We start from the raw sequence: 144,179 nt of genomic DNA on the forward strand, positions 1-144,179 counted from the left end.
TGGTAAGTTCAAACCTCTGTGTCGAGAGTCTCCAGACCACCTGCTCTTCACCATCAATCACTCTTCTTCAGCTCAAATCATTTTTCATTAACACAGCAGGCCTCAGAGAGACACAAAGACCCTGAGCTACCGAGCAGCTCCTGCTTGCCAGCCCAAAAATCACTTATTATCTGCTACGCGGAGGTCCCATTAGCAGCTGCATTCTCCGGTCCTGTTTGCACGCCCCCTCCCCCTTATTTCCTCTGTCAGTCACTGTCAAATATCAGAACCCACTGTTCCCATCGGAGGTTTTCGGTGAGATAGCCTGTCGGCAGTTTTCTGTAACACCTTATGGTGACGACGTTATCTTTTCAACATTCTCTGCAGAGAATTTAACTGTACAAGCAACCACAGAATGCTGCTGTAACGGCCATAAACAGAAAAAAAATTAGACATTCAAGGGAAAAAAACGGTCGCTTTGGAAGAAAAGTGTCTGCCAAATACATAAATGTAAATTAAATTAAATTGACTGGCTATTTATTATGTCTATTTCACCAAGTTGCATGTGAAGATGAGAGCAGGAGTGTTTCAAATACAAATTTCTTTCATATGCTTCCATTCTGGAAAATCACATTGTTCAGCTAAATTCACTGCAGTCACCAAATTTAATTTAGCTCAGTTTCCCCTGATAGAGCAAGAAACAGCATGTGCTGGCTCATAAACAAGTAATGTTTTGATCTTAATTTTTGTTTTTTAGTTGTGATTGGAAGCCGCTTCAAAACTACACATCTGTGCTTTTGATTATTCTGGCTAAAAATAACAGCTGGCTTCAGAGTAGACATTCATGCCAACAATTAAATGCATTTTCCCACTAACATTGGCATTTTTATGTGTGTGTTTAATTGCATTTGGCTCGTTTGAATTCATTCAGCCGTGAAGTTCATCAATCACACATTCCCAAATGCCCGGAAGTATGCAATATGAGATCTGCCATGTTTGCTCATGGGCAGCCGGGTAGTTTTGAGCCAATCACATGAGCTAATATATTGAAATACAGTGTGTGTATATACACTTAACACAATTATAAACGCAACACTTGTGTTTTTGCCTCCATTTTTCATGAGCTGAACTTAAAGATCTAAGACTTTCTCTATGTACAAAAGAGGCCTACATCTCTCAAATATTATTCACAAATCTGTCTAAATCTGTGCTAGTGAGCACTTCTCATTTGCCGAGATAATCCATCCACCTCACAGGTGTGGCATATCAAGATGCTGATTAGACAGAATGATGATTGCACAGGTGTAACTTAGGCTGGCCACAATAAAAGGCCACTCTAAAATGTGCAGTTTTACTGTATTGGGGGGTCCGAAAACCAGTCAGTATCTGGTGTGACCACAATTTGCCTCACGCAGTCCAACACATCTCCTTTGCATGGAGTTAATCAGGTTGTTGATTGTGGCCTGTGAAATGTTGTCCACTCCTCTTCATTGGCTGTGCGAAGTTGCTGGATATTGGCAGGACCTGGAACACACTGTCGTATATGCCGATCCAGAGCATCCGATGAACATGCTCAATGGGTGACATGTCCGGTGAGAATGCTGGCCATGCAAGAACTGGGATGTTTTCAGCTTCCAGGAATTGTGTACAGATCCTTGCAACATGGGGCCATGCATTATAATGCTGTCACATGAGGTGATGGTCGTGGATGAATGACACAACAAAGGGCCTCAGGATCTCGTCACGGTATCTCTGTGCATTCAAAATGCCATCAATAAAATGCACCTGTATTCATTGTCCATAACATATGCCTGCCCATTCCATAACCCCACCGCCACCATGGACCACTCAATCCACAACGTTGACATCAGCAAACCGCTCACCCACATGACGCCATACACGCTGTCTGCCATCTGCCCTGTACAGTAAAAACCGGGATTCATCTGTGAAGAGAAAACCTCTCCAAAGTGCCAGACGCCATCGTATGTGAGCATTTGTCCACTCAAGTCGGTTACAACGACGAACTGCAGTCAGGTCGAGACCCCGATGAGGACTACAAGCATGCAGATGAACTTCCCTGAGATGGTTCTAACAGTAAAACGATTGTTGCATTAGCTGTCCGGGTGGCTGGTCTCAGACGATCTTGGAGGTGAAGATGCTGGATGTGGAGGTTCTGGGCTAGTGTGGCTACACGTGGTTTGCAGTTGTGAGGTCGGTTGGATGTACTTCCAAATTCTCTGAAAAGTTTTTGGAGACAGCTTATGGTAGAGAAATGAACATTCAATTTACAGGCAACAGCTCTGGTGGACATTCCTGCAGTCAGCATGCCAATTCCATGCTCCCTCAAAACATGCGATATTTGTGGCATTGTGCTGTGTGATAAAACTGCACATTTTAGAGTGGCCTTTTATTGTGGCCAGCCTAAGACACACCTGTGCAATAATCATCTTGTCTAATCAGCATCTTGATATGCCACACCTGTGAGGTGAATGGATTATCTCGGCAAAGGAGAAGTGCTCACTAACACAGATTTAGACAGATTTGTGAACAATATTTGAGAGAAATAGGCCTTTTGTGTACATACAAAAAGTCTTAGATCTTTGAATTCAGCTCATTAAAAATGGGGGCAAAAACAAAAGTGTTGCGTTTATAATTTTGTTCAGTATATATGTGTGTGTGTGTGTGTGTGTGTGTGTGTGTGTGTGTGTGTGTGTGTGTGTGTGTGTGTGTGTGTGTGTGTGTGTGTGTGTGTGTGTGTGTGTGTGAGGAATTTTTGACGACAGGCCGTTGAATTATTAGAAAAATAATGCACACCCGAGGTGGTAATGCGGTCACGACGCGAAGCGGAGTGGCTGTTACACCTGGGGTGTGCATCATATTTCTAATAATTCAATGGCCTGAAGTCAATTATTCCGCTTATACTAGCCTACAGTTACCACATCTCGAAACATTGTTCAGATGATGCATTTCAAGACGTTTGTCAAGTTTTTGTCATTAAAATGCTCTTGTATGTAGGACTAATTTCTTACGCATCTAATCCCATGCCTCCGTTGCTAATTCCAAAACGTCATTTGAGAGTTAACAGAGGTTTGAGCCACTGATATCAGACTAATGATGGGGACACACTTACGACTTGCTGAAACATTCGAAGGCTGACTGTTTCCATTGACTGTAGCAGGTCTTATTAAACTCCGACTGTGCACACAGACTGAACGCGCTGAACACGCGGTTGGGCATGATCTGTCATATTGTCATAACAAATTACATTCATAACTGGTCTTAGAGTAAGTGTGTCCCCGGCTTTATGCAGTTATTAGAGAGAGAGAGAGAGAGAGAGAGAGAGAGAGAGAGAGAGAGAGAGAGAGAGAGAGAGAGAGATTTTTTTTTGATTTTTAACAAACTTTTATTACAAAATCGTTTCACATTATATTTACAATACAATATGCATAAATATTAAGAGCAGCCCCAACTCACAATCAATGTGCAAAAAAAAACAAGTCACCTTCAAATACAGAGCACAATGCCTCATTGCAACACCAAATACCTTCAAAGGTAATGAGATCATCCATATGCTTGTAAAAAGCAAAATCAATTAATATCCTAGCTTTCAACATGTTTGAAAACATAGCAACTACATTCTGCTCAGAGTTTTGCTCGATTTTCTTTTTTCTACTAATATAAATAGCCAACTTTGCTTGGCCCAACACAAAATTCAACAACTGACATACAAATCTTTTTTTTAACACATATTTAAAACCAAAAATAAATAACACTGTCGAAAAAGTTTCATTACACCTCTGAAAAATACTTTCTAAAAACAAAAATAAAGGCTTTAATCTTGCACAGTTCACAAATGTATGAAAAATGGTTTCTCTCTCAGTGCAAAAAGGACATTGAGCATCAACCTCAGGATTTAAAATGGAAATAAAAGCATTGACGGCGACAGCGCCATGAAGAATTCTCCACTGTAAGTCACCTGTCTTTTTCGTCAACGGTGGTTTATAAAGTGCTCTCCACTCAGGTTTTCTATCCACATTCAATGTAAAAAAATCACGCCATGGAGTATCTGTTTTCCTATCTAGCATTTTTTTTTTAAACATAATGACACAATACTTATACAAAGTTTTCCCAGTACAAGAAAAAAAGTCTACAAACAAGGAATCAAAACTTTTTAAAAACACTCCAGAAACCTCTCCTAGGTTCAAAGAAAGAAACAAACAAGGAAACGAATCTTCAGGATTTGGTTTACAGAGACCGTCACGACACTCAGTCAACAAAGTTCTTTCTGTTGTATTAAGAAGCGTCTGCCATTTCACCAATAGCTGCGCAACTAGACGGGTTGATCGAATTCCCAGATGTTGAGCCGTCGCTTCTTCATTCTTAAAATCAAGACCTGCTATTTCCAGTAATTGCCTCAAAGTGGTGATTTTACTGTCAATGAGTGTCTTGTTAAGTCCTGGGAAAAGGCCACCGGCAGACACATCCAGACGTGCTCCACGAACTAGAGGCTCTTCCAATAGCCAATGAAGTGACTGTGAAAACTCTGCTTTTTTAAAAACAAAAAGACTCCAAACCTTAAAAAGGTTCTTATAAAACACTGGTAAACCAGAAGTGTTCAATTTTGTAGGGTCCAGAAAAAAAATTGTTTTGTCCAAACCCAGATCCTCAAGATTACGTAAAATAACATATGCGACAGAACACCATTTATATTCAGCTGAACCAACTAGTAGTCTTTGTATGAGTTGCAACCGAAAAGTTGCGATTCTGCTGTGAAGATGTATTAGACCCTGCCCACCCTCCTCCTTAGGCAAGAATAACACACTCTGTGGGACCCAATGCATTTTATCCCAGAAGAAATCTACTAAAATAGTCTGGATTTTCGCTAAAAGATGTGAGGGAGGATCAATACATGCAAACTTATGCCACAATGAAGAAGCAACTAAATTATTTATAATTAAAATACGCCCTCTATATGACATCTTTGGAATTAACCATCTCCATTTATCCAGACGACCTTTAACCTTTTCAATAACTCCTTCCCAATTTTTTTTCGCTGTAACATCATCACCAAGATACACTCCTAAGTATTTAAACCCTGATTTTCCCCAACCTAAACCTTCAGGAAGATCTGGTCTCCCACCTGCCCATTTACCTAATAATAAAGTTTCACTCTTACTCCAGTTTACACTTGCAGAAGATAAACCTTTAAAAACATTAAGTAAACCTAACAAAACCTGTATGTCACTTTGCCTATTAACCATTACTATGACATCATCGGCATAAGCCGACAGTATCATGTTATTTTTACAGTTTGGCAAACATAAACCATGAAGTTTAACTCGTATCTGTTGTAAAAGTGGCTCTATTGCCAAAGAGTAGAGCATACCAGACACTGAGCACCCCTGCCTTACCCCTCTAAGAGCTTTAAAAGGAGCACATAAACCACCGTTCACCTTAAGAATACTCTCAACGCCACTGTAAAGAACTTTAATATTATTTATAAAATTTTGACAAAACCCAAAAGCCTCTAAAACTCTCCACAAATAGCAAAACTCAACACGATCAAATGCCTTCTCCTGGTCCAATGAGATTAACCCACAATCTAAATTTAACATCTTGGAGACCTCTATAACATCACGAATCAATGAAACATTGTCAAATATTGACCTACCAGGAACACAGTAGGTCTGGTCAGGATGAATGACTCCATCCATCACTCCTGCTAACCTGTTAGCCAGCGTTTTCGAGAGCAGTTTATAGTCGCTGCAGAGTAGTGATACGGGCCTCCAGCACTTTATATCTGAAAGGTCACCTTTCTTGGGCAGGAGGGTTAGTACTGCTCTACGGCAGCTCAGAGGCAGCTGGCCTTCAGCCAAGCTTTCATTCAAAACCTCCAGAAGGTCCTCTCCTAGTTCTGACCAGAAAGATTTGTAAAAATCTACTGGTAGGCCGTCAATGCCCGGCGCCTTTCCAGACTCCATTCCTTGGAGGGCCTTGTACAGTTCGCCCACGCTCAAAGCACCAGAGATTTCAGTATTGACTTCCTCAGACACCTGGGGTAAGTCGTTAAAAAAATCACTGTCACTCCTGTATTCCACCCCAATCTCATTTTTATACAGGTTTTCATAGAAACCAAACGCTCTCTTTCGAATGTCTGCAGGGTTTGTCAATAGTCCTCCAGACTCGGAGCGCAGAGCATGAATGACTCTGCTCTGACCGTTCTTTTTCTCCAAGTTAAAAAAGAACCTGGATGGAGCATCCATTTGGTCCACACTCTGGAACCTCGACCTGACCAGAGCCCCCTGTGTTTTAATGCCCAGTAAATCAGCCAACTGTGTCCTCTTGTTTGACAAAGAATCTAGATAACCCTGACCACCAGTCGACTCAACTAAATCTTGAAGTTTTAAAATGTCGGTCTCCAAGGTGTTCATACTCACATTTATCTCTCTAGTGACGTTTCGAGTATACTGCAAACAGAACTGCTTTATTTGGGCTTTCCCAAAATCCCACCACTGCCGTAGAGAATTAAAGGACCCCTTTTCGGTTCTGAACTCATCCCAAAACAGCTTAAACGTACTTTTAAAGTACCTGTCACTTAACAAAGTGGTATTTGTCTGCCAGTATGCACTCTTTGGCTTAATGGAGTTTAAAAACACAGAACACTGCACCATACTGTGATCAGAAAAACACAGTGGAGTAATTAAACATTTTCTTACAATGTTAAAGTGATGCTTTAAAACATAGAAACGGTCCAATCTTGCCAGTGAAATCACACTGTCACGAACATGAGTCCAAGTATATTGTTTTTGTGTCTCGTGAAGCTGCCTCCAAACATCACAAAGCTCATGCATTTTAACAATCTGAACCAAACGATTACGAGAGGGCAAGTGAGGTTCAATATGATTCCTGTCTAAGTTTGACAATGTACAGTTAAAGTCACCACCCAAAAATAAATATTCTTCGACACAACATTTTTGTAAAACTGAACACAAAGTATTTAAAAACAACATTCTTTCTATTTGTGCAGTTGGAATGTACACACAAATAAAAACAAATATATAATTCTCAAAAATAGCTCTCACTTTTAATAGTCTACCTTTAACTACTTCGTCAACCTGATAAGAAGTTGGGCTAAAACTCTTAGCAAAAAGAATAGCAACCCCTCCGCTAAGTGAGGTGTTATGACTCAACACAGAGACCCCATCCCACTCCTCGGCCCAATCAGCAGCATTCCTCAGATCACTATGCGTTTCTTGCAACATAACAACATCTATTCTTTTTTGTTTAACCATTTCAAAAATTCCTGCTCTTTTCCTCAATTCCCTTGCTCCATTTACATTCAAAGTCGCAATATTCACTTCACTCATACTTGGAGAAATGAAAAAAACTAAGAAGAAAATCAGCACTCCACAGACACACACCGCATTACTAGCCAGGCTATACTTTCCCACTACCTTCATTGGCACTATCAGAAGTGAGTTTTCTGATGATCTTTTTTAGTCGATATATCTCCTTATTTGTAAACAAACCTTCCGACATAAAAAACCTGGTTTTCTCAACAAACTGCTTTGTGTCTGAAAATAATTATTTACACAGACCCCTCTCTTGTTCTTAGTAGCTTTTAAAAAAAGTTTAATGTCATCTACTTCAACTCCTCGACTAGAGAAGTCACACTGAGAGAGACCGACACTGGAGTCAGAAGACTCACTGTCAGTTTCACCATAAAAATCCTCCACGTCAGCTTTCTTAGCTCTAAATTTCTGAAACTCGTCAGATGTTTTCCTTTTTGTTGGAACTTTGAAATCACTCTGTTCTGTCTCCATTTCAATGCCATCACCAAACGAATCAGGCAGTAAAACATTAGGTGCACCACCACTTTCTTTCACGTTCAATTTGCGAGAACGAATAATCAATGTTTCAGCATCACCCAGTCTATTTTCCTCAACCACATTTGTGGTGTCATTTAACTGTATCGCCGCACTCTCGGCCGCGGGCGGATTCTCTTCAGCCTTCAACGCCGCCGGCCGAGCCTCGTTAGACGGTCCAGCCTTGACCGGCTCACTAACATTAACGATGTCAACCGTCGCTGAAACATTTTCCTGATTTTTACCAGGGCAAGCACGAATTAAATGGCCCACTTCACCACACTTGAAACATTTCATTTTGTCCGTAGTAGCATAAATAACGTAATCGAACTCGTCAACTTTGAGATGCAATGACAGATCTAGATCTTCATCATCCCTTAGGATCATGTAAACAAATCTCCTAAATGAAACCACATGTTTCAAAAGAGGAGATCCACTTCCAATTGGTATCTTTTTAATAGGTGACACCAATTTACCATATCGTGATAAAATTCTCACCAAAGTTTCGTCACTTATGAAAGGCGGAACGTTCGACAACAAAACTTTTTTTGATGGCATAGAAAGTGGGAGAACATGAGTAAAAAGATTCTCAATAACTATACCAGTCTCAACTAACTCATTTGCCTTTTCAACAGAGCTAAGAAAGATCACAGTGGCACTGTTCATTCTAGAGGCCGACATGATATTCTCATGCCCAACAACCTCTCCTGCCGCCAGGCAACAGTCTTCCACGCTCACCGCGGACACCACTTTAACTCCATCGCGCCGCGTGAGTTTACTCAAACCTTGCATACGTGGGTCCGTCATGCTGCCCGATAAAGAGAAGGGTAGCACGCGGCCCAAACAAACATACAAATCACCACTCTTTCAGCAATAACCCATGCAAGAAAGAAAAGAGAGAAAGAGAAAGAAAGATTCACTCACGAGCTCCGATCGGCTCCGATTCACTCACAAACGCTCCGCTCACACTCAACAGTCACACGTCACACCGGAAGTGAGAGAGAGAGACAGAGAGAGAGAGAGAGAGAGAGAGAGAGAGAGAGAGAGAGAGAGAGAGAGAGATGTTGCAATAATGAGACAGAAAAGCATATGCGTCAATATTATTATTTATTTATTTATTCAATTCGTTTTAATTCATTTGTTCATTCTTGTTTTCTATTATTGACAGTATATTAGATAACCTAGTAAATGAAACACACAAAGCCCTTTTAACATGTAGGCCTGTCAATAATTATTTATTTGTTATTATCTGGAATAATTGCGAAAACCCATGCAGCAGGACTATTTTATATATTCAGTTTAATTTTCTATTTATTATAGATAGATATATACTTTATTTGTCCATTGATTGTGAAGTTATACATCGACAATAGACCTTTTACGCACTTCCGCATTTTTTGACCGGAAATACGTCAATGAAGTGTATTAGAACTTCCTGTTATCGTAGCGGCAGATACGAAAAATGGCAGAGTCGAAGAGTCGCAGTTTCTGTTGTGTTCCAGGCTGTTCGTCTTCCACCCAAAAACAGCCCTACCTTTCATTTCATTCTTTTCCCGTGGATCCAAACCTGAAACCCAAATGGATACAGGCGATCCGAAGAGAGGAAGGGAACAGTTTTGATATAAAAAGAGGTAGCACCTATGTCTGCAGCCGGCACTTCGCTCCGGATGATTACGTTGGTGGCTGCGTCGTTCGTCGCCTGAAGAGTGGTGTTGTCCCGAGCCTATTCCCTTGGAACAATTTTACTGCTCCTTTGAGAAGGGAGTCAGTATATGACAGAACCTTCAAACGTCAGTCTGTCCAGCTATGCTGTGAAGGTGAAGATAGCACCATGGTGGCTAAGGCAGTAAGGATGGATCACGACTACGTGACACACCCACCTGCAGGTAAGATTGTTCATAATGTGTTTAGTAAGTTAACGCTAGTCAACTATGTATACCGTTAATGGATAAATGCATTCGTGTGATAAATGCCTTTCTAACTGAACAACTTAACCCTTGTGTATCAATTTAAAAAAAGTTACACATGGGTACATAGAGGACAAAAATGTCCGTGTCAAAAAACTACTTGGGAGCACAGACTTATGTTTGGTCTCATTTTAAAGAAGACCCGTGGCAGATTATTGCTAAAGTAAAAAAAAAAAATAAGTAAATTAAAAAAAAAAGTTATATAGGTTTAAGTTTATGCACATTATTTTATATAAAATATATATTTAATGAAACGAGTATAACCCTAAAACGGCTAGAAAATCAAAGCCATAAATCTAAATAAGTTGTGTTCCAAATGTGAGATTGGTATCTCAAAAAATGAGTGGTAGTATTTTGTTTGGGTGCAGTAACAGATTTTCCCCATTGGATGCCAGCAAAACTCCACTGGTGCACACAGTAATTGGATTTGTTATTTGCAGTTGAGTTTTTCTCTCTTAACATTACAAACACGTATTTTTATTTAACTAATGTTAGTCTACATCTGTAACTGTAACATAGTCTCATGCTGTCTAGCTGTAGGGGGCATGCTCTGAATGACATTATTTCTGCAGTGATGTCATTTAAGAGTTGACATGACATAATTACTGTTCTGTGTTGTGTTGAAAGGTAGCATAAATATGTTAAGACTGTTTTTTAATTTATTTATCTTTATAGGTGCTCTGGACGAGGCTTTGGATTACATCCATGACTTAGAAGCCATGTTGCAAAACACTGACCTACCACCTCCTACTCTCTTCAGCCGATACTGTTCATCAGACGACCAAATTCGTTTCTACACCAAATTTCCATCCGAGAGGGTTTTTACAATTTTTTGGGAGTCGATTGCACCATCTGCCCATAGACTGGTGTACTGGACCAAAGCAAAGAGGGCAGGGGAGGAAGGCTGCCAAGATCCCAGCCCACCACGCATCATGCCATTAATAGATGAGTTCTTGATGTATTCCATGCGGGTTGCTGTTGGCATGAAGGAGCAGCTCATTGCTGACATGTTTAATGTGAGCATTGCCAGGGTCAGCAGGGTTACCATCACCTGGGCCAATTATCTTTTTATGATGCTGAGCTCACTTCCCATCTGGATAAGCAGGGAAAAGGTTAAGTCCACTATGCCCCTTAAATTCCAGAGGTACTGTCCTAATGTCAGAGTGATACTGGACTGCACAGAAATTGCCCTGGAGACAGCCTCATCCCTGACCTTACAGTCAGAAACCTTTTCGAGCTACAAAAACAGGACGACATTGAAAGGCCTGATTGGAGTTGCTCCCAATGGCTTGGTGACATTTGTCTCACCCCTGTACACCGGGTGCATCTCAGATAAGGAGATCACCAGGATCAGTGGAGTCCTTCCCTTGCTGGAGCCAGGAGACGACATCATGGCAGACAAAGGGTTCCTCATTCAAGACCTCCTTGCTGACGTTGGAGCTAAGCTCATCATTCCACCTTTTAAGCGTTCAGCTCAATTCAGCAAAGAGGAAACAGAACAAACCCAAGCCATTGCCCGCCTCAGAATTATAGTGGAGAGAGTGATCGGTAGGGTAAAGTCCTTTCACATCTGGGACTCTCCTGTGCCGCTCACACTGATTGGCAGTGTGAATCAGATCTGGCTTAACTGCTGTGTTTTAGCAAACTATCAAGGACCTTATTGTTTTGAAGAGTGAATGAATTAATGTTTTATATGTAAATGTATAATGTGTAAATAATTTAGTGTTCCCACATTCTTAAACATCAAATTAAATATAATTGTTATATTCGTAATATTTTTCTGTTGAAATGTGACTGATTTCACTAAAACATTAGATGAACAATTAAAACAATTTTGGTCAAAATGATGCATCCTTTAATTTTTTGGTATGTGTAACATCAACTGATTAATAACTTATTTAATAAATAACATCAAACATTTACAATAAAAAAATGACATTAGTTCATCAACAGTAAGACAGAAGGCAAAACTGATTGGTAAAGAACAAGATTAGTGGAAATAACATCAAATATTTACAATAAAAAAAATAACAGTTCATCAACAGTAAGACAGAAGGCAAAACTGATTGGTAAAGACAAGATTAGTGGAATTCAAGGTATGCATTCATGTATGTGCCATAATAATATACATCTAATTTCTCTTTCATTTCCGCTATGAAGGAGTCATCACGCCAAATTCTTTCCACAGTTAAATTTGATAGGGTATCGGTAACAAAGTCACACCATGTCAGTCCTGTGATTGCCAGTTGGCCCTGAACCTGCCAGTAGTATTTATGTGAACGCCTCAAAGTGGCGTGGCCTTCCTGCACCTTGAGGTGAGCAACCTGAGATGGATCATTTTTTGTGCTGCTCTTCACCTCAACCAGGCCAAAAGGAGGCGACTCTGAAGGGTCATACACCCGACCGTCTGGACTGGCCCCGAGATGTGGTGCGTCAGGGTGAATGACAAATCCTGCTGGTAGCACATTAACTCGCATAGTTTCAGCGTAGTTTGCCAGCACTTCATGCTCCACCAGTAGACCACGCTTCATTGCAGCTGTTTGCTTTGTGGAGCCTCTGATCATTTGAATAGCTGCAGACTCCTCCTCTGCACGACACGCCCTACTACAACAAGCTTCCCAAAAACGACTGGCAGTCAGCCTTGGTCGCCGTAGCTGTGTCCACGCAGGACATTTGGACTGCTGCTGAGTTTCTTTGGCTATCTCGCTGGACAGCTGCGGTGACACTTCTAGAGACTGGAGATGCATCAACTGATGTAAGGTCGGGACGAAATGCAACCTGGGAAAAGTGTGCTGCATCAGAGGAAGGGACGGAAATTCTGGAGCCATGTGGTGTAGGATGAGGTCACTGGACTTCTTGGGTGGACAGTGATAGGACATGGGAGATCCACGAGGGACAGACCCAAATCTAGATGGCGTCAGCTCCATCTCAGAAACCCCATCCAATACAACAGCCATGAGAGACTGGGGCTGCACCTGGCTTAATTTACTTCCAGATGCCATCATATATGGATCTGGCAGTGGTCCTAGACAAAAGAGCAAAGAGATACACAAGATTATTGGTCACACAAAAGAAAATTTAGACATGAGTGCTTAACTACATTTACATTTTATTTATTGTATCTGCGGTAACCATAATGATGTTAGTCATAACATTTAAAAAAAAAAATAACTTACTCTCACAAAGCAACAATCAACCAGTTAACAAGTTAAATCACCTGTATATGCCTTGTACAATGTGGACCTCAGACCGCTCTGACCCACTGTTTTGGGCTTTTGCACCACCAGCTCACTAACAGGTTCAGGATGGATTCCCTTAAAAGTAAAAGACAAAAAACAGTTACAGTCTGTACTGTAGTCACTTCTGGTGGTGTTTTTATAATAATTTCCAGTTGTTATAGATACGCATCAGTTCTTAAATCATATGACATGTTTATCACAAACCCACCTGTGTTCTTGGTCTGTGCCATCTCTGCAAGCCACTAGTGCAGGCCAAGGGGGGTGGAACAGCCTGCAGACCCAGCTGTGAATAATGTGCGGTCTGGTACAGGATAGCAACTACGTGATTGCAGAATCCTTTACCAGCCGCACAACTGCAGGAGAAAGCTTTCAGGTTGGCAGTAGCACTTTCTGCCTCCAGTGAGATCTAGACACAATAACAAATGAAATAGGTTACACTGAAGTCATACTTACGCAGTCACATCAATGTTCACAATAACATGACACTATAACTTTCAGTAAAGAAATAGTAAGTGAAGAAAGTGCCGCAACCGCAGCAAGAAGAGTGAACGCAAGAACGGGCAACTTTCTGAACTTTTGCCAACCGGCATTCTGTCTATAGTCAAACCTCCAGTTTGTGAGGCTCCTCGCTCTTCCTCATTGACCTGAAGCATCTACCTCTCACTATAACCTGTCCCTGGAGTATATTTGATACTACCGCATGCAACAAGAAAATATTACATGTTATCTCACATAGAAATACACAACTTTACTTCTTAACGTTAAGTCAGTAACATTTCACATTTACCTAGTAAGTTACAACTTCACCAAATTACTTCTTGTTATGTTATCTCATGCCATCTCACTTAAACATACACACAACATATTCACTGCGATGTGTTATACCTTATATTACAAATTCACAACACCATTACTTACTTTACAGTTAACGTTAACAGAGATATAACCGGTGATATGGTTAAAGCTAGCAACAGCAATTTCTTCGTTTCTTACCTTGGTAATTGTGGATAAACTCTTCATGGAAGAATTTATATCCCTTGTCCAACTTGTTCCCTTTAGTGGACGAATGTATCTCCACACTCTTCACCACATCGGCGCTGGTGAACTTCGGAAGACTAGTCAGGCTAGTCGAAAACACTCTAACGTTAGCTGCCATTTCTCCGTCAACAAAGCTTACACCGGAAATGGGTTTACGCTTCCTTGACGTATTTCCGGTTTTTGCGTAAAAGGTCTATTGCAGATCAAGTGCATGGGGCTGCATGTTTTTTCGTGTTATGAATTGTATGCTATGCTCCATTATTACGGTTAACTACACGCAGTGATATGGAACTGTAATGCGGTCAAACCTGCCTGAAACTTTAGCTGTGCGTTTCCCTGAAAATAATTGCACACCTTAGAATGTTCTCAACCAATCAGAATCAAGCATTCAACAGCCCTGCTCTTAAAGGGAATGTGATATAAAGCTCTTATTGGTTTGTTTTTTTAAATAATGTCTCTAGTCAACCTTTGCATTATCTAACACAAAACAAGTCAGAAAACTATCCAAAACTCATCAAAACTTTTATAGGGAAGGAAAAGGTCTATGAGGAAGAGATCTGACTTCAGGCATCGGTAACACTTTATTTTGATGGTCCCTTTTGAACATTCTGTTAACTATCAGTAACTTTGCAACTACATGTCAACTAACTCTCATTAGAGTATTAGTGTACAGTAATATCTGCTAACTCTTTATTGTGATGGTCCTCCAACTTGCAACTACGTCAACTTATTCTAACCCTTTAACCCTACCAATCTACTAATACTCTACTAATACTCTAATGAGAGTTAGTAGACATCTAGGTGCAATGTTACTTATAGATAACAGAATGTGTTAAAGGGACTATCAAAATAAAGTGAACCAGGATCTTGTTCATAACACACACTGTCAGCCATTCTGTTGCCGTCGGCACTGTATCATGGCTTACATTAGTTTGAAAGTCAGACCAGTCACTATCAATAGCCAACCGTCTGACTGATGACTGGCACCATGGGAGGAAATGAAAGACTAAGCTCATTAAACTATATATTAAGCCATCTTTCCCTCTCTCTTCCTTCTCGCCATCCCCAATTGCTTTGTGTCTTATACCACGTTGATGCTGGCTAAGGATGATAAATTCTCTATTCCACTTGAGAGGCGGAGGTAATGGGGCAGACCGAACATGGAGACAAAAAGCCTTTCAACAAGGACAAGAGAAAGACACCGAACATGGATACAAACATCTCATTAAACAATCCCATCTCCACAGCCGCCTGTCCTGTTCCTTTCATCTTATCACTTATGATTAAGTGTGTCTACTGCTGCAGGTCTTTTAGAATAGTATAAACCGATATGACTGAAACTCATAATATTTAGCATTTAATGTAAAAGCCTCCATCCAGCCAATGTTGGAGTCCGTTTACTTTTTAGCAGCTCATTTCTTTTTCTGGTAACACTTTACAAAAAGGTTCATTAGTTAACATTAGTTAATGTATTAACTAACATGAACTAACAATGAGGAATACATTTGTTACTTTGTTCGTTAATCCTTGTTAACGTTAGTTAATAAAAATACAGCTGTTCAATGTTTGTTCATGTTAGTTCACGATACATTAACGAATGTTAACAAATACAACCTTTGATTTTAATAAGGTAGTAAATGTTGAAATGTGACCCTTGATTACAAAATCAGTCTTAAGTAGCACATTTGTGGGAATAGCCAACAATACATTGTAGGGTCAAAATTATACATTTTTCTTTTATGCCAAAGATCATAGATCATGTTCCATGAAGATATTTTGTAAATTTCCTACTGTAAATCGATAAAACATTTATTTTTGTGAGTGAATACAGCACAATCGCGAACATAAATGGACAACTTTAAAGGCGATTTTCTCAATGTTTAGATTTTTTAGCACCCTCAGATTCCAGATATTCAAATAGTTGTATCTCGGCCAAATATTGTCCTATCCTAACAAACCATACATCAATGGAAAGCTGACTGGCTTTGTCATCCAGGGTCACAAATTAAGATTAATTAAGATTAATAAATGCAGTAGAAGTATTGTTCATTCATAGTTCATGTTAACTAAGGTAGTTAACTAATGAACCTTATTGTAAAATGTCACCCTTTATCTTTTCTTTTCTTTTCTTTTTTTTATTATTTTTATTTTTAAGGGGCTCTGTGCTGTGTGTGTCAGTGTATGTCTGGCATATTTGGAATCAATCAAGGGTTTTTTATGCCTATTCTTTCACAAACAAGTTCTCTTTGCTGTTCCTCCAAGTCACCCTGCTCATTTACCTGTTTGCATTTAAAGTTTGCCCATGCTGCTGTCTTTTTTATTGTACTTCCTGCCAGTGCCGCACTCTGATTTATTGCATGCTCTGACCAGTTCCTCAACAGGTCACCCTTCAATGATTATCATCATTAGCAGAAGGTTGATCCTCACCTTTCCTGTGTAACTGATTTAAACTGACTGATTTAATAGAACTTTAAAAGGATGTATTGAAATTAATTACACAGAAGAGAGGCCATATTGTGTGTGTGTGTGTGTGTGTGTGTGTGTGTGTGTGTGTGTGTGTGTGTGTGTGTGTGTGTGTGTGTGTGTGTGTGTGTGTGTGTGTGTGTGTGTGTGTGTGTGTGTGTGTGTGTGTGTGTGTTGCTCTCTGCTGTTGCTCTATGGTCTTAAATCACAGGGTGTGTCTGAAAGGATAGGTTCTTGCCAGATTAGTTATCAGACTGAAGAAAGAGTAAGAGAGGGGGGTTGGGTGGCAGTGTGTCTCCAAGACTTTTTCTGTCCAGACACAGCGTCTACCATGAGTGAGCCACCATTTAAACCAAAATAGCTCTGAACATGGCAAAGCCCTCTTATTTAAAACCTCAGCAGACCACTGTAACAATGAAACACTTAAGTACACAGGGTGTACTTGTTGTGTGTACTTGTTGTGTGTTGTGTACACACACACACACACACACACACACACACACACACACACACACACACACACACACACACACTCACACAACACACACACACACACACACACACACACACACACAGACACACACACACACACACACACACATTTTCATGTATTAATCATTTTTATACTGCAAATACTATAAACCCATCTAAGCACATCACAGACAACTTTTAACATTTTTTACATTTTCAACAAAAACACCAACAACAACAAAAAAACAAACATATATTTATAATATGATTTAGCTGTTTTCCTCAAGGGGACTAAACATTTTATATTGGTTGGTCAGCTATTGAATTGTAATGGTCAACTTTTGAGTATACATGATCTGGGAAATGATTCAATGAAGTGTGGTTGTATCTCTTTCAATGAACAATGACAACAACAACAAATAATTACTCTGAAAAGAAAAAGAAAAAGAAAATATAATAAGGTGAAATCATATCTTTACTAGGGTTGATGCCAACTTTCAAATTGGCCTGCAAAAATACGTAATCACTGCAACAGTATGCAGTGCGTTCTCCGACCGTTTGGTGTCGCACTTTCCTCCAGCCGCGTCTTCAGTGCGGTCCTCTCGGCCACCGTATACACGCAGATCTGTTGGAAAAGCTTTTGCTGGCGTGAATAACAACGTATGATATCCCACAGAAACTGCCTAAATCTTGTGTGATCATGACAGAGTACTCCCACGTAAAGTCTACTAAACTGGTGCTAAAAGGGTTAAACGATAAGAAGTAAGGCTTTCTTTCTGTGTTGCGTTCATGAAAATGTATCGATTCTATAACCTTGTAAGTTAACGTTACAGTGATTGATTGCTCTAATTAATGTAAATAGCTTTGCTGTGAAAGAGTTATGTTAATATCACAATTATTTCCGCTAATGTAAATGACCTGCGACTTCCATATTGTGCAGAAAGAAGAAAAAGAAGGACAAGAAGAGAAAAAGAGAAGATGAAGACGACAAGCTGGATGTTGTAGGTATGTGTCATTGCCCATTGAGTTGTAAATGATCGTGTATAAATAGATGGATAGATAGAATTTGACTAGTGCAGTTTCTGTCTTTGTAAATGCTGTATGATCTGCCTCATAGCTTTATCTTTGTATGATGCGTGTTTCTGAATGTGTCTCATCAGGAGGATGGTGGTCAGTGAAGAGTTTTGGTGAGATCACAGGCTCAGTGGCCATAGAGATGCACAGCAACTCCTACATTCATGCACTGGACTCTGGACTCTTCACTGTAGGAGCTCCACATAAAGGTGCTGATTCTATCTGCTTCATTCTACTCATGAAATGTTGCAGTTGCAAGTTAGCTCAGTTTTGCTATTTAAAACTTTCAGATCCTATTTTGTGTGTTCTTTTATTAATAATAATAAACTTTATTTTATTTAGCGCCTTTAAAGCAGCTTCTTAAGGCACTTTAGACAATAAAAATACAAAGAGAGAAAAAGAGACATTCGAGAAAATGTTTTCACTCCAGCGTTTTAACATATTTTAACGGGATTTGCTTTTGTTCATCGGGAACTGATTGGACTCATGTTGTTTTTTGACAATTTTCCATAAAAACAAAACAAACAAAAAAAACAAGATTTGTCCATTTTGATGTCTTGATGTCTGTACAAAGTTAAAGGCTAGTTCAGCAAATAAGTTGCGAGATTGGGTTACAAAAAATGTCCACAGGCAAAACATCTGTATCTGGAGGGCTTCAATGACATAAGAAACACATTTGTTACATGTGTATTTGTATTCTTTCCTCTACAAAGTAACAGTCCATAACATCAATTTAACTAATTGCTGTTTACTGGCAAGACTTAAAGTAGCCGCAGCACTAAAATGGAGCATTTCAGACAGAGGGTCAACATTAGGGAAGATAGTAATAATCTTTTGCAAATATATAACTTATTTTGTGCAAAAAACTTTGACTAATATTAGAAAAAACATATCATGACCCCTTAAAGAAAGGGTAGGCAGTTTTTTTCATAAACACTTTTTGTTATACTCATTGAAACTCCTCATCCTAACAGCAATCAATAATTGAAGTGGTCTAAATATTAAAAAAAATGTACATAATATCTTCTGTGGAAGTCTCGGGGCCCAAACATTTTTTGTCCAATCATTGCATTCGGTCCGAATGCATTAATAGGATATCCTACCTGCCTATCAACCTATGTATTTTCATACCTCCACGGCCACGCAGACATCACATGTCTTCAGCGTGTTCTGTAAGGCTATGCAGAGTTGTAGACAGACAGTCACAGAGCACCACAAAAAAACAGCTGCCTTTTAACCTCCTGAACCAAAACAAAAAGCTTATGCTGCATTCATGCCTTGTCGTAATAACCGTAATTAAGAGATGGCAACCTGTGACATTCTACTCGGAGCTATTCATGTCCTCAGACTCAGAATTATGCATTTTTATGGCAACACTATCAATGCCAAAATGAATCTGCCGCAGTCAGGTGGTACAAGTCAGATCTCTTTAAGGTGTTTACATTCATTATTATTATAATGCTATGTGCTTTGAGACATGAGGTAATTTAATCAACACTGTCTTGTGACGCTTTGCAGACTCTGCTCTGGTTGTGTGCGTTCATGTGTTTTGATGGATGTGTGGGTTTGTAAACAAACTGAAGGGAAGGTGGAGTCTTTTGCTTTCAAAGCTAGCTTGCTATTACTAGCCTCTCCGAACTGCCTTTCCTACCCTTAAATATGATGCACAAGTGCATTAATGTAGTGGTGAGATTTGAGAAAGGAGAAAATGTTATTTTATATAAACTAGAACCTGAAATATTTTGGTCTTAAGGGCTATTTAAAAAAAAAATACAAGATATATTTGCTGTACTTTTAGGCAACAAGCAATTCTTTCTGTGCAATTATACTGCACTGTATTTGTTTCTGCCATGCGGCTTTTATATTGCCTTTTAAATTGGAAAGGTCCCTCTAATAGCGCGGAACAAATAAGTCTCAAAAGTAGAGATGGCTAGGTGCTGCTGTTTCTCTGTTGCTCTCAGTATGGAGAGATTTAAAAACCTGAATAATGTTAGGGATCGTCAGTTGCTATTACCGCAGCCATTCATGCAAAGCACAGAGCAATTTCATAGTCCAGTCACCAGAAGGAGTTGTTTACGATTGTTTTCTTTCCAGCTTCATTTTCTGCTTTTCACTGACCGTTGGCTGTAAGGATCAGTCTCTACATCACCCTGGAAGCACCAATGAATTTGTGCATGCTCCCCAAAATCAATTTAATTCAGTGGTTGAGACCTGAAATTAGGAAAAGAACGACAGTAAATAGTTACTGTCGTTCTTTTCCTAATTTCAGGTCTCAACCACTGAATTAAATTGATACCCACTTCATGACCAATGCATCTGTATGATTACCACACACACACACACACACACACACACACACACACACACACACACACACACACACACACACACACACACTATCCTGTAACCTTTTGAGCATATCACTGGAGTGCTCTTGCAGAATTCAATATCTTGGATAATTCATGAGTTCACAGCAGGTGGAATAGAATATCAGTTTTCAAGTTTGCTCTTTTGTTCAGACATTCATGGTTGAAGAAAAAAGTACTGTAAATACTGCAAGTATAATAAATAAGTATAAGAAATTATTGTCAAGTAGTTTCTATTTAAAAGGCCTTTCTTTGTTCTTTGTATTTGATATTTTATAGCAAATCTTTTGAGTTTTGTTATTTTAAATAGTTATCCATTACGACTTTGATGCCATAAAAATTATTCAGTTATAATTCAGACATTTGAGAAAAAGTAAGATGATTTAAAAAAAAGAAAATAAATTAATACTTAAAAAAAAAGGAAATTAATACTTTAATTCAGCAAGGATGCATTTAATTTATCAAAATTGACAGTAAAGACATGTATAATGTTACAAAAGGAATGCTGTAGTTTTAACTTTCTATTCTTAAAGAATCCTGAAAAGAAAATACAGTTTCCACTAAAATATTAAGCACCAATGTTTTCAACATTGATAATATGAATAAGTGTTTCCTGTGCAGCAAATCAGCACATTTATATGTACATTTGTTACACTATACTTTATATAACACAAAGAAAACTAGTTAAAGCTGGTGTGTGAGTGTTTCTAATAGAACGGCTGAGGGAGTGATGGCAAATTTGACGTCTTTCTCTGATCTGACCAACGTAATCAATCTCAATATTTTTTTCCTCTTTTGTGAAGTCGTAGAATCGCTGTCAGTTTTCACTTACCAGTATAGAAGTTTATTTGTAATAATAATAATTGTAATATTTCACTATATTACTTTTTACTTTATTTTTGATCAAATAAATGAACTTTTGAATGGTAGTGTACACAAGTTAAAAAGAATGTCTTCTGTTCACAGAGGATGAAGGTCCAGATCCTCCTGAACAGTTCACTGCCATCAGACTCTCAGACTCCAGGTACAGATCATATCCATATCCATAACTAGGTGTTCTGAGTAGGGATGGGGGCATGAAGTTAAAAAAAGTCTGCGATTACTAACATCACCTTAAAATGTATAATCATAAGTGCCATGTATTATTCTATTGGTAATTTTTGAATCGATTATGTGTCTAACTTTTCTCATCTGTTTTGCTGGGTTCTAGGATAGCGCTGAAGTCAGGCTATGGGAAGTATTTAGGTATAAGCTCAGATGGTGTTGTGATTGGTCGATCAGATGCCATCGGCTCCAGAGAACAATGGGAACCAGTGTTTCAGGATGTGAGTGAATCTGGCAGTCAAATCAATTCACCAGTCACAATGAAAATAATGTTAATACATTTGGCTACAAAGTTTCAAATTCAGCTTTTACCATTTCATTGATGTTTCTTGTTTTCCGCAGCGTAAAATGGCCTTGCTTGCTGCAAACAGTTGTTTCATCTCGTACAGTGAGAGCGGAGACATAGTGGCCAAAAACAAGACAGCTGGAGATGAGGAGATGATCAAGGTGAATCTCTCCTGAACTCAGTCAACACCAAGATGAATTGCCTAAGGGATTTGTTGTTGTTTTTTTTGTTGTCTGAAGGACAGAATGATTCACAGACAATGTATTTTTTCTGAACACAAGAATATTGCTTTTGAAATACACTTAAATTTTTCCTGGAATAAATATTAACATTAGTTTTCATGCGTATCTGTCCTCCACAGATCCGTTCATCCATAGAAAGAGAGGTGAAGAGTAAAGACGATATTGCTGATGAAGACAGGGGTAATGTCAAGAACTGTGAGATCAACTACGTGTGAGTGCTTGCTTTTATTACTAGGCCTGTCACGACTATTGATTGTCTAATCGTGGTTATTCTATTTAATCACAATTATTTGAGGCAACCGTAATAATTGGGCAGTTTAAATTTCAACCACATTTTTCCAAAGAATATAAAAAACATTGTTGTATCCTAAAGTACGATAGTCAAAGTCTTTCTTCATGCGAAATGAAGATTTGTGGGTTTAATCAGACTGCATTGTATTTATTTGTAATATATTAATTGTATACATATTCATTTTCACAGCATCAAAGTAAATCACATGGGCCTTTTTTAATATAATTGTATAATCATATTTTATACAATTCCTAGTTAGAGTAAAGTAACTTACACTGTAAGTGACATGAATAAAATAGCAGTAAACCATTAATCTCAATTATTTGTATGAAAATCGGACATCAGCTCAAAGTTCATGATCGTGACTGGTCTATTTTTTTTTTTACCTTCATTAAGATTCAGAAGCTGTGTTGTTTGAGCATTCAGTAAAATAAATGTTTATGTGAATGTTTGCCTACAGGAAGAAGTTCCAGAGTTTTCAGGATCGGAAGCTGAGGGTGAATGAAGAAGACAGCGGTTCTCTTAAAGTAGCCAGAACAGATGGAAAATTCCACGAGGCACTGCTGGACAGGTACGACCTCTGACTTTACTGCTTCTGGAGGAGAAACCTCATACTGAATAATAAATGAATGTAGCCTGCTAATTTAGCTCATCCTTCGATGGAAGAAAAGTTGGCATGTTGATATACCCTACTGGATGATTTATTATAGAAGATGGTGTATGAAACATTGTGAATATGCTAACATTACTACATTATTAAAATGTTTTTTTTTTTTTTTTTTTAGGAGGGCAAAGATGAAGGCTGACAGATATTGCAAGTGACACCAGGAGAAACCTTTTTTTTAATGTTTTGTTTTGACATTGTCATGAAATCTCTGCCATTTTTTTTAATAAACTATTCACTGTTCACAAGAAAATGCCCCTCCCACATTTTTTTAATAGAATATAATTAATAATATTAGAGATGTTGTAATTTGTGTAATATTGAAATGTAAATGTGATTCATTTCCTAAATTAAATGGATTGTAAACTAAAAAATCTGTTGTTTAATTACATTCTTATTTTAATAAAAATTTCACAGTACATAGAATAAAAATAAAAAAAAATCTTAGAAAACATGGTAAACATCATAGAAAACTTTTCTTAGAAAATTTCTGACTGAAGTCGTCAGTGTTGATGTGTGGTTTTGTAGGGGTTTGATACATGGCTTACATGATAATATTTTTATTTTTAAGCCACATTTGAAGATGTAATTCATCCTTGTGCAGTAACTGTGCTGTCTGTTCACTGAATATTGATTTTGGAATGCTTTTTGTAGTCATTAAGATTTACACATAAAATTATATTAAGTTTTTTGTACTTCCACTGCAAGGTCATTGCAGCTACATTTGAAATAATACATGAGAGTCTGAGACATATAACATACAGTACAAATTTAATTTATCCACACACAAATGTTGTGTTTTCATGTTTTATGGGGACTTTCCATGGACATAATTATTTTTATACTGTACAAACTTTATATTCTATCACCAAACACTAAACCCAAACCTACCCATCACAGAATACTTTGCGTTTTTACATTTTCAAAATCTTCACTTAAGCTCGTTTCCTCATGGGGACCAAAAAAATGTCCCCACAAGTACAAGGATTTTGGATATTGCCATCTTTGTGGGTTTTGTCCCCGTAATGTTGGGTTTACACACACGCACGCACGCACACGTACACTCACACTGCTTGTTGTTGAACTTTCCTCTACAACCGTTAGATGTCGCAATACATTCGCCTGTTTGTTTATCAGTCGATGACTCGATGTAACGTTACCTGTCCTGCTTGTTTCGGGAGAGGTAAAATTCGTTGTTCTGCGATTATTGTTTCTCATTACCTAATTAATAATAATAATAAAAATGATATGGGACATTCTTGTGCTACAGCTTAGTAAAATAAAGCAGAAACAACCCCAAAAACAGAAAGTGTAAAGTCATCTTTTATTTTGTAACTCATTGTTATGGTAACTCCCCTAGTGTCTACTGGGTTTGCGCAGATTAGGAACTGTCACGAGAATCATCTCATCATCACTTCCGTGTTCACATCTATGGTTCACATACGCTTCTGAAGTCTGAAGACTGCGGGCGTCTCATCATGATCGTCAAATTAAACGTCTGCTGTTTTAGTCTCTCTTTTATGTTTATGTGCTTGTATGCGCAATATGTACCCCCGGTAAGTTACCACATGTAGTTGTTAATCTTGATAAAAACATGTTTGTTTATGGGAACTGTTTTCATATTAATTTCGGATTTGTTTCATTGCAAGTTACAGTAATAGTTGGACTGCAGTGTTGTGTTTACGCGCCATTGGGCTGTTTTATAACTTAAATGACTTAAATAGTGATGTTGGAAACAACACTAGTTTACTGTAAATATGTGCTAAATCACTGGTGTTCATGTTTCAGTACACAGAAGAGTGCAGAAGTGGCATGTATCCTCCAAACGGACCAACGTGAGTATGACAACTGAAATTATGGATTATACAATCTGCAAACGCTTCTGTCAGAGTATAACAATGTTATTCCAAACCTTTATCAGTACAAGCATACGATTGGATGTAACCGAGTTACACAGGAAAGAAACAAAGACTATAGGAAATGAATAAAAAATACAATATATATATATATATATATATATATATATATATATATATATATATATATATTTATTTACTTATTTATTTCACAATGTCTTATGTGTCAGTATAGTTTAATTTTAAAGAAGTGAAACCAAGTCAGGTGTTTTGTAACAGTGTGGAAATGCCTGTTATGCAATTACTAAAATATGTCATATTTGTCACATTACTTCACTTGTGTGGTTTTTGCAGTTTCACACTGTTTTTAACTACTAGAAAGAAAATTGTAATAGTACATTTATAAATCAAAGAAAACTCTTGTTTTAATATATAATTGAAAATATAATTTTATATATAAATATACACTGCCGTTCAAAAGTTCGGGATTGGTAAGATTTTAATGTTTTTAAATAAGTCTCTTCTGCTCACCAAGGCTGAAATACAATTTAAAAAAATTTAAAAAATATTTTAAAATGTAATTTATTCCTGTGATGCAAAGCTGAATTTTCAGCATCATTACTCCAGTCTTCAGTGTCACATGATCCGTCAGAAAGCATTCTAATATGGTTATTGTTGAAAAAAGCAATGTAAAAAAAGCAACAATCTGAATTCTTTGATGAATAGAAAGTTCAAAATAACAACATTTATCTGAAATAGAAAGCTTTTGTAACATTATACACTACTGTTCATAAGTTTAGGGTTAGTAAGATTTTTTTTTTTTTTTGGGTGGAAGAAATAAAATAAATTAATACTTTTATTCAGCAAGGATGCATTAAATTGATCAAAAGTTACAGTAAAGACTTTATAAAGTTACGTAAATATTCTATTTCAAATAAATAGAATAGAACTTTTTATTCATCAAAGAATCCAGAAAAAAATTGTCCACAACCGTTTGCAACATTGATAATAATAATAATAATCAAATTAGCATATTCAAATGATTTCTGAAGGATCGTGTGACACTGAAGACTGGACTAATGATGCTGAAAATTCAGCTTTACATTAGAGAAATAAATTACATTTTAAACTATATTCAAATAGAAAACTGGAATTTTAAATGGTCATAATATATATAATTTGTAAATATTTTTATCAAATAAATGCAGCCTTGGTGAGCATAAGAGACATCTTTTTAAAAAATCGTAGTGATCCCAAAATTTTTAATGGCAGTGTATATATATTGTATACATAATTGAAATTTTAAGTTGCGTGACGGGAGAAGATAAGAAAATCTGTATTTGAATCTCTGTATCTTTTAGATTTAAAGGTGATGTGTCCTGGTATACCGTTGATCTGGACTTACCACCAAGCAAAAGATGGACAGATGTTATTACAGACAAAAAGAAGGATGTGAGTTTATACCATCACTCATTCAATGCTCTACATGCATTTAATGGCATTTATGTATGTGCTTAAATGTACCTTATTTGTTTGGCAAAATGTGAAATTTATTGCACAATTATTGCAGTTATTTCAAATAATTGCGATCAGATTGAATAACCACAATCAGATGACTCGTCAATAATTGAGTCAGGTCTAACTGTGAACCAAAAGTGAACTGAAGCCCAAAAGCAAACTAAAAAGGAATGATCTGAGAAGGGCTGATGTGTTCAGTGACGTTTTCAAGAGCTCATGTGCTTTTCTTTTAGATGGAGAGCATGATTCAGGCTATCAGAGATCTAGCAGATGCCTTTGTTCCCAGTGGGAAGCTCATCAAACTAGTAGACAAGGAATTGGTGAGTCGGCAGTCTAACATATCACTTTGTATGATGCTAAATCATAATTTATTGAAGTATACGACACTCTTAAATCTCATATCTGGCTGACACACTGTTCTTCATACCTGTCAAAGATCATCTACATTCATGAGTTAAGCTGTAATAACTAAAAGGACTGATGTGTTTGTCCTCAGCCCTTGATGGTGAACACCCTGCCTTATCCTTTCGATGAGGAGATCAGGGGAATAGCATCAGTGTCTGGTGTTCCTTTGGGTATGAAATGCATCAAAACCAACATGTTTCACACTGTTAAATAAAACGTAAACCATCAACTCACTCCATCAACTGTTCTCTGTAACGCAGGTGAGGTGGTGCTCTTCAACATATTTTATGAGGTGTTCACTGTTTGCACTTCTCTGGTTGCAGAGGATGTCAAAGGTGAGGATATCATCTGATATAACATTGTTCAAGAGATTATTTTATCATTTTTATCTGTTATAACATCAAAAAATTGCATTATATGACATACACTACCATTCCAAAAGTTCAGGTCAGAAAGAACTTTTTTTTTTTGACAGAAATTAATACAAATGTATTCAGCCAGGATATATTATATTGTTTAAAAGTGACAAAAAAATAACATGCTACAAAACAGTCATTGCAAATAAATGCTGTTTCATTTAGAAATGAACTTTCTATTCATCAAAGTATCTTGAAAAAAAAAGTTTTCAACATTGATAATAATAAGAATAGTTTCTTAAACAGCAAATCAGCATATTAGAAAAATTTCTGAAGGATCATGTGACACTAAAGAATGATGACTAATGATGCTGACATTTCAGTGTTGACATCACAGAAATAAATTACATTTTAAAATATATTAAAATAGAAAAGAGTTCTTCTAAATTGTAATATTTCTCAATAATACTGTTTTACTGTATTTTTGATCAAATAAATGCAGCCTTGCTGAGAATTTGAGGCTTCTTTCAAAAACATTATCTGACCGATAATCAAAATCTTACCGACCCCAAACTTTTGAACAGTAGTGTATAATATCGTATAATATTGATTTCTTCAGTCAGAACAGTAGAGTATTTGATATAAAGTTGTGCCATATAGGAAAGATTAGTTTGTTTTTACTCTAGGCAATCTCATCCATGCAAGGAACCTGGACTTTGGACTTTTCATGGGGTGAGTTTAGTGTCATTGTTTTGGTATTTGTTGTTAACCTACAGTATTTCCTCAATTTATGAGAATTTGTTTGGTGAATTTATATATATATATATATTTGATCCATTTGAAGTGGATCAAAAAAGTTCATCAAAGTTGTCCTAAGGAAGAACAGGTATTGTTCAAAATTCATGTATAACTTTGATGAATGGTTTTGATCCACTTCAAATAGTTGAATACTATATATTGAAGGCTAAAACATGAAGATTTCAGACTGTTCTTTGGAATCCTCTGTTTACAGTTGGGATTTGAAGAACAGGTCATGGATCATCACAGAGAAGCTGAAGCCGCTTATTGTCAACCTCGACTTCAGAAGGAACAATCAGACTGTCTTTAAATCCACCAATTTTGCAGGATACGTGGGCATGCTGACTGGTATTCATCAGGTAGGCACGGATGAGAGAATCAGACTGAGCGATCTGAGATCTTAGAGTTCAATCCAGAATGGATTATAAATCATGGTGACAGGATCCAGAATGACCTTTTGTCTCTTTTTAGATTCACTTCTGCAGTTTAACAGGAAGGACAATTGTGAAAGCATGGATTGTTGGTCAGTAGTCACATTGCTTCTGTCCCTTGACTCTTTGTGTTTTCTTTTCTTTCTAGCGCTCTTTCACACTCACTATGAATGAACGATTCAGTCTGGATGGAGGGTACATCGGTAAGCCTTTGCTCTTTTATTTGCAGAGCTATATGGCATTGTCAGAAATACGTTGAAGCTTTCTTCAAATATGATTACTCATTTCATTTGGTCAGATCGTTGGTATATAGTTTTATTGTGAATAAGTGTGTGACGTGAATTACAGGGATTCTGGAGTGGATCTTGGGGAAGAGAGACGGCATGTGGATGAGTTTTCTGACTCGTTCTGTGTTGGAGAATGCAACTAGGTTGGCTAGAGATATGGTCACACTTTAGATTAGGATCCAATTCTTACTAGTAACTAACTATTAACTATGAGATTTTGCCTCAATAAACTCCTAATTACTATTTGTTAATAGTTAAGTAGGAAAGTAGTTAAGTTTAGGTAATGGGGAGGATTAAGGGATGAAGAATATGGACAATCAGAATAAGGCATTAATATGTGCTAATGAACAGCCAATATCCTAGTAATATGCATGCTAATAAGCAACTAGTTAGAATTGGACCTTAAACTAAAGTTTTTTGGGGTTTTTTTGAAAAAAATGTTCACCAAGGCTGCATTTATTTGATGAATAAATTAAATAAAATGTACACTTGTGATGCAAAGCTGAATTTTCAGCATCATTACTCCAGCATCATCAGTCACATGATCCCACAGGAATCATTTTAATAGGCTGATTTGATGGTCAAAAAATATTTATTATACTTAAAAGTTGAAATTTGCTGTCTAATATTTTTGCGGAAACTGTGATTAATAAAAAAGGAAGACATTCATACTTTTATTCAACAGGGATGCACTGAATTTATGTTCTTTTGAACTTTTTATTCATCAAAGAATCCTGAAAAAAATGATCAAAAATATTAAGCAGCAAAAACTTTTTCAACATTGATAATAAAAATAACTATATTCATAATTGAGCGCCAGTAATAATTGATAATATTTGAGCTCCATGTCAGCATATTAGAATGATTTCTGAAGGATCATGTGACACTGAAGACTGGAGTAATGATGCTGAAGATTCAGCTTTGCATCACAGAAATAAATTACATTTTAAAATATATTTAAATAGAATTTAAAAAAAAGGTTTTTAATATTTCACAATATTACTGATTTTACTTGATTTTTCATCAAATGCATCTTTGCTGAGCATAAGATACTTAATTTGAAAAAATGACAAATCATAATCATTCCAAACTGTTAAACTAGTATATATTTTTTGTCTTTACCTGAACTTAAAGAAGTGACTTTTTTATGTTTGCGATGCTGAAGTAAGAAACAAAAGCAAAGACAGATAGACATCTCTTGGGTTTATGAAGATGATGATTTGGATGTCGTTGTCTCCTTTCAGCTATGAAAGTGCCAAGGCTCTGTTGTCTGACACTAAGCTGCTGGCTCCAGCCTACTTCATCCTGGGAGGAAACCAGCCGGGTCAAGCCTGCATCATCACCAGATCCAGAACACACAGCATCAGTCCGCTGGAGTGAGCATTGCATCTACACTCTACACGTGTGAGTTTTTTGGTAAGAAACTAATAATAAACTGAAATACTATGCATTACAGGCTCGATGTGAAGAATGGCAGGTGGTATATTTTGGAGACTAACTATGACCACTGGAAAGAGCCTCTGTTTTTGGATGACAGGAGAACTCCTGCTATGAAATGCATGAATCAGACCACACAGGATGTGAGTTTTGAACTCGCATATAAACTAAATCATGTTTATCCAGGTTGCCAAATAATACTTACATTCATGACCCTATTCTCTTTCAGGATATCTCCTTAAAGACAGTCTATGATGTCCTGTCCACCAAGCCAGTCTTAAATAAAGTAGGTTCATTATCCATTATTACGGTTAATGTTTTATGTATCAGTTTGTAGCACATTTTATGGCTTGTTCATTAACGCTTCCCTTTATGATGCCGTGCAGCTGACCACATACACTACTCTAATGGAGGCGTCTAAGGGGACATTAGAGTCTTATATCCGTGACTGTCCTAACCCCTGCATGCCGTGGTGATGGATGGCATCTGGGCAAGCTGCATCACTGGGACGTTCTTATGTATGTTTTGGAAAAGTGCAATTCAAATTTTAGCATCATTAAAAATCAGCTGTCTTACATTTTAGAAGTTTGCAAAATCTGATTTTGAAATCATGAGGGCATCATCTAGGTTAATCAAGCTTAGAGAGGAAAAGCACCCTACTTACTATTTGTCTAACGTCAAGTGGGAAATTGCACATGGCAAATTGTACTTTTTTGTAAATTATGTGATTTAATTTTTATATATTAGCATACAGAAATGTGCACAGTGGAACATGTTTCAACTGGATAATCAACACTACTGGTGCCTTGTAACTTTATTGAACCTCCTCAGTGCCAACCAATGTGTATGAGTGGAAAAATTATCAACTAACATCAATAAATCATGGAAATTCAGTATTTGTTGTGGGGAAAATGTTGCATTGAGATTTTATGCAAATGTAAGAGAGCAATCACTGCAGGAAATGATAAAAATCAATGTTTTATTCATTTTAAATCTCAATCTAAACATTAGAGAATCACATAAGGTGAAATGGGGTGAGAACCCAAGCAATGGCCAACATGCCTTAAAAAAGGTAAAAATGAAAGCAAGAGAAAACATTTAAAAGAGTGCAATAAGAGAGGACAGGACAATTTATCAGTGCTAATATGTGATTCACCTCCATCCTGGGTCAAATCAAATATATTTAAATAGAGAATATTACCAAATGTGCTTGAAGTTTTATCCTGAATTTAGAGGAACGTCTATTGTCCTCTGTATATTGCATTCACAAAAAATGCTGAAGGTCTGGGAAGGAATCCCAGAAAGAACTGCAAAAACAAAAGCCTAACCATGCCAAACATAGACACAAAAATGTATTGCATCCCTTAAACTGTAGCCTTTGAAGGAGCTTTTACTGAGAGTTCTAGCTTGAAGAGAAACACAGAAAATGTACTTACAGACTACAGAACAGCTTAAAGACAGAGACCCTCCCTTTCAAAACATCCCCTCCTACATTCTCCATAAAACAATCAGAATAAAACTTCTTATAAGTGTAGAGAGACTTCTTTAACATCTCTTGAACTGTTAGATCACACATGCTGACAGGCTAATTCACTAAGACTTAGCTTAGCTGTTGTTTCCAAGGAATCTTAAGGTATTAAGCTCATTATATAGTAATGTTGAATGAATTATGGTTTGTAGTGTAAAGACGAATCAAAGAACCATTCTCATGCACTCTGGGCTCCAATGGTTTCTGACAAGGAAAAGAAAAGAAAAGAAAGAGATATTATCTACACAAACATGAGTAGAACATGTCTCCCCATCACAGCGATCTGCTCATATACAGATCATAGTAATTGAGCTCTGAATTTTTATATTCAATGCATTACCAAACTAAAACAAGAAATCTTAAATGTAAAATATAAATGAAAATACTGAATATGAGTTTTGAACTAAAGTTATCAACTTATTCTAATATTACATTTCAAATTGTATTAAAGTCACTGCATGTCCAGTCTAAACAGATAGCTTAATGTTTTAAGGGATATTTAATAGTTACCAGGCTCTTTGAGTGCTTGAGCATTTCCCACCAGTCCAGTAAGCTCTTCTGTTTTTACATTCAGGATTTCAGCTGCTAAGTTATTATTTTGCTGCTCTTCTGAGATCCTCTTACAAAGTTCTTCCTGTACAAATTATAAGCAAAGACAATTAGAAAATGTTTAAAAACCATAAAAACCATACACTTGATGACTATCAACCATAGATGACTCATACACTTTAGGGAGTAGAGATAAGAAAAACTGTGGCAGGTGACTAACATTCATATATATATATATATATATATATATATATATATATATATATATATATATATATATGTGTGTGTGTGTGTGTGTGTGTGTGTGTGTATATATGTATAATATTATATTGATGAATAAAACACTGTTTGTTTATATATATATATATATATACACACACACACACAGTTTACACATCAAAATATATGATTATTAAGAAAAGAAATATTAATATTATATAAAACAAATAAATATAACAATTGCCTATTTGTTGATTTAAAAAAAAAGTGGATTAACTTCCCACATTTATTTGTAAACTTCACTATCCTGGCCATCCCTATTAGAGAGAGACCCCTCTTACCTCACACAGAACAGACATTTGAAAAGGGAGATCCTCCACCTTCACAAAATCTTCCTCATCTGATCTCTGGCTATTGTTTCCAGATCCAGCCTCCTATATTACAAACAAAGGAACTTAATGCCTTCTTTTCATAATTTGATCATGCTTAAAAACGAATAATGATGTTTGAGAGAAAAGCTGCTCTGACATACATCAGTGTTGATCATGACTGGGGAGTCAGTGTCAGGGCTGGTTGTATCTGAGCTCTGAGGAGTTTCTTGTGCTGAAGCAGCAGTACGGTCCTCCTCCTCTCTTTCATCTTCTGAACCAATTGTTGCCTCCTCTCTGCCCTCCTCTGGAGGCTGCTGATCTGTGTCTTTGGACTCAGATTTTATGCTTTTAGCTGTGGAAAATGGGAGACAAAGAGAAAAAAATGTTTTCAACTGTAATGAGTTGATTGTAAATACCCCAATAAATGTTAATGGTATAATATTACAGAAGAAAGGAGTACATTGGCTGCTTTCGGGGCTTTCTAGGTCTGATTTGGTTTCCAGGGGGGCTTCATTTTGTAAAGCAGAGCACTGAAACAACACAACAGGTCATTATTAATGTCTTCTGATTTGGGTTATTTGCTCTTTCGTGCGCGCCAACCCACCTGTCTGTGTTCACTAGTGTTGTCCATGCAGGCTTGTAGTGATGTTTGCACCTCAACAGGACCAGCCTCAAACTCCTCTATCTCTTCCACTTCATTTTCATCTTCTCCACTGCCATAGTTGCATAGAGCCTGTGTCTCTGCTTTAGACAGGCCTGAAGAAAAGACCCCACACACACACACACACACACACACAGACACACACACACACACTCTTATCAAAGTCAAATACATTACAGAACAGTCTCAACCTGCAGGCGATAAGATTGACAACCTCCTGCAAACACTAAAGGGTATTGTTGAATACTCAGAATAGTAAGCATAAAATAGCATACAATTCTATCACATTGAAAATAAAAAATATATATATTTAAAATCAATATCTTTCAAAAATGTACTTTTATTCAGCAAGAAAACATAAAATGAATCAAAAACGACAGTAGACTTTTACAGTTACAAAAGATTTCCAAATGAATCCTTGAGAGAATTTCCCCCCCCACAAAAATATTAAAGCAGCACAACTGTTTTAACATTGATATAAATAAGAGATGTTTCTTGAGCACCAAATTAGAATAAGTTCTGGATCATGTGACACTAAATGCAGGAGTAATTGCTACTTAAAAAACAAGCATTTTAAAATGTATTAAAATAGAAAGTTAAATTTAATTGTAATAATATTTCACAATATTACTGTTTTAATTGTATTTTTTGGTCAAATAAATGCAGCCTTGGTGAAAACAAAAATCAATCAATAGCTATTTTTTTTCCCTTCAGTTTCTGGCTGATAACCTTACTTATAGAAAGAGGCAGCCCTTCTTCCTCTTCTTCTTCCACCTCAGATGCTTCACTGCTCTGTGCATCTTTCTCCTTGTCCTCTTCCCTCTCATGAGGCGTCCCTCGCTGCTCGGTCTCATCCGGATCCTGATGAAAAAACATTGAAAATCAATTTTCAACATTAAAAACATTCAGGTTTGTAATAAAACAAAAAACAAACAACGCTGCAAGTTTGTTGTATGAAACCAGCAAAGGAAACAAATAGAAAGTTGTTGTCATTTTTTTTACTCAACTCATCACTTCATATTGAGACTGCAAGCTAATATATAAAACTGTTCTGCTGTGGGGCTTTAGATTCAGAAGCAGTGTAGCTTAGTGTATTTGTGTGAATGCTAAGTGTATCAACAATTATAACTTACTCTGTCTTCATCGAAATATGATGGTGAGAATGTATTTTCTCTCTCTAGTGTTTTCTTCTCCTAAATAAACAATGCAAAGATTATTCTCCTTTAACACAGACGCATTGCTACAGACACACACATTAATCACTCGAGCCTACCTCAGCGCGAGGCGAGTGTTTTGGAGATGTATGGTCAGAGCGTGTCTTGGTCCTGCATTTATTTTTAGAGGTGTTCTGATCTAAATCCTGCATCAGTCTGAAGAAGGCAAGTTCATTAAACAGGATCTCAGAGATCTCTACCAGCAGGTCCTCGCCACAATCCTGCAGCGTCCGTCCAACAAACTTACTCAGGGAGTCCTGTGAGTGCACACACAAAACCAAGAACAACATTATCATAAACTTCATAAAACTATTTAAAGCACCCTTAATTAAAAGTAGGCTGTAATCCAACTACAATGTTTGTACACATTTTTAGACCTTTTTTTATTTTACAATGGGGTAATTTTTAAGTGCAGTAAGCCACGAAAATAACTCAATTTGGTAATTGCGAGGCAGTTTTATATGCATGTGCTTTGGATGTGACTGAGCACACAGAATACCGCCTATTCAGCACGCGAGAACCAAATGGTTTAAAAAGATGTGAAAATTATAAACTTTTGTGACGAATCAACACTGATTAGGCAGGAGAAAATTCTGCCAGCTGTCCCAAAATAATGTAAAATAAATGTATTGAGCGACAATCACTCACACTGTTTTCAAATGACTGATTTGATCTGATATTTTATGTGGATTCATTTCCTCATCTAACCTACATGCTATAGAAAATAAACGTGTGCAGGAATTTCCCACATTAAAAGTGTGAAACTTGCGAGAATGAGTAAAATTATGCGATCTATGCAATCCCATGCCGAAATTCAGGACCTGAATAAACATTAAATAAAACACAAATATTATACACATATTTTTGAAACAAATTTACATGACTTTTACAAAACTTTCTGGGTTTATTTTTTTTTCCAAAACTTTTCCAGACCTGGAAATTGCTATTTTGAAATTTCATGACTTTTCCAGGTTTTTCATGGCCGTACGAAAACATGCAACTAGTGGGCTTCTGACAGATTTTTAGGCATCAGTCACGTTCAAATGTTCAAACAAACCCATGATTCTCAAAAATGCAGGCTCTTGTGATTTTATTCATATAGGGATTGCGAAATAACCATCTTATATCACAATACGAGTAATTTTATTTCCCAATAACAATATACATCATCCTTTTTTGCTGGAAAAAAAGATGTAACAATAGCAAAATATTAGATTTTGTAAAATTTCACAACTTTCGATAGCACAGCAACAAACGAATACTTAGCTAACTAATGCAAGTCGTCAAACAACTACTGAAGAAAAGTAAACGGGAAAAGTCAGTAATAAAATAAAAACAAAGAAGCAAATTACATTTGAACAAATAAATTCATTCAATTTGCTCTTACCTGCAGGATGCCGCCCAGCTGTCGGTGGAAAAACCGAACAAACTCTTTGCTTTCATCATTTTGCTGAATGAGTTTGAGCACCATGCGTCTCACAGATGTGAGCAGCTGGTGTGAACACACCTCCCCAACGTGCTCCTGACAGAAAGACACATGCAAGACAACACGTCTCTGGACTGCAGCTTAGACAGTTGATTTATTTGAAATGTTAAAGAGAAAAGTAGAGCAAGCTCACCTTTAGGAAGGGAATAACTTCTGTCATGATGGCTTTGATCTGTCTGTCAAGCTGTTGTGTGTCAATCTGTGGACAATGGGCATCTGCAGATGAATGTCCTGCACCTAAAAATAGACAAAGGCACACAGAGAAAGGCATTAAAACACATAAGTAGAGTTACGTAAAGGGGCATACAACCTAAGCATTTATTATATGCATGTTTATAGCAAGCAGAGCTTTAGTCAAAGGTCTAATCCCTATAAACATTAATAGCAACTCTCAGATTAATTAAATCATATAAAATACATATTCCAGGTTACTTTTTAGCCTAATGAACGAAATGTGTTAGTGTGAAATGTGTACCAGATACAAAGATACAGGCTGTACTAAGCCTGAATTATTCCTTTTAGACATGGAATCACTGACAGTGATGTGTGCTGTGACAGCAGAAGACAGTGTCAATCGTGAGTAGATGTGGACGCAATAAGGCATATAAAAGTTTCTAACCAGCCATTTGTTTGGTTTCTATAGCATTGTATTAAAAATCTTATTGTATCAATTTGCTTGTCGCATTGTATCTGGTAGGGGACATGCCATTAGAAGCACTTGCAAATGGATGTCAGGTATATTCTGCAGTCTGAGAGTGAGGGCAGGAATACCTTGCGTGAGTGCTGAGGCGGTAGCAGCAGCTCCAGGGCTGTGCTCAGGGTTATCTGTGTTACACTCAGCCCTTAGCTTCATGCGTTCATACTCCCTCATCCTGGCCAATGCCTTATCTAAATGAATCACTGTGTTGCCTGGAGAAGCAGAAAGGAAACAAAGGGATAGAGAGAGAGAGAGCGGAACATGAGGGGAGTACGATAGGATTCAGTCAAGCCCCAACCCAGCAAAGCAAGCATGATCATGGTAAGCAACCTATCTAGGGCTATCACGATTCCTCAATTAAATGTGAGTACTTGGTTTAAAAAAAATGTTGAGTAACCTGCAAAATACCGGAAGTGGCGCATAACACGGATGAGAACCCATGAACCGCATTATTACACTGTTTTCTAAGGCTGCATGATGTATTAAAACCAAAATCCATACTATAGCATAGGGCTATTGTGAATTCCCAAAGGCTGCGATTAAATTATATAAATATATGCCCAGCATTTAATATATAGCGCTTTAGTTATATACATGCGTGTAGGTCACGTGCATCTCAGAGCTTCTTTGTTCACTGTAAATGCTGCTACACATGAACTGTTATCATTTATATGCATAAAATGCGTCTCAAACTCCATCTCTACATATGCTGTGAGTTTGGGCTGCTTATAACGTTCACCTGGAATCGCAATGTGCGCCATTTCATCAGATTTGTAAGGTAAATCATTTATAAACCTACGCCAACACAGGGGAATACATCAAAATGATTCTAAATGTGCAAACTGTTACGGTTCATCGTAATTTCAAAATAATAGTTTTGATGTTCCCATATTCTTTTTCCCATATTCTCAGAAATTTCAGTGGCTGTAGCATTTCTACCATAAAGAAGTGGCCAAATGTTTAAGTTAACATTTGAATTAAATGTCATTTGGCCAATATTAAATAAGGACTTGATCTGCTGTAAAGTGGAACAACAATTACCAGGCCGTTGGCGACCTATGAAGGGATGTGTTATAATACATAAAGTTGATTGTTAAAAATACATAATATAATATATATGATATTAACAGTGTTGTTCTATAAAACCATATGATTACTTGCTTTTGATCCTCTATTTGAACCAAATATTATTGCCACGTTATTATATATGTATTTTAAGTCATTTTAAAGGCTATTGTTTGCTTAGGTCTATTTTTATTACCACCAAAAAAAATACAAACATCTGATTACTAGATTAATCGACAAAATAATCGACCGATTACTTGATTGCCAAAATAATCATTAGTGACAGCCCTAAACCTATCTATTGTTTTTAACATGATTGTGCCTGTATGTACGCATACAGCTCTGTCTTCTTACCCAAGTCATCACTAGCGAAGGGTTCAAGGTTGGAAGAGGTGGACAGCAGGCTCTCGTTGTCCATGGAATCTCTATCTGCTACCCTCTTCAGTACAGAGTTGGATTTAACAGTAACAATCTTCTCAGATGCATCCTGGAAAAACCAGCAAGAAAAATAAATAAATCAACTGTATGATAATTAAAGTGAGAAAATCAGATGGCCAGATGGGGAAGCAAATGTCTTACATTGTCACTGGTAGCCAAGCTTTCACTAGGTGTGAGCTCTGACTGTGAGCCAGTGGCCCACAAAGCCGGACCCAAAGACGACACATGCTCATCTGCCACACTCTTCTCTGTCAGGTGCCTTGTTACAATGTCCTGGTGGCCAAAGCCAAAGAAGAGATTTGATATGTGGCATAGGATGTGTGTGCGCATTCTATGCCACTTGTATTTAAGTACATTTGAGTAATTCAATTTAACCCTCAGGTTGTGTTTGGGTTATTTTGCCACGGAGAGGATTTTTCTGTACCCGAAAATGCTAGTTAATGTTATTACATTGAACTAAAATTTACTGACTTTACTCACCCAGAGTCTAACAACTTCCCAAAATTGTTTTGATACAATGTGGAGGAACCCCCCCCCCCCCCCCCACAAAAAGTACCACTTGTGATGTTCCTGCTCAAAAATGACAGGCCTACAAAAAAATTGCTTATAAATCTCTTATGCTATTTTATCAGCAAAAATTGGATTCAATCATTGTCAACTTGTTTTCTGTAAATTAGGAATGGTTTTGAATTTTTTTTTTTTATCTGATTGATCGTATGCCTCATTAATCTGAGCTTATATTGGTAAAAAATGACCACCCATTGAAAATGAATGTCGAAAATCAGAGAAACAATTAGTGTTCAGGAGCATGTTCATGTTTATAATATCTACATGTGGGCTTGCAAAAATAAAGGCCTCGGACCTGTGCATACATGCATACTCATATACACACACACACACACACACACACACACACACACACACACACACACACACACACACACACACACACACAAGCAAACTATTTTAAGTATTACAGGCTTTTTATTTTTTCATAGAGATGAACTTAGGGCTGGGCGATATATCGGTATAAAAAAAAGATCAATATATTTTTAAATGTGAAATGGAATTAGACCATATCGCATATATCAATATAGTTCGATATAGCCACGAGGCCCGGTCTGATAATAGTTATACATTGCAAGTTCTTAGCAACACCATCCGGTGGCCTGGTGTGCGGCCGCTGCCCGCTTGTCAAACTGTGCAGCCTCTCAGCTCAACCCGTAAACAAATGCATCGATCCGCAAATCTTGTTTAACTTCTTAAGTAGTCTAGTGGTAGATCTTTTGCCAAGCGTGTCAGATGTTACGGGTTCTAATCTGCACTCGTATAGTTTTTTTTTCTTTCATCAAAACTAAATATGTTCATCAGTGGTTACAGTCTATATCAAGCAAGGACACGTTTGTGTGCATTTTATTTTGTGATTTCACCGGAATGAATAGAGTCTCCGCAACGGCGATGGATTGAAGCGCGTATCCGAGTGAAGACTGTGCGAGCCACAAGAGAACACCATATCCATGCAACCGATGGCCGCGGCAATGAGCACTCACTTCATTTAAAAAACAACACATTTTAGCGCTAGATCTCTTATTTAATAGCGAACTAAATGAATGCTCTGCTAGTTAAAGCAACACCAAGTAACTTTTCCTCTGTGGTCGCCCTACAGGTTGGAAGTGGAATTGTCCATTAGCCTACTGCAGCCTACTGTCGCACGCGCACGCACATGCTCTGTTTATCCAGCACCGGCTTTGGAATCAACAATGGCCATGATTTTATGAAAGTATGATGTATTGCGACATCAAAAACGAGCAATTGTAGCAATTATAACGCTTGCCGTAAAGCAAGTCAAATTTGTAGTTTTCTTAAGTCTCATTAGAGCTACAGAAACGCGACCCGATCTGGCAGAGGTGGGAGTAAGTCACACATGTGCAAGTCACAAGCAAGTCTCAAGTCTTAACCTTCGAGTCTCAAGCAAGTCCAAGGAAATTTTTTATAAAGGCAAGTCAAGTCAAGTCACTGCCTTATGTCAAGCAAGTCAAGTCAAGTCGTAGCTTGGGTCACAAGTCACTGGCAAGTCATACAAACGTTTGACGATTTCACTGAATTTATATATTAAAATAAGTTAAAACTACAGAAGTTGTGGACTATGCAGGGACGTGCACAGGGAGGTTGCTCAGGTTGCCCGGGCAACTGCCCATATGCCCTTCTCGACTCAGGTTGCCCTTCCGAGAAAAAAATTATAAAATCGTACAATGGCTGCAGAATTTCACATAGGCCTAGATAAATTTTTTATTTATTTTTTTAAAATCGCAAAGCCTCATTCACTTCCATTCGTGCACCGAAAGTGAAAGTCAGTAAGGGAAGGGCAAACTGTTTACGTGGCTGCAGCGCTGCACGCGACCGGTGCGTAAGACCCCACAAATTACTTAAGGCCCCGCCTCCATCTCGTGTCATAGCGTGTCAATTAATGTGTACAACATCCATGACAAAATGAAGCGAAACTATCCTTCTGGTCACGAAAAGATGAAGAAGAAAAAACCCATGAGAGTGAATTGCGGGAACAACAATCAGGTAAATTTTTTGGCAAGTTTGATGTCAGCAAAGTTTGATGTTTTTCGGTCTTGCTAACCTAGCTGGGCAGGCAGTGCATCTCTTGCATCACTTTGTGCCTGACAAAAGTGAGAGTAAAATAAAAAAAAATATTACGTTTGTTTTTGATAAACGACAAAGTGCAACGGTGTTTGTTTACTGCAGCTCGGAAAACATAACCGCGTCGCGTGTGTTATCGTGCGTTCATATGCGCGTGCACGAAATGAAACTCGCATTTTTCAAGCAGAAATATGTGGAGACCAGACATACTGTACAATACATGCACGTGAATGATGGCACTCCCAATCAAAGTCACATTTATAAAACAAGAAACTGATTATCTAGTCTCAGTGTAGTTAAAAACTCTAAACAACTGCACTAATTATGCAAGATAGAAAGCAATGTATTGACAATTTGACATTGATTGACTATTGATTTATAGGCTATATTGAATTTAAAATGTTGATTAGCTGGACATACTGGTCAATATGGATGCACATCCCTCAGTAAATAATAACCATAAATCAAGAATTGCTTCAACATGCATAATAATAAATAAAAAAAATCATACTGATGCCGAAAATACCCAGGCTGTATGGAGAACCAAAGTTAATCCCAAAAGCCAAAGCTCAGGGTTATAATTTATTATTTTCTTCTTATTTATGTTTACGTTAATATTCACTTGTTATGTTAACATTCTATAGAAAATACTCTATTCAAAAAATATTGTTTGTTTGAACCTCATTCTGTTCTATATTGTTGTACTTATTCTTTGACTGTTTTGTTTAAAGGAGGGAGGATTGTATTGGGAGCACTGAAGTGTCAGGTGTGATTGTGTGGCAATGGCAAATGGTTTACATAGCTCACGGCGTCACAGGTCAGGTAGAGGGCCCCTTTTGCTTAGGGCCCCAGGGGGAGTTCAGGATCGGCCCTGGGTTTAGCAGTCGATTCTGTTGCCTACCGGAATTCCTGTTCCCTTTACGCAATCATACCTCAAATCATGCGTAGTTGCCCGTAGCCTACCATCAGAACTGAATACGAGCAAGAAGCACAACTGAATGTACAGGAAGCCCTTTTTTCAGGTCAGAGCAACTGCCCCTCATAATTCCTGTGCACGTCCCTGGTTCCAGGGGCATTTTCACCCATATATGGACTTTTTTACTTAGAGGTATGCATCACCTTTTATGTCCAATTCTAACATTCAAATTAAATTATATTAGAATAATAACACAATACCACTGTTGCCAGTTAAATTAAATCATTAAATCAAAATCCATCTTTGCAGTGCAGAGGAGACACAGAAGCAGCATCAGAACTGGCATTAATATATTTACACTCCATTAACAATTGCATAAATAAAGCTATGAGATATTCAATTCTTTCAATTCTTAATTCAATACTTAAATATGAACTGAATTCTAATTGTAACATTTTAATTACAGGATACTTTAAATGTGAAACTAAACCCGCCAGTAGGTGGCGGCAAGTCTCAGGGAGTCATTCATTCAACCGATTTGTTTAAAAAGCTGATTCAATCAGGAAGTGCAAGTGATTGTTCATTGAATCGTTAAAATTATTAATTCAAAACGCGGATTTCAGTCAAGAAATCATCGCTGTCTTTTGTATTAAGACTCTGCTACGGTTTCATTTTGAAATGCTCGTCAGCGACATAAAGGGAAAACAAACAATATTGACAATATTGTTTATAAAATGTAACTCACAAAGTTAATTTAAGTTAACTGTTATATAAAATAAATATCATATTTGCTATTGTGCACGGGAAAACAGCCCTCTCGCTGATGTAACAATGATGTATGCTGATGTATGACAACAACATATGATAAAATACAAAAACTTTATACGTCTATTAGGGAAAATACCTATAACTGCACTGACACATCACGCAGTGAAAGCAAGCATGAGAGACAATGCGATGTCAGCTCGCTGTGCGCCATCGTACATAGTTAACGTTACAATAAAACAATGATTACAATATCATAATAGACAATACACATCGCACACCACTACACACATAAAGAATGAACTTATAATTGAACTGAAATTAACCAGCTTTCTTCTTCTCTCCTGCTGTTTTGCGTGCAGGAGACAGACGTAAATTTGCTGGCGCGAATGTGACGCTAAATGTCAAGTGAACAAGCAAATCCACAAAGAACGAATAATAAATAAAAAAGTATGCTAATTAGATAGTTTTAATTTGGAAAACATTTAGATATGTCTAAGTCAAATTGCCATTGAAAATTTAAGACCTTTCATAAGTAAAAATAAGACTAAGACTTTTTATGGCCTTAAATTTTTAAAATCTAATTTAAGACTTTTTAAGGACCCCCGAACACCCTGATTAAGTAGCCTTTTCACACAGGTGTGCCACAGGATCCCAAAGAATTTAAGGACAAAATAAATTATCTATATATACATATTTTTTAATTAGAAATTGTAACCAATTTCAAATAGGTTACAATTACAACAACAATTACAATTTTAACAATATTCCAAGTGTATTTCTTTGTAAAAAGTATACATTTTATCATACGTATTAAAAAAGGTAAGGATTCATTAGTTTGAATATTGGAACAAACACTATAATAACATCTTAGTTAATAATTCAATATACCTACTTTATTTTTGACAAAATATCATACTATAGTATATTTAACTATGAGCAGAAATTGGTGAACAAAAGCGTACCTATTTAATGTGACAGTAGTCTTTTTTTACAGTCAAAACTTTATAATCTATCCAAAAACTAATCACAAAATCATGTCTAAACATTCATATTTAGTCTGTAACATTGTGTATGATATATTAGCATAGGCCTATACATGTGAATTTGCAGTTTGTTGCTTATACAGACATTTTATTTCAACATATTTCAGTCTATTTTTACTCATCTTAGTAGGCTATAGCAATCTAGTTTGGATGTGTTCATGTAAACATAACGTTTACTAATGTAGGTGCGAGAGTGAAGGAGCGGCACAGACACGCGCCTTATAACTGTAGTAAACAACAGCGCGCGCGCCTGTGCCGTTCATTCATCATTTAGCCTACACACAGACACGCAATTCATATTTAAACAGTCTTTTTGCGGTTTACAGTCAGACACTATTCAATATCGCGATTAGAACAAAGCACTTAAGAATAAATGACTTACTACATCAGCTGGATCCGTTGCTCCGCGAAATGAAACTACCAGCACTTCTGGTACATTTTCCAGGGTTATTAGATAGTATTATTGCTCACAGCGTATGGATACGCTGTGTACACAGCTGTAGTAAGATACTTACTAAACACGATGTTTTATAATCCAGCTGGTGGGTGTTGGCATGTTTGCATGGCTTGCCTTAAGGCCTCACTATGCTTCTGCGTCAACTCCTACGGCGCCGTGGCTGTTTTATGGTTCTGCGTCAGGTTGCTTGCATCGCGGTGCATCTGACCAATCACAGCCCTTGGGGTCTACGTCGCCCTGACGCGTAGTTAAAATTTTTTGGAGGTGCACGTCGAGCTACGGCGGAGGGGTTCGCGGCGACGCAGAGGGGTCTGCGGGGGTACGCCGTCGATTCGACGCAGAAGCATAAAACAGGCTTTAGATCATTTGCGCTTGAATACCGCGCGCTCTCCGTGGGCGTGGCACATTAATGCGTAATTAGGTACAATGAGCTGGACAGAAAAAGACTGACATCTCTCTCTTTTCATACAGATTACATAAACTGAGAATAGTTGTTTTTTCATATAAATTAATTCATTTAAAAGAAGAGAGTTCAAGCTTCATTATGGAAAAACACTTGTGCCTGTATGACAAGTATTCGAGGAATTACAGTTAATTCGGTTACAGTTAAATCGGACGCGTTTCAGAATGGACTTAACTGACAGAGAGAAGGCAGAACGCGCATCATGTTTATTTTTCTTTATTTGGCGAAAAGCACAACACTTTGTTTTTATTGTGAGTATCCACAAAAAAAATAGACACTTATCAGGATCTAAAGATGTACAACACTTAATATGTAAGATCAAAATCAACAGAGTATTTTGAGTTTCTTTTGCACTGATAAGAAAAAAAGCGAGACTATCGCGCTCAGAGGGTTAACTGAAAGAAAACAAGTTGCCAAAAAAATTGAATCCAATATTTGTTGATTAAATAGTGTAACGAGTAATTTATAAGCTATTTATTTGTACGACAAGTGTGACTTAGTGCCATTTTGTACAAAATGAAACCATTCAGGGCTCCAGACTGCGACCAATTGGTCGCATTTTGCGACCATTTTTCCTGCCGGTGCGACCAAGTATTTATTTAGGCCGCACTGGCGCGACCACAACGTGCCGAGCAGCGAATGCAAACAAAATGAACGCGAAACGAAAATGTGCTACTCACTTCACGGACCGTTTATTAGCTCGGACCAATAATAGAGAGCGCAGCGCATATGGCGCAGCGCCCCGGACTTGCCAGTCGCGGGCCGATCTTGTTCACACGACACCGTTTCTAGGAGATCCAGTGAAGAAATCCATTGACTATTCACCATGGATTTATGCTCATGTAGTAACTCTAAACATTACTATGTTATTGTGACAGAAATAGTCAAATGCTTACAAGTACTACACATCTTTATCTAGCACTTCAAAACTATAATATCATAAATGTTATTTTTAATGTGATGACCAACACATTTTTTGTTCATCCTTCAAAGATTGTCCTAAAAACTAAAAATGTTAAGATGTAGGAAAACTCTTATTTAAAAACTTATTTAAAATTAAAATAAATTACCATTGTAAACAGTAGGATGCTTATTGGATATTTTTACTCCCTAATATAATTTTTTTAACTCATTTTGCTTTTTAATTTATATTAAGACATTATGAATGATAATAATTAAAGTTAATTTCATCTACACCCTAAATTAAGCACAGTGCTTAATTGTCAGCCCCAGTACTGTGTTGTAGAACTCCGTGTCTCGGTGCTGCTGCCCTCAGATGTTAGTCTGGAGCCCTGTGAATTTACAATAAAACTGCACATTGTAATATCTGTACGTTAAGTCCATTATTAAAGAATTGGTCATAATTACAGTTATTTTGGTTGAAATTTGAATAATTGCATTGCAAGCTGATTTGAGGTGTGCCCCTAAATTTTCTGCTTGTGCTCCTAAAAATTTCAGTCAGGGGCTACAGCGCTCCTAGTAAAAAAAGTTGGTCTGGAGCCCTATGGCGTTATATCTGTGCCTCAATCCTGAGCGAGTAATAGGACTTGACAGGAGCGCAGAGAATAAGTTTGAGAGAGCACCTGTAAACTGCGTGTGAGGGGTTATTATTGCACGTTAATATGGATAATAGCAAATACATTTATTGAGCACGGAATAGTTTTTTCTTTGCTCAAACGAAATTTTTTTTGTGCAATTGTTCATTTCTGTTCAAAATATAATGCACTGTGCTTGCAAACTATAGTTATATGTGCTCAAAACTTACAATTACTCGCTCAGGATTGAGGCACACATATAACGCCATAGAGCCCTGGCCATTTCAAAACAATTTCCTGGTTAAACATTAAAGCACACTAGTGTGATAAACAGTTAGGGCTGGGCGATAAATCGATTTTATCGATTAACTCGAATGTGTAGTTTACGCCGATTTTTTTGAATGAAAATCGGTTTTCTCTTTAACAACCGCCGACGCTCCCATCTGGGCTCCCGTAGTTCCGACCGGGCTCAGCGCTTGCCATGATAGAGATACACAAACAACATGGCAAATGAGCAAGACCGCGGCAGCAGAAGCACACCCGCCAAAAAACATTTACAAGCTGAATCCGCAGGGCCGCCAACTCTCACGAGTTCACTGTGAGAGACGCAATTCTGTCACTTTTTACACGCTCTCACGCCACATCCATTTTCTCACGCAGAGAAAAAATCGCGAAGCAAAGAGGACACTGACACCGACAGACAAGACAGAGCAGGTTACTATCGATATGAAACAGATTCTCAGCTCTCAGATTCTGTCAATTCTATTACGAAATTCAAACAATAAACACCGTTTTGGCGCTTGTAAATGTGACGTGGCAGATCTCAGGTTTTAGGTCTGTGGACTTAAAATAATTGCTATAGAGAGGAGTATTTTGCTAAATATGATAACTATATTACACATTTATTATATTTTTACCTATATCATTAAAATAGTATAACGTTGTTATTATAAAAAACGCATTATATTTAATTTGAGTTAGTTTTAACCTTTAATAATACCAGCTGACAGGGCTCTCTGTATGTTTACAGCATTAGGTGATTTTTTTTAGAACAATTAACACCACATTAACGTATCTACTGTACCTAATATTTATCCAAAGGAATTGATATTGAATCAAGATCAGAATCAATTCACAAGAATTGAATTGAAATTGTGAAATTTGTGTTAAGCAATAATAAAAACAGTAGCATACCAGTCATTGTGCCATGTAAACATTGTTTGCATGGTTAGTTAACTTTGTCAAATTATTTGGTAACTAAACAATTTTATTATCACAATAGAGTTATTGTGATGCAAGTTTTTTGTTTTTTTACTCATCCCCCCAATCCCAATCAACCCATTTTATTTTATGTTTCATTTTCATTGTTTTCAAAGACAGGGCCTGTCCTCTTGTCTTTTTGGCTTGTTGTTTCCGATTGCACTTTAATCGAGATCAAATCCCAGAAGGGAATATTAAAACAAAATAAAGTTAAAACTTGTTTTGAACAATTTCTTTGTCGTCTGCAGATTGATTTTGAGTAGGAAAAAAAATCAAAATAGAAAAAAAATCGATTTAAAACGTAAATCAGATTTTTTGTGAAAAAATCGGGGATTTTTTTTTAGGCCGTATCACCCAGCCCTATAAACAGTGCAATTTTTTTCATATTTTAAGAATGGCAAAATTATCCACAAACAACGCTTTTTTCACTCAAAAACGTAGGTACGTAAGCTCAGATAAATAAGGCCAATGATCGATCAGTTCCAAAAATAAATACAAAATCTGTCCTAATTGAAAGAAAACAAGCTGAAAAAAGATTGAATCCAACGTTTGGTGATAAGGTAGCATAACGAGAGCTTTATAACCATTTTTTTTGCAGGGTTTTCAACACAGCACAAGGGTTAAAGCAATTTTGCAGATTTCCACCACAATTGATGCAGAAAATGTGGAAAACCATCAAGTCTCCATGTGGGCCTGTTGTGTCTGTAGAAGTGTGCAAAGGTTTGACAATAATGTACTGTACCTGAAGTGAGTAGAGCGCCCTCTGCCGCAGGTAGTCAGTATTGAGCAGCTGAAGCTCATGGAAGAGCTCAATGAGGAAGTGAGGGCGAGACTCATTCTGAGAGATCAGTGTTGCCACCTCAGAATAGATCGTCTCTCTCAGGGCCTCAAAAAGAGAGAAATCACTGCTCACATCTAGAGAAGAGAAATATACCGTCAGAACAAAATAAAAGACGGTAAACAGACAATCTACTAAAACTCCAAAGCATATAAAGAGTAGATCAAACAACTGCTGTCTGTGCAAACTAATTATACAAAAAAACTGTGTGGGAAACATACTTAACATAACTTCAAGTGCAGCATTAGCAACACCTTATTGTTGTATTAAACTTCACACAATATCCAAAAACACTCTTAAACCATGCTCAGATCCACACTTTCTGTCTTCAATGAAATGCAAAGGTATAAAACATTCATAACAAAACTGTATTATAAATAGCACAGCAGACAATTCCCCTTTCCTCCCCAATTTCCCAATGTTCTGAAATGACAATAGTGAACAATAGAAATAAACTTTATACAGCTCAGGGGAGTTGTTTCTAAAATCTTTATTTGTGTGAGAGATTAGTGCCCTGAAAATGAAAACATCTGGCTCATGTCTAGTATTTATTATGCATGTGAATGCAGTTTGGAAAAAAGAAGAGGAGAAAGAGGAGAAGGAAAACATGCAGATTAGGTAGTTAGCAGGTCAAACAGCTGATTAACTTGGAGTTACCTGGGACTTCAGTGCATGCAATTCTGTTAGAGAGAAAAGGTGTTCTCCAAGCATATGCTGTGAAGAATAAAACCCAAAATGAAATGTGAACAAAAACAGAAATGAAAATGAAATAAGTGACACTATAAAACAATATAAGGACACAGGGGACATAAGATGTTTAAATGATCAAATTAAAAAAGTCTGCTATACTGTTCTGGCAGATACTTCTCTGATTGAAGAATATAGTGCACACTGTATAACAAGACAGTTCTCATTCTACGTTTCGATGTTTAGTGTTATGACGTTTTATTCAGTGAAATCAGTAGCTGGATCTATGTAAAGTCATACCAGATGAGAGATCATTTGGCTTGCTGCTCTTAGTCTTGCTGTCCAGTTTCTCCTGTGTGAGTTTTTCTAGCAGACCCTGGTTGAGATCTTTGTATCTGACCTGAGAGGAGCGCTCTCTGTCCTGATCAAAGTGAGAGTCACTTGAAACAATGTCACTGTCCACAGATGCTGAAAATGAAAACAAACAAAAAAATGAAAAAAAAAACACAATTTAAACACCTTTTGCATATATATATATATATATATATATATATATATATATATATATATATATATATTTTTTATATATATATATATATATATATATATATATATATATATATATATTTTTTTATCCATAAACCTAATTAATGATGGAAAAAGGACCAAGTTTGCTTTTCAGTGAGCTTTTAAAGATCGAGTATGTCAACTTTAAATATAGACACACCTGTGTTCTTCTGTCCCCTGCCTCTTTTGCGGCGGCTCTTTGTGTTGGGGGTCTTGTCTCTAGAGGCCAGGCTGGCCTGTGCCGCAGCCTTGCGTCCTGCTCTAAAGGTCTTGGTGACGGTGGTCGGGTCTGCCCTGTCTGGCAGGCTACTCATAGACTCCTGGGAGTCAGGTATGTAGGAGCGATCCCGGGAAATGGAAGGGTGAGGAACAGGAGAGGAGGAAGGGGAGTTTTTCTCAATCTGACTTGTATGGCCTGAGGTGAGGGTGGGTCTCTGACCAGAGCGATTCAGGGAGGAGTTTAACCAGCTTGAGTTATTAGCATCGGCCACAGTATCAGGTTGAGACTGAAACCTGTTAAGTAAAAATAAACCAGATTTTTTTTTAGGTTTCTCTTCCTTTTTTGTAGTTTAAGCAAGATCATTTTGTTGACTTTACAGCCAACCAATATATAAAGTAGGTCATTCTTAAATTTTCAACTGACTGTAATTGACAGAATCATCAAGATTATATCATATTAATCCAAATTACAGAAACACATTTGTACCTTTTCTCTGTGTTGTTGACTGGAGATCTCTGTAGTGGAGGGGGGAAACTCATGTATTCCGTTTTGACAGATATGTTTGGATCATGCTGATGATCTGAACCGGCCTGGTTCTCCTGGAAATCTCCTACCGAGGAGGGAAACAAGGGACTGAAATTAAAGCCTAAAGATAGAAAAGAAGAGAGAATGATAGAAAAAAGGTTAAAAGTATGTATATATAAATACATTTTTATTTTATATGGAATTTACCCAATTTAAAGAATTACAGATGGATAACAGACTTACCAGTTGGGAAAGGGGAAAAGTTTGGCATTTCAGGCATATTGAGTGTATTGACCGGTGGGTAATTTAGGAACAGAGAAGGAGATGCAGAATCACGTGTAAGATTTTGATGCTGCTGTTGTCCTGACAAGGACTGACTCTGCTGCTGCAACAGATTATTCAGAACTTGTTTCAACCTGCCAGGAAAAAAGAGCACATTTGTTGTGACAAATGAAACTAAAGCTTGTTTAAAATTCAAGCAGTTTAGACCTTCACTACCATTCAAAGGTTTGGGTCAGTAAGATTTTAAAGAAATTAATACTAATTTCTAATACTAATACTAACAGCAAGGATGCATTCAATTGATTAACTTTCTATTAAATCAAAGGTTGCAGGATTCCAGTTTCCACAATTTTTTAGCACTAAATCTATTTTCAACACTGATACTAAGGAGGAGACCTAGTTTTTTAAACAGTTATTTTAAATTGTAATCATATTTCACAAATCTACCGTTTTTGCAGTTTTTTTTTTTTTTTTTTTACAAAAAAAAAGAAATATATAAATGCAGCCTTGGTGAGCATAAGCAAGTTCTTTCAAAAAGCATTAAAAATCTGATTCCAAACTTAATGGTAGTAGATCTACAGCAAATGCCTCATTCTTCATGCTTAAAATCTAACTTAAATATTTTTTCTCATTTATAATTTTCGAAAGAAATCTAGACAGACCGATTGACATTGTTCTGTTGCCAAGCCAGCTGTGTGTAACACTGGTTTAGTTGGTGCATGATGAGAGGGACCTGAGGAGAGGTCACATTATTGGGCACAACACCATATGGACTTGTGAGCAGAGCTTGCAGCATGTATGAAAGAGTCTAGAGATGAGAGAAGGGGAAAAAAAGTTGTAAGTGAGGGGAAAAAAAAGTGAAAGAATGAAAAAAAAAAAACGTGTTAAACTCTCTGACCTGTTGGTCCTGTAGCAAAGTTTGGCACATGGTAGTGCTAAAGTTGAGTTGTTTCTGGAGGTGTGTGATCTGTTCCTGCCAGTGCGCTGGTGCAGTGCCCTCAGAGAGAGACAGATCAGCCGCCCATCGCAGGTTCTCCTGCCGCTTAGCTCTGCTGGAACTACTGCTCTCAGCCTGTGGCTGCTGACGAGGGTGACCCCTTGATCCACGGGGGGAAGGACTACCATTAACTTCCCTGTGAACTTTCACACTGCACAAAATGAAAAGAGTTAATAATGGATTGGGTTTGGTGTCTAGACAAACTCTAGTATGTGACTGTGTGTTTACCTATCTCTGTTATTCCTGTCGTAGTTGCGCTGTTTTTGGGTGGAGCAAGCATGCAGATCATCTGTGGAACTGGACTCCTCTCCCCCATCATGTTCATCATCATCATCATCTTCCTCAGCCCCCACCTCAGAGGAGTAATCATCATCATCATCATCTTCACCAAGGGGACACTGTGTCGATCCACCCCAGGTGGCCACGGTTCTGACACAAAAATGTTGATTAGCACCTGACAAAAAATTTAGTCTTCAAAGTATATAAAACACTTTTTTGAAATGAGCCACCATAAGCTATCGAGGCCAAGTTTTACCTTTCTTCACGAATGTAGGACTGTGTCTCATGTGTTTCGCTCCTGAATGGAGAGTCGGTGAGTGTGCTTCTCCTCTGCTGTTCTGCCATCAGACTCTCCAAATGTTTCCGCCTCTGTCTCAACTCCTCACGCAAGATCTGATGCCTTCGCATCTCTGACCACAGCTAATATATAAATACAATAAGACAAAGTTATTAAACTTCGCAACACTAACACTACAACATGCTATAATACAATTACTTTAAATAAACCTTGGACCCCTGTCTACAAATCTGTCTACAGATATACTACAGCAGATACATACTCAATCCATTGGTTTACCAATGTCATTTGTCTGGTCAAAGCAATGCTTAGCAATGCCACAGTGGTTACTCTTGTCAAGGAAATCAACCTACAATGGCTTACTATAGTTTTCTCTTTCTAAAAACAGTTTTAAAACTAAAAAAAAAAAAACACTTCATTCAATAAATCTTAAAGTCCATTTAGGGATAACTCCCGTAAAATAAATATTCTGTCATCAACTACTCACGCTCTTGTCGTTCCAAACCCATAAGACTTATGTTTATCTTCAGTACACAAATGCAGTTTTTTTTAAAGAAACCTGAGAGATTTCTGTCCCTCCATTGAATGTAAATGTACTAAAATTAAATTTAGTAGGGCTGGAACTAACGATTATTTGTTCAATCGATTAATCTATCGATTATTTCCATTGGAGAACATATCGAATTCCACGCAAATCCGACTACTTTACGTAATCGATTACATCCATGCATTGTTCCAGCCCTAAAATATAGTAAACAGAAGCTCAAACAAGCTTGCTTGACAGGCGAGAAAAAATGAGGCATGTTCTCGCATGTCACACGTCATGTACAGTTGAGCTGCAATTGATCAAATTTGATGTACGTTGATCAATGTATATATGACAGTAATTGCCTAAATTAAATCTGTTCATCATATAAAGTTATTGCAGCTTTGCAGAAGATTAAACTGCTAAATTCAAATGGATTACTTTTAGTTTCTTTATGAACTTTAAGTCTATAAGTTTTGGTGGCATGGACTTTCAAAAGGAGAAATAGAAATCTCCCAAGTTTTATTAAGTAGATTTAAATTTGAGTTTTGAAGACAAATTAAAGTCTCATGGGTTTGGAAGGACAAGGTAAGTAAATGACGACAATTTTATTTTTTTGAGTGATCTACCCCTTTAAAACCCTACCTGATATATAAAAGGTAGCAAAATTGTTATTTGGATTCAACACTAACCTCATTGTCAGTGACAGTGACTGGAGGAGGTTCAGTGGTGGGTTTAAGGCCACTAGTGTTGGCTTTAGTTGAGGAAGAAGAGTGTAATGGTACAGGTGCGGGAGTAGAGGTTGCTGCAGGAATCTTCCTCCTCATCTGACAGCTAGCACTACTGCTCACAGACGACTGACAGGGCATAAGAAAATTCATAAATCATAAAACTCAGTCTCTGCACTTTTGCAGCTGTTCAGTGTGTGTTCATAATAATTACAGTGTTTCCCTTACCATTTATTTCTGGGGGCCCCCAGAAATATATTACTGTTGTACAGTAGAATTTAGAAACGTCTTAATGTAATTTTTATGTATTTTTTAAAGAATAATCAATTTTTCTTCCATGTTTTCATTTTAACAGTAAAGCTCATTGTGCGGCACGTTGTTTGCCAAAAAGTTTGTTAATTTCACATGATTAAAATAAATTAATGTTTTATGTTTTCATTTGATTACCAAAAAAAAAAAAACCACAACACTGAATTGGTGTGAAAAAAACAACACCACCAAATTTGTTTGGGAAAAAAAACCTTTTCATAGAATTTAAAAATATATATATTGTATAAGTTTAATAATGGTATAAGTTTCATGATTTAAATTAATTAGACATGTTTTTTGATAACTAAAAAAATTTACACCACGTATCCGTAACGACCACTCCGCGTCACTGGTAGTTTTGGGGATGAAAAATGAAAAAAATCCCCCATGAAAAAAATCCTAGGGGGAAACACTGAATAACTTACAGTAAATCACAAGTGTACATATTATGTGAAGTACCTGAAGGTCAGGGCAGGCCCACTGTATGTCTTGTATCTTGCCCTGAATCTCCATCAGTCTTTGCCTCTCTTCATGGAGCTGCTTTAGTTCCTGCTGCTGCTGCTTGAGTTTCTCCTCATATAATTTCTCTCTGAAAAACAAACATTATAAATGTTGTTTCACACAGGTCACATTGAAAAAGCTTACATGCTGCAACATGTTCTCATACAACACAATATGAACTGAAAATACAAGCACACATCCGGGGACACAAACACTAACCTGGTCTTATCAGAAAGGGTAATATCTCTCTGGGCTTTAGGAGTTGCTGCTCGGGTGTTATTGGGTTGTTGCTTCAAACCTTCATCCTCATTAGCTGTAGTACCATCTGTATCATCACTCTAGAGTAACATTAACAGACCCAGAGAAAAAGTATTCAACAGGTTGGCAAAAAGCGCAATAAAGAAAAGGCAGGGAGGAGAATGACTTCCTAAAAAAATAGCTCCCTTATACAAACTCCACTCAAACTATATTTGCATTATGAATGACCACAATCTTACATCACCCTCATGGCACCAGACCCTCACCTGCACCATGGCCACCAGTTCTTGGAGTTGTCGGAGTTTCTGTTTGGCTGTTTGAAGGCGATGAACTTTCTGAGCATAATCTGCATCCCCATCTAGACTGCTTCTACGACTGGACCCTGAACCATCACTGTCTCTGCCTCCTCTTGCTCCATCAACATCATCCTCCAGTGCCTCATCATCATCCTCATCTTTAACTTCAACGTGAGGCCTGTCCCGGTTGAACTGGCATTCTGAAATTATTACAATGCATATAAAAGAAATAGTTAATATAGAGCTGCACGATTAAATTGACATTAACCTTTTTTTTTTTTAACAGATCACGATTTTCCCACGTTTCTGAATAGACAACTAAAAATAGATTAGAGGTTTTGACAAAAAAAAAAAGTCAGCACACCAAAGCTCCAATATATGCAGAAAAAAATTAAAACTCTTGATAAAAACTTTTAACTGTCTGACGAAGAGCCTGCGTGCTCGAAACATAACCCGTGTGTGAGTCCACGATTAAATTTTTTTGCATATTTTGGAGCTTGGTGTGCCCACTCTGTTTTTTTTTTTCTTTTTTCTTTTGTCGAGCACCCAACCCTGAGCATATTTTTGCCAGTGATGTGCGTGCTTTGGTTTATTTTTATTAGAGGTTCTGACAAAATGTTAATTGCTGCAGTATTTAAAAATACATTTAAAATAGGGATGCTCATATTGACCGTTTAACCGTTAACCGAAAGTAAACATTTTAACCGATTAATACTACCAGTGCTGCATGGCTAAAAAAATACTATAAAAAAATACTATATAGCCTATATTTGTTAACTCACTGGGCACGTCGACATGCGCAACCACACGTGGCTACAGACATATTTCGCTGAACAAGTAAAAATAAAGCGAGCGAAAAGTAGTTCTGTGTTGGACAATTTCGACAGAAAGAGCGACAAAGTTACTTGATAAATATGCTACGCAGTAATAAAATACAGCAGTAGTAAAAGTACAATGCAATATCACTGGCGAAGCAAACATCCACGTGCAAATGAAAGGCGCTTCCCGAAGCTGGCCACTCTAGTGAGACGTTATCTCTGTATTCCCGGGATGTCTGTGCCATCAGAGAGGGTGTTTTCTGCCACGGCTCTAACTGTCAACAGGCTGCACTCCAGACTAACCCCACATCATGTAGACATGTTACTTTTTAAAAAAATAAAAACTAGACAAGGTGTGGATTGAGGTAGGCCTGCTATTTTTATTTGGCGAAAAAACTTAGTGTGACGGAAAAAACAAATTGCAGTTTTTTCAAAGCTTCAAACGGATTCAGTGTTTTCTTTTTGTCATCTTAATTTGTGAATTATTTAAGTTTATTTAAAACTTTTTGTCTATGAATCAATTAATGATTTAATGACTCAATCATTAAGACTTCATTTGTTTCATTATTGGATGAATCAGCGTTTAACAAATTTCTTGAATAATTCAATGACAAATACATTTTTCAAGTCATTTGTCATCACCTAGTGACGTAACAATGCAATTGACAAAATTTGTATTTGAAGCGCCAAGTTACTTTCAAAAGGTAATTTAGTCTATTTTGATCGCTAGAGTAGAAAGTGTTACTTGTGATAATTTGAGTTATTATAATACAGAAATGATGATACTGAGTGGTTGAAAAGCAGTTGTGCTGCTGTGAAGCAGTTTCATACCTGTATATGACAACTGCCCCCTCTGGGTCAGTGGCAGCACCAACACAGATTTGAATGTTCGCTGTGATCGTAGCTACTTGTCAAAAGTTTAATAGACAATAGCGGACTCACTGTCATTTATGAATAAGATCGGGTGGATGTCTGAATCGAGACCAAGTAATCGCGCAGCTTTAAGTTAATGTTATGACTGTTTTAGAATTTTAATTTTGCTTTTAATTCAGGTAACAAATCTTTACAAAGGGTTGACAGAAATTGAAAGTGTGAGGTCTGACCTATGATTGAAGGGACGTTGAGACTACGGAGGTTGGCTGCAGAGCGGTTATTGATTTCACATTCTGTGTTCAGACGGCCATCTCTATTGTTGGAGGCGCTGTGAGCCTTCGTCAAACTGTTCATGTCCATCCAGTTACTTGGAGTCTGTGGTTGGGCTGGATTTCTACAAAAACAAAAACAAACAAATATATATATATACACACACATTTCTAATTTGCCCTCAATTAACAATTAATTATATTCAAGTTCCTTCAACAGGACAATTCTCACAGAATTAGAGGCAAAGTATACTGCCTCTAAATCACACAGATGACCACTGTCATGATTGGTTTCAATTTAGATTAGATATCCTTGATTCAATATTTCAATATTCAATGATTTATCTAAATATATATCAGGTACAGTGCATGTCAATTTTTCTTAATGAAAACAACCTCTCATCTAATGCTGTAAACTGTACAGGTAACCCTGTCAGCTGATACATTAGTAAAGGTTCAAAATTAACAAACTATTAAATTAAATTGCAAGGCAATTCAAAAGCAAATTACAAAGATTTAAATTGCACAATGCAGTTTATTTTTTTTTTTAAATGAGATTACTATTCTACTCCAATTTGTGGTTAAAATCTAAACATGTCTAAACATGGCTGTCAAAAAATTGTTTTACATGGCTGAGTCTGTACGTTTGGATAAATAAGACATCACTAACATTAAATAAAACACAATGCATATGTAATAAAGTGCATATATTTAGCCAAATGTTCCTTCTCTAGAGCTATTTCCATTGAATGGCTTCCCTGAGGTAAATGTAGAGTAACGATACATTAGTTATGGGCTGATTTTTTTTTGTCTTTCCACAGCTGAGCAATAACATGAGACATGATGCATTTCAGCAAGTTATTCTATGTTTCAACATACTTTCTGATTTTCATTTATGTTTATTGAGTGCTACAACTAGTAGTAAAGAAAGAAAAAGTGATGATTGATTCATGTGCCCCTTGATTCATGCTGGCACTTGAACTGATGTGGTTACAGCGATCTGCCACACCACGTTAAAGCTGGGCACACACTTCACGACTAGCTGAAACATTCTAGGACTGAAGTCAACATACTGTTTCGACCGACTGGAGCAGATTCTAGTCTTTGACAATCAGAGAAGAGCACAGACCTAACGACCTAACTAACTCAACTGTGTGAGATCTTGTTCTGAAACAAAAACATGTACATGACCATGTTTACAAGCTGTTTTATTAATGTCTTTCCAACGTTGAAAAACTGATTTAGCTATTACACGAGATATGATACCAGGGTGGGAAATTAACTTTTTTGCCCACCAGCCACAGTGGCTGCTGGATGCCCAATTTTACCAGCCACTTGTATTATCTACCAGCCACTTTTTCTGGAATTCAAATTTATGAATGAGAACTGTGACTTTGATAACATTGACGTCCATTACAAATATGTAATTCGTTTTATCCATTTAACAATATGAGTTATGCTGCACTCAGGCACCAATTTATGTTTTCCTCCGTGAATGCTCACGGGCGCAGGCCCTTTTTTAAAAAAAAAAAAAGCACTATTTAGCACAAACAGGGCTACCATAATATGTGAGCAACATTTATGTACATGTTTGTATTTTTGAGAGAATTTTATGCATGGTTATTTTACAGTTTAGTTTTTAATATTAGTTAAGTCTGTATGACCATAAATGGAGTATTTAAATATACTTTGTTGCTATTTGAAAAAAAATCCAGCAAAACGCGCCAGCGCGTTTGTCGACCCCAGAGTCCTAACTCGATAATAAAGCCTTAAAGTAGGCTATCTTAAAACTCAGGACAGCACCACTTTTCACAAATACAGATAGGATATGAAAAGTTTAACTGAGACATAATCGAGCTCCGGAGCACCCACGGTATCGGCTCCTATCCTCGCGGCTGCTAAAACTATCGCTAAACTAAAAAAACGATAGCTATCTCGCCATCACAAAACACAACTTCAAGTTAGTAATTTACTTGCACATCCAAACGTAGTCCCGAAACGGTCTGCCCTTTTTGCCGATCGCATGGACGTTTCTGAATAGAATTGGTCATATTCATTATTGACTCTATTTTAAGGTTAGTTGTTCCTCTAATGAACAAATTGTTTGCATTTTCAGACGACGCATAGGTTTGACAGTAAGTACAGTGCATGGACTGTTCGACGGGAAGGTAGGCTAACCATTCCCTCGTTTTCCCTTCGTCATCAATGCGCCACTTGTTCGAAAAGTACCTTCACTTTTTATTTACTTCGCCCTCAATAGTTTGTACATTCATATACTGCTGACTCCGCGGCGGGCCTCTTAACACCGGGTATATGTCGCCACATTTTTTTAATTTTCCTTTCGTCTGTTAGTCTACCTCAGCTCAGCTATATGTGTCACGGTCCGTTCAGCGCCGTGTCCATGCGCTGTGTCCGTGACGCACAGCGCTGAAAACCAATCAAATTAGTTACTCGACAAACGTGCATTATTTTTACTTAGCAACAGCATTCTTTGACAAAAATTGTCCAATCCGTTACAAGAAATGTTTTAAATAGTAACCAATAAAAATATGTTTTACAATCTACCCGCCACTGTGGCGGGTATACAAGGCAAAGTCCCCCGCCACTTTGAAAAAGTACCAGCCATTGGCTGGTGGCGGGTGCTAATTTCCCACCCGGTATGATACATTTTAAGTATTTTTCAACATACCTTGAGATGTTAATTAATGTTTATTCTGTTACTGGTATTAAACAAGAAATTATCACCTTCTCTGCGCTCCGTTATGCCACAGATCTGTCATGCCACATTAAAGAGTGCCAAAACGGAATTTATGGTTTGAATTTGGTGATAAAATGGACAGAATTTGAAAGATTACACTATGTTTCTTATCGAAAGTAACAAAACGCGAAACTTATTGCGATTATTTGTGGTTAATGGTGGTTAGGCTACAATGCTGTATTCGTCGTGAACACATAAGACACATAGACATTTACAGGACGCATACGTGTACCCTTACACCCTCAATTACTATTTAATCAAATGTCAAGGAAGAATTTTTTTTATTGAGACATAAGGTAAAGTGAGGTCAACCTCAACAATGGACCAGGGCTGGGCGGTTTTGGTAAGCCATGAGAGTATCGCGATTTGCATTTTTCGAGTTTTGTGTCTAATCCTTCAAAACAGTGTGTATTTTAATACTTATACTGTTGTTTTGTCCATTAAACTTTCATTCCTGCACACACAATTTTTATTTTTAACCCTGAACATCAATTAAAAGAAGAAACTCCACAAGATTTGAGATTCATTACAACACAAAAATAAACTACTTAAAGAATTAAATTACTACAATCAGTACCTGATATTGGTGACCGGTTCATGGTTCTCCAGTTCTGAATCAAACATGACCTCAAAAATTGAACCGTCCTCTGTTCCCTCATCGTCATCCTTTACATTCTCATTTACCATGTCCACCGCCATATCTGATGTCTGTTCATAATACTGAACAAGCTCTCTTAGCTCATTCAAACGCTTGTGCACCTCCTTCAGTTTCCTGCATTGAGTGACAAACCAGGCATCAAATACACTGAACCACTAAAATTAAAAAAATAAATAACATCACTTTTGTACAATCATCGAAGTGAGATCAAATGAGATGAAGAGAGACACCTGAGTTTGTCAGCAGGGTGGCTGTTATCAACTATCTGTGTGTAAGAGGAGGAGGGGTCCTGCCTCACTGGACGTGGGCCATTTCCCTCTCTACCCAATACTGAGGGACGCTCTGACATGCCCATGCGTGCACCATGTTGACTGACACCCTGACCTGAAGAAACACAAACACCTTATTTAGCCAATTCATACTTTGCACGTGACGTCACGAGTACTGGCTGGCGGGCTAGAACGTCGTTCTCTAGCAACGAAACCCAGTAAACTAATCAAGGATCTTGCCAGGACGTCGCCAGTTTTAATATACAAAAGTTGGTGTATTGAAGTGTAAACGACATGCCAGATAGTTGTTGTGCGATTGGATGCACTATTATTCAGCATAACCAGGTTCAGAACGTGCATGTAAAAGCGTTCACTCCCCGAAAGTGAAAGTAGAAACGGACTGAGCTTTCAGCATCTGCCGCTGCATTAATGCCGCGTTCTCTCAGAGACAACGATGGATATAACGGTATAGCAACTATCTTAATTTACTGGCTTAATATTTCTCTTGTGGACCTACATTAATGACAGTAAAAAATTAGAAGAATTTTTTTTTTTGAAGCTGCTTTTGATTTTCACAGATGGCAGAGTTGTGCTGTTCGTGAACTAAAGACTGCTATTTTGTTTCCATAGCACATTAACAAAACGTTTAATGACACTAATAACACTAAAAACAATACAATTACTAAATATTAATAATATCACTAAAATGATATAGAGCTCGGGATCGTTAAGGTCATTTTAGTGATATTTTTAATATTTAGTAATTGTATTGCTTTTAGTGTTATTAGTGTCATTAAATGTTTTGTTAATGTGCTATGGAAACAAAATAGCCTTACTGTATATTTGATTGTAGGCTAGTATTGGAAATTTGCCATTTTGTCAGCGTTTGTTGCCCGCCAGGTATCCATGGTAGTCACGTGACTGCAAAGTATGAATAACAATAAATTTGAACACTAATCCATCAAAAGCATCTAATGCAACACCAACTATTTTGCAAAAATGTACAATTGAAATCATCTAAAGGGAAGGGACTTATTAAAAATGGAAAGTGTCATAGTAACTGCATGGCTGCTGTGTGAGGGGGAGGCTTACAGGAACTGTTGTTGAGGGTCTGGTCTCTAAGGGAGTGGAGTTCCTGGAGGATCTTGTCCATGGTCTGCTTTTTGTCCTGTAGCTCCTGCAGTTTGGTAAGTTTAGCACTTGTGGAGGTTGATGCAGTAGTTAGTGGGGCAGAGGAGAGCAACTGACCCCGTGAATTATGGGTAGTGCGAGACCGGCACACCTCTCTTGAAAGAGAGAGACATTCTGCCTGTCGTCGGTTGTCAGGGACCGTCTGAGACTGAAAGAGTGAAATAAAAAAATTAGTAGTTAGATTTTGTTTTATTCAGGAACAGTGACAACTTTTTTAAAAAATGTCACAGACATTTTCAAATAATAAGTCATGTGATGCAGTTATATTATCTGGTTAGGACAATAGACCTTTTGTCTGTAGAAAGAAGGAACCAATCTACCATGTACCATGTAACCATGTAAATTATTCAACAATTGCTTTCACTTCTAGGTTGCAAAATGTAAAACAGCAACGTACACAATTTTGATATATATACACACACACACACTACTGGTCAAAAGTTTGGAAAAATTACTATTTTTAATGTTTTTGAAAGAAGTCTCTTAGGCTCAATTAAACCTGCATTTATTTGATCAAATTTACATGAAAAAACTGTAATATTGTGAAATATTATTACAATTTGAAATAATGGTTTGCTATTTTACTATACTTCATCGAGCCGCTTGCGCTGTTTGTGCGAACAAAATGCAGGCTGATATATCCAGCAGTGTTTTTAATGTTGATGCAATGTTTACTGAATATCCACACGATTTCAAATGTGACATTGATTTTATACAACAGTTAAAAAACAAAACAAAAGGGTAACATTAAGTGATTTACTACATTTAAAACAGTAGGCTATAGTAAGGCTTATTGCTCTATTTTGCAACGAAATCTGTGGCTTTGAACGAATCGTGAGATTCAATTAATGACTCGATGTCTCACACATAAAGACAATGAGTTACCGCTACCTACTGGCGATTTTAATATAATATGTTTATTAAGGTGGGGTATGTGATTTGGAAAATGACCGGCAGATTTTGAAAATACACAATTCAAATGGTCCTACCTTCTTTCACCAACGCTGGCCCTGACTCCACCCATTCGAAGAACATGGACGCGCAATCATGCACGAGCGAAAACTCAGATGCGCGAGAGATTGTAATGACGATTTACTACTAATCATGGAACCGGCTTTACTGACGAGATCCGCATGCGTCACGAGCTTTGAGTATGCGCAGGAAGGGGGTCACGCGCGCTGGGGGGAGGGGGGTGTGGTACAACCGTTTGATTGACGAACTTTCTGTCCAATGATTCTAGGTGGTCTTGGAAATGATTGGCTGGAGTTTTTCGAGTCCTGCCCGTTCCACAGATGATTAAATTGCTTAATTTTCATTTCAGTGCTTCTAACTCAGTGGCTGTAAGTGGGTTAGGAATATGATTTCAAGTTATTTTGAAAAAAAATTACAAAAAAGAGAATCACATACCCCACCTTTAATATTAAAAGATTTTTAACATATTTATTGAACATTGTTTTATTAAAGGAATTATTTCTTTTTTAAAGGTATTACAAAGGTAAAAAATTAAATGGAAAAATTGATTAAAGGGGGCAAATATTGTCCCTTAATGGAAAAGGTTTGACTGCAGTCTAAGTGGAAGAGGGGTACGGCACTCTAAAAAATTGGTTATGCAATTCCAAATCCCCCATACATATATATATATAAAATCTTAGTATTTTGCCTGCTATGTTCCAATGAACAAAGTATACATACATTTATAAATTTAAAGATGTGGCTGGTTAGGTGTGGGTGTACCTGAGAATCATGCAGTTGGTTATGGAAGCGCTGGATAAGATCGTTGAGTTCATCATTGAGCTCTGAGGTTATGCTCCTGCCAGACACACTTCCAGTAGTCTCTGTAACAACTGTAATATACATATATATACACAATAAGAGATGCACAGAGTGATCGGCTGGTGACCGGAATCGGACGATTTTCACGTGATCGGCCATGACCGGCGACCGGCCGGTCAAATGCACTCGGGCGCCACATGATTAACATCTGGCAACATCAGCATCACACATGCACACGGAATGCAAATGTAGGAAACCCGGTGAATTACGGCCATTTCACATCGCAAGCGTGAGCAGCGCGTTTTTTTCTTCTTCCTCCGTACATGTTAATCAATGAGTGCAATCACACTGGTAGCAGGAGCAGTGCGTGAGCGTCGAGCAGGAGCGTCGCGTGAGCAGCAGTGAAGCGGGGTTTCGGCACAGAGTCTATTTTTGCTGCGCTGTTTGCGCTCAATTAAAGTGATTGTTTAGCCTGGCTGGACATGTAGCAGACGAGAGAACAACTGTTTGCAAAATAAAACTTGCCATTGATGTACAAGTGATTGCAATAGGCCTGTGTGTGTGTGTGTGTGTGTGTGTGTGTGTGTGTGTGTGTGTGTGTGTGTGTGTGTGTGTGTGTGTGTGTGTGTGTGTGTGTGTGTGTCTTTTGAGAAACATCTTTATACTGCAAGGCTACATTTATTGTATTTTTATTTGCTATTTATATATTATTTTATTGCCATTACTCGTTTTCATACAGAAGTTTAGCTTCCTAAATAAGTAATCACTTTTTTTTTGTGTTGAATATATGGAAATGAAAATGGTTTTTCCATACCATAACACTGCACTTAGATGTGATGTGTGAATTTCCCACACCAGGAGTAATAATTTATTTAGTTCTATTTTATTTAATTTGTTCCAAAAATGTTCTATGCAAAATGTTCTATTAAAGAAAAGACAGAAAATACATTTGTGTTTGCTGTAAAGTGGTTAGAAAAAATGAAATCGGATTTAGCTAAAATCTGTATCGGCAGGCCAAACTCATGAAAAATCGGAAATCGGAATCGGCCTAGAAAATTGTAATCGGTGCATCTCTATACACAATAAAAATGGAAATGATTCTAACTTCCAGAAACATGAAGTAAACATAAAACCCTCACCAGTGTCGTCCATCACTGCTATGGCTTGTTCAGCACTTTGCTGCATGGCCAGTAGTGCAGCCTGACGGCCTTGCAGTGCTCTGAGTTGCTCCTGCTGTTCTAGCATCTTTTTTAGTAGGTCATGCTGCTTCCGCATGTTTTCTAGCTCTTCTTTCTGCTCTACACACACCCCACGGCCCTGAGAAGGAGAGACAAAGATATCATTAGAACAAATTACTAGTATCAATCTGTGGAACTCTGCAATAGCAACAACATGTTGAGGTTGCAGGTTGTCATAGAAACATTACAGTCAGCTAATGTCTGGGCTCAACAATAAGGATCACCGCTGGCCAAGGACCAATGTGAAAGAGTTTCAGGTCAGCTGACGCAACTGTCACTTGCCCTATCAGGGCCCTAGACTAACACTTGAGAGAAGTAGCACCGGTGCCATTTTGGTAGCACTGCCACCGGTGCCATTTTGGTACTGATTTGGTAGCGCTGGGGGAAAATGTATCAAGTGTTTTGCATTAATAAGTGCAGTTACCAATAATATTACAATTTGGAAATTTAACAGTAAAGCACTGAGCTTGAATTGATATGCAGATTAAATCAACTTTTATTAAAAATAGTAACGTGCAAAACCCTAATTTTTTATAAGGAAAAGTTGAATATTCTACTCTTTTCAAATGTACCATTGTTTTTCTAAAGTATCATACTAAACTGACCAACAGCCTCAGTGATTACAAAAGGAGCACTCTTGTTTTCTGGGTAAAGTTTTCATTTTTATGAGACTTTCATTTCATTTCGTTTTATTAGAGGATAACCCCCTTGAGATTAAACATCTCGTTTTCGAGGGGGTCCTCAAGATAACACCAAAAAACTTACACATACATACATACTAAAGCTCTTCCTCACAACCATCCACCCCAGCCTGTCCCACCTCTGTCCAAAGCGTATTCACATAAACAATATAGTATAAGATTAAGGTGATATTAAGATATTACAATATTACAGGAGAGAACCATTTATGATGAAGCCACCAAAACAAGCAAAAATATAACCTACAAATACAAATACAAAAATACATACCTATATACACATGCATACACACAGGTCAAACACCAGGGAAACATTTACATTTATCACAGAATTGCAAGTAAGTTAATAGGGCTGACTTAAAGAGTGGAAAGGAAGAGATAGACCTTAAGGAACAAGGTAAGCTGTTCCAATCAGAGGGGGCTTTAAATTTGAAAGCACGTCTTCCGATTTCTTTAGATATATTAGGGACAGCAAAAAAGAGATGATCAAGGTGTCTCAGGCCATAAGTTGACCTATATAGAACTAAATGTTGCTTCAAATAAAGAGGATAATTAAAAAATAAACATTTAAAAATAAACTGGAACCAGTGTAGCTGTCGTCTGGCCTTTGATGATAAGAGATTCAATTGTTGGTACATATGACAATGATGAGTTAGAAACAGACATCTCAACACAAATCGACAGAGACATTTTAGGATTTAAGGTGTAATTCTGTTGTACTCATATAGACAAAGTCAGCATAATCAATAGTAGGAAATAAAAGTTGAGTTACAAGTTTTAATCTAATCGCTTGTGTGAAGCAATTAATTGAACGATATAATAATCTTAAATTATAATTTACTTTTTTCACTATAGAGTCAATATGAGGCCTAAAGGAGAGGCTGGAGTCGAGCCAGAGGCCCAGATATTTAAATTCCTCAACATTCTCCATTAAAGTACCATCTAAGAATTTAATTGTTAGACTATTACCTTGGTTATGACGGGCAGACCTAGTAGAAAATAACATACTATATGACTTACTTTTATTCAATATAAGTCCATTATCCGAGAACCACTTTTGAATAGTATTAAAATTAAGTTGCAGTGAAGATTGAATCGAATTAATATCGCGTTTTGAAGAATAAATAACTGTATCATCAGCATACAACTTTGTGACTTCATACTTTTTTCCATATATTAGGGTGTGGAAATGGTTGTCAACAAGTCCCCCATCTGCCAGAATCTACTGGTTATAGTGGTAATTTCATGTCTTTTTAAATAAAAGTGCCTGTTTGCCACAAAGTGTTAGCTTCCCTATATCTTTAAACTTTTAGTTTCACAAATCATCACTTAAAAAACAATAAAATTGGATACTAGTTAGAGCTTTGAATTGCTTTAAAAATTGAGAAGCAATTCAAAGCCCTTGAAAAGTGCATGAATTTCACTCTCAAAATATTTTACGAACCCTCAGATAAATAATGTAAAAAACCATTTGACTATTTCTGCCACAATACCATGGTTACATTAAAGCCATGGTGAATGTTGGTGATTTGTGAATTAAAAAGCCTTCTATAACTTGTTCATTAATATTTGTTTCTCCTGTTTTCCACATCAGCGCTGTTTGAATTGATATTTGTGGTTTATAACTGAATTCTGTGCCAAATTTGAATGCTTCCCCGTAGATCTCGCTGCAATAATACTAATTTTGTGGCAAATTCAAAAGCTTTCTCAACTGGATCTCCCAGAGCTGTGTAGAAATGGCAGCGCTTAACACTATGTCCTTCGGAGAAGTAAATCAGTCATTTACTAACTGCATCAAGCCACGAAAAAAATACTGATTCCTATGCGGTTTTATGTGCGCTCCTAGATGGAATGGAACACGAATAAGAAAAGTGTATTTTGGGCTTCAGGTTCACACCTAAACAGTCAAATACACACAGAAATATGCCAAAACTACCGTCTTGATGAGTTTTCACTTAAACACAGTTGGCTATGTCTCAAGTGAGCATAAACAGATGGGAAATGTTTCAGTATACTGGATATGTGCATTCAGAAAGTGACAGCGGCCTAATATTCTTGCTGCTGTCTTCTAAAAGAGGGAATGTAATATGTTGCACATAGTTTGCCTATAACTAAAGTTCCTAATTCAGGATACTTTGTCATCTCTTAATTTTAATACGTAATAGGGATGCACCGATCCGTATTTTTTCACTTCCGATCCGATCCCGATACCTGAATTTGGATATCGGCCGATACCGATACTATTCCGATACCAGAGCTGTGTTTGCTTTAATATTATTATTATCATTATTGTTGATTTTATATGATGCTGCAATAAACTTCTCTCTACAGGCAAGTATGATATGTATGCATGTATGTCCCAAAAGGCAACTTGAGGTAAGTATAAGGTTAGAAACAAATAAGAGACAATAAGTGTAGGCACCAGCACCAAATCTGGTAAAACGTTACACATTGCTGTTTGTATTGTTGTAAAATACATTCATAAAAAACAAGATAACAAAAATCAAAAAGATAAATTATTTTATATATAGTCTAGCTACTATAAAATTAAGACATTTTTTTAATGTATAGCACAGCTGTTTATTGAGGCAGCAACATATGATAGATGGGACATTTAATAATCTTTCATTGCGCAAAAGTATTATGATATGATTATGAAAGACTCCAATACAGTGCGGCACAAATCGCTTATGCGCATTCCGAGCGCAGAATGATGCGCTTGAAGCAACATGGAGTCACAGCGCGCAGCGCGTCGAGTCTGCATTGAAAAGTTCAACGCACAAAGGAAAGACATATTGATGCGTAGTGTATTGTACAGTATCTATCTATGCAATAGTTTATTCAGCCTTTTCTTTTAACAGTTTTAAATTTCAGTTACTGTGTGCTTGAAGAACAATTATAGTGCTCTCCAGTGTTGTGATCTAACAGACACACGTTAAAAAGTAACATGATTAAGGTACAGCAAGTCCAGCAAGATAGTCATTTTATCCGAAACCATAGAGCTTTATCTACAGATCAAGTATAATAATAGTAATTGAATCATCTTGGAGAGTTTCATCGAGTTGACTGTCATAACCGAACGCGACGCGCTGTTGAATGCTGAATGAAGAATGATTGACAGCCGCAGCGGAGGGAACAGTTTACGTGATCTTGAATTTAATGACTTAAATATTCATTTCTATCTCACATTATACTATAGAGTGGCTTCAGAACATTTATAATATAGTGCACGAACACTTAATGGTGCTTTATAATACTTTTGTGGGGCTTAACAATAACACAATAGTAAACACACAATATCGGATTTAGATCGGCCTCGTCTAGGGCTGCAACAACTAATCGATAAAATCGATTATAATCGATTATGAAAATCGTTGTCAACGAATGTCATTATCGATTAGTTGGTCTGCTTACGTCACGGGGAGCGTTTACTGGTACGCACACACACGCAAGGTCTCTCTCCCTCAGGCGCTCTGCCGAGCGCGCGCGCTACACGGTTTGGAGCAGTCTCGCATGCGCGCTCTTGCTTGCGCGCTCTAGATTTCGGGAGTTTGAACTAATTCACGGGCATCAGGGAGCCGCAATCAATATGCGGGAGACTCCCGGGACTTCCGGGATCTTGGGATGTCTGTATTTTGTCTCGAGCATCAGGTTGCGCAATCAGTTCGCTCGCAACGTAAGTGATGGATTAAAATAGCGCTACCGCAGAAATAGGTTAAATTAAAACGGTCTTTACAAAGTGAAGCATTAAATACAAAGGCAGTTAATAACAGCAGCAGTAAAATATTGTTTTTTAGTCACTGTACTCAGTGGTTTTCAGCGAATGCTTGTGCACTAATGCATAATTTCTCCTGTCCTTTACTCAAGCCTGTTAGCTTGCTGGGTAACGTTACCTCCATTCCGTTCTCTTTTTATAGCATTTGTCTACTAAGTTTTAATTGTTTTTCAAACGCGATATACTGCGGCTCTACATTCACACAATTGTTTTCAGTCTTTCTATATTTATTTAATCAATTTATCCTTATATTATATTCTTTTATATATTATATATATAATATATATTATATTCTTTATCCTTATATTCCTTATATATAATTAATTTTAAATAAAAATTAAATGAATTATATATTTTAGATGTTTTTAGTTTGTTTTTAGTTCAGATATTCACATCTGAACAACATGTCTGTGTAAATTTGTTTTAACAAAAATTGTGTTAAAACATAATATGTTGGATATCATTTTTTTAACAATAATCATGTTTGTCAACTTGCCATCAGCAATTATCATTAAAAACAATGCAAATATTGATATTAGTAAAACTCAATGTGTGGCTTTTGCACTTTTTAAAGTACACTTTTACACATAAATACCCTGATTTACGGTTTTATTTAGTTATAATAATAAAAAAATCTAATTTAATTTCTATCCGATTAATCGATTAATCGAAAAAATAATCGTCCGATTAATCGATTATCAAAATAATCGTTAGTTGCAGCCCTAGCCTCGTCTGACCGATACCCGATCCGGCAAAAATGGCTGTATCGGAGCCGATACCGATACTGGATCGGCCCCATCCCTAATATTTAATATACAGTACATTGTTGTTAGGAATAACTGTGGGTCTATTTGAAGCCTTCTGTTCATCATGTAGGCCATCATGTAGAAATGTAGTTATTTTGGTGATCAGTATTGGTGATCGGGATTGGCCGATACTGCTTTCAGTGATTGGTAATCGGCCTCAAAAATCCTAATCAGAACACCCTTAGTTGGTGTGAATTCTGCTGGTTCAAAAAAGCAAAAATGGGTCATACTGACTCATCGGGTTTTCAGCTAATATTTGAAGCTGAAACGTTTTTCTTAAAGAAAACATTTTATTTTATTAACTTGTGCCAGGAAAAAGTCGGAACTACTGGCCAGACCAGGTTAGCAGGAAATATCCCTACTGTTGAGTCTGTAATGCACAATCACATCACACAATTTAAAGACAAACAAAGCAGTTATAAATCCACAGTATCAGCAGTTTTCTTAGCACTGAAACCCAAAATAGTCACGGACAGGTAATTAAGCTCCCCTTTGCTTGATCATCAGATTAACTCCATAAGTGCAATTATGTTCCTGAACAAGTTATTAGACTGTCAAGCTACTATCTGCAGCAGATGACTAGCCAATAAGCATTGAGAATGGGATCAACTAACTGAGGAATAAAAAGAAAGGAGAAGGGCATCATCTAACAAACATAACCTGTTGAGTTGCATACGCTTCAAATTTCATTAAGCAGTTTCATGGAAATAAGTCGGCATCAAATGTCTTCCTGCAACCTCCTATATCTCAACAAATCACATTTTAAAATGACACAGTCAAAGTATAATCACTTATCTTGGTCATAAAACTCATGCTGTTACATACATTTTACAATTAGCCATTAATTTAAAACAACAACAAAAGAAATGCCAGCACAAGGGGTTAATTCAGTAAGCAGGTATCTGCACACTTTTTAAAGTCAAATTTAATGCTTTTTAAGACCTTTTTAAGACCCAAAGAAATCATGATCTCGATAAATGATGAGTCTCGATATTTTCAAAGTTTTGTTGATAATAATTAGATGATATTTTACTGATTGTGTTTTTGTACTGGTCCCATGGCTGGTTTAGGCCTGTTGTTGACAGATGAGTTGACTCACGAAGATATTCATATTTTTCATATTCTACGTAGTGGTCAGTTCACAGCAGTGACAGAATTTTTTTTTTTTTTCATTAACGGGCAATATTTGCAACCTTAAATTGATTTCCAGGGGCATTTTCCCCTATATGTGGACTTTTTTTTTTAAACTTGGAGGTATGCATCACCTTTTATGTCAAATTCTAACATTCAAATTAAATTATATTAGAATAATAACACAATACAACAGTTACCATCTTTGCAGTGCAGAGGTGACAAAGAATCATCATCAGAAATGGCATTAACATATTTACACTCCATTTACAATTGCATAAATAAAGCTATGAGATAATTTTTTTAATTCAATATTTAAATATAAACTGATTTCTAATTGTAACATTTTAATTAAAGGGTACTTTAAATGTGATACTAAAACCGCCAGTATGTAGCGGCAAGTCACTGTCTTAGGGAGTCATTCATTCAACCGATTTGTTCAAACGGCTGATTCATTCAGGAAAAATTGTTCATTGAATCGTTAAAATTATCTGTTCAAAACGCAGATTTCAGTCAAAAAAAAAATCATCATCACTGTCTGTTGCATTGAGACTCTGCTATGGTTTCATTTTGAAATTCTCGTCGATGAAATACAGGGAAAACAAACAATATTGTTTTATGTAACTCACAATGTTCATTTATTGTTCATGATTTAACTGTTAAATAAAATAAATATCACATTTGCTATTGTGCATGGGAAAACGGCCCTCTTGCTGATGTGATATTGTATGATAACATAATATGATATAAATATAAGACAAAAACTCAAACATCTCGCAGTGAAAGCAAGAATGAGAGACAAATGCGATGTCAGCTCGCAGTGCCAATGTTTACAATATCATAATAGACAATACACATAGCACACCACTAAGTACATAAAGAATGAACTTACAATTGAACTGAAATGAACCAACATTCTTCTCTCCTCCTGCTGTCTCGCGTGCAGGACACAGACATTATGCTGGCGCGAATGTGACGCGAAATGTCACGTGAATAAGCAAATCCACAAATAACGAATAATAAATAAAACAGTATGCTAATTAGACAGTTTTAAGTTGAAAAACATTTATATATGTCTAAGTCAAATTGCCATCGAAAATGTAAGACCTTTAAAAATAAGACTTTAAGACTTTTTATGGCCTTAAATTAAAAAAATCGAATTTAAGACTTTTTAAGACTTTTTAAGGATCTGCGGGGACCCTGTGTAAGATACTACACCAACTTGCTTGACATTCAACGACATACTAGAAGAACAGGTAAAATAAGTTAAATAAATAATAAACAAACAAAGCTCCCATCTGTTCAGAGGAAGCAGCAATCCAAGTAGCCAACTATCCTTTCAAAGCATGAGCTCTAAATTCCACCTTGCATGCCCGGTACATCCTGATCAATGTTCAGTTCAGGCATCAAGAGGAGAGAAGGAGTCTTAGTGAGTACTCACAGTGGCACTGGAGGCTTCAGAACGCAGCTCCAAGTTCAGAGACGTGCTCTCGGCCACCGAGCCTGAACCTACTGCAGAGTCCACGGTGGCACCTTCATCATCATCATCCTCATCCTCATTTTTCCTCGCCTGTAGAGCGTATGGAGGAGGGGCAGGGCTCAGAACAGACCCAATTTAGAAGTTGCAGATACTTGCTAATACTGCTACATTTGAGTATGTATACAGAGATGTAAACTGAATCGGACAGAGGCAACTGCTCAATACAAAGGATCTGGAAATAATGCTTTTTTCATTGTGCTTGAACTGAAGAGCAAAGACAAGCTGAAGGGAAGAAAGATGACATGCTGCCCTAAATTTGGGCTCTATATTAATCAAGCCTGTGCCAATAAGAACAAAGCCTAAAACTGCATATCTGTGGTCTGATTCAGGTTAGTGACAGACTGCAGCCTAGTTTTGTGCAGTCTGACAATAGGTCTGAAATTAAATCTCAATTAATTTAATTATTTTCATTTGTTAATGTGTTGATGCATTCATTTTACGGAAAGAAAATTATAATAATATGTGCAATTATTGGTTCCAACAATTTTGTGTTGAAGTCATTTAACGTATATGTATATTAGTGTTGCACTAAAAGTAAAAGTGTTGACTGAAGGTCATGATACCCTGCTTTTAAAAATGTTATAATTCCTCATTTTACTAGTACCAGAACTTTAAGAATAATAAAAGGCATATTACCTGAGTTGCAACGACGTGCTACAGCTAGGGATGCACCGATCCGATACTCAGTATCTAAGTGTTCTGAAGCCATTATATATTATAATGTGAGATAGAAATTAACATTTAAGTCATTCAATTCAAGATCACGTAAACTTTTCCCTCCGCTGCGGCTGTCAGTCATTCTTCATTCAGCGTTCAATCAGCGCGTCGTGTTCGGTTACGACAGTCAACACGATGAAACTCTCTCCAAGATGATTCAATGTTACTATTATTATACTTGATCAGTAGATAAAGGTCTATGGTTTCGCATAAAACAACTGTATCTTGCTGGACAAACACTTAAAGGAGTCATGGTGTTCATTTGTTTCTTTTAATGGCACCATTTTTTAATACGTGGGTCGTTATAACTGACGTTCTCAACTACTTTCTATGTTACTTTCTCATACCCGCAACATTTATGTATTGTCCCGCTCCCGCCCGCAAATAGACTTTTTTTCTGTACCTCCAAATACTTTCAAGTTAGCCTACGTGTCGCCACCATACACATCAGCATAATAAAGGCTAAACTTTTGTCAGTTTGAAGGAGAGGTGTATTCTGCCCAGATCTTCTTGCTCAGATCACTCTCACGTGACTCGGCTCTCCTGGTTGAGCTGCACTAGTAGGGTATGTGCCATGTGCCTATACAGACCGGAGCGCTGCTCTGTATTCCCTATGTGTGCTTATGTACAAGTGATGGCCCTCGTGGCTGGACACCTTATTTTTTCCACTTATGGGGTTCCCCTGAACGTTCGGGGTCTCATGGTGGATGCTTGGCGCGCACGGCGTTGACAAAGTGTTCCCGTAGCGTAAGCTAAACTTACGCAATACAAGAGAACCTCTCGTAAGAGTACGATACTCGGTTACTAACGTAACCTCGGTTTTCTCTAGAGAGGGAACGAGTATTCCGTCACCGGCCATGCTCGCGCCACGAGCGACTTCGCTTCAGTCGACGAAAAACCAGGGAAGTCAGCCTACAGCCCCTACTTTTATACGCTAAGCCACGCCCATTCTGGCGGGCTGTGACGCTATGAAGGCGCGGGCGTAGGCTGTAGCAGTTGCCCGCAGGGCAGCCAATGAGCACGCGAGATGGCCTGCTATAGGTCTGCTAGCTGCTGCACTGCGTTGACAATGAATAAAAAATTAAGGATAATTTTTTGGCTTCAATATCTCGAGAAGATGAATCTTTCCTGTAGCGTAAGCTAAACTTACGCAATACTCGTTCCCTCTCTAGAGAGAACCGAGGTTACGTTAGTAACCTAATATCGTTGTGTAATTTGCTGTGTATGTTGATGAAAATGAAAGGGAGAGAGAGTTTATGGATAAGCAGGTCTCCAGACTAACTTTTTTTAGGAGCTGTAGACCCTTACTGAAATTATTTAAGAGCATAAGCTTTCCGCCCATTTTCACTATTACTTACAAATGCCTTGGTAATAAATAGACTTAAGGTTCAGAAATTACAATGTGCAGTTTTATTTTAAGTTCACGGCCAGCACCACCAGTGCCACTAAGTTCTACAGAAAGTATATGGTAGCACTAGGGGGGCAATTAAGCTTAGGTTGAGGTGTAGATAAAATTTACTTTATTATTATTCATAATGTCTTAATATTAATTAAACAGCAAAAGCAGTGAAAAGATAGATATTAGGAGGTGAAAATAGCTTAAGCCCCCAAAAAAAAGCTTAGGCCGTATGTCCACCAAAGCGTTTTTTCACGCAGCTGGCGTATAATTCCAATTGTTTTCAATGGGAGTGTGTGTTTTTTGAACCCCAAGAGCGTAACGAGGCGCTGAGCGTGTATTTAACGTTCAAGCGCTGAGCGCTAGGCGTTTTTTACTGGTCGCCGAGAGTTGGAAAATGTTCAACTTTGGGTAAGACGCAGCGCTCATCACTGTCACTTTTTACACAGCCGTCCAATCACAGTGGAGGAGGGGCGGGACAAAAACCACACGTCAACCAGCAGAGCTAACCAAACAAAATGGATGAAAAATATTTTTTTAGTATGAAACAAATTATCTACGAAATCAGTTACAAGTAAACTGTGCTGCGGATATTCTGTATCATAGCAACGAATCGTCTCAACTGAAAAAATGCAGCGCTGCCAAAACACTCTCAAGCGGCCACAGCTAGGCATTTTCAGCAGAGCGTCTTGCATTTTCAACTGGCTAAAAACGCTTTGGTGGACACACGGCCTTAATGGTTACAATGGCACTTTCATGTTTGTTTTTTTTAAATAAGTTTGAGTTTTCCTACATCTTGAAATGTTTTGTTTTATAAATGGGGACAATCTTTGAAGGATGAATAGATAATGTTTTGGTCATCCCATTAAAAATAACAATGTGGATAACAGAGTTTTGAAGTACTGGAAAAAGATGTGTAGTACTTGTAAGCATTAGACTATATCTGCCACAATACCAGTTAGTGTTACTACATTAAATCCATGGTGAATGTTGCTGATTTGTGGCCTCCTATAACTTGTTCATTCATGGCTAAATGTTTCTCCTTACCGCTGTTCAAACAGAGAATCAGAATGCTTTTCACTTGGCCTCGCAGCGATTTTATTAATTCTGTGGCGAATTCAATGGATTTCTTCACTGGATCTCCCAGCACTGTGTAGTAACCGTGTTAAGTGATCGGGCCACGACTCGCAAGTAGCTTGTGGCGCTTTACTGTCTATTATTAATCCAAAATAATAAACGGTCCGTGAATCACAAATGAGTAGCGCAGTTTATGTCCGCTTTCATTTCATTTGCCATTTGATGTTGGGGAAACATTGTGGTCGCTGCGTAAGGAAATTTTGGTCGTACCAGTCTGGAGACCTTGACTTTAATTTGCACTACTTGTTTTGCGTTTTATCCAGCTCTTACAGTGATTTTCTGGAGTGAAATCATACGCTTCATCTTTTGTGTGATGTACAATAAACTGAACATAAATGAATCGGTACATTTTTGGCCATCATTTAGACGGGTTCCGCTACAACAGGCTTGTTACTAATAGTGGAAAAAGCAAGATGACAACACAAGTTATAAGGGTAATTAAACAAAACTATTTCCATACAGCATATATTATCTGGCTCTGTAGGCATCATTGTCCGACTCCAGTTTAAACATATAAGGCTGAACACTGCTACTAACAGCTTCTGACCTGTTTTGTTGTTGTTAGTATGGCGGAGAATAAGCTCTTGAAGCTCCACCCTCTTTCTGACAGGGGGCCGTGAGCATGTTTTTGCTCACCCTCAAAAAGTGCCAATTTTAACATGCTATAGACCATTTCAACGGCTATTTGTAGATGGAAGGAAGTGACGTGTTTGGCCCTCAGACGTTTCCGGTTAGTTACCGCGCACATTCAAAACAACAGACGGGAGGCGTTTTTTATGGCAATTGTTCGATTATTTTCTTTTTCATTTGATAAAACATGTCAAAATTTAAATTAGGGGCGTGCTGTTCGGTTGTTGGCTGTTCTCTCAGGCCCGGAACTAACTTGCTTTCGGAAATCAAAGCGTTTAGATTTCCGAAAACCAAAAACCACCGTGACGCCTGGATTGCGGCAGTGAAGAGAGAAGGCTGGATACCAACTAGCAACTCTAGGATATGCAGCACACATTTTATCTCTGGTAAGTAACTTAAACGGCATTTGTGTCACTAAATAATTTGTATTTCTATACGTTAACTATTTAACTATGGTGAATAATTATTGAGCTAGCAGTTTGGCTCCATCATGGTTTTCATATGTAACGTAGATAGCATGTAACGTTAAATAGCTAACGTTAGCGTTTTGATACGTTTGCAGTGAAAAAGCCAGATTTTTATTTCCGTTTCATTTCTAAATGTTCTGTGGGCTATAATTAGTAAAGTAACGTTAGCCGTACATTAGTTATCTATAGCTATCCATTCAGCTGACAGCAGTGTATAACACTTTACAAATAATGTTTTATTGTGTAACATTAGCTAACTGCATTATTTCACAAAATATAACGATAAACATAATTTTTCATCACTTATTAAGCTTGTTTAATGTTAATTCCAACATGCACTAATGCATTAAACAATAACAGTATTGTTATTTTTTTCATTGCTCATTAACCTGGTTAATTTAAACATTTACATTTAATCATTAGCAGATGCTTTTATCCAAAGCGACTTATAAATGAAGAGAGCAATAAAAGCTGTCAAATCATCTTATATTAAGTATTAAAGTAATACACTTTTATTACAAATCTGTTTTTAATTATTGTGTTTTAAAGCTTTAACCCGATTTTGCCATAGGGCACTAACAAAGCTGTACATTATGAACTTGTGAACAATTTTGCATGTAACGTTATTAGACTCGCTGTAAAATGTTAATTGTTTGTTCATGATCCCTAAAATATTACTAATACAAGACCCTTTTTAAAGTGTTACAGTGCAGTATGCAGTGGTAATACTGATAGCTAGCTAGCTAGTTTATTGATGATTACATTAAAAGTGCTCATGGTCTTTATCTATCCTTAACCAGTGATGTACAAAATATATAACCTGTCCCAATAATGTTTTTCTACTTGTGTCTTTAGGAAAGCCATCAGATGATCCTCTAAATCCAGATTACATACCATCAAAGCTTCCTCATAGACCTGACACCTCCAGAAAAATGGACCGATATCAGAGGTCTCTGAGACGAGCATCAGAGGTCTCTGAGATGAGCATTGGAGTTCAGCCTACTGAGGAAGTGCAGGACATGGACATAGATGTAACACAAGTTAAGTCCTTCAATGATATGTGTGTTGGAACAGATCTCACTATGAGTGATATTGAAGATATGCAGAAACTGAACACATCTTACAAAGAGCAAGTGAGAAGCCTAGATTCAAAGGTACAAACTCTCACCTGTGAGAGGAAACAACTGAAATCTGATGTGGATTTAAACAATGATCAAATCATTCACTTCTACACTGGCCTTCGCTCATCCAAAGTGTTTTTTGCTCTTTTGACATATCTCACCACTGCTTGGAGTCCGAGAACACAGAGTCCTCCAACACCTCTCCAGTTTTACTTGGTATTAATGAAACTGAGACTTGGCCTCACTCATAAAGATCTTGCCTTCAGGTTTCATTGCAGTTGTGCAACAATCTCTGCAATATTTCATGACTGGTTGAATGTGATGACACAGCGTTTCAGCTCTCTAATTCATTGGCCTTCTAGGGAAGAGATTAAAAAAAATCTTCCTGCCCTGTTCAAAAGCCCCCCGTTCAATTCAGTGAGGTGTATCATAGACTGCAGCGAGATTTTTATTGACCGACCAACATCTCTCAGTGCAAGAACAATGACATACTCCAACTATAAGTCCCACAACACCATCAAATTCCTGGTTGGCATCAGTCCAACAGGGTCAATCACATTCCTTTCCCAGTCTTGGGGTGGTAGAGCCAGTGACAAAACAATCACAAAATCATCTGGTTTAATTGATCTTTTGGAAGAGGGAGACATTGTCATGGCTGACAGAGGGTTCAGTTTCCCTGAGTATTTTGCTGCGAAAGGAGTCCAGCTACTCATACCAGCTTCAACCCGTGGAAAGACGCAGCTTTCAGGACAAGAAGTGTCTGTGTCACGTCAAATGTCAAGGTTGAGGATTCACGTGGAAAGAGCTATTGGTCGAATTAAAAAGTACTGCATTTTAAGACAAACACTCCCCATAAACTTGGTGAAGCGAAGATCAAAAGACACAGTGGCAACTGTGGATAAAATTCTTTTGGTTTGTTCTGCATTATCTAATTTGGACAAATCATTAATTCGGTAAAAAAAAATACATGAGACAATTCAAATACAAGTGGTTGAAAACCTTTTATTTTGTTATTAAATGATTGTGTACAGAATTATTTATTTCTGTTGTATATAGATTTCTATTGGATTTATGTTTGGTCTTTAAATATTATTATTTTTTTCTACTATCTACAATTATTAAAATAAATTTTGTTAATGAGAATATTTGTTGTCCTGCAATTGATTGAATGTATTACAATTATTAAAATAACAATTCTAACAAATTACTTGGAAGGTTGTGTATGGATTCACATTTATTTAGATTATGGTGAACACGCTGAACAAAACCATTGCTCACCAGGGTGCCTTTTTAAGCCTACACATCTCAGATGAAACACCTTGTGACAGACAGAGCACTGTGTGACACATGTTTTAGACCTCCTTTTACACAAACAGGAAGTCTCTGCGATCAGAAATTGTTTCATCAGTTTGTGTGTGCAAATTTCTGTGAGAATGTGCTGTCTGTAGAAGAGGTCCAGTTTTGTTCTGATCTGAGCCCAGTACTCTTTAGAGAACTCTACTTTCTGAATGTGGCAGTCCTCTTTTGTCCAAATGACAAAGAAAGATGTTTCCAGTTCACACACTGCCATTTGCCCCTGAACTTGTGCATAGTATGCATGGTTATGTTTAAGCTCAAAGTTTTTTCCCAGACAGAAATCTTTGTTCTTGATAGCATCAGTTATGGACATATTTGCATACTTTAAGGGGCATTTTATTTCAAGTGTTGCACGTGGGCAGCACTTGCAATGGACTATTCCATCTGGGCTGGCTCCTAAATGAGGAAACTTTGGATTTACTACTAACCCTATTTCTTCTACTATCAAGCTGTCATGACAAGTCATCTGGTTTGAAGTAAATGCTTCTCTAGCTAGTTTTTCATTATTCTTTCCCCAAGCTAAGGCTGGTACATTTCTGCTGGATGTGTAGCCCATGATTTTAGATGTCACGCTAGCTTGACTTGTCTTGCTTCTTAACACTTCATTAAAGTGGCTAGCGGTGATTCTGCCCTGTCTCTGCTCAAACCACTGTTCACAAGAGGACTGCCCCAGTGTATTTTCTTGGAGGTGCTTACAATTCAGTTCATTAAAGTAAGTAGGGATGGTTTGCATGATTTTATCTAGCTCATTTTGTAGTTCATATTGTGACAATAAACTGTGCTTCTCATCAAAAAACTGTGTGAGGGGCTTTGGCAAGTTTGTTGCATCTACAGTGCTGTCGGTACAAGGTGCGTCACCCGGAACTGCTGTGTGTGATTCCTCCCTAGAATCTGCCTCAGCTGTAGTCAGAACATCAACCCTGTCTGTGTTCTCCTGCTCTCCCTCAGATGCAGTGTCTGTATCACTACCTACAGTTATAGTGGTAAACAGTGCACAGTCTGGGATTTCATTCTGAAATCAGAATCACATTAAGTCATAGTCAAATTTATTTGTGTAGCACATCTCTCAATACAGATAATTTCCAAAAAAAACATAAAAGAGTGAATGTATATGTTGAGGACAGTATTTGCATATCTGTATTGCAATTGGTTTACATTATATGATAACACTTTTTAGAATATGGTACCTTCGTTAATGAATACCTACACAGGAACAAATGAGTAACACAATATTAACAGTCTAGTAGCTTATAAAAACTACTTTTCTATGACCTGGTTTGTCCTTAAAAAGTTCTTATTTGACGATTCAATCTATACAAATGCACACATATATACTGTATGTGTATGGAAAAACATGAAATGTGTACTTACGGTATTTATTTATTTCACAGATATAGTTAGATACTTGTATGGTGACTATATCCATATATGTATTCATGTATGTGACTATATCCATGCAAACCATATAGGAACATGTGTTTTGCATATATTGTCATCAGGTTTCTGCAAATTCCTTACCTTCAATGACTTAAAAAGCATGCTTGGTGAGACCGGTGTGACTACACTGTGTAAGATGGGCTCCCTACTCTGAATTGCTCTTTGTCTGACAGGCTTGGAAAAGTCTATGTCTGCTACTGGTTTTGGATCAATCTAAAACAAAGTGGGATTATACATTTACTGCGAGTATCTACTTTTATATAAAAGCAGCAACACACCCCTTATGAAAATTAACTATGGTTATTAACCAAATAAAAGTCTAGTAACCACGTTTTGTTTCGTTTTTTGATACTCATTTGTATAACCACAGTTTTATTATAAATGCCATGGTTAAACTATGGTTAGTGTTGCAAAACTATGGTTCATTTTGTGGTTACCATGGTTTAACTACAATAACCATGTTTTCTATTTGCAGTAAAACCATAGTTCATTTTCATAAGGGATGTGATTAGAATGTTTAATTTAATATGAATTAGACCAAGAACAACAACAAAAACACGTTAGCCAGAATTGAATTGCATGCACCTTCTTGTTTATTCGTGACCACATGCAGGGCTCAGATGTCACAGATGGAGCATTCAAACCTTCTCTAACACACTGTTCCACAGCAACCAGGATGGCAGCAACATGGCTACACACTTCACCTAACCTAACCACAAATATTTCCAAACGTATGAAATAATTAATTAGGCTATGCAATAGGCAATAGGTAATAATATAATACAACAATTCGTTTACTAGAGGATTAGCAATGTGATTTATTATTTGAATAGACATATTTACCCAGCCATGCAAGTGCAATGCCCACTAATAACCTCCCCGGTCACCTTAGCAACGAACCACGCAGAGTACGTTTTTGACAATGTCTGACTTGCTCCAACTTCGCCAAATACAAGACAAATGTCGTCCACATTGTAGGAACAAATGTTTCCAACTTTTCCCCTAAGGAAATAGTTGTAAGCATCTAGGCTACGATATGCCTTGACCGCTTCTCTAGTGTATACACACTCGGTCTCAACCAGATAATGGTACACGTCTGGATACGACACTTCAGGTAAATGTTTTACGTTCTGAGTGAATAGTTGTCGCCTCAGCGTCTGATTTAAAGGATCCGGTAATGCCACGCTATCGTCTATTTGAATTTTTTTTAAATATCTTAACTGTTCTGGTTTAGCTAGACTTAAAAAGTATGCGCTAGTCATTTTGTTTTGACAGCTCCGTGGTTTAAAAATGGAGACACCGGAAGTGCTTCAGGGCCAGACATGCGCAGTAGCGTTCCAACGCATTTGTTATTGTTTACGTCCTTGAAATGGTCTATAAAAAAGAAATTTTGAGCTAAATCTTCACATACACTCTGGGGACATCATATACTTATTTTACATTTCGTAAAAAGGGGCATAATAGGTCCCTTTTAAATAAATGTTCCTGTTTTAGGTTGTCGTCATGGTATAGATTCAGTAGTAGTATCAATACATTTTAGTCAGGTATCATATTTGAAGTCATCATTAGGGGTCGATCGATTCATCGGTTTTGCCGATAAATCGGTACCTATAGTTGATTGGTGGAACTATCATTATCAGCAAAAATCCATACCGATAGTTATTCCGGGTTGCGCCCATTGCTGGAGCGGCTGAGAAGGGTGTGCTATCATTACACAGTATGAGAGCACTGAGAAGAGACTGCTGGCATTATACAGAGCGAGAGCGGCCTCTAGAGGGCAAATAACAAACTATCACTGGCACCGCCTGTTGTTTATTGTAACACGTGAGGCTGCACGCTGCACGGAGAACAAGCTGCACGGAGAGCGCTGACACTTCAGATGTGCATTTAAAACACAGACAGGAGAAAAAGTATGAATACAGAACACTAAAGTACATACATTTATCACTGCAATACAAATAGTTATTTTGGTTAGATAATCATCAAGTGTTCTAATAATAGAAGCAAATAAAGTGAGAGACTATAAATGTAATATACATTTATGCAATTTTAATGCTCTGGCCTTTGCGGAAATTTAAAGATGGCCATCTTTAAGCATAGCAGACTCTTTGGATTTATATGAAATGGTAACATTTAACAGTAGGATTACATTTTTAGCATTAACTAAGGTTAATAAATGTTCTAGTATTGTTCATTGTTAGTTTGTTAATTTCAACATGTACTAATACATTTTAAATTGAGTTTTAGTTTTTCTGTTAACCTTAGTTAATGTACTAAGAACTAACATGAATGATCAAGGTACAATTGTCTTGCTAAAATATTAATACATGCTGTAAAAAAAATTATATTGCATAATGCATACTGGTATAGGGTAATTCCAGCGTTATGGATGTGACATTTGAACTCATAATGACAGGTGAAATGTCTCAGAAAAAAAAAACTTCTTACAATATTTAAATTGGAAATGCATATTCTCAGAGCACCCAATCTGGGGAATTGACAGGCAAAATATGTTTTTCTAAAATATATTTAAGCACCCCCAAAAAAGGAAAATATGCATGCGTTATGGATGTGACGGGAAATGACAGAGTTTTTGGTATACTGTTCGATTTCCTTTAAAGTCTGTGAACTTTTAAATTCAATGTATAAATATTGTTATCCACATGATGACGGGGTCTTAGCTGAACATAAAAATATCAATGTTTAAAATATATATATTGTTATGAAGTGTATTATGAGGAAAAACCAACGTTATGGACGTGACAAAAACCCTGTTATGGATGTGACGCGTCTGAAATACATAGAATCTGTTTGATCAAACAGATGTATATGTATGTATATGTATGTGTGAATATGTATGTGCACACACACACACACACACACACACACACACACACACACACACACACACACACACACACACACACACACACACACACACACACACACACACACACACACACTGCTATAAAATAGGTTGTTATATTGTCATGGTATCTTATCTGAGGTGATGACTCTGAGGTGACTATCTGAGGAGGCTATTTGATATGACATTAATATAACTAGATTTTTATTCAATTTATTTTCCCTGATTGTGTGCGGTTTTTAGTATCATTTTACCATTTTATCCATCTGTCGTTGTGGTAGGCGTTTAGCTTTAAGATAACGCTATCTTCGAGCTGTCAAAACCTGAGCCTGAATGACAGGAAGCGCGAGCGAATTAGAGGGCGCCTGTTTCGCGCCTAAACCAATCAGGTTCCTCGCGCAATTGCAGGACGCCTCTCGACTAGGACGTGAATAGGCTACTATAAACACATAGACGGAACATTAAAGCAGAGACTATTACGGAAGACAGTCAAAATTAAAATACATTAAAAATTAATGTTTGTCATATAGGAGTTCAAATCACAGGTTTCCTCCACAGTCAGGTGAACCGATGGACATTATTGTCCGTAGATGTGAGTCACTAGCAATCATGTAACACCTACGTTTTTTGTGTCTAAATGATCGCATGGTTTTCGGCCAGTTTATGGATTTTAATGCACAGTCGCGAGTCAAAATCATCAAATTTATTTCGTATAAATATGATTTGACAAAATAATTGACACGCAATATTATTAGCCTATTATTATTATTTTGTCAGCGTGATCGTACCGAGCCTCTAAAGGGACGTGGTGGTGGAAAAAGCACATACAGATTACACAATCAGAGAGTTGCCCATTTCTTTTCGTTTTGATCTTTGCAATCTTTCTATAGATAGGCTATATTTCTGAGAGGCATAGCCTATGTTGAGTTTCTGTTATGAGACGCGCACAAGTTTTTATATAAAATCATTTCTGTCTTGAAACAGATCACAATAGTCATATGCATGATTTAATATGAAGCGTCCGTAACGGTCACGTCCGTAACGCATTATTATGGTTGTTCAGAGCAAAGTAGTGAGATGAATTGTCTATCCTAATAAACATAAACATAATTTAGCTTTGTAAAAAAAGTTTCAAGTTATTTGCATTTATAACTGTCATATTAAATAAACTAAACTTTTAAAACGTTATGGACGTGAAAGTGCACTGAAGCGTCAAGACCTCTTTATTATAGCCCTTATAAATTCAACAGGCAGTGCTGTTATGACCAAATTAGTATATGTATTTCTCAGGCATGCCTCCATCTTTCTGCAAAATGCTTACTGTTAAAATAAAGTTTAAAAAGGGGGGTCTTTGATACCTTTTTTGGAAAGCATGAAATATGGCTGGTTGAAAATGTAATTTAAGCATTGTTGCTCACCTCATATCTGGTGGATAAACAAGGCAATTTTCTTAAAATGTTTGTTAAAGCACATTAATACAGTATATTACAGACTTAAATGGACAACTTAAAAAGGGTTTTGTTCTTTTGGTTAAAACTTTATTTTTTCATGGTAAAGATGACCTTTGCATGGAATTGCCCTATATGAAACCTAGCTAATACATCCTTGTTAACCAATGGGACTTGCAAAGTGTTACCTATGAAATGTACATATGTTTCTAGGTTATAGCTAAATAAACCTGTAATATTTTAATGTTTAAATTATTTTCTGTAGAATTCATTCAGTAGAACTTCTCATTCTAATATGTTCATATTTATATCTTTTTTTTCATATAGCACATTTCAGTTCAGCACTGTTTTACTTGGAGTGTTATGTTTTTTTTATATCCAGAATCCATGTTAAAAATATCGGTTGATTAATCGGTACGTACGGTCAAACCTAAATATCAGTATCGGTGAAATCCACTATCGGTCTACCTCTAGTCATCATTTTGGTATTGTGACATCAATAATGTATATAAAGGCACAAGGCAAATTTCAGCAACAGTGTTCTGTACTTATTTGAATTGCCCTGTACACTTCCTCACAACAATCCAACATCCTTTCTCCTCTCATAACATCTCAAAGGACAGAAATCAATATCCAACTAAGCATGCTTCTGCTTTTATTAGTCATGTCATATTGTCAAGTCACTTCAGATAAAAGCATCTGGTAAATGACTATATATAACGCAGTTTTAAAACAGCAGATTTGTATTTGTCAAAATGATTGATATTTCATATTAGTTGAGCTTTAATGACCATTTTTTATATTTTCTTTGGAATACCACAAATGAAATACCTCTGACAGATGACTAAATAGGGTTCAAAAGAAGATCACAAGCGTTAACTTTAGATATTCAAGCAGTGGACGCAAGTCCTTGAACAGCATTGCAGTTTAGCGGATCACACACTATTAATTCACAAATAAAGTTTATATTTTAAAAAGCTGTTATATATTGTATTTATCAACTAACATACTTAAATGGTCATGGAAATGAACGGAAATTCTTAAATGAATTAGTTCTTATGTCATTAAAGTGAATAAAACAATTACAACTTCCTAAACACTGGAGAGGGAAATACTGACCAGCATCTTCTGAAGAAAACGCAGGTAACACTTCTCCTGTTCTTTCAAGTGAGTGATAAGGAGAGAAAGACGTTCCACATTTGCAGGCACATCATTCTTTTCCACCAGGTCGTCTCTCATGGATATGGCCTTCCCAATGTATTCACGAATTTGCACCAGTTTACTGACCACCTGAATGGAGAGACAAGCTGCGTGAGGAAAAAGGGGTCCAAGCAGAAATGCTGATAAAATAAAATGAACAAATATAAAATAAGTAGACAGAGAAATACATAGAAAAGACAGAAGGAAATGCACACAGAGACAGAGAGGAGCAGAGAAAGAGACCAAGGAAGAGCTCACACGGACAGTGGCATATTTTTAAACTGGCCTAAATTCTGAGCGCTCACTGACACATCTGTGCTCCAGTTTTTGCTCAGCAACAATGGGGGGAATGAACACAGGGAAGTTGTGCCATCTACTTTCATTATTTTTAAAAAGAAGATCATTCCAAAACCTTTTAACAATAGGTCTCCTAGCTATTCTGAATAGGCAGTGTTATAACAGTTGCCATTAATGATACTTGGAGCTAGACTAATGAGGGGAAAAAAGACATGCAGCGATTAAATCAAAAAGTGTTCAAATCTAATCTAGAATGTTAAATGCATTGAAAAAGCCAAATTAAAATCATTCTCAATAGAAAGTAATTATGGAACCACTGACAAATGCACATAATATGTTGGGCTATGTTCAGACTGGAGACAATCAATATCAATAGGGATCAAATAAGACTTGCGTGTCCAGACATAACCAAACTATCGGCATGGTTTGCTTTGATAATGAAGGAGGTGTACCATCTCACTCTCCAAATAGCTGCCCTGTCGTGTTGCGGTGAGAACTCTGCCGTCACACAGGAAAATTCTGAAAACTTTGCACATACCATTTGAACACCATATGGTCACCATTTGTGACGTTTTTGTTTTGTGTTGCGTTCAAGATTGACGCAAAAAACAGTTTGAAATCCGATTTGAGCAGCCAGAGAGTCCAGACTGAGATGCATCAGTAAAAATCTGATTGAAAATGTATTTCAAACCACCTCGATATGCAGTTTAAATCTTATAAAAAAATATATATATCTGATTACATGTGATTTTGAAAGATTGAACAGCAAAAAAACACAATTGTATAAAATCTGGATATGCAAAACAAATCGGATTTTTGCTGGCAGTCTGGACATGGCCCTAGAGACATTATTAAGACATCAAATGCATCCTAGTTACCTGACTGCTGTCAATGATAAGCTCTGCTCTTCCATCCTCCAATTCGAACTGCTGGGCGTTGTCGAGACCAAAAGGCTCTTTAACCACAGTTGGAACTGCAGCAAACAGCTCTTTGCCAGGACTCTGTTTCTTGGGTTCCTTGCCCCCAGGTGTAGAAGAGGTGGATGCACTGGGCTCTTTGCTTTTGTTAGTGTTGAGGTGAATTGACAGGAAGTTGAAAGGTTTCTTGGCGTCATTAGACAGCTGTCTCTGATTGTTGGCTGCAGTGACACGGCCTTGAGAATCGCTGCCAATACTTCTCTGTTAGGATGAAAAGTGAAATTTTGGTTTAACAAAGGATGTCTCTGACATTAACATTTAGTTGTAAAGCAAGCCTGTTTTTGATAGTGATCCATGTGTTTGAGGGCTCGTTTCTGACGATTTACTTCTGAACTACTTAAAATCCATGCACTTTCTGTTTTGAAACAGTAGCAAGCTTAGAACCCCCGCCAAATCAAGTCAGTGAAGTGTGTCTAGGGCTGAAGCGATTCCTCGAGTTAATCGATTACAAAAATTCCTAGAGGCAAAAACTCTGCCTCGAAGCCTCGTTAAATTCCTATGACGCGCACTATACGCGCGGCGCAGGGATTCGATTGTTTCATACGGACCGTTTATTCACACGGACCTGTTCAAGAAGAAATAGTTGGCGCGATGGCGGAGAATAAATATGTAAATAAACGGCAGAAATTGTCTAAAGTGTGGGATCATTACACACTTAACTCGCTGAAACAAGGTAACGTAGTCTAAGCCTATTGATGTTCGCTGATTTTAATCCCATACAGTATTTGTAGCGATGCCGTGATGCGGTTTGACTAGATATGATTTTTAGCTTTGATGACATTTTTCAGTAGTAAACGTAACTATCACGTTCAATTGCAAGAGTATAGCCTAAAAAAATAACCCCTTCACACACACACACGCCAGTCAGACCAATTGCAGCAATGCATCACATATGCTTAAACCTTTATGTAGCCACGCAACAATAATTTCAGCATGCATTCACTGTACACACCGGGACGTGATGGAGGAACAAATATTGTATTGCAGTCTTTGAGAGACCTTGTTTGTATTTCACGTCTGCCAAATACAGACAACAACAAAAAATTAAAGTCCCCAGCCTGTTGGTTTTTAATAAAGATTCGGAGAACTTATTTTTCAGTTAAAACGCACGGAACAAAAAGTGCGTCAGCTTTTACTGCGTGTTCAACAACAAGTCACGTTACAGCTCTTCTTCAGCGTCAAACTACCAGAATACACAAATATGCTTAGATGCTTAGAGTTGTTATATTATAACATCTTAAAGAAAAATTCACATATGAGATAGCTTTATAACTTGCATACTATATAACTTATAGTATATAACTTATAACAGCTTTAACTGAAATAGACACAAGTTTAATATAACTATTCTGTTAATAAAACACACACAAAAAAATATCCGATTGCTCGATTAATTGATCGATTAAGTGCTAGATTAATCGACTACAAAAAGAATCGATAGCTGCAGCCCTATGCGTGTCATAAATCTAATCATGGTTATAAAGCCCCACTCACCTCATCCAGATCCGTGAAGTTTATGGCCTGCCGGAGTCTATCGAGCTCAGCCTGGTCGGGCACAGACATCTGTGTGCTGTACTTCACATGAGGGAAGGAATGAGGTGTACGTGCCCTCCTTCGCCCCGCTCCAGGAGTGGACTCTGGAGAAATGTCATTGGTTAGCCGGCTCTCTGACATAGCAGAGAACTTCTTCCTGTTCTTCTCAGTGGAGCGGTTGGCCTTATTCTGCTGAACTCCCCAATCCTGAGAGAATGGTAAATCAACATTTACAAACCATAAATGAGAGCAGAGTTTAATGAATAAACAAAGCATAAGCTGAAAAATATGGAGTGCTTCAGAAATGAGTCCTAAATGGGATTTTGGTTAAATGCCTGAAATAAGGTCTGTGCTTAACACTCAAAATATTTTCATGCTTTTTTCTACAACACAAAATAAATCATTAATACCCCATTCATAATTTTTTTAAGCGTTTAAGTTTGTAAACAAGTGGCTAAATGGGACTACAGAGGTTATCAGGGACAATTAAATGTCGTTCCACTGAAGAGGAATACTCATCTACTCACTAGTCCACATCTACAGCCAAGTATGCGTTCACTCATACTCCTACAAACTCAAACTGACCAACTTTTAGATTTTAAATAGATTGAAAGTTGTCAGAAGCTTAACTGTACGTTCACACCGCCGCAGACTTGAGCTTCCAAAGCTACCGGAAGTCATTCATTTTCAATGGAAGCTGGCTTCTCTCAGCTGCAAGGAGCGTCAAATCCATCGGTGTCGCGTTTTGGGCATTTTGAGCGTCAATCAGAAAGTTGAAAGTAGCTCAACTTTATGGTAATGAGCTATGACGAGGTTCAGCGGCAAGCAGCGGCAAAAGCCAGCAACCAATTGGAATATAGGTGTCCTTCGCCCTGGCTGATTCCAGAGAAACATACTATGTAAACTTTCGTTCCTACCAAAACATTAGTTCCGAGAAAATGGAGGAGAAGCTAATCATCACCGTTGCTGGGTTTCCTATCATTTATGATATCACGTTGTTTGCATATAGGTCATGAACCCAAAATCTCAGAGTCTGACGTCTTCTCCGCAAATACAATACAGCAGCACCAAACACAACAACTTCGCGAGAATCCATGATCCAATGATACACTTTTGAGAATGAGCACAACTTTTATTTGAAATATTTACGAACACTCGTTTCAAGCGGGAATGCAATTTATTTGCTCACAGTAACACCGATTTGACCAATTGCACTAATGCAAATAATAATGCAAATAATAATAGCTAATTATTCTCCCCCCCCCCCAATCAAATGTGACCAAAACGGTAATAAAAATGCTGTCATTATAAAAGGATTCTTCAATATATTGCTTGTTTTTTCTGTTTATTACATTTAATGTTGTGACACTTCTCTTCTACCTGCTACGTCAGAGCGGCCAGAGTGGCCAAAGCGTCAACAAGCTTCCCCTTTTTTGACAAGCGTCCTTGGCAGGGCGGCCAGAGCTTATTTGTCGCTCAAGTCGGCGGCGGTGTGAACGTACAGTAATGGTGGTGGTGGAGTTAAAGTCAAGCGACCATGCTGTAGTTTATAGCCTAAATTTATCTTTTAACTTCTGCTGATTATAATTAGGCTTCTAAATGAATAAATGTGGTGTTCATTTATGAAGATTATCTTGATGAACAAAACGTTAGAATCACGGAAAACTTTTACTGGGTCACAGAGCTTACAGTATTTCCTGCAATAATCTAAAAGTCAAAAGAAAAAATTCCAATTGACGTTTTGTAGAGGAAACCAGGGTGATGCTAACCTCTAGGTCATCCTACAAAGTTTTTTATAATATACACTCTATTGTTTATGTTATGTTGGAGTATCAGTACGATTGATTCATACCATATTGTTGAGTCTATCTTCCAAGCTTCCATTGGAGATGCTCCAGTTGTGCAGCTCCTGCTCATCTGTGCCGTCTTCAAATGGACTGCCGCCCGTCGCCATAATAAACAAACAGAACCTGCAGAAAACAACCAATTAATGAACACATACATGGACTTAACCTAAAGAAATGCATAACCCTAATCCACCTTTTCAGAAATCTCTTATTCACTCAAACAGGTTCTTGATGTGACAGTTTAATTTAAGGGGCTGAGGTTTGTTTGACCAGCTGCCAAGCAACATTCAATGCCACACTGATCATAAAAACATTAACCTGAATTTAACTAAGTTACATAATAACAGACTCTCATCACAGTATACAGTACTGGTCAAAAGTTTGGTAACACTACTATTTTTAATGTTTTTGAAAGAAGTCTCTTATGCTTATCAGCCAGCATTTATTTTATCAAAACTACAGAAAATATATTTTTTTTTACTAAATTTAAAATAATGGTTTTCTGTTTTGATATACTTTTAAATATATAAAATGTATTTCTGTGAACTTTGATCAGCCATTACTCCAGACTTCAGGCTTTACATGGCCTAATATGATAGATTTACTGTTAATGTTGTAAACAGCTGTGTGCTGTGCGATACTTTTTTCCAGATACAGATGAATAAAAAGTTAAAAATGAACAGCATTTATTTAAAATAGATATGTTCTACCTTTCAAAAGTTTGGGAACAGTGTTTTTTTCCTTTCTTTTTTTAAAGAAATGATTACTTTTATGTTAAATTGATAAAAAGTCATTTATATTGCTGGAAAAGATTTCTATTGATACTGAATAATTATCTTTTTCATCCACAATGATATTTACATGGTTTTCCTGAGTTAACTTACTATCTTGGTATAACCATAGTAAATGTTAATGTAAACTTAATACATTGGTCCATGTCCAAAAAAACAATAAGGTCTATTTAGTTACTTTAATCTTAATGTAACTTACTTTGAAAATTGGAGTCTTTGAGCTTTATTCCTCGAGAAATGTGAACTGAGGTTTGATATTGTCAATCTGTCGTCTATGAGTTTTGTGTCCGTTATAAACGGTTAAACCTGGTCAACCGCTCAATCCCGGCTATTAACTGTCAACACCATAGACAGTAAAAATACCAGCTTCTCTCCTGTTACGTAGGCGCTTTCATCAGTGCAGGTGAAACTGTGCGTGCAGAGTACGTGACGACTGGCGAGTAGTTAAAGATATTATAACCTGACGGTTACGTTATTAAAAAGTACATTTCACAAATATAAAATCCTCGAGCGTGATGAGGAATCCTCTAGCATTGACTTTTAGACGCGCGTGAATGTTTTTTGGTCTGTCTCCATGGTAACCTCTGGCACGAGCCACGGAAGTCCAGATCCCCGCGAAAACTCCCGGTTAAGAGAAACAAACACCCCAACAGAGTCACCACAACAAAATGACTCATGTCTGGTTATTGGTCATAATAAAAAGAAAGGAAGATTAGTAGCTAAATATCATATTAGCTCATTGGTGTTATTCTATTTTGACACGGGCTTGGTGGTGTTAAACTTGCCCACCTGACACAAAGGCATCTGACCGGTGCATCACTCTCAGATAATACAAACCACTTCGTCCACCTTCAAGCGCTCCAGATCAATTTGACCTATTTAAAATGTTATGAATTTAAGTCAAATGAGAGCAAAACGTTCACATTTGAGTGGTAATTCACTCCAGGATATGAGATAAGCTGGTATTTGTTGAAATGACTTTGAATTTCTTTAGTGAGGGAGCTAGCAAGCTAACGTACCAGAAGTTGAGAGAGAGAAACAACTGCACGCGCACATCTAGCAGGCTGTTTTAGTGAATAATTAGGAAACTTACCCTTAACGTTGTGGCGACCTATTACTGGAGCATGAGAATTATTCCCATGTGACGTTTATTAAAATCCCAGATAAAGTGTCAATGCGTAGTGTGACTTCCACAAGGAGTAACCGCCTGTCCAGTAGCGGCCATCTTTACCCAATATCCAAACAAACAGGCGTAAGGATTCCGTTCTCATTTTAATTAAAATGTAATTTATTGTGAATTCCTATCTGTTCGTTATATATTTTGACATTAAAAGTTTTATATTTGTATTTCAAGATGAGATTATCAAAAGGTTAAGCTAACGAACAAACTGAGACCACAAAAGAGTGGTACTATTTTACTTCTCGGAAGCATTTGGGGAGTTGTGTTGTGTTGTGTCTTAAAAGTACAGATGCTGTGAAATATAACTGATGGAATGATGGTGATGAGTGAAACATAGTATAAATATTTTACTGATAAAATGTCAAAGAAAAGTGATATTATGTAATGCAACCTTGGTCTTATTAAAAGCACTCTTATTCCGTAAATGAATCTATATATTAGATTCAAAGAAACAAAATAGTAGCCTACATATATGTGACATGTGTGACAGTTGAACAATGACAGTTGAACAGATAGAACAATGTCACTTGAAGGATGATAAGAACAAAATAACAAAGTGAATTAGCACTGCCAAACTATGTAACCTGGCCTATTAGCTTGAGGATGAACATGGATTAAGAAACTCACAAATGCATTATAATAAAAAAATAGATAAGTAGGTTTATTGTTACACTTTATTTTCTTGTTACAGTGTACTTACACAAATACGTACTAAGTAATTTAGTACTTACTGGTTAGGGTTAGGGTTGAAGTTGCTTGTAGTTATACATTTTGCAATTGACTGTAATTACTTTAACAAGTATATTTAACGTGTTACAAGGACAGTGTAAAATAAAGATTTACTGGTATTATTCTAAATTAATTGTCAATTCTAATACTTAAAAATGTTTTTAGGATTAATTTCACTTGCATTAAAGCTTTGGTTTGGCTACCTTTGAACAGACTTTCATGAGATTTCATCATGGAATTACATCCATTTTGAACAGATTTTTAGTTAGTCATATTTCTACCCGAATAGCTGAGCTTTGGGTTGTGTTTGCACAATCACTGAATATATGGCATTATATTGATCCATAGTAGGTTGTCAAAATCATATAGGAAAATGTCAACATTTTATCAGTGCCTTTCAATAAGCAAATACTGTTAGCTAATGTAGTCTGCGAGGAATGTCATATTGACACATGCACACGTACACATATGCACACGTATGTGCTCTCTCTAACATGAACACACATGCCCTTTATAATATATCATTCCTGGCCTCTCAGGCAGGCGCACACACACACACACACACACACACACACACACACACACACACACACACACACACACACACACACACACACACACACACAAAAAGAAATACTTAAGCTCTGTAGTGTGATACTTACCATCTGACTAGTAATAATTATTTATATTTGCAGTTTGCTTCCCATTCAAGTTTTTATACTGAAATAAATGTGGACATATAGATAACAAAAATGTAGAAATAGCTCAATGAGATATTCAAGCATGTCTTAAACTCAAATATACTATGTATAGACTTATTTTTTGTGTGTTTTGTAAACCTAATATTGTCAGTAGTCCACTTACAGGAGAACATACAAACTTTGCATTTCCATTTATATCCACTAGGAGTCACTCTATTTAATACAATTTGATTGACAATTTGAAGTTTTAGCTTTAACCACAAGATGGCAGATTAGGTTAAAGGGATAGTTCATGGCATGCTCACTCTCATCATGTGTTCCAACCACTGTAGATTTTTTCTTCCGTGGGGAATTATATATATATATATATATATATATATATATATATATATATATATATATATATATATATATACATATATATATATATATATATATATATATACATACAGTTGAATAATAAACCGTTTGGTTACCATTGACTTCTATTTTATGGGAACAGAAACTGGTTATCAACAATCTTCAAAATATTGTCTTTTGTGTTTAGCAGAGGAAAAAATCAGTGAAAGCAAACAATGACAGCAAACTTGTTATACTCTCTTGCAGAGAAAGTGTGAGATAAAACTGAGTGGAAGTTTTGGAGAATCAAACCAGAAGTGCCGAATGCAAGCCAGATTTGGCCAAGAATCTGTTGCTAATCATATTTTAACTCCCTAATATGTCCTCTGTGTAACTCTAATGCATTTCTTTATTACCCATTTAAACAAAATCTAAATTTAAAAATCAGAAAGCAATTAAGCTTCATGTGCTATTTGCGATACAATAAACAATACAAAACATAAGGATAAACATTCAGAAATTTAATGCATTAATTAAAAAAATAATAAAATAAAGCTAGGAAGGGCACTGCGGTTGAGATAGGGACACATTCACACATAAAGAGTTCTGGATGTGAGGCCCACTGGAAACAGTTTGGGAGAGAAGTAAATACATTCCACAATATTAGGAACAGAGATCTGGATCTAGATGCAATCCAGTTAAAGGTGAGGTTGACATTTAAGCTTCTTTCTTGAAAATTTCTGAACAAAACCTTCTATATATATGCTCTAAAAATAATCAACCCAATCAAATAGAGGGCTTTGCATCCTGTTTTGAATCCTTTCTGCGAATATCATATAGTGTTCTTGTGAGCATACAATGAAAAGGAGAGCTTTGCATCTTTTACTTACTATGTACAAACCATTTTTAATTAAAACAAGAAAAAAAAAGGATAAAAGAGCACAAGTATAACAGAAAATGACAGTCCGAGGAAGAGGTACTCTATGTACAAGCCCTGAGGTATGTTCCCTCCTCAGAGAAATGTTTGTGTATGTATGTGAAAGAGATGTGAGAGACAGACAGACAGAAAAGAACAAACAAGCATGTGACAGAACAAGGCAATTCCTTGATCTAGAAGTGCAGCTGTGCATCATTGTCTTTAACTGGAAAAGGGAACATTTATAAACCTGACAAGTCTTTACAAAGTGTACAAGTCCTATTATAGGAATAAAAAGGCCGAAAGGTCCATAGGTGCCTCTGAGTTCAGAGGTTATCTGGGTGATATGGGGGTTGTGGAGTTTTGGGGCGAGGGGAAGGATGAGGTGGGCGAGAGGCGTCGAGGGCTGCAGAGGTCTCCGTTGTGTAGTTTCCACAGCAACTCTTCGTTCTCCATAGATAGCCGTTTGTTGACCTTAGACTCTTTCTGTAGGGTCTGTTGAAGCATGGCCTGTTCTGAGGAGAGCTGCCTACAGTCAAACAGAAAAAAAAAGAGTTGAAATTCTCTGCTTTGAGAAAATAATACACTAATATTATAAACTAAAATGCTTTTGGATCCCCAGAAATAGTCAGAGGAAAAGATGACAAATCAAACAATCTTACTTTGAAAGTGCAGCATGTTTGTCCATCCTTGCCTTGTAGTCCTCGTTCTCCTGCTGGACTTTATTTAAATACTCTTCCAGTTTCAAATTATCCTCAACCTGTGAACAGTGATAAGACATTAACATATTATTTATTCATCTAACAGACGGAATGAAATGAAATGAAAATAATCTAGTTTGCATTAGTTACATTTATGCTCCATTGATTAAATATATAGCATTTCTTTTTTTCTATACATTGATCTATAATAATGATTACCAAGATACTTTAAGTCTTTCTGGATTTGTGTGGGTTAGAAAGCAGGTCTACTGATGGCCATCCCTAGGGGGATAGTTCGCTCACAAATGAAAATTCTGTTATTCATTCACCCTCATGTTGTTACAAACCTGTATGCATATACTGCAGAACACAAAAGAAGAGTGTTTTTATGTATACAATTGAAGTCAATGGGGTCCAATGTTATTTTGACTTTATTATATGACTTTCATTTAAAAACATTCTTCAAAGTATCTTCTTTTGCGTACCACAGAAAAAAAAAAAGGAAGTCATTCAAGTTTAGAAAGACTTACGGGAAATTAAATAAAGAAATTTCATTTTTTGGGTGAACGCTTTTTTTAAGTTGATCAATCAATAAATATCTGACAGTCCATAATTATGTGATGGGAATCATGGGAAGTGACATCACAGCAGACTCTTCCTTTAAATGACAGGAAGGCAGCTGACCTGGTAAAGGCTAATATATGTATATATATAAAACAGTACACATCCTCACCAGTTTGTCCATCTGCATGAGTTTCTTGTCTTGCTGGTGTATCTGGTTGGTCTTTATTTCCAGCACAGCCCTGAGACTCTCCAGTTCCTGTTCCAAGTACAGTGTGTGGGCGTCCTTCTGCACACAGAGAAACAGGTGCTCAGTTTGTGTTTAAGCCATACGTGAAGACAGAGAAGTACACTTAACATCTCTATGGCTCACAGGCTAAGCATGGGCCACAGTAACTAGCTTTACATGGTCGTCCCACTAATCCCCTCGAAACTATGGTTGAGGTTGTTGTTAACATGCTTGCCGAAATAAGAACCACACAAATGTATACAATAAAAATTGACCCTAATAAAGTCCATTACAATAGTGTTGTTATTGTTAACGTTTAAAAGCACATAATAAAATGATTGATACTGACAATATAAAAATATTGATAAATACTATAATTTTATATTACTGGTAGTTTTGGGGATTGTTGTAGGAACTATATGAAGTGAAAAAAGGATTTAAATTCACCAACCCTGTGCTTTTACTGTGACTAATGCATATCATTGCAAAGTGCAAATTTTACCTGACTTTTGTCTGCCAGAGCTCTCCTCCGCTCCTCCTCCGCTCTCAGTCTTTCTTTCAAAGCCTCGTTTTCTGCTGTCAAAGTCTGAATTTTCTCCTGTAGGGGAGAACAGTGATTGAATAATATTTATTTTTTAAAACACCAAAAAAACAATGATACATACACATTATTTGCAATTTGCTATTTCAGAAAATAGCTCAATACTACATTTTTAGAAATTCAATAGTAAGTTATTGTAACATATTATTCATATTCGTAAGTTAAATGATAAGATGGTGATGCATACATTGAGCATAGCCTCAGATTCCTTCACTGTTTTATCAAGTTCTTGCTTGTCCTGTTCATGTGTCTTCCTGAGCTCTGGAAAAAAAAAGAAAAATCTGATTGATCTCGTCATGACAGAATATGTAACATCAAATTCAAAATATAGAACATTAAATGAAAGGATAAACAATAGGCCTTTCATTGAGTGCAGTGAAATTACCAGCAAGTGAAGTCTCATGTTCATGTTTCAGTGTTGCTATCTGCTCAGTGTGTACCACTTCCTGTTGATTCCTCAGAGCTTCTTGTTTGTTCCTCACATCATCAACCTGTCAGTGGAAACCATACTTATCTTACAATGAAAACATTAAACATACTTTTTTCCTTATGTTTTGCCGGTTGGTCCTGCAGAGCGGATGCAGCATCACGTAAAAGCTACTGATACCATTTATTCAAATCCTTTCATGATTAATTTAGAAACACAAACATGCAAATAAAAAGAGTGCACACATAAAAAAAAAGCACTCGCGCACTTGTAATATTGCGTGATTGGAGCTGTGTGATTTGAATAGTTAAACATGATTACATAAGACTCTTGATTTCTTTGTGAAAGCCCAGGTAAGATCTTACCTGCTGCTGCATAAGCGCCCTGCATTTATCCGCCTCCCTCTGATAGGCTTCGTGGGTCTTGTCCCATTCTGCAGAGTAGAAGTCCTTCAGTCTCTCCTCCAGCTGCTGTAGTTCTGTCTGATGCTGCTCCTGTAGTTTCTGGAACAATGCCTCCAAAGTCACACGCACCTCCTCCTTTTCTTTCTCCAACTGCTCACAACACGAGACTGAGTTACCTGGGGCATGAGTGAAGGAGAGGAGCATGTTTGGAAGAAGATGAGTCTTGGTCATCAGCACTCTCAAGACTATATAAACTTGGCCTTGGTCTTAATGCTCGGTGGCTTGTTCTGGATCTGGGTCACCAGTTTATCTCCATCATTAGGTTTAATTGAAATGAATGCAGGAATAATTTATCCCTTTTCTCTTTTAGTTCACTAAAATAATTTTTAAACAGGTCTCGGCCTAAATCCGGGCCTTGGGGAGTTTGGTATTGGTTTAGGTCTTAAAGGTTCTGGTCTTGACACTAACTTTGGAATCTTTAACAGATTCTAGAAATTTTATTCTATTTCCAGATTGTACTGCAAATTTTATTTATCCTAGAATGTTCTGATGGTTCCATTCTCTAAAGAGACAGTAGAATCTAGAACGCACTAGAATAGAAATCCAGAATAGAACCTAGAATGTACTAGTGGTAAAATTCTGTAATGAGTTAGGATTCTATTCTAGACTGACAAAAACAAAATTTTAAATTTGTAAATCTCAAAATGAATCAAGTCTAGAAAGTTTTGATGGTTCAATTATCTAACATAGAATCTTGAATGCACTAGTGGTTAAATCAATAAAATCCGAATGGAAAGTAGAATGTACTGGTAACCACACAATTTACACCAAAAATGACATTTAGTATGTTTGTGTGGCTAGTTCAATTTGAAATGGGGGTGAATACTTTTGTACAGCAAGTGACAGTAAAGATCATACCTTGTAAAGTTGTGTATATATATATATATATATATATATATATATATATATATATATATATATATATATATATATAAAATATTCATCTAAGAACATAAACCATAAAAATAAATGTTTCTTGAGCACAAGATCAGAATTTTAGAATGATTTCTGGAGGATCACGTGATACTGAAGACTGGAGTAATGGCTGCTGAAAAAATGCTACTTTGCCATCATAGGAACAATTATTTGAAATATTTCAACATAGAAAGCTGTTATTTTAAAATTTTTAAAATATTTCTCAATATTCATGGTTTACTGATCAAATAAATGCAGCATTGGTGAGCAGACTTCATTTTTCAAAAACTTTTGAATGATAGTGTACTTAATTCCCTAAATATTGAGTAAAATCCAGAGTGAAATCTAGAATCTACTGCGGTAAGAATTATATTCAAGAGGATTGAACCACCAGTACATTTAAACCAAAATTACATTTACAAGGTGTGCCGACTGAGGTTAAGATTCCCCTCAAATTTTCAGTGGACATATAAATGTAGCATGCATGTGTTAGCATATGTTCTTGAAGCCTCATGATAAATATTCTTTGAATTCTGTGAGGTAAAGGGCAGTGAACTTTAGGAGCAGAGTGTCATTTGGCCAACTGCACCTTCAGACTTTCTATTCAGAAGCCAGTGTGAGTGAAACATTCCTCATATGCCACACACATCCTTCACACTTGTCCTGAAGCCAAAGGCCATGGCAGTGCGTAAGGCCAAACTAATTAAACATAACAAACAGCGCATCCTTAACATTCTACAGAATTAGAAATGTGTGTGTCCAGGCTTGCCAAGAATGTGTGTGTATTTGAGTTCAATGTACAATTCATTGAGTAGTCATATTTTGTTGCTAACACATACAAATAAAAACACAGACTCCAAACATAGGGAAAGGCTGCCAACTGTCTACCTGGGAATAATAAAACAGGTGGAGTGTGATTCATCATATCATATCGGTTTCTCAATTCCCAAACACTGAGCTGTACAGTTCCATCAATACAACGCCAATCAGAAGAGCATAACACAGGATAAAACACGAAACAGCCTCACTCTGGAATGTAGGAACATCATCGAACAACAAATATATGACTGGCGAATCACTCCAAGGCAGTGAAGCCTCATGCACGAGCTAAATTGTGTTAATGATAATATTACTCATTAACAAATATTACTAGAATTGTACGTTCTAAAGAAAAATTGAGTGACGCTTGCCACCACAATGCCAAGGCTAAGCCAAAAAGAGCCCAATCTTAAGTTTCTGTGATATTCTGGCCTCTAAATATGGCTTGGGTAAATTATCTGTAAAAAAAAAAAAAAAAAAAAGTAAATTCTGCAATCTAAAGTAGGTGTGACCCCGAAACTAAACACTCCCTCAGCCCTATTTTATCAGGATTGTGCCCGTGAGCAAGGCAGTTATCAAGGTTTCTCACAGAGACTTTCCCTACAATTAGTGTTCTTCAAGTCACTTTGAATAAAAGCACCTGCTAAATGACAGCTATCTAACCAACATGAAAGCTTACGTTCTGTGAGCTTTGAGAATGGACATAGAAACCAAGCCTCTGTGTATTTGACTGGACATGTGTTGCTTACCCAGTTGCTCTTGCAGGTTGTTGAGTTGGACAGAAAGTTCTTCCCTCTGTTTGACTGCCACCTCACGCTGTAACAAATGACAGAAAAAAAACAACTGAAAAACCATTTTTCAAACCAATCAAGAAAATGTAAAAGGATAGCTGACAATAATGTTTAACAAAGATTTTGGACTTAAATGTGTAGATTAAAATAAAAAACAAAATAGAATAGAATAAATAATTTTTATTCATTATAAAATGATTTTTGAAAGGATAAATATTCCATGTAGTTTAATGAATAATATGAGGTCATAAAAGTGGCATAGTTTTTATATAACACAACATTTAAAAAACAAATAGATAATACGAAAAGCAATGTATTTTAAATAGTTTTTAGAAGTATAGCTTGTCACATTGCAATACTTCTTAAAAACATTTCATGTGGCAGATCTGGCCTATTGTAACAAACCAAATCTAGGTGACAGAGGTTTTATTTTTTTATTTAATAAAAAAATAAAATAAAAACAACAACGAAAGCTTATTTTCATTATTTATAATATAAATATTAGCTGAAAAGCTTCAAAATTTGACTAAACTAAAATTACTAAAATTAAAATAAAATTTAGATGAAAACTGAGAATATAAAAATAGCTAATACAAATCACTGATACATTTTATAACAGTATATACATAACATTAAAATAACACTTCTGTCCCACCAAATACCCTTAATTGTGCCAATGATTTTTTAATTGAAATTAACTACTGCTTTACTTATAGCCAATGAACTTAAATGAGACAATTTTTTGTTGAGCAAGACATCAAACTCAGTTTAATCACAAATTAATGCTTAAACTTAATCAGTTAATTCAATGATCAATTGGCCGTTTAATGTTGGTACTTTTTTATCTATTATAATTAGTTCATTTATTTAGAAGCAACATTAAATAAGTGTCCTTCACGGACCACCAGTGGTCCAAAATTTGAGACCAACTCCACTACTGAAAGCTGCAGGTCCCTCATTGAAATTTACCCAAAACTTCTACAAAGTTCAAGATATCCTTCAATTCGATTCCACAGATGTTTTAAAGAGCCAACGCATTTTATTATTCATTTTACACACTGAATAAACAGTCACCCTTAGATACTAACTATGTTTAAACATACTACAATCCCCAAGCCTTTTCAATGATATCATGTGTTATGAGTGGCTCTCAGCTTGACACTGTCAGTATTGGCAAAATGGGCTGTTGTTGTTGGATAAGAACCATCTCAATCAGTTTCTTATCAGCAGGCGTAATCAAGGGTCAGTGTGAGCCCGAATTAAATGTTTCAGGAAAGACGTATGTATCTGTGATCAAGCGCCGGTTAATGTTACAGTAACTTCTACATAGCCAAAGATCACACAGCCTGGGAAAGATTACTATGTTCTGTGATAAAGACTGCTAAACACGTGATAGACAAACTTAACAGAACATGTTGACACACAAATCTCCAGTCAAACTCCATGTTATGGTTACTTTTACTATACTCGCACACACACTTAGGTTCACAGCCTAAGATACGAAAACAGGGGTTTACACCTCTGAACTACTAAAACACACACTCAGCATGGACAAAAAACACAAAGAACACTTTCTGTGACATGCAAACACATGATTGTGCACTACACATTATTGCATGCTGAATATAATTTCTGATAACAAACTGGAATTTGAACCACAAACAAAATACATTACTCCAAACCTAATCACAGATGTACAACACATGATACACAACATCATTACAAAATACCAATCACCCAACAAGCCAAACAATGGTTCTGCTGTTGAAGAGGAAGTTAAGAATCAAAAAAGCCAACACATTGAAAAAGAAGTTACTGAGAAACAGAGTAGTAACTAGTAAATCTGGCAATATCAGTAGTTGTAAAATAACCACTCAAATGGAGAGGAACTAGACTGCACCTTTTGATTCTTCTTGGAGCCAGGATGTTTCTTTAGGCCAGGTTTGCTCCCGGAGGAGCCCATCTTCTCCTCCTGCCCTCTCCTCTCCCCTAAAACCCTACAATCTTCAACTACTTTCCTCCTTCTCTATTCTAAAAACTGGTCTGTCAGCATCAGTCTCCAGGCACGCTGCATTAGAAACCGTTCCCTCCCTTTCACTGACCTGCCCCCGTATTCCTCCTAAGAGAGAGGGAGCGCAAACTCAGATAAGAGAAAACCGAGAGATGAATGTTGAAGGAGTGAGTAGGTGGAGAACTCAGTTCTGTGGATATGAAGAAAACCTTTTTTTGGTTTCATGGGCAAGCAATTCGATTGGTCCTACTGATATAAGTAATAGATGAATCACATTTTGCCAGGGTACATGGAAAGAAGTAAGTCCAAAAGGTGATATCAGAGTTACATAACATGGCTGTTTTATAAATGAGACTGCGCTTGGTGCATTGGAGTTTATATAACGTTATGGTCAACGTGGGAACCATTACATGGCAGAAGGCTATAGGTCTGCAAAGCTGATCATTTCAAGTTCAAATATAAACGGGGGAAGAAAAAAAATATGAAGGATTTGGACAAATGAATGCATAAAAAGAAAAAGTACCAAACAGATTTTAATCAAACCCAAATTTCCCACTAAAAACAGGCTAAAAACGATATGCAACTATATTCTATGAATTACGGTATGGTGGAAAGCGGGTGGGCGAGTACAGAGAAACATTGCTCTACTGTTATCAGCCAAACAGCTGTGAGGTGGGAAAATACACCCCGCCCCTTCCCTAAGTCCCGCCCCTTGGACTCAGTAGCAGCTGGTGCATTCCTCCCAGCAACATCTCACCTCCTCTGTGCTCACTATCAATCACTGTGGGTGACACAAGTGCTAAAACGGTCAACTTTCCCTTAAGCAAAGTCTCTCTTTTTTTCAGTGAGCGGAACGAAAGCAAAAGATTTGTGTGTTTCTTAGAGAGCATGTGAGTGTATGTGGGGTTTCTGGAGTAGAAGTGCAAAATTTGTGAAGTATCCTTGGTGTTTTTTTCCCCCCTGTTTGGATAAGAACAATTGACGGCGGGGCGACTTGCTATTACTGAGAGATAAGGAGATAAGATAATAAATTCGCATTTTATATATAGGACACTGAGGAATGAATGGAATGAGATGGAAAAAGGACTGACTTGAAGTTTAAGAAAGAAAGAAGTTGTGGGTTGATGGGTGTAATTGTACGCCTGGGGTCAAGATTACTATGGGTGTGGGGTGCACACTGAGTAACCTTTTAACATAGTTACACTAACATTAGCACACATAAGCCTATATAAGTCCCCTACTTTAAACCTAGCCAATAGTGTTTACCTATAGGTGGGTTCAGGCACATTAGAGTAAGTTTTAAGTCAACACAAAATCAAAATTGACCCTATTTACTTTCTCAATTCACGTTTCTGTCCTTGTGCATGATTTATTTGCGCACATCATTTCAAGGAAAAAATATGTGTTGTCATAACCTTTCAACACAATTCTACCTCTGAAACGCCTTTTTTGGCTGCCATCAGCAGGCCTTATTTCTCCAGCCTATCTGCACCAGTCATTGTCTGAAAAGTTTGCACTTTTTATGAACCAATTAAAAAAAAAATTATTGTTGAATATTCTAAGTAGGTCCTTTTGAGTGTATGTTATATTCATGCTCACTTTGATCTCTCCGGCCTCGATTAATCGCACCTAAAATTCAAGATCAAGAAAAATTTCTGCCAGCCATGCAGGAAATACAGTAAAGATTCACACCTTCAGATAATCAAACATCATCAGAGAGTGCAGTATATGATTCAATAGAGCATTTTTCATCTAGATGATTTTATCGTGAGCGGTTCTCCCTCAGGGCCCATGAGGGTGGGATTACGCTCATTCCTACTCTTTAAAAAAAAACAAAATGCAAAACAGTAGGGTGTTGCTACACCCCAATCAAACAAACAGTAGACTTATGAAACTTCAATCTCACACTTTTCTTCTAGGTTTACCACAGAAATTTCAGAGTGATCAAAGCTGATTATACAATTTAATATTTTGAAGACTAACTAATGCAGACTGAGTCTGTAGTTTTCACCATCCTAACCTTCCTTAAAAAAAGGTCTCCACAAACATCTGAGAAACTCCCTACTAAGATGTTAAAAAAGAATTCAATCAATCATGAGCAGTGTGGAAAAGATGCGTCAATGTTGTTGATTCATTATTCCGTTTAACTGGTTTGGCAAGTCAAATACCTGAGAATTAACATTTAAAAAATTACTGAAAAACTGGTTAGTTGTAATTTCAGTTTTAATGATCATTTTTTTAAGACAACCAAAGAGAATGATTCTGATCTTTTCAACTCTAGTACTATCCTGCTATTGTGTCTACCTCATAGTTATTTGATGTATTCAGACCAACGAGAACCCCTTAAATACTCAGTAACACCTAGTGATTGGCAGTCTCTTTTGATCTGCAAATATTTGCAAACCGACAGAAAGCAAATGGAGATTTAGCGCTGTGACAGGTTTGTATCCAGGATACAGCCAATCACAAAATAAAGGGCTTTTTCAAACACTCCCAGATATTTGATCATGCCAGGTCCTAAACTTAGAGTTTGATGACAAGAGACCCCAATAAGACTGACTGTTTCCTCTTAAACTTGTGTGGCTTCTGTTGTGCTGGTTAAAGTCATTATCAAAGCTACTGTAGCCACATTTCATTAACAGAACAATGGCTGAGGGTAAGAGGTAATTTAAAAGAGGAAGATCAATGCACAAGTGCAACATCTAGCTAAAGAGGCCCATGTGTGGGTCTGATGGCGATGAGCATGAACGAATAGGAACCTGTTTTCAGTGGGTTGCAAACAGATCACATGATAGGCTCAGGTCAAACTTGGCTTATTGACTAGCCCAAATCATGCATGACATCTAGAGTGAACGTGAGAGAACATCCCCCTCTTAGTTCCAACACACCTGGAAATGCTGGTTAATGGTACCACCATATAAAACGTGTCTTACTTCTGTTTTCTAGACATAACAAACAGGCACATACACTATGACAAGCATCAGCATCCGAATATCCATAATTACATTTCAGATGTTTATAATTGCAACTGACCCAATTACAGTTTGAAAGGATGAAATGAAAATTTGAGATATCTGCAATTATAATCAGACTAATAGAAAAGATGAAGAAAATAATTTGAATAATCATCATATAAGATCATCTAATGATGTTTCACATCCACTATCTTTCAAAAGTTTGAGGTAAGTAAGATTTTTTTTTTCTGAAAGAAATTAATAATTTTATTTAGCAATGATGCATTAAATCGTGTTATATTTATAGTGTTATAAAAGATTTCTATTTAAAATAAATTCTGATTTAACTCTCTATTTATCAAAGAACACTGAAATAAAAATATGTTTTTCACAAAAATAGGAAATATATTTCAGCTTTACCATCAGGAATAAATGATTTTAAATAAATGCATTTCCAGCTTTAACAGCAGGAATAAATTATTATTTTTTTAATTAAAATTGAAAAGTTATTTTAAATTGTAATAGTATTTCACAGTTTTTTGCTGTATTTTTCTAAACTAAATGCAACCTTGGAGAGCATATAAGACTTCTTTAAAATATATAAATAAATATATGTATATATATATATATATATATATATATAAACATCACAAAGTCTTACCAACCCCAAACAGCATAGTGCAAATATCTTAATTTGATTCGACACACATACTGAAATTTAAACTCGTCAAAATAATATAAAAAATATAATTTAGCTATCTGAAAATGTGCTTAAATCTAAGTGATGGTTAAAACTAAGTTAAATGGAAAAACTTCACATTTTTGATATCTGTAAAAGAAAGTTAGTTCCAGATATCTATATCTCAATTGCAAATCGTCAAATGTGACGTAAAATTTCCAGGTATCTTTACTGAAGATGAAATAAAACATATTTTTTATTTAATAATGCCAATTATCATTCTCAAACAGAACTAGTCACAATGTACTACTAAAGAAGACTTGGATAACCTTAAATTAGTGCTTTATCACACACAGTCCCATTTAAAACCCCATTTTAGGCAGCTCTCCGCACGTAGACCAATAATGCACTACAGGTCAACAGACCAATAATGAGCACTAATCACTGCAAGGAAGTAAAATAGAAAATGAATAGGGGGAAAACCTGCATAGAGGATTATCTAGACAGAAAGAAAAGCTTTCAAACCTCGCTGAAGATGTGCTGCACAACCAAGGCGAGAGCCTCCAGGCGCCGATTGCTGTTAACGATGAGTTTACGGAGGTGCAGGATGCATTGACTCTTCTTCTCATTTTGAAGACGAAGATCTCTCTCTTCCTCTTCCTCCGTCGGTCCTCCTTGAGGACTAGCTGTGCTGTGCTGCTGTGTCCGTCCAGCTGTTGGCCCAGCAGCTTTGGGCACTTTAGGGCTCTTGTCCACTGTAAAAGAGCGCGTGTTCAGTGCGGTCATTACGTTCAGCATGATTTCACTGTCCAAAATCACATATACTCCTCAATTCAAAGCCAAAAACTGTTTTCAAGAGAAAGAAAACGCATTCACACCCACACACTAGAAGAACATTAAGTTACTTAAATGATATCATAAGAAAGAAATAAACATGACTAATAGAAAGCTCTGCAACAAAAGCTTTAAGCAACAAACTCAGGCACACAAAAATCATTCGCCCTCTCTTGAGTCCTAGTGCATGCTGGGATTGAATCTTAATGATAATGCACTAAGGTCCAGAGAGCACATTAAGAGTGCATTAGAAGGAAAGAGAGAGCGAGATTGTGTGTGTGTGTGTGTGTGTGTGTGTGTGTGTGTGTGTGTGTGTGTGTGTGTGTGTGTGTGTGTGTGTGTGTGTGTGTGTGTGTGTTGAGAGTGTATTTTGGCCCCATCTTCTACAGGCTAACTGAAGTCAAAATATGGTTTCCCATCCCATAATCTGTGACGAATACTGACTCACAGATCTCTTGTACAGAAAACAATCAATATATCTACACCAACCATTTTCACTTTAATAAATCAGTTTATAACCATATAATGCGATATTTAAAGCTTAACATGAGTATTAGTACAGATGAAGGCTGGATATATGTGTCCATAATTTTGCTATTCTTTTGGCTTTTCTCAAACTCCCAGGACTACTGTAGGGATGACATTTAACAAGAACTGTAACTTGGATGGTAATATAGTCCTCGTTTAAATGTAATCTATATTTACACAGCAACCTTAAAATATTCCACACACAAACCTGCCAACTAACCACAAGAAACACATGGAAGCAGTGAAAGCTACAAATTGAATATTACTAGTGGACTGATTTGACAGCCACCCTTAAATCTACAATATGTCATTTTATTCACCGCTAGGGGTCGCTAACCTCTTACAATAACAAAGGCGTAGGTTGATGACGCATAAGCGGAATTATGGAACTTGTCTTCATTCTGATGGATCTAATAATGTTTCTGGACGAGTGTTTTTAACATGACTGTGGTATGAAGCATGGCACTATTGCTAATGAGAGACAGATATCAGTGCCACATGCGAGTCCCGCGGATATAAAGGAATAAGGACATTTAATTCTACCGAACTACCCGCAAGTGCTGAATTAATACTCACAAAGGTCAGTTTATTAGACAAATGAAACTTCTGAGGTAACGCGGCGCTGTTTCACTTGTTCTAACGTTACAATATAATTCTGTCATTAATTTCTTTATCGCAAAAAGCTGTCGTATGGCTTTCAGAACACTCATATAGCTCAATATTGAATATAGCTGAATATAGCCGTAAGAACTTTACTCTTTTGATGTTTTTTGGAGCATTGATAACCCCCATCCCAACATAATTGTTTGAACTATACATTTCAACCACCTTCCATGAATCACAAAGTCTCTCTGATGCCCCCTGCTGGCAGATACATTCAGAATTTTGTTGACCCTCAGATTCTGATCACATAGATTCTTAAGTGCATTTTGGAAATTAAGTCACACAATAAATGATCAACACATCATTCATCACTCTTAATGAAGGGAGACTGTTTGAAGTGAAGTGTCAATATAGCAATATATCAACCGCCTGTAGAAGTTACACAGACATACAGTTTATACACAACACTACATTCATATTAGTCTTTGATACTCTTTAATAAGAACACTCATTAGGCAGTCAGTGTATTTAATGAAAACATATCTAGTTTTTTTTTTCGACTTTTGATTATTTAAATAAATAGAAACATGTAATCCTGTTTATGATGAATGCACAACTAATTATCATTAAAATGCTTCTTGTCTTTCTTTTTTAGACCAAGTAAAACAATTTTCTTTCTAAGTCTGCCAGTCCAAACCCAAATGTGATGTATAATGCAAAGATCACTGTGACAAATGTCCCTGTTACATTATTTAAACGCAGGCTTGAAATAGCGAGATTGGTTTTCTGGCTCAATGAGTTGTGAGGGAACATGTGCTTTGAGGTAACTGTAATGTCCTTAAATAACTGTAACCCAGTGGCATCATAATACACAGTGCCCTTGCCTGTGGTCACATGACCACATCTGCACAATCTGCTACCCCAGTGGACTGTGTCATCAGCTTTGATCACATCACTGCTGACCTGAGATACTTTGCTGCTACAGACATTATCGTGGCACAGAGATACGTTTTGTCCTCAAAACCCTAACAAATCGGTATAGTGGCAGTATTGAGGTATCAGATGCTGAATGATTACCATATTTATTATATGTCATGATACAGTATTTACATACATGGTACTCTAGAATGAATCATGTCCAATGTGTGTGTATGTCTGTTTGGTGTATTACAAATAATTATGTATTATTAAAAATATGATTTTTGTAATTTTTTTAGATTACATTTTTGCCACTTTCTTGTATCTTAAAAAAAACACATATATAACAAAATACATATATAATTATCAGAAACAGATTGCAATTTGTGTTCTCAGGCCACCAAAGTTGTTGTGTAAATGAACGGCCAGAACGCATTACAAGTTTTCTGTTTTCAGGTGGAAAAGGTGTCGTGTAAGCGGCCCCTGAGTTAATAACTAATGTTTTTTTTACAACAGAAATTAATAAATTAAAAATTTAATTAAGCTAGAGACACTTTTTTCTAGATCTGCTGTACAGGCAAAACAATCTCTGTTGCATTCATTTCCTATTATCACTGTAAAGCTGCTTTGAAACAATATGTATTGTAAAAAGCACTATAAATGAAGGTGACTTGACTTGAAAACTAGTTAATGGCGCAGCTGTGTTTGTGTGAAGGAATGACACAGAAATATAACAATGCTATTGTGGATTTCTTCTTTTGCTATATTGGCGAAAATAGGAATGCAAAAAATAATACATTTGTTGTAGTTTCCTTTCCCTACTACATAAATATACACAACTATGATGACTTACTACTTCTGAGAAACCCTAGAAATGTGAGGGTCCATGTCCATTGGCTGCATCTTGATTACTGTCTGAGTATTTGATCGATGTGTTTACTGAAAGTTTTTTGAATTGGGTTAAATAAATAAACTTAAGTGTACAATATGAACTTGGAGAATGTGGCTTTAGATTAGATTTAGATTACAAAGCACCTCAAAAATAGCATCACTACTCTGTGTGAAATTTGGGCTAGTGCACATACAATTAGAGTCTTTGCTTGTGTGTGTGTGTGTGTGTGTGTGTGTGTGTGTGTGTGTGTGTGTGTGTGTATGTGTGTGTGTGTATGTGTGTGTGTATGTGTGTGTGTGTGTGTGTGTGTGTGTGTGTGTGTGTGTGTGTGTGTGTGTGCATGTGTGAACAGGATAAGTCCATGACTACCGTGTAATCAGTGTGCAGTCTAGGCCTCCAAATAAGTGTTTATGATGGTCTACTGTGATAGGAGACACGCTGTGATTGCTGTCCCCCAAACACTCCACTGGAGACAAACCGTAACTAGCTACCACACATGTACATACTGAGTAGGGCTCTACCACAGGCGTCCAAACACAAGCTCCGTCAAGCATGTCCACACCCAGGCCGGATATGTTCATGGTTATGCTAACAGACAGAGTGGTGCTCCTTTGATGCTGTTGTTTCTAGCAACCCTCTTTTCATTACACTGCAAGATTGTTTATCACACACACACACACACACACACACACACACACACACACACACACACACACACACACACACACACACACACACACACACACACACACACACACACACACACACACACACACACACACACACACACACACACACACAACCAGCAAACCGCAAGCCTTCCCCTGAGAAAAAAAGGCTTCCACTCTTCCACATAATTACTGGAAGGCAGATGAGGAAATTATGCACCCGTTCTGAAGGAAAGCCTGAATAAACGTTTCAGCATTTTGCTTAATGGAAAGAATTATCTCACTTAAACAGAATCAGTGCCACACATTCAAGAGAAGACATATTCAAACACATTACAGCACATCTTCTCAATAAAAATGTGACAGCCATATCTAGGAAGAGAAAACTCTCTAATGATACAGCTAAAAACACTGCCGTTCAAAAATTTGAGGACGATGGGAGTTTTTTTAATGTTTTTGAAAGAAGTCTCTTATGCTCACCAAGGCTGCATTTATTTAATTAAGAATATTTAAGCAACTTTTTATTATGTTTTAAAATTGTATTTATTCCTTTAGAGGCAAAGCCGAATTTTCAGCAGCCATTTCTCCAGTCTTCAGTGTCACATGATCCTTCAGAAATCATTCTAATATGCTGATTGTCAGGGTTCTGTCACTTCTGTCTAGTTTAATTCTTGTTTTGTGACAGAGCCCTGACACTCCTGTTTTGTCTTGTCTGTGTCTGAGCCGTGGACTCTTGCCTGTGTGCCTATTTCATGTGCGGGGCGTGGTGTTTGGATCCCGGCACTTCACGTCAAGTTTCGCTTCGGTTCTGTCGGGATTCAGACACTCATGCTCCGTGTGTTTGTATTTCTGTTGTGAGCGCACAGGATGAGCCTTCGCTCGTTCGCTCTGTCTTGTCGTGCAAGCATACGGGTCGTACGCTCTTCTGTCTGCGTGTGTCTGTTGTGTCCTGTGTGGCACGCTGTTCGTGTTTACATTGGCCGCGTGCTTTCATGTAATGTTTTGTCTTGTGCTGTGTAGCACACAGCTTGTGGTTTATACAAGCTGTGTGCTTTCATGTTGTCATGTTTTGTGTGAACACGTGGCTTATGCGTGTTTTCATTAGCTGCGTGTTCATGTCTCGTTTTGTGTGAGCACATGGCTGGTGATTTGTTTTAATGGCCATGTGCTTGTGTTCTAGTCCTGTTTGGTGTGAGCACATGGCTTGTCATGTGTGTTTCCTTGTGTCACATGATTAATGATTATTATCCCTCGTTACCTGCCTTGTTTGCTCCCTATTTATTCTCCCTGTGTTTTCAGTCCTGTGCTGGATCGTTGTTTAATGTTACCTCTTGTGTCAAGTCAAGTCTAGTCTCTTGGAGTCCCCGCTCCTTTCACCACCACCACACTTGAGACTGATTTGCTGCTCAAGAAACATTTCGTATTGTTATCAACGTTGAAAACAAATTGTGCTGCTTAATATTTTTGTGGAAATTGTAATACATTTTTCAAGATTCTTTGATGAACAGCAAGTTCTAAAGAACACCATTGAAAAGAACAGATTTTGTAATAAAGTAAAACTGTTTACTGCCACTTTGGATAAAATTAATGCATCCTTGCTGAATAAAAGTATTTCTGTCTTTCAGAAAACTGACCCCAAACTTTGAACAGCAGTTTATTAAAAGTAAGGGAATCGTTCTTTTATTAAATGAAGTAAATTCATGTCTAATTCAGCCTAAAATATCTCTCCTAAAAATGATGTAAAAAAATAAATAAAAGTACTGTCGGATATAACGTTGTAGCAGGTAGAACTACCATGGTACTTTGATATATGATTACCAAATGCCATAGTATTTACACATTCTTCCAGGGTATATCATAGAATACCATGACCATGTCCAAAGAACATGGTAATAAAATGGTACAACGCTGAAGTAACACTAAATTCATTTTTCTGTTAACCATATCATTTTACCATAATGCTGGCACAGAACAACTAAGTAGCTTTTGACCACCAATCTTCCAGTCTAAAGGACTGTAAGTTGACTAAATCAGATCTGTTGTGACAGTTTGGTGAGATTACCTATCTGAGCATGGCTGGGAAGACAGACAGAAAGTGGCCAGTCTGCTGGACAGAGAGAGCGACATCCAGGGCCTGTGGTAGAACGACATACCACCATAATCACAACTCAATCAAAATTAGTTTATTATTTATTCTTATTTAAGATTAGATTCGGGGTAAGCAAGGGGTATGGCTCACTGGAAAGTCAAAGGGAATATCTGAAGAGGATAAGTGTGATTACACACACACACACAAACACACACACACACACAAACATGCATTCATTTGGATTTTCTATGGATCTCTTTGGATATTAAGGCCACATTCACACGAAGCCAGAGCTTTCCCTATCCGATCTTTTCTTTTTCCTCGTTCTAAATTTTTTTTGTAAACGCCGTCGTCTCAAGATATATATGCGTACACACGAAACTACTGAAACCGACTGAAAACAATATGGTATACATGCCAGACCAGTATGTGGTACTGTAATTCTGCCACAGAGATACACTAAACAAGGAGAAGAAGACTTGGAGCATGCGCATAACATCTTGTGGTTCGCTCTACGAACCCAACACGACAGCGGTGTGTGACTAATGCTGACACGTGGTGTGATGATATCATCGTTTCACAAAATGTACAGATTGGCCGTACACACGAAAACGCAAGGGTGTCGCTTTCAGATTTATCCACTCTGGGACCCGGTTTAAAAACATAGCGGTTTCACTGTCCCAAAACGCCGGATCAGTCTGGACGAAACGCCAATACGATACAAAATGTACAGCTAAACGCGTCTCCGTGTGGAACAGGGCCTAAGGGCTTGGGATTTCCTGTTTTCCCGCCAAAACACTGAACAGTTTGCCATGGATTGCCAGAGTGTTGCTAAAGTGTTGTGAGTGGTTTTGGTGCATTACTATGTCGTTGCTAAGGTTTTCTGTGTGTTTGCTAGGTAGTTGCTTATTATCACAAGTCTGAAGCGCTCACCTTAAAGTCTCTATATTCTATATATTCCAATCAATATAAGGTTTGGGTCTCTGCTTAAAGGAATAGTTCACTTAAAAAAGAAAAATCTGTCATTATTTACTCACCCTCAAGTTGTTTGAAACCTGTATGAATTTCTTTCTTCTGTTGAATAATACAATTTTTTTCCTACGATGGAAGTCAATATCTTGTTACGTGTTCAGCAGAAGAAAACAATTAATTCAGGTTTGAAACAGCTTTAGGGTGAGTAAATGATGACAGAATTTTCATTTTTAAGTGAACTATTCCTTTAACTACTTGTAAATATATATAGGGAATAGGGATAAGGATATTTTTTTCACGTATTTAATCATCCATCAGACAAAAATTGTGAATTGCTTACAATATAATTATTTTGCATTTCACACTTCTACTATTAGAAAGATCAGCAATGGCATATTTCTACTTCTAGGCACCATATATAAAAAAATAAATAAAACAAACTACCGGTACAAGCATTTACTTCACAGATGTAGTTCCTACACACACACACAAACACACACACACACACACACACACACACACACACACACACACACACACACACACACACACACACACACACACACACACACACACACACACACACACACACACACACACACACACACACACACAAGAATGCTAGTGAGATATGTACTGTACAGAATCAGAAGGTGGCTCTGGGGAAATAATCTGGATTGGAATTATAAGAATGAGGCCAGGGGTAGTTTAGATTAAATCGCATGATGAGGGATGGAAACTACAAGTCCAAAGCATGCCATCAAATCCAGATGAATAAACAGATTAAAAAAAAGGCTGTAATGAATGTCTGAGTTTCGTGGCCCACTTTGAGTACACTGTGTACCCATGCATTTGGCACACACAAACACGCACACATACACTCACACAACATTACATCCCAAAAATCAGGGTTTGTAAAGCATTTGGTCTGATTAGAGAGGCTGTGTTCTCAGATAAAGATTAATTTGAACCAATATCACGTGCACTGTGTACTGGAACGTTCGCCATGTACAAACAGTTCTCTCTCACTCACTCACTCAGAGCTGCTGTTCAGGTCACAGGTCTGTTAATAATCATGATCCAGCATGCTAGTTTCTATGGAGACAACCATGAGGAGATGCTGCACTCTGAGTGTATGTGTTCAAAAATATTCTGGAATTTTCCACTGTGTCTTCCATTAGGGTGAAAACTGTAGACTGCTATACCAACAGTATACCACTTGTGTGGAAGAGAGATAAAAACGAAAGAAAAAAAAACGTGACAAGCGAGACCGTCACCTGTATTTAGCATCGTCCACTTGTGATCTGATCGACCAAAACGCATCTTATAGGTGCTCTGAGCGATGTCAGGTGACGTCACTTCTTGTTGACGTTTAAAGTATTGTCAAACAAAACAGAGGCTAGCTAGACCCCCCCTCCTCTTCATCCGTGCACTAACCCCCCAAATCCTTCTTGTCGGTTATTGGCTAGAACAGTTTGTTATGTTTCGTGGTGCGGGTAAGCCCGGTTTGTTTTTGTTGCCGTTTGTGGAGCCTGGGGTGTCTGCAGAGACCGCGTTTTTTACAGTGTGTTCAGGGGACAGGCAGCTAGCGGATAGTAAGGAGATTTTTGCTGTATGTGACAAAAAATATTTTGGCCTAAAAAACGTGTGACATCGCTAAGAGCACCTTTAATACCAGGTGTAAACAGGGCCAGAGAGAGAGAGAAAGAAAGAGAAAGAGAGATAGACAGATAGGGAAAGAGCATCCTTACATGAACCCTAACCTAAATTTCATTTGACACAGAAAGGAGGGCAGTGGAGAATTTAGGTTAGGGCGAGGTGAAATTCAGTTATTTTACCTTATCAGCTGAGCCCTAACTGTCCTGATATACCACACTATCACATTCATCTGTGCTTTATATACTCCCAGCACAAAAAATCAATACTGTTCCCCTTGCTTATATAAACACTTAAATGAATGCCGTTTACGTATGAATATCAGAATGCAGGCATAGCACAGATAAACCCATTAAAAACACAACACAGCAAGCAGTTTCTATTTGTGGCACTGCACATGGTGCACTCTGGTACAGGCATCACTCCACTAAAGATCACGCGACCGAGCCTTTCACTATATTACACACACACACACACACACACACACACACACACACACACACACACACACACACACACACACACACACACACACACACACACACACACACACACACACACACACGATTCTTTGTAAGCATCTTCTGTAAAAAGAAACAATGGTTAAGGCTGCTCAAGGACGCTCCTCAAATCACGGATGGATCAACGGTAACTATGGGGAAACGGATGTTAAAAGGAGAAATATGGGAGGGGGGAAGGGGCGTATGGTGATAGAGAGATGATGGGAGAGATTGAGAGATGGAGGAAGGGAGAAGAGACGTTCTCCAACCTGCATGGAAGACCACCGTGTTTTTTTTGCATCCCGGCAGTAGCTGGAGATTGCGGAATAGTCCCTTAGCCGTGAGCTTCACGTGGAAGTTTGATAGGGAAAGTCTCGGAGACCATAACATGACCTTCGATGTCCAACTGGAGGAGAGTAAATCCTCCACAAAATATAGGGGAAAGAAAATCAAGAAATTTCTCAGCTGAATAAAAAGAAAAAGAAAAAAAGAAAAACGGATTGTTCACTATAGAAAGAAAAATCTATTTGTCACATTCCAGTACAAAAGTCTTCTTAAGATGAGTGGGGGAAGTCAAATCAACAATTTAAGTGAAACAAGAAGAAAAACATAGGGGAAAAGCAATTTTGCTATTTTAAAAAATCTCAAAAAAGAAAATCAAGAATGATAAAGATTGATACTCCAACAGAAACACCAAGGTGATGATGAAGATTGGATTGGGAATGATGAGCAGCTCTTTCAGCGGTGTCCTCTTGGATGCTGAACCAGTCAGTGTCTCATATATTCTGCTCCCCTCTCTCACTTTCGCGCAAACGTGCACACGCTAATCCTTTATGTGTGTTGCACACGCACACACACACACACACACAAAGCCAAGCTCTCTGTAGTTCAACACACACATACTCGTGCACTCAGAAGGGGGGATGGAGGGATAGAGGCAATGTAAGAGGGAAGGGGAGGGAGTGAGCACAGAGCGGGGAGTAGGCGGTTTATGAGTAATGTCGTTCTCTCACTCCCTCTCTCTTGGCTACAGTATGGGTGTGAGGATGGAAGATGATGCATTTGAAGATAATAAATTATGATTTACAATTACACAGCAACATTTTTGTATATAAAACATCACATACTGTATTTGAGGAGCAAAATTGTGCAAAAATAAATAAATAAGACTCGATATTAGAGAGTATTCTACATATAACTTGATATGTACTATTCTCTAGTTTTTTTCTTGTTTTAAGTGTTTTGTTTTTGTTGCTTAAAACAAAGAAAAAAAAAACACCAATGAGGTAAGAATTCAATATATACTTCATTATTTAATTCTCTGAAAAAAGAAGAAAAAAAAACACCTCACTATCTACTCAAAAAACATTGACTCTAACAGAATTTCACCAAACAATGAAAGTCAATGGAGACCAATGTTGGTCCCCATTAACTTTCATTGTATGGACCAAAAAAAAGAAAAAAAACACTTTAAGACATTTTTCAAAATTGATTTGAAAACTATTTCTATAAACTATTTATAAAAAAACTATTTTGAATTTATTGAATTATTTTATTTTATTTAATTGATCACTGAACGCCTATATTCTCTTTTTTCATAGATTTCATTTTATTCATATTTCATAGGCATAAGGTCCTTATTAGACCCTAATCTTGCCTCATGTCATTATCTTTCTTATAACTCCTCTTCTCTCCCTCTTTCCTCTCTTTTTTCAGGCGCCTTCTCTCAGACATCTATTTAACATTTATGTATCTTCCAAGCAGCAGGCTTCCTGAATGGATGCCTTTGTTGGATAAAGAAAAAGAAATGGAGAGAAAGAGAGTGAGAGAGAAACAAGCGCCTCAGAATACTGATGAGTGACACTGTTGAATAGAGAGACGTCAAGCAGCACATGATTGGCTGTGTTCTGACACTATTGTGCTTCCTTTTTCATCACTAAAGGCCAACAGCTGCACGGCCAGAGCAACACAAATTAGGAACAGTCAATGGGTGGTCAATAGGCGGTGCTTGTGGGTAAAATTGTGTTAAAGTCAAGATGTTTGTAAGTAAAACAAGACAGAAAGGCAAGAAATGCCAATAAATGTGCATTGGTTGGGTAACCTTGTTGTGAATGTGACTGGAATTTTGGACTGAGGATGTCTATGGTTTTTATGTTCTACACTGGAGACAAGGAAAAAATAAATTGAAAGTGTGAATTAAACCCACAATTCATCTTAACAGAACAGACTTACAAAATATTTCAAGAGGGCACATACACACTACAAAGTTGACAACTCCTGAAATGGCGATACGTAATGGTTCTGTTGGTTCCGGAAGTATTTTTTCCATTCATTTCTCCCATAGTGATTTCAAAAAGTCTTCATTAAAGCATGAACCAAGGCAACCAGCTATGAAGTGAATCATAACATTACAAACTTTGATTGGAAGCAAAAACAGTTTTTAGTTAACACAATTTTAGTTTTTTAGCTCTTAGTATGAATATGTTAGCCTTAAGGTTATGATTAAGCTGGCGTGTTCCAACAGTGAAAAAATTCACATTTAGGAGATATAAGCATACAAAACTTAGTCTCTCACTTCCGCTAAAATGGATCACAGATTTTTATGACATCACCGCGGACTTCAGCTTCTCTTCACGTCTTCTGTCCAATCAAATCATCGACCAAAAATTCACATTTAGGAGATATAAGCATACAAAACTTAGTCTCTCACTTCCGCTAAAATGGATCACAGATTTTTATGACATCACCGCGGACTTCAGCTTCTCTTCACGTCTTCTGTCCAATCAAATCATCGACCATTAACATGTCACGGAGCAATATGGGTTGCAGATGTGTAAACGCTCAAGTTTTATTACGTTCTCCAACTGTACGTTAGATAAGAATGAAATGGCTAGAATTTATTCACACCTCTACTATTGAATCTAACGTATCATCAGCACTTGGATTCGCTTCCATGGTGCTGTCAAGTACGACTTAAAGTCTGTCAGGCAAACTAAACGCTACTAGCTATTAGAATCCCATTAAGCATTGCAACAGCATAATTGAATTAAAAATGACGGAGAAATATAAAACTACACATGTAAACATTTTGATTTTATATATCTCTTCTCTGATAACGTGTTTACTAGCATGAGGTTGGGACAACCTGTCACTCACGTGACATCACAGCGATAGCAATTCCCCATGGACAAAAATCAAGTCCCAGTCAGAATAGGGAAGAAAAGACTATTACAACTTCCATTTCATCCTAACTTTCAGTGAAAAAAAAAAACACTAAAATTATGATATGCTATTTTCAACACCTCTGGAATAAAACAAGTTTACTCATGAATGCAGGTTTTTAATTATACCGAACTAATGGCAAGTAGATAAGTGAAATGACTAAATAAACACATCAGTGCAGACTGATCACATTATTCTATAGACAACACAACAATGGTAAATGGATACAGACACACACAATCAAATTCTCTCCTTACCTATTATTGATGATGAACGAATAAGCCGTGCAGATCCACTGCGCTGCAAAGCATTCTGGTTAGTCTTAGGTGTCACATGGCTGGTCACAGCTGGGCCTTTCAGCCCTATTAAAATAGTGCAGAAGAAATCAAACTTCATGTTAACAGATTGTGCAATGGAAGGTTTAAGTGACTGAGTCAGATGTCCTGTAGAGGCTGTATGTGCATTCGTGTTTTAATGGCAGTGGGTGGGACAGGGCGGGGCAGAAAGAATGCCGCTAAACCTTCACAACCATCTTCACACTCCAAGCAATTAGCAAGACAATCGATATTAACTATAAATAATATGCTTATCTTGTTCTGTGGCGTCAAAAGTTTGGGGTTGGTAAAATATTGTAATGGTTTTCGAAGAAGTCTCTTATGCTCACCAAGGCTGCATTTATGTAATCAAAAATACAGGGAAAACACTAACATTGTGAAATATTATTGCGATTTACAAATAATTCTGTTTCCTAAATGTTTTCTAATTGAATATATATTTAAAATGTAATTTATTCCTGGGATGGCAAAACTGAATTGTCTTTACTGCAGTCTTCAGAGGCACATGATTCTTTAGAAATCATTATAATATACTGATTTGGTGCACAAGAAAAAGTTATATAAAGCTATAATTTTTTTTTCAAAGAGAAAGTTCAAGAGAACAGCATTTATTGGAAATAAAGCATTATAAATGTATTTACTGTCAAGTGTTTATCAATTGGATATGTCCTTGTTGAATAAAACCATTAATTTCTTTAAAAAACTAATCTTACTGACTACAAACTTTTCAATGATAATGTATATTAAGGTTTTTTGTGATTTCATATATATATATATATTGATATATCCAAGATACAAATTTTTTAAATATCTCTTAATATTTAATGCTTCTAGTTGTGCTTCTAGGGTCAATCTATCTTATTTTGTGGATGTTGTAAGGATATTTTTTAAACAATTGAAAAATACTAAAGAAGAGGATATTTATATATGATTTGCATTACGTTTTTTTACCTTCAATATTAAAAGATCTAATCGAATCTATTTCTATCATAACAATAGAAGAGGAATTACAATAACAAATTAGGGAATTAGAATCTTTTTAAAAACCTATTAAGAGGGGTATATGGTTGTAATCAGATTGTGATTTTGAACTAAAATAACATCAAAGGAGTTCTGATTGCAGTGTCATTAGCTTAAGACAATCAGAGCTTTCCCACTGATTAATGATTATAGAATATCTGACACCAATGAGAGTGAGTTTCCATTTGAGCCTGTTTTGATGTGTAAATAATGAATGATGAGAGACAGATGAATGTGGACTCTGATAAACATGAAAATAAGTGTTAGAGAGAGTAAGTGAGATTAGAAGATTAAAACGTCACGTTTCCCTCACCTGCCAAGGGTTTAGACGGCGTGGAGCTTGCTCTGCTGCGGTGACCTGATACAGGTTTGATAACTAGAGACTTTCCTTGAATCTGGGATGTGGGTGATTGTTTGACAGACTTCTCCTCACTCTTCATCCCTTCAACAGGAACTGATCAAAGACAAATCACCACATCACATTATAAAATAATATTGTGTACAATGCAGAAAAACCCTATTTTCAAATTATATTTTATCTTTTTTTCTGTATTTAGAGAAAATATCTTGAATATAAATATACTGTCTTGTTTCATGCACTTTGCTAATTCATTTTTGTTTCACTTAAATTCAGTGATATTTGTTTTTAAGTTGATGTTTAAATGTCTATATATATATATATATATATATATATATATATATATATATATATCTGACAACACGTCTTTATATCTTACGCAGTTTCTTCTCAGGTAAATAAATCTTATAAATAAAATATAAATAAAACATTCTGATTATGTGTATATGTAGAAACATACCACCCATTAAGAAACTAAAATAAAGATCCAATTCCTTGAATTCTTCAAATGATTTATTTAATATGTTAAAAAAAATGCAATTAGTAAAAGACTAGATCAGTTAGAAACAAAGCTAAGCGATTGTTCCCAGCACAACAACATGATTACTTTATCAGTTAATCGTTCAAATAAAAGGCTTTTGTGTCAATATTAATGAGCAATTCTGTCGGGAATTTACCTTGAAAATCTTCTTTATTCATTAGCCAAACACATTCACATGCATTGCTATTGAAACTAGAACTCATTTCTCTAATTTACCATGGCAAACCAGTGGCGATTTTTGTTTTTTCTTGAATTTAAGTTCAGAGTATGGGACAGCAAGAAAGTGTGGGAATAAACTAATCATAATTCTGATAGGGTGTTGTGTGGAGGATGTTGTGATTAATGTCTACAGCGCACAGCTTTGGAATGGCAGAGATCATATTGTATATGAGTTGCTCACAGTCACTGCTAAACTCTGAGCAGATGTGACCTTTGACCTGAGAAAAGGAATGAGGGCAGTCTGAGCCCTGAATATTTCATTGAAGCTCAGAGAGAAAGTGTGAGAAACTATGTATCTCAAATGTTAAAACCATGGTACTATGATATACGAATATGATAATGACTGATTTCCATATACATGTTTCATTTATCTGGTGAATTTATTGTTTATTTTTTACTGGAAAACAATATAACAAAATAATGAATAAGAAAATGATTATATGCAGCGTGAGAAAGAGGAATGTACTGTCAAGATGCAGATGGTGACTTAAAGGGATAGGGACTTAAAGGGACCCAAAAATTAAAATCATCCCATTATTTACAAAACCTCAAGCCATCCTAGATGTATATGACTTTCTTCTTTCAGATGAACACAATCGGAGATATATGAAAAAAAATACAAGCTTTATATTGGTAGTGAATGGGGCGAGATTTTGAAACCCAAAACAATGCATCAAAAACCCAAAACAGTTAATAAACACCTGCTGAAGCGAAAATATGGGATTTTGTAAGAAAAATATCCATATTTAAAACGTTATTAACTATATATATATATATATATATATATATATATATATATATATATATATATATATATATATATATATTATTAATAATAATAACTATAATAAGATGTACACATTGATTTGCGGCGGGAAAAGTGACCTCTGACCCAACGCAAGACGAATGTGGAAGAGCAAAGGATAGAGCAAAACAAAACACCGGTCACAAATTAGAAGTCTAAAATGAGAACTTTAAAAGAAATGTCGGAGGATTTAGATATGAGAGAAGAAATGCTTGAGTTTGTTGCACAGCCCTATTGGTTTAAACCGCGAGAGGCGTCTAAGCTTACGATACTCCTACATACATTGCGGCACGGGTTACTCGTGTGGCGCAAGTCGATGTGCGCAGTATGTGTACGGTCGTCTGCCGGAAGCTAGTTATTACAGTTAATAAAGCTTTAAATAAGGATAGTTTTCTTACACAAGCGTATCGCTTAGCTTCAGAAGGCCTTTATTAACCCCCCAGAGCCGCGTCAAGTACTTTTATGATGGATGATACATTTTTTGGGGTTTTAAAATCTCGCCCCCCCATTCACTACCATTATAAAGCTTGGAAGAGCCAGGATATTTTTAAATATATCTCCGATTGTGTTCATCTGAAAGAAGACAGACATATACACCTAGGATGGCTTACATTTACATTTATTCATTTAGCTGACGCTTTTATCCAAAGCGACTTACAATTGCTATATTTCAGAGGCCTCTGGAGCAACTAGAGGTTAAGTGTCTTGCTCAGGGACACATTGGTGTCTCACAGTGGATTCGAACCCGGGTCTCTCACACCAAAGGCATGTGTCTTATCCACTGCGCCATCACCACACATTGAGGGCTTGAGGGTGAGTAAATTCATTTTTGGGTGAACTATCCCTTTAAGACTCTTCACAGACACGCACCTTTGTTTACAGCGATACTGTTGCTTTCGCTGATTGTACTTCCCAGCGATGAGGAGCTGGGGCTTGTGGGTATCCCTTTGACAGGCAGTTTGGAAGAGGCAGCTCTCTGAGGACCCTTACAAAAAGAGCTGGAAACAGAAGTTGGGCTGCAGGGTACTGTGGACTTGTCTGTGGTGCGCATCCTTGGAATACCTAAACACAAAAGAGTTATAATAATTAAATTATACTTGCCATCATCATTGATACCGAAGCATATTCCAGCTAGACTCTATGTTTTCGCTTCTATTCAGCCAGCTGCACTCACAGAGTGTTCAATTATTTAATAAAGACTGCAGTTACATATAGAATATCAATAGAATATTCAGCCATGCATACAAACTGATATGGGCATAGATGACCCTCACTGACATTTCAACAGTTTTATTTTTCTGTACTCATCATCTTTCCTCACAAGAAGTACACCATACAAGGCGGTGTGGGGTCATCTAGCACGCGATTATAACATATGATGGTTTAACTCTGTTTTACACATTTTTTGAAAAAAATATTTTGCCAGGTGCCTAAAAACTCATTCTGTTTTCCTAGTTTAGTGCAATGTCTAACAGCTGTAGAAATAAAAGCAAAACAAATGAAGTATTTAGAAATATACAGAGCCATTCAAACATTTGGGTTCAGGATTTTGTAAATGTTTTTAAAAGGAGTCTCTTATGCTCAACAAAATATAGTACAAAAGAAATATTGTGTAATATTATTACAATTTAAAATAACTTCTTATTCAATTCTATACATTTTATTTTAATATATTTTAAAATGTAATTTATTCCTGTGATGGTAAAGCTGAATTTTCAGCACCATTAGTGCTTCAGTGTCACATGATCCTTCATAAATCATTCAATAATTAGATTAGAATCTGTGATTGTGAATACGTTTTTTTTTTTAAGTTTTTTTCTCTCTAATGTATAGAACGGACAAAAGATCATAATTTATTTGAAATATAAATCTTTTCTGTTTTTCCTTTTTCATTATACATGTCTTTTCTGTCACCTTTGAAGATTTTAATGCATCCTTGCTAAATAAAAGTGTTAATTTATTTGAAATAAATCGTACTGACACCTAACCTTTGAACAGTAGTGTAAATAATATTATAAAATAATATGTATAAAACATATTTCATGTCATTGGTGTTATGAATGTTAACATATTTTTTAGATGAATGTCAAAGACGAAACTGTTCAAATGTGCTCAAATGTGCATATGATTTCCGCACCACAGTGAAAAAGTAATACATTTTCCTTTCAATTAAATTTGATCAGTTTATGTAGTACCACCATTGGGAAGTTGTGTTTGTGTCTTTTTCTTTGTGAAATGTGCAGTAGTGTGCTGGGAAATCTTGGTGTGTTTCCTGTATCCTGTTTCTTTTTCTACACCACCGATCAGTTCCTATGTGTGAGAACACTTGTTTGACTCAAATGGGTAGAAGCCGAGTGTGTTATTGTGAATTAAAGAGGGAGAGAGACAACACCTCACACGAGCACATCCTGTACTGTACATAATGTAAGGTCTTCTGGGGGCACTGCTATGGAGACCAACCAACACAAATATCATTTTATGTCAGCTGGTGTATTTACATGCAGGTTTGAATCTGTTGATCTAGAACAGCGAGATTCTTCACTTTCTCCAGAGTCTGATCCAGAAACCACTCTCTGAACTCCCTGCTCTTTCCTCTCCTAAGTGTTTAAACGGCACCGAATTCAAAAGCAGCGAGACCAATAAATGAGATAAATGCCACCTCTTGGAGAACACATGCTACTGCATTTTGCTTGTTCACTTCCAGGCAAAGTCTGACTTTGGGTTTTTAATTTGAAAGTACTTATCTGATGACTCAGGGCTATCAACTACTAAAACAAGATAAGGAAAGCAAACAAACACATAGAAAGATGTCTCCGGCAAGTGGCACAGCTACATTTTTGTGGCCAAGCGGATAGGATGTGTACAGGGTTCCTACTTCACAGGAAACAGTGTCATAAATTTGTGATGATATTGTAAATGTAAATTTGAATATATTTATTTATTATTATGACATATAATACACTGTGATATTTTGAAATATCATTACAACTTAAAATATCTGTTTTCTTTTTGAATATATTTTAAAATGTACTTTATTATTATCCTTACTCCAGTCTTCAGTGTCACACGATCCTTCAGAAATCAGTCGAATATGCTAATTTTGGTGCTCAAGAAACATTTCTTATTATTATCAAATGCTGAAAATAGTTCTGCAGCTTAATATTTGTGTGGAAACTGTAATACACTTTCTTTTCATTCTTTGATAAATCTAAAGTTCAAAAGAACAGTATGTATGTGAAATGGAAATCTTCTGTAACATTAAAAATGTCTTCACTTTCATTTCTGATCAAGTTAATGCTGAATAAAAGTATTATTTTCTTTTTTTTTAAAAACCCAAAAAGTGTTATTTTATTTTTTTTAAAAAGAAAAATGTCTGAATGGTAGTGTAGGCCTTTTATACTTTAGTGATATCCAAATAAGATAACAGTTGATCAGAATCATTTTTGAGTGAAATCTATATATGAACACATTTATAAATATAATGACTTAAAGGTGCAGATTTTGCTAATAATGTCCTTTAGTAAATATCATTGAAACACAGTCCACTTATTGAACCACTAATTTACATCAATAATCTTGTGCTTTACTGTATATATAAGAGCAATTATACAAATTATTTATAACAAATATTTTACGTAAATCACTGATTTTATCCCCATAACTATTCAGCTTGATGAGGCCAATATATAAACATAAAGAAAGTAAGAGAAACTTTACACCTTTATTGATGGAAGTCCCTTATTTCCATTAAATGAATTATTTATTTTCAAACGTCCTCTGCATCATGAACATAAAATATGGCACTGTTTCCTGAGACTGACCCCACCGTAACAGATATCCTTCAACACAAAACTTTCCCCTGATTGTCAACTATTAAATTGTGGAGCAAAAGTCACAGTGTGGGCCTGTGGTCTCTGTGTAGAAACAAGATGACGATTGTCTAGTTGGAATGTGACCTTCTTTCTTTGATTCAATTTTACTTTTCATTGACACTGAAACATGACACACACAAACATGTAGAATTTGGCCCCTGAAACCACATGCACCCAAACATATCCCTGCAACCACATGTAATGAAAGAAAGAGGAAACACGCAAAAGAGACAGAGAAAGGAAAGAATATGTCACAGAGGAAGGTTAAGTTACGGGACAGCCCCAAACTTTTTAAAAGTGTAGACATGCACACACATACACAGTGAGCGCAATGTCTTTTTCTGACCAACACAGGAAAACTGCCTTAGGCTACACACACAAACACAGACATACACACGATGGGATGGGTGGAGGGAAAGAGAGAGGATGAGACAAAGAGCGAGAGAAATGAATGTACAATATGAAATAGGAAACAGAAGTTAAGTGCAGTGTTAAACTCAAGTGTGTGTTATGGCTTTAAATGCTGAACATGTGGCCACAGAAAGAAAGGAGAGTTACGTAACACTACGCAGAGTTTGGAACCTGAAGTGTTGAATTCTGCAGGCTTATTAACACCAGCTGCAACTTCCCACTCACTCCATAACCCAGACACATGTTAGATTCACTAGTAGGACATTTTATAGGCCTAATGGATTTTTAAACGAAGGTGATTCTATTTGCAAAACGGCAACCCAACTTCTCGCACAAACCTGTTGATATCAGTCGATTTACAGCAAAACAGTTATTTATGATACTTTGAAATAATGAGTATCACTATAAAAGTTCTGTTTGTCCCCAGAAGTTAGAAGTTAAATATGAAAAAAACTTCCATTTGAGGGCGTCCGAGGACATCCTGAAAACTTAATCATAAATAATGTTTTTTACACAACATAATGCAAAATAATTTTTTGGGTTTAGGTATTTATTTATTTTATTATTTTCTTGTATTATTTTAATTTTCTTGAAAATGAAATTCTCCTAATTGAAGAAGGGATGGAGAACTCGATTATTTGACAAAATAAATTATAAAAAATAATATAAGAACATAATAAAATAAATACACTACAGTTATTTTTTTTTAGATTGGCAAGAATCTTTCTGTTTTTGAAAGGGGTCTCTCTATATAAAGCAATTACTTAATCTTAAAGCTAATTAAAGGTTCATTCCACCGGTGGAGACATGAATATGTATTGAAAGTGGGTCATAAATGTAGTAGAATAGTATCATAAATTTCTAATTTGGGACCTTCTTGGCCGATAAAAGGCAGAAAATGACTTTTTAGTGCTTGTGGATTGTAGACAACAATCCCCATAGTGCATTGCAATGCTCAGCTCCGCAGGCCACTCCCACTACAGTAGCTAGCTTAACTGCAAGATATTTGTGCAATGAACCTGCCACGTTAGCGTGTTAACAAAATGAAAATAAACTTACTTTACAGAAAGATGACCATTTGACCCTGTAGGCTTTGGCTGACGTTGCCAGTTGACCTTAGGTAGTCTAAAGTAGGTCTCCAGGACGCCGCTATCCATATAGGGTGCGAAACTCGGTTGAGCAACAACACACACGTCCGTGTCATCCTCCGATTCCGTAGCACCGCTTAAATTCTCGGCAGCAGACAGACTCTTGTTCTGTGTCCATTGGCGCACAGTGAGAGCACAGGCACCACCAATCTGCCCCAGCTCGAGCCATTGCGAGCTCCTCGTCCTCGTCTCGTCGGCTGTGGTGACAGCAGCTTCAGCCGCCTCCTGTTCCTCCATAGCCCTCAGCTGCTCGTCGCTATACTGTGGCTCATAAAGGTAGCCACGAACATCCGTTTCTACCATAACTTCGTCAAAATCCAGATCCTCCATAATGCATCCGCCTGTGTATTCAGTACTGTCGTCCATATTTTCAAAAAGTTTCTGCCGGTGAAATCAAACGCACTGGCACTGATCTGATAGGTCTGTTAGCGCATTAGGTCCAACCCCCTATGGGCGGGTTTGAAAGGGCGGGAACTAGTGCTTGTAGTCTTTATAGAAACCCCCCCCTTTTACACTTCCTGCTACAATGACGTAAAATGACGATTTTTGCGTCATTGTAGGAGGAGATGAAAAAGGTAAATAGAGGATTTCTCTCGTCTCAGGGGAAAATGAAAGAGTGTTGCACGACTATTCAATAGTATGAATGGATTTCTAACAATGGAAATCTTAATGCAAATGGGTGGAGTGACCCTTTAAGCTAAACTAATCATTGTTATTATTTATGTTTTTAGTTGTACTTTTTTGGGATCAGTAAGATATTAATATTTCTATTTAGCATAGATGCAATAATGATTTAAAGTGTTTTACTGAACTGATGAGCTAAATCCTTAGATATTAATATCTAAGATATTAATTCCTTAAAAAAGTTTCTCAATTTCTCAAAAAATAGTCAAATTAAAAACATAAATAATAACAATCATTATATATTAGCTTAATTAAGATTTAAGATTAATTAATTTGCTTTAAATAAAAACAATATGTATGCACACACAAAAAAAAAAATCACAACCCTGCAAACGTCAAATTAAATTGCAAATGTGCAGCAGAAAGGCTGATTTTAGAAAGGAAGAATTTTAGATTCCTCACTCTAGCTCAGTTACCTGAACTGTGACAGTGATGCATGTAAAACACTTATAATATCAGTATAAGCTTACAGGAAGCATTACACAGAACAAAACAAATCTAGAGGCTCTTCCACTATAGCGTTCACTCTGTCTACTTAAACAATGCCTGTGAGATTTTGTTTCTTTGCATGTGGTGCGTTAAACAAGCAAAACTCACCAGCCGGCTGAACCGCTCGTCCTCCCAGTGGACCCAGACTACCTGTGGGTCGGGCTTCTCTGTTAGAGGGCTTCAGTCTGGGTTCTCGGGGTCCAGAGGTGGAAGTACTGTTAGTCCCTAGAGATGGTCCCAGCTTGGAAGAGACAGTCTGGAGAAAGAGTCGTTGGTTAGTCACAGCATCCCAAGCCAGAGATCCCAACTCTGGGCGCCGCAGGGTAACCATAGTGTTGGCCATTCCACAGAACAGACAGAAAATGTGCAGCAGTACAGAGAGAGAGAGAGAGAGAGAGAGAGAGAGAGAGAGAGAGAGAGAGAGAGAGAGAGAGAGAGAGAGAGAGAGAGAGAAGCGAGAGCGCTGAAGGAGAGGGAGGAGGAGCGGAAAGGAGGGAGGGGAAATAAGACTCGCCTGCTCCAAAAAAAAAAAAAGCAGAAGAAGAAAAAAAAGAAAAAAGGAAAGGGAAAAACGTTTCTATTGTGTTATTCCCTCAGGGCTTCTGATGCCAGGACCAGCCCAGATCTTTTTCTTTTCTCCCCCTCGTTTTTAAACACTCAACACACACATGGAGTGAGTTTGTGGAAAGATTCTGTTGTCTGAATCAGTGTTCATGAGTCCTCTAAACTAAGGAATGTTTCCCTCCGCGTTCTGTTCTTTTCCCTCCAAGACAGTTGTTTTACTGGCAAAAACATCTCACTCATGTTTTCTAACCAAGTTGAAAAAGGCAGGAAACTGAGAGAGGGAACTGGCTCTTGTGTGTTTCTTAACAGTGATAATAAAGCAGAAACATGCAAAAGCACTTGCTGTAAGACTCTGGACGGTGAACATATTTAAAAACCTCTAATCACAGTATTTGCATTTGAAAAAACTTTTGTTAGGTCTTCATTTACTCTTGACATTTGGTTCGACCCAAGCTAATAACACATTTAAGCCTGAATAACAGCATAGCACAATCATGTGATGGCACGTATAGAGTCTGACTTGTTGAAGCGGTTCTCTTCATAAAGAGAAAATTGACATGGAAAGAGACAGCTGCTGTTAATATGCTGCTTTAAATGAACATTGCAGTTTAAGTAGACCAAGATTTGGATGTATGACTATAAATTACACAAACAACTTGAAAGGTCCATCTGATCACATCTAACACACGTTGAGAATCAAGAATACTTCTTAAACATTAATACTTTCTTCTATTGGTGATTAAAATAAACATGTTTCAACTGGCTGAGCTCTCAGTCTGACTCTTTCTGTGCATCCCAGTAGAGATTATTTGACAAAAGATGCTTCATTAGACATGTAAATGTGAATATTAAATGTACTAAACAAAATGAATAAAAGTTTTAATCATAGTAAACTCTAAATTAATAATCTGTAAAGTTTTCATAATAATACTAAAAACATTCTAAAAGGGAAAAAAATTAAATAAAAAATTAATGCTTTAATGTTAATGCAATTTAAATAAACAACAACAATAATATAATAAACTATAATGAACATTTTAATAATAATATTTTTTTTGATAAATAATAAAAACACGAATAAAACTTAATAATAGCAATAGTAAAATTTAAATAAACCACTAACTTTCTAAATGTGTAAACATGTATATAAAATACTAATAAAAGTACTAATAATAGTAAAATTTAAATAAACCTAAATAAATTAAACTAATTTAAATAAACCTAAAATGTAGAAAAACCTACTAATTATAAAAACGAAATGTACTAAATAAATAAGAAATGAATAGATGCTTTAATATTAATAAGGTTTAAATAAACTTTAATAAAAGTTAAAAGGTAAAGTATTAATTAAATAATAATATTTTATAGTTTTAAGAAATTTTAATAACAGTAACAGTAAAATTTTAAAATAAATAAACCTTAATAAAAGTTTTAGTAATAATAAAAGTTACTGTTACTAATGTATCTACTGTTACTTTGTTACTAAAATGTAAAAAAATATATATAGCAGTTTAATAATAGTAAAATGTAAATAAATAAACCTTAAAAGTTTGATCAAAATTTAAAAAAAACTTTTCTAAATGTAAAAATAAACTTATATAAACATGTCCTTCATGTATATAAATGTGATTTTTTTAATGCTTAAAATTAGATAAATAAAAAGTAAATTATAACAATCAATAATTAAACAGGAGAGAAGTTGAATAAGAGGACCACTGAATCACTAACCTTGCTGTTACTCTTAAAGGTTTCTTCTCCAGCTTCTTCCTCAAGTTGAGGTTCTCCTTCATTTTTAAAATCAGTTGAAGAAGGACATTCTGACTTCATTGCTGTTTCTTCTTGTGTTGGCAAGGATAAAGTGTTTACATCTTTCTCCTGACCACCATTAAATGCAACCTCACTTGGGCAAGTCTTTGTTTCTTTTCCTCTTGTATTGTCTGATGATGATCTGCTTCTTTTTCCAACAGCATTATCTTCCACCTTCCTACTAGCAGGAACCTTCACGCTTCCTGAAGCTGACTGCTTAACATTCGTGTTTGTTTTTGCTGGATTGGCTGATCTTGGCACAGAGGCAGCCCTGGAGATGATCTTGGCCTTCACGTTCCTCAGGTCTGGCCTGGGGAACCTCTTCACCTCAAGTTTTGTGGCTTTGGCCAGAGCAGCCCTTGTACGGGGCTTGGCAATAAAATGTCCTGCAACATCATTGGTCTTTTTCGCTGTGGACTTTGGCTGGTTGTCCTCTTTTGAGATGGATAAGCGAGAAGAAGTTGTGTTTCTGGTACTTGTTATTGAAATGGAGACTTTGTTTTCAGGAGACACCACTGTTGCATGCATAATGTGAGTTTTTTGAATGGCTGATGACAACTCAACAGAGACTTCCCCATTTTCGTGGACAACTTCCCTCTGGGGTTCATTCTCAGTGGCCATGTTAGGCACTTCCGCTGTTTGGCCTTCAGAAATTTCTGGTAAAACACTGTTTGGCATTACCACTTCAGAGCTGGTGGAGTCTTCCAAAGCAGAGACAACAACTTGGCTTTTCATCATTAAATCTACAGAGGATAAAGAAAGAAAAGAGTCTTCTTCCTCTTCTTCTTTAGTGTCATCATCATCATCATCATCATCATTACCTGAAGAGCACAAGAATGCATCATCACCATCAGTTTGACCAACCTTCTGTGCTACCATCAAAGTTACATTACGGTTGTCATTGTCACTCCAACAGTCTTCATTAGCATCCAGATAGACAGACACTGAGTTGTCGTTGTCATCACTATAGTGTGGTCTGCAGTCTGGGCTCTGTATCCCTGAATCATCACTATTGGCCGTTGCTTTTCCCATCTCCACATCTGGCATGTCCACATCCAGAGGACTATCTGTTCTGGCACTACTCAGGCTGCTCAAGCTACGCATGGAGTCCGGTGATGTCTCATCTCTATCGTACAGGTGCAAGGTTTTGGATGATGACAGAGAGGACTCAGAGGTGAAAGCGTTGTTACTATGGTCACTACTGTGTAATGGGAGACACATCCCGTGCTGAGATCCCTGAGAAGATCTCTTGGGAAGCGCAAGAGGTGGAAGTTCAGACTTGTTTGTTGGTGGTTCCATGAGACAGATGGGTTGAGACACTATCATACAGTCAAATCCCCCATAGCTAGATCCAATTCAGCCCTGATAAACAGTTAATACTTAACTTTGTAGAAGATGGGATTATGGTGTTTCTCATCATAGAAAGTCTATTCCTTTGATCATTCAGAAGATGGCGTCCATGGTTTTGCTGACACACTTTTAATGACTCTAAAAAACAAGAAAAGACAACAGCATGTCAATTACATTTCATCTAGTCCTGATCTGTACTGTTAGATATTTAAATAGTATAGAGCCTGAGATAAACAGGGAAACCAGGGTCATAAAAGAAAAAGAAAATCGAATGGTAATGTTGAATTTGATTTTTTTTGAAAAAAAATTCTATTCAAAGTTATCAATTCTAGATGAGATGACAACAAGCCTGAATATAATATTTTATAATGGTGTAAACAAGAGTATAACTGCTCCCTACTGGCAATTTCACTTGCACTGAATTGTTTCATTTTACATAACTGAATCATTGTCCTGTGATCACTGTGAAGCAGCTTTGAAACAACAGGTTTTGTATAAACGCTATTTAAATAAAGGTTTGAGTAAATAATAAAGGACTTGACTTGACTGCCCTCTACTGGTAACTACTCCTCTATATAGGAAAAGTCAAAGGAGATAATGTAGCCTAAACCTCTACAAACTCTTTTATATCACTTCTGCAAGAAATTAATGTTCAACTTATATAATATATTGAGCTGCCATTATACATGTTGATGTATACATTTAGCTTATATTCATGTATATATATATATATATATTCATGAGTCAAGCTAAGTTGACTCATGAAAGCTGTCAGTCAGCTGCTTGAGTAATGGAAAAGCGTGTTCGAAGCTGTCTGCATGTAAATTTCTTTATTTTAGTTTAAGCAAACACATAAAGTGCACACATCCACAATCTATTCTGTATTATATCAGTCACACTTTTCAATTAAATTAGGGTGATAATGTAGGTCAGATAAAAGCTAATTAAAGGAGAAGGCTTTTATTTTGATATGCAGGGCAGTCTCTCACACACACACACACACACACACACACACACACACACACACACACACACACACACACACACACACACACACACACACACACACACACACACACACACACACACACACACACACACACACACACACACACAAGGCAATGGTGACAGTTACTTCTACAATGGTGTCCTTGTGTTTCCAGACAAATGCTGAATGGTCCTGACCAAGAGTCTGATTGTTCCACTCACAAAAACCTTTCGCTGAATACACCAAAAGTCATCTTTTAACACAAAGAACAGGCTGATATCTACCCGGGTTGGGAAGATGCGCGGGTGTCAAAATGCATATATGCCCTTTCTAAGAGCTGGTGCATGACACTGCAAAAATTCAAGCATTATTTGTGAAGTATTGAGTAGGACTGCGGATATCAACCGTATACAGGTTATGATGTGTTTATAGTTTTTGAAGATGTCACAAATGATAATGAATAGCATCGTCTAATTGACATGGCAACAAATAAGTTGTTGGCAAACTATTCCTCTGCTGACCTTCCTGAGATTTGTTTATGTGGCAGATATGGCTACTGGTGATGAGAGAGCTGCTGACACCCTAAGTTCATATATCACTCCGGAGAATGAGATGAGCAAACTTAATGATGCAGAACAGAGACAAAATCGGATCTTCTTCTTCTTCAAAACTAATGAGATGTTTAAAAAGCGAATTATTATGTAACATATTACTTTGTTAATTTGACCCCATTGAACTACAGCTTTCAACCTCTACACAATGTTCCACACAATGAATGAATGAATGAAAGAATAGCTCTTTACTACTACTTTAAAGCGCTTTACATACAATCATATCTCTCCTCAAACACCACCAGTGGGTGCGGAGAGAGAGTGATAGAGCCAATTCAGTGGATAGGGATTATTAGGAAGCCATGTCTGATATGGGCCAGTGGAGGGAATTTGGACAAGGACAAAGGGTTTACAACCCTAATTTTTTACAAGTAGTGCTATATGATTTTTAATGACCACATACATTTAGGACCTTAGTTTAACGTTTCATCCGAAGAACGGTGCTTGGTACGGTAATAGTATAGTGTCCCCATCACTATGCTGGAGCATTAGGACACACAGGCAAAAGGCTGAGCACCCCTGCTGGCCTCACTAACACCTCTTCCAGCAGCATTCTAGTTTTCCCAGGAGGTCTCCCATCCAGGTACTGACCAGGCTCAGCCCTGCTTAGCTTCAGATAGCAACTAGTTTTGGGCTACAGTACAGGGTGATATGGCTGTGACAATGAATCAGTGATTGTAGAACTGGTATAGAGGTTGCATAAAGTACATAAAGTGATAGTTCACCCAAAAATGAAAACTCTTTCATCATTTACTCACTCTCAAGTTGTGCCAGTCCAAACCTCTATGGGTTTCTTTCTTCTGTTGAACACAAAATAAGATATTTTCAAGAATATGGGAAACCAAACAGTTGTGGCCAACACAGTTGTGACCAACACCATTGACTTTCTATAGTATTTTTTTTCACATACTATTGAAGTCAATGGTGCCCCACAACTGTTTGGTTACAAACATTCTTCAAAATATCTTCCTTTGTGTTCAGCAGAACAAAGCAATTCATACAGGTTTGAAACAACTTGAGGGTGAGTAAATGATGACAGAATTTTCGTTTTTGGGTGACTATCCCTTTAAATACCCTGTGAAAGTGTTTGATGAAAGTAATTTTCTTTCCTGTGTTTGACTTATTTAGCATAGGCATGATTTGCTACTTGCTATTGTTAGTAAGCGGCAAATGGAAAGTGTATCTTCTTTATTTTGCAGAATAGAGCTTGCATATAAAGGACTTCAAAGCTAAAAAAAAAAACATTGACTAAAAGCTACAAAATGTTTTTTTAAACCCTTCAGTGCTGAAATTTTCTTGCATGTTGACGAAATTACAAATCCCAGCAAAAACAGAAAAAATGCCTCATGAATTAGCAGTTGAAAAAGAAAACAAGAAAAAAACGGTCTTAAAGTCTTAAAAGTACTGCTTACAACCAACAACAGCCCTGTATTTCACTGTACGTTCAGTGATTATGATATTATGTAACAATTTCTTGCTTCCTATGTGCTCAGCTCAGATAGCAGTGGGATACAGAACATGACGTACATGACCCTGGCCTGTATAGCTCTCAGAGTGTGTGTACCATTGGTTGTCCAAGGCCACTATAATCTTCTGAGATTGATAATTACACTTGCTTTAACATCTCAGATTATAGCGATGATGAGACAGATAGCCAGAGAGAGAAAGTGAGAGAGAGAGAGAGAGAGAGAGAGAGAGAGAGAGAGAGAGAGAGAGAGAGAGAGAGAGAGAGAGAGAGAGAGAGAGAGAGAGAGATACTGCAGCAATGATTCTTGCTGTGTTAGGGTCAGTCCTCTTATCCCCGGGGTGATGAGAATAAGAGAGGGGCATTCGCTTGCATTGGGTTAACAAAGGTGAGGTTACAAGACATGTCAGATTTCTCAACACTCTCTGTCAATGTCCCCACACAACTGACAGATTTGAATAGTTTTCTATAAGTGCACATAGACACAATGCATTGGCTAACGATAAAAGCGAGCCATGTTGTGCTGCACTGCGTGCCTGTCAACTGAAATAACTCAGAGCAGACATCACACTGGGATAGAAAGATCATAAATCTCAAGGCTAGATACACAGCTAAAATTCGTAAAGAACGGCTATATTATTATTTTTACATAAAAGACCATTTTAATTAAAAAAATGGTATCCTCTAACTAAATAAAAAAATGTAAATCCTGTTAGTGAAAGGTAATTTATTTGATCAAAAATGCACTAAAATTAGCAATATTGTGAAATATTATTAAGTAGGCTATACCTTCATGCATGCATATTTAAAGTAGGCAATAAATTGTTGCCATTTTTCAACAAAAAAAAAAAGATTCCACCCTGCCTCAAAGAAGGCAGTTCAAAGAATTCTGCAATCTGGGACAGAGTGCAAACATGTGCCTGAGGTTACAGGGCAAAAGTTTACATTGTTTTACATGTCAGGGCTGTTGGGATATATTTTAGGTTTAGTCGATGAAATAGTGGTGCATATCTAACACCCATAAATCATCCTCAAGCTATAGGCCTAGTTCCTCTTCCCAAGCACTTATGAAAGTTATCATTTGACAAAATCGTCACATATATCTGTGAGATAATACATGAGGGTTCAGTTTAAACTATTTTTAATTATTTTATTTCAATTTTTTATAAGGAAAACACCTTTGACATTTTGATTACTATTTTTGTGTTACACAGGAAAGTCATTTTTGCCACTCTGCCACAAACACATTTCCCCTTTACAATTATTGTGCTTAAACTTAGCTATCAAACATACAAATGTTTTGCTTTCAAAATCCACCAGGCTTAAAAATCTGAAGTTGCATGTGCTTTTAAATGGGAATGGTGCTTTATGGCTTCATCACACCAGTGAATGCCTGACATCAACCCAGTTTTTTTTACTAGTCCAGCCACTGGCCCTCTGGGCAAAAAGAACAGTGAAGCGAAGGGTGGCTAATGCTTCCACCCCTGACGGAATGATCCAGAGAATGAATGTGATTTTGTAGGACTGAACTGAGTGGATTTCTAGAACACTTCTCAGAGCCCAGGGCCCCATCAACAAGAGAAGATGGCCTATGAACTTATATAATCAATACTGAGCCGTTTCGGTATCGGAAAACCCAGGACTTAAGTTTCAGTATGACCTTCCAAAGAGTCACAGTGTTTCTTTGTCAATAGGATACACAATACATGTGTTTTTCCCAGAACTAAAATGACAACATACTCCACCACTATAGTCTTACAGAATATCTGATCATATTTCTGCACAGCATCTTGAGCATCATGTCACATTTAGCACCTGCATAATTCCCCAGGTTAATTTTCATAATTTGGGAACCGCAGCCATTCTGTAACACGGCTTTTAGTAATTAGGTGGATATTTCCATTAACAACGAATCACGCTGATGACCTAGAACGAAAATATTTCAACATGCGAGGATGAAAAACTGCTATCCCCTCTTAAACCACCCATGGATGGCCTGACAAAGCTCTTAGCATTACAACTATTTTTTGGCCAATTTTAGTATTGTCAAAATTCAGGCTGCTTAATGAGACAAACAAAAGGATACATAATGCATTTCCTTGTGCAACCTCTACTGTCCTTATATGACTTAAAGCCTGTGCAGACAGCCCTGATCATATTTGTAGACAATGACTTTACACCTCTGCTTAAATAACAAATTATTAAGGTTAACAGTTACACCTCCATATAAATGTCATTCTTTCCAAGATGCTGGGTGAGATTATGTAACAGTGTCTCAGTTTTCATGCTAGTCTATCTCTCTTTCTCATTCTAACAGCACTCTCCTCTAGTTTCCCTATGAACAATCACTCTTGCATAACACAAAACCCTAAAAAAATGTTTTAGATATTTAATTCAGATATGAGCATATTAATTTGGAAGCTTAATCAAACTATACTGTTAATTCTTAAATGTTTTATTCCTCCTGCCGCGTTCCATTTAAATCCTAAAAATAGGCAGGCACAGAGGACGGGAGAGAGGTCCCTCTCAAACATGCAGACACCTGTCTTAGTGCCCTGGTCAGGTAAATGTAGACGCAGCCTGAAGACTAAAGCGGTTCCTTTAAAAACTGTTCCATTGAAAACAGCACAAACTTAGAAACAGAAGGACTTTGCACAATGTGATCACTTTACTTATGCTTTCTGATAACAGTCTGGTTGCATTGCACAAGCAGAGCAATACTAATAAAGGTATCTTAAGAGTGATTTTGTATAGTGAAACTGTAAAATAACAGATTCCTCTGTAAACTATAGCATAAAATATAGATATAGAATGAGCATTAGTTTTTTTGTGTCTCTCTCTCTCTCTCTCTCTCCATACTGTGTAATTATACTGCATAGTTGAGCATTAGCAGGCTGGTGCTACAGCGGTTGAAAAGGTGTTTATTCCCCAAGAGTAGCTCTTGGTGCCAAAACTGATCTCATTGGCTTATTCTAATTCCTGAGCGTCAAGTCCAAATTTGCACAACTCAACACAAGCCATAAATTGACTAGAAGAAAAGCTAAACACATTAAGAGAAAGCTAAAGAACTACTAGTGCTTGAATTCTTAGGCAATCATTAATGAACTAAAAGTCAGAGGACCCTGGGTCAGTTGATATTGATTTAGTCAGTTTTTCTGTCACGCTTAATATTCTCCCCGATGTTATTTACGATGAATCTATATGGTGGGTTATACTACAACATAAAATACTAAAACTGACGTAATGCCATGAATATTCTGAAACAAGAATGTACTTGTTTATTTGCGTATAAATGATCAGATATGCAGTGTGCTGTTGTTTGTGAGCTGTAATTACGCTTCTTAGAAAAAACAACAACAAGTGACCGCATATAATGCTAATGGCTATGATGATAACATATTAATAAGTAAAATTAAGCACTTTCAATACGAGAATGGCAACGGAAAAATGCGCTTTTTAATTTAATTGTCTGCACAAAAAGACAGGCCTCTATGTTATTGAACACATTCTTTTTCAAGTTATGTCAGCTTAATTATACTGATGAAATTAGTAATTTTAACCATGCATGCCTAATCATGTTTTATTCTACTTGTTTGTGTGTGTGAAGCTACAAATGAACTTTCTTTTGACTGAAATCATCTCAATCTAATGTTTTGGCATTAGGTTCTTATTACATTCAATACACTTCAATGCATTTTTTTTTATTAAACTAAATTGCCATATATTTGTGCTTACAAGGTTATTGTGTCTGAACACATTTTGAGCCTTCAAAAGCCTTTTTGTGAAGAAGATCATTACACAGTCAAACACTATTTTAACCCATCTGTATACATTTAGGAAGTTTCACACTGAATATTCTCAAACAGGTCAATTTCACCCTCAATTCCTCTGGATTTCTCTCGGTTCCCAAATACTTCTGTCAGAACCAAACCGTTGCCATAGAGATGAGTTGTCTACTTTGGTATTTGCACTGTCTCCGATACCAAAATACCCACAAGCCTCTACAATGACTCTTTTTTTTTTAACTAACATTATTTTTACAGTGCTCCATTAAAAGATAGATTTATGGGTCAATTAAGTGTAAAAGTATGGTTAGTGGTTATGAATTGTATTAGGCTAGGTAGAGTATATACAAGTAGGTGCATATACTTACTGAAGCAAATAGTCGGATAACACACAGACAGTGTCTCGTCCCTCTAAAACAGTGATCGTGTCTGGTGCATTTTGACTTTGGTGTGTGTAATGTTGTGGCAAGGAAACATGCATAAACAACAGATCAATAGATCACCCTGGTTATGTCAAAGAGCCCTGGAAAGCATCCAAAAAGAGGATGTGCTCTAATAACTATATCATTCATATATGCCACAGTGATTCGGATTCTAAAAAAAACACAGTTATCAATAACAGCATCACATGAACAATCAAATCAACATTACATTGGATAACTGTACATGTAATTAGTGTGGCACCATACAAACACATAGATTGGCGAATATGAGGTGCAAATCACAATATGAACAAACTAAATGCTTCAATAATGTATAAACATCTACATTCCAATCCTAATATGAGTTATTAGACTGATTGTTATTGCAAAAGGTCCTGCTGACCATGAACACATCCCTCTCATACATACAGCTGAAGAAAAGTTAGAGGCTCTGTCGTGCAACTACGCAATTAATGATTTACATATGACACAGAAAACGTACCTGCTTTTCAAGTGTTTCCAATCAATCCTAGAGTGTATTTCATCTTATCAAAACGCACATTTTCCACAGGTAAACCCGTCCCGGACAGAATGTCCTGTTTCATGTGATCCTGCCAGCAAAAGCACTGCAAGAGCGCAGTTTCAGACTGAGCAGAGACTCATAGAGAGAGAGAGAGAGAGAGACAGAGAGAGAGAGAGAGAGAGAGAGACAGACAGAGACAGACCCCTCCCATCTATCTGTAGCTGCAGCCAAATCGTGCCGCAGTAACCAACCAGAATTGACTCTCTGTGTGTGTGTGTGTGTGTGTGTGTGTCAGAGAGCCAGTGAATTTTCAGAGGTAGCCCTGGAATGCATTTTTTCTCCCCTTACCCAGAACCCTCCATGCCAGCATACGCAGCAGCAGGGACAATCCCTCGTGCTCTGCGACATAATGCATAAACATCACATAAAAACACCATATAATCACAAGCAAAACTCCAAGATTTTCATTAAACACACTGTTGAAGGGTCCTGGGGTTTTCGCGGCAAACATTTAGTCATAAAGCTCGAAGTTCACTGCTGACTACAATTGTCTGTGTGTGTGCATGTGCGTGTGTGTGTGGTCCAGGTAAACCCTACATTAAGAGGACAAATGTCCCCACGAAGATGGCAATATCTGAAATCCTTGTCCATGTGGGGACATGTCCATGTTGGTTAATAAATCATAGTGATACTAAGTGATGTTTTTGAAAATGTAAAGTAGCCTAGAGTATATGAAAATCATTATGTCTATGAAAAGTCACCATAAAACATGAACACAATATGTGTGTGTGTGTGTGTGTGTGGGTGGGCAGATTACCTCCTCCTGGCTGCAACTTCTGTAGAAATAAGGGGCCCTCCTGTGTGTATTAGAATGCTTGGTTGCTATACCAAGAGTCTGTCCATGCAGTTTTAGACCTGGTGGATGAGAGAGAGAGAGAGAGAGAGAGAGAGAGAGAGAGAGAGAGAGAGAGAGAGAGAGAGAGAGAGAGAGAGAGAGAGAGAGAGAGAGAGAGTGATGATATGACAAACGAAAAGACAATATAAAATGTGCCAGTTTCACTAAAGTTGGTCTTAACTCAAAATGGGAGATTAAAAGCCCACACAAATCTGCTCCGATTAACAGTGATAATCCATCCGAATGCATGTTCACTGAGTTCACAGTTCCTCTAGAGAGTGTGATACACTTTATGACCACAATTTATTATCAATATTATCATTAATATTGTGTACACTACCATTCGAAAGTTTGGGGTCAGTATGATTTTCTTTTAATAAAATTAATGCTTTTTAGTAGGAATAATGCATTAAATAGACAACAACAAAAAACAGTAAAGACATTTACATTGTTGCAAAAGATTTCTATTTCAAATAAATCCTGTTCTTTTGAACTTTCTATTTATTAAAGAATCCCGAATATATCACGGTTTCCACAAAAAAAAAATGCAGCACAACCATTTTCAACATTGATAACAATACGAAATGTTTCTTGAGCAGCAAATCAGCATATTGGAATGGTTTCTGAAGGATCATGTGACACTGAAGGCTTGAGTAATGGCTTTAATTTGTGTAATTTTACAATATTACACAGTATATTGTTATATTATAGATTATTTAAAATAATCAATTGGTGAGACTTGGTGAACCCAAACATTTGAACAGTAGTGTATATTGAATATAGTGATATTCACCATGGTCAAAACAATTTTAATTTAACCAAATTCGTTAATATAATGAAAGTCTCAAGTTTTTCTTATGCTAATAGATAATGATCCGGACAAAAAAAGTGTTCAAAAGTCATTTTAAGACAAGTCCGTTTACTCAGTGGCCCTAATGCTACCATCTACTAGACTGAAGACTGAGTTGCATCCCAAATGATGCACTATCCACTATGCATTTATACATTATGCACATATGCACTATGTACTCAACCATGTAGTGTATGAAGATTTTTTTGTCATTCAACATTGGAGTCTGATATCCCTTCCCCCCTCCACTACGTAAATAAAGCTGCAACAGTTGTCCAACACTCCACACTAAGTGCATCATCCAGGTATTTAAAGTACACTTTTTCTTTTTGGAATTTTCAGTGTGAATACAAAACTTGCACTATTTATACTACAAAACGGCAGAATAGTGTACGCGAATTGGGATGCCTCTTAAATCACAAAAAAATTCACCATTATCTCTGTTTTACAGTCAAAGAGATATAAGGGTCAATGACGTGACGCCTACATTTTCTGTCCGATTGCATTTGTTCAGGTAAAAAAAGGTAAAAGTTATTTGTAACTTTTTTTGATATTTTAAGTGTCAAAATATCATGTGGTGCGACCATCCGGCCCTAACTTCTGTTTCGAAAACGTCTTTGAAATTACTCTATATTTATTAAAAATTATTTTCTGCACTCTTTGTCATGATTTCCAAAGTGTTTTGTCATTCTGTAAAACAAATCAAAGCATTTGTAGTTATATTTCCATCATAATATACAAACAAACTTTGTCCGATGATGTCCATTTTATGAAATATCATGTGGTGCGACCATCAAGGAACTACCATTTTGGGACTTTTAAGTTGAAAACTATTCAAACATAGGAAGTTACATCATACACCAATTTACCAAGGACCCACAAGCAGGTTTGTAATTCTCTCAAATAGGAAAAAAAAAATAAACCTTTGTAATGGTTGGTACGCAGTTACCAAAGTTGGATGTCATGTGGTATGACCTTAAAAAAAATATTAAAGTTATTTCTACAAATATATATTTTTATTCTAAATTTTGTATTGACCTTTTGTGGAAAGCTAGCTAGTTTTGTTTAGTTGACCAATTTTGTGCCTGTAAATTTTGACTGAATTTGAAAATATCATGTGGTGTGACCAAATATCATGTGGTGTGACCACTGCAGACTGTTTTTCATGATAGATATATGTCCTAGATTGGCAGGTTTTGTGCTTTTATATTCAATTGATGGTTTATATACAAAAAGTAGTTTAATTTAGTATAATTTGGAATAGATTTTTATGCAATTTGGGATTTTTGGGGGGGTTTATGTTTACTCTTTGTACAATATGAGAAATGCAACAAAAAAGTTATAGCATGCAATT

The 144,179-nt window shown here is 36.9% G+C and overlaps 5 protein-coding genes across 15 annotated transcripts; 2 read left to right on the forward strand and 3 right to left on the reverse strand.

The window, feature by feature from the left end:
- Nucleotides 1-11,704: 11,704 nt before the first annotated feature.
- On the reverse strand, nt 11,705-14,206 carry LOC143713988 (uncharacterized). The gene is made up of 5 exons (XM_077204907.1): nt 14,044-14,206; nt 13,658-13,743; nt 13,259-13,456; nt 13,029-13,125; nt 11,705-12,836 (listed from the first exon to the last, which is right to left on the reverse strand). The coding sequence occupies exons 1-5, from the start codon at nt 14,204-14,206 to the stop codon at nt 11,893-11,895; spliced, it is 1,488 nt and encodes a 495-aa protein (XP_077061022.1). The 3' UTR covers nt 11,705-11,892.
- Nucleotides 14,207-17,610: 3,404 nt separating this feature from the next.
- Nucleotides 17,611-23,424, forward strand: frg1 (FSHD region gene 1). Its single transcript, XM_077205056.1, has 9 exons — nt 17,611-17,784; nt 17,963-18,027; nt 18,183-18,305; nt 21,429-21,486; nt 21,673-21,787; nt 21,909-22,013; nt 22,214-22,305; nt 22,847-22,957; nt 23,172-23,424. Exons 1-9 carry the CDS (start codon nt 17,723-17,725, stop codon nt 23,206-23,208), a joined length of 768 nt encoding a protein of 255 aa, XP_077061171.1. The 5' UTR covers nt 17,611-17,722; the 3' UTR covers nt 23,209-23,424.
- A 793-nt stretch (nt 23,425-24,217) lies between these two features.
- Nucleotides 24,218-31,031, forward strand: asah1b (N-acylsphingosine amidohydrolase (acid ceramidase) 1b). Of its 2 annotated transcripts, XM_077205053.1 has the most exons (15): nt 24,218-24,233; nt 24,431-24,606; nt 24,839-24,885; nt 26,268-26,358; nt 26,658-26,744; nt 26,921-26,999; nt 27,090-27,164; nt 27,872-27,917; nt 28,198-28,342; nt 28,563-28,617; nt 28,763-28,844; nt 29,946-30,077; nt 30,158-30,281; nt 30,368-30,424; nt 30,525-31,031. In XM_077205053.1, the coding sequence occupies exons 2-15, from the start codon at nt 24,529-24,531 to the stop codon at nt 30,612-30,614; spliced, it is 1,188 nt and encodes a 395-aa protein (XP_077061168.1). In that variant the 5' UTR covers nt 24,218-24,233; nt 24,431-24,528; the 3' UTR covers nt 30,615-31,031. The 2 variants fall into 2 exon arrangements, with proteins under 2 accessions (XP_077061168.1, XP_077061166.1); XM_077205051.1 differs by lacking the exon at nt 24,218-24,233 and having other exon boundaries at nt 24,411-24,606.
- Nucleotides 31,032-31,100: 69 nt separating this feature from the next.
- On the reverse strand, nt 31,101-93,037 carry pcm1 (pericentriolar material 1). 10 transcript variants are annotated; one of them, XM_077205035.1, is made up of 40 exons: nt 92,879-93,037; nt 91,000-91,117; nt 89,109-89,354; nt 87,516-87,815; nt 86,260-86,430; nt 72,467-72,595; nt 64,517-64,694; nt 63,339-63,448; nt 61,506-61,752; nt 60,375-60,528; nt 60,064-60,258; nt 56,690-56,853; nt 54,739-54,968; nt 54,434-54,552; nt 54,173-54,302; nt 53,369-53,533; nt 52,109-52,272; nt 51,802-52,002; nt 51,475-51,724; nt 51,239-51,384; nt 50,538-50,710; nt 50,256-50,415; nt 49,710-50,062; nt 49,283-49,450; nt 48,953-49,009; nt 48,200-48,372; nt 38,508-38,639; nt 38,283-38,415; nt 36,938-37,075; nt 36,300-36,403; nt 36,068-36,202; nt 34,740-34,937; nt 34,600-34,659; nt 34,201-34,327; nt 33,410-33,561; nt 33,266-33,335; nt 32,967-33,157; nt 32,776-32,868; nt 32,177-32,300; nt 31,101-31,870 (listed from the first exon to the last, which is right to left on the reverse strand). In XM_077205035.1, exons 2-40 carry the CDS (start codon nt 91,099-91,101, stop codon nt 31,845-31,847), a joined length of 6,168 nt encoding a protein of 2,055 aa, XP_077061150.1. In that variant the 5' UTR covers nt 91,102-91,117; nt 92,879-93,037; the 3' UTR covers nt 31,101-31,844. The 10 variants fall into 10 exon arrangements, with proteins under 10 accessions (XP_077061150.1, XP_077061152.1, XP_077061151.1 ...); XM_077205037.1 differs by having other exon boundaries at nt 61,506-61,746; nt 92,879-93,033; XM_077205036.1 differs by lacking the exon at nt 92,879-93,037 and adding an exon at nt 91,985-92,337.
- A 2,197-nt stretch (nt 93,038-95,234) lies between these two features.
- On the reverse strand, nt 95,235-141,309 carry mtus1b (microtubule associated tumor suppressor 1b). The gene is made up of 15 exons (XM_077205022.1): nt 141,060-141,309; nt 131,859-133,424; nt 129,675-129,822; nt 123,833-124,024; nt 121,353-121,493; nt 119,942-120,046; nt 107,328-107,557; nt 101,117-101,183; nt 98,535-98,749; nt 98,128-98,233; nt 97,930-98,003; nt 97,644-97,739; nt 97,085-97,201; nt 96,313-96,410; nt 95,235-96,179 (listed from the first exon to the last, which is right to left on the reverse strand). Exons 2-15 carry the CDS (start codon nt 133,260-133,262, stop codon nt 95,984-95,986), a joined length of 3,189 nt encoding a protein of 1,062 aa, XP_077061137.1. The 5' UTR covers nt 133,263-133,424; nt 141,060-141,309; the 3' UTR covers nt 95,235-95,983.
- Nucleotides 141,310-144,179: the final 2,870 nt, after the last annotated feature.

Source organism: Siphateles boraxobius, unplaced genomic scaffold, assembly GCF_051911475.1.
Source record: "Siphateles boraxobius isolate OS27281-9 unplaced genomic scaffold, OSU_SipBor_1 53, whole genome shotgun sequence".
Classification (NCBI taxonomy): domain Eukaryota; kingdom Metazoa; phylum Chordata; class Actinopteri; order Cypriniformes; family Leuciscidae; genus Siphateles; species Siphateles boraxobius.

Bases quoted from the DNA above. Each gene is read 5' to 3' on its own strand.
- LOC143713988 (XM_077204907.1), bottom strand. From the start codon at position 14,206: ATGGCAGCTAACGTTAGAGTGTTTTCGACTAGCCTGACTAGTCTTCCG. The intron at 13,744-14,043 runs GTAAGAAACGAA...TGCATGCGGTAG, and splicing joins GTTTATCCACAATTACCAAG to TATCAAATATACTCCAGGGA. The intron at 13,457-13,657 runs GTTTGACTATAG...TATTGTGTCTAG, and splicing joins AGGAGCCTCACAAACTGGAG to ATCTCACTGGAGGCAGAAAG.
- frg1 (XM_077205056.1), top strand. From the start codon at position 17,723: ATGACAGAGTACTCCCACGTAAAGTCTACTAAACTGGTGCTAAAAGGG. The intron at 18,028-18,182 runs GTATGTGTCATT...GTGTCTCATCAG, and splicing joins CGACAAGCTGGATGTTGTAG to GAGGATGGTGGTCAGTGAAG. The intron at 18,306-21,428 runs GTGCTGATTCTA...TTCTGTTCACAG, and splicing joins TGTAGGAGCTCCACATAAAG to AGGATGAAGGTCCAGATCCT.
- asah1b (XM_077205053.1), top strand. From the start codon at position 24,529: ATGATCGTCAAATTAAACGTCTGCTGTTTTAGTCTCTCTTTTATGTTT. The intron at 30,078-30,157 runs GTGAGCATTGCA...TATGCATTACAG, and splicing joins CACAGCATCAGTCCGCTGGA to GCTCGATGTGAAGAATGGCA. The intron at 30,425-30,524 runs GTAGGTTCATTA...GATGCCGTGCAG, and splicing joins CCAAGCCAGTCTTAAATAAA to CTGACCACATACACTACTCT.
- pcm1 (XM_077205035.1), bottom strand. From the start codon at position 91,101: ATGGCGACGGGCGGCAGTCCATTTGAAGACGGCACAGATGAGCAGGAG. The intron at 36,404-36,937 runs GTATTCCTGCCC...GTCTATTTTTAG, and splicing joins CGCCTCAGCACTCACGCAAG to GTGCAGGACATTCATCTGCA. The intron at 33,158-33,265 runs GTACTCCTTTCT...CATTTTCCACAG, and splicing joins AAGCCCCGAAAGCAGCCAAT to CTAAAAGCATAAAATCTGAG.
- mtus1b (XM_077205022.1), bottom strand. From the start codon at position 133,262: ATGATAGTGTCTCAACCCATCTGTCTCATGGAACCACCAACAAACAAG. The intron at 107,558-119,941 runs GTAAGGAGAGAA...GCTCTTTTACAG, and splicing joins TCGTTCATCATCAATAATAG to TGGACAAGAGCCCTAAAGTG. The intron at 98,004-98,127 runs GTAATTTCACTG...TTTTTTTTCCAG, and splicing joins ACATGAGACTTCACTTGCTG to AGCTCAGGAAGACACATGAA.